The sequence below is a fragment of the Rhopilema esculentum genome, chromosome 8 (assembly GCF_057945365.1).
Source record: "Rhopilema esculentum isolate cy_ngs chromosome 8, ASM5794536v1, whole genome shotgun sequence".
Classification (NCBI taxonomy): Eukaryota; Metazoa; Cnidaria; class Scyphozoa; order Rhizostomeae; family Rhizostomatidae; genus Rhopilema; species Rhopilema esculentum.
The window spans coordinates 6,289,756-6,406,083 of NC_142822.1; the positions used below are offsets into that span (position 1 = coordinate 6,289,756).

At 36.0% G+C, this 116,328-nt stretch overlaps 6 protein-coding genes across 18 annotated transcripts; 3 read left to right on the plus strand and 3 right to left on the minus strand.

Moving 5' to 3' along the window:
- The first annotated feature begins 361 nt into the window (after nt 1-361).
- Nucleotides 362-39,049, plus strand: LOC135694408 (prolactin-releasing peptide receptor). Of its 12 annotated transcripts, none has more exons than XM_065213142.2 (3): nt 362-790; nt 14,268-14,352; nt 35,731-39,049. In XM_065213142.2, exon 3 carries the CDS (start codon nt 35,850-35,852, stop codon nt 37,209-37,211), a length of 1,362 nt encoding a protein of 453 aa, XP_065069214.1. In that variant the 5' UTR covers nt 362-790; nt 14,268-14,352; nt 35,731-35,849; the 3' UTR covers nt 37,212-39,049. The 12 variants fall into 12 exon arrangements, with proteins under 12 accessions (XP_065069214.1, XP_065069222.1, XP_065069213.1 ...); XM_065213141.2 differs by lacking the exon at nt 362-790 and adding an exon at nt 814-2,194; XM_065213143.2 differs by lacking the exon at nt 362-790 and adding an exon at nt 4,291-7,416 and having other exon boundaries at nt 14,268-16,003.
- Nucleotides 39,050-44,472: 5,423 nt separating this feature from the next.
- On the minus strand, nt 44,473-68,716 carry LOC135694406 (sterol carrier protein 2). Of its 2 annotated transcripts, none has more exons than XM_065213136.2 (18): nt 68,562-68,716; nt 65,085-65,142; nt 64,661-64,732; nt 63,796-63,860; nt 63,276-63,339; nt 60,883-60,947; nt 56,283-56,409; nt 55,578-55,641; nt 55,323-55,409; nt 54,366-54,516; nt 53,613-53,664; nt 52,334-52,429; nt 51,176-51,283; nt 50,660-50,810; nt 49,713-49,818; nt 48,807-48,939; nt 48,167-48,246; nt 44,473-44,953 (listed from the first exon to the last, which is right to left on the minus strand). In XM_065213136.2, exons 1-18 carry the CDS (start codon nt 68,613-68,615, stop codon nt 44,864-44,866), a joined length of 1,623 nt encoding a protein of 540 aa, XP_065069208.1. In that variant the 5' UTR covers nt 68,616-68,716; the 3' UTR covers nt 44,473-44,863. The 2 variants fall into 2 exon arrangements, with proteins under 2 accessions (XP_065069208.1, XP_065069207.1); XM_065213135.2 differs by having other exon boundaries at nt 52,334-52,432.
- Nucleotides 68,717-68,744: 28 nt separating this feature from the next.
- LOC135694413 (glutathione S-transferase P) lies at nt 68,745-74,190 on the plus strand. Its single transcript, XM_065213155.2, has 4 exons — nt 68,745-69,089; nt 69,294-69,341; nt 69,760-69,846; nt 70,759-74,190. Exons 1-4 carry the CDS (start codon nt 68,777-68,779, stop codon nt 71,145-71,147), a joined length of 837 nt encoding a protein of 278 aa, XP_065069227.2. The 5' UTR covers nt 68,745-68,776; the 3' UTR covers nt 71,148-74,190.
- LOC135694410 (hydroxysteroid dehydrogenase-like protein 2) lies at nt 72,185-81,199 on the minus strand. Its single transcript, XM_065213151.2, has 9 exons — nt 81,050-81,199; nt 78,054-78,217; nt 77,652-77,820; nt 76,803-76,847; nt 76,165-76,268; nt 75,084-75,185; nt 74,582-74,779; nt 73,933-74,193; nt 72,185-72,544 (listed from the first exon to the last, which is right to left on the minus strand). The coding sequence occupies exons 1-9, from the start codon at nt 81,064-81,066 to the stop codon at nt 72,348-72,350; spliced, it is 1,257 nt and encodes a 418-aa protein (XP_065069223.1). The 5' UTR covers nt 81,067-81,199; the 3' UTR covers nt 72,185-72,347.
- An 11-nt stretch (nt 81,200-81,210) lies between these two features.
- LOC135694414 (trafficking protein particle complex subunit 5) lies at nt 81,211-85,126 on the plus strand. Its single transcript, XM_065213156.2, has 8 exons — nt 81,211-81,337; nt 81,873-81,945; nt 82,234-82,322; nt 82,585-82,711; nt 83,082-83,139; nt 83,667-83,726; nt 84,210-84,274; nt 84,524-85,126. Exons 2-8 carry the CDS (start codon nt 81,892-81,894, stop codon nt 84,620-84,622), a joined length of 552 nt encoding a protein of 183 aa, XP_065069228.1. The 5' UTR covers nt 81,211-81,337; nt 81,873-81,891; the 3' UTR covers nt 84,623-85,126.
- Nucleotides 85,127-86,461: 1,335 nt separating this feature from the next.
- LOC135694404 (glycine dehydrogenase (decarboxylating), mitochondrial) lies at nt 86,462-114,053 on the minus strand. The gene is made up of 29 exons (XM_065213133.2): nt 113,620-114,053; nt 112,528-112,606; nt 110,873-111,008; nt 110,221-110,385; nt 109,500-109,577; nt 108,942-109,095; nt 107,215-107,326; nt 105,840-105,924; nt 103,359-103,455; nt 101,511-101,616; nt 101,197-101,252; nt 100,311-100,397; nt 98,838-98,918; nt 98,310-98,410; nt 97,696-97,780; nt 96,177-96,218; nt 95,802-95,944; nt 94,626-94,701; nt 94,158-94,283; nt 93,519-93,598; nt 93,026-93,095; nt 92,422-92,534; nt 91,821-92,004; nt 91,096-91,171; nt 90,855-90,950; nt 90,197-90,304; nt 89,769-89,833; nt 88,028-88,108; nt 86,462-87,895 (listed from the first exon to the last, which is right to left on the minus strand). The coding sequence occupies exons 1-29, from the start codon at nt 113,884-113,886 to the stop codon at nt 87,764-87,766; spliced, it is 3,081 nt and encodes a 1,026-aa protein (XP_065069205.1). The 5' UTR covers nt 113,887-114,053; the 3' UTR covers nt 86,462-87,763.
- Between the last annotated feature and the right edge of the window lie 2,275 nt (nt 114,054-116,328).

Here is a 116,328-nt window from a genome sequence, read left to right on the forward strand (position 1 = left end):
GATAACAAAGGAAAATTTCTTGCATCGTATCGTTTATTGCATAGAGGAACTTCCGCAGAATATTTGCACTTATATGAAATATTGAAGTTGGCAACAGGCTTCTCAAAGTTCCCTCCACCGGGGTTTAAAATTTTTTACTTTTCGGTCATTACACGAATTCTAATAAAGGTTTATTAAGAACCACATTATTAGATTGTTGTTTTTGCCATTTTGGTTTAAAATTTGCTGTATATATATATTTCCTTGGAAAAATTGTTTTCTTCGCAAGAAGCCATTGCTCATCAGTCTTAACGATACCCAGCCTTATCAGCTGAAAAAAGTGTGGTTGTGGTTCTTGCATGGTATGAAATTACGACAGCCACAATCAGTGTGCGATCGATAAGAGAACCACGGCTGGCTGATTTCATGGTGGTCGACGATCAAATACATGATTGAGACAAGCTGATTTCAATTTTGAAACGCTATCACCTTACCAATTTGGTATATCGGAACGTACTGAGTCTGAACTGAGAAGCAGTGCCTGTTTGATGCATCGGTTTAAACAAAGCATCCTGATATACCAAAACAGGTGGTGGCTTGTTTGCTTTGACAACTGGTTACTGTGAAATATCAACACCATGATAGCCAGGCTACTAAAGGAAACGAAAGCTAGTCTTTCCTGTAGCAGAAATCATCTACACGGTGATGGATGGCCTTGTCAAAAGCTGTCCAATATCTTTGCAACAAAGCAGTATTATTGACTAAATTTGAGATAAGGCAAAGTTGCAGTCGATTTGATAGGAAGAAAAAGGTGAGTTGTTGACTATTCATACTTCTGGTGAATGAAATCAATTTCATTGTAATTGGAATATTTGTGTCAGGCTTGACAATCATATATTTTATTTGATTAGTCCGCTAAATATGCAAAATATTAGACGTATTTTAGCAAATTGCACCAAAACATATTGTAATCTCCTCAAAATATTTGCGGAATCGTTCATATCGAGAAAATCTACAACATCTGATACCTTCAAACTAGATTTTCTACTTATCGCAAACAAACAATGGAATGATGTCCAGATGAACAGTGTCAAACATAAAATGTAATTTGTACATTACAATAAGGAATAAAATAAGTTATAATGCAGACGGTGAATTTCAGCCAAAGTGCCATCATTCGTGTCCTTTTTAGCTTTGCATGTTACCCAATAATGCTTCAGAACGTAAATTAATTTTTACTGATCTTGGTTGACTATTGATCTGCTTATGCCTGGAAACTAGTTATTGCTGGAATCATCTGGTCGGGAATATGAATGCTCAAAAAACCTCCAATGGTTTCCTATGGCGCAAAGGCATTTTTTTAATTAAAAGCTCAAGAAAGAGCAATTTCATCATCCACATAGCAATTAGTTTAATTGCCTCTTCAGGAAAAATATATTGTTTTTAAGACATATATTTTATATAGTTCATTGGTTTAGAATGACCATAGAACTTTGTACATTCCTGGTGTTTCTTTTAGAAAGTTCAGTTAGTACGATTCCTTAGCGCGACGAAGGGTTATTTTCTAAGAATTTCAACCTTGAAAGAATTGAACTTCTTTTCAACAAATGTGTTTTCACTTAGCTTTTTAAAACATAGGAAATACTCAGTAAACTTCATTTCTACTTTGAATGACATTTATTGACAACGTGCTCCAGCTCTTTGAATTCAATTGAACTATGATTATATTTTGGCATTGACTTTTATCTGCGGCTACTCGCTTGCAAAGGGATATATATCTTAAAATTATTTCAAAGCAAAATAGATTCCACGCGATAAAACAACTACTTTAAAAAATAAAAAAAAATTTGATTGCCAAGTAGCTATATCAGGACTGAGATCCGCAGCACTGATGAGTTCTATCTTCTTGTTCCTTTAACGTTCTTTGCGTGGTTAGATGGAAAAGCTGCCGAACTTTGATACCTTGATCAATGCTTACAAAATTAATGAATGCAGAGGCTATCTATATTTGAATTGGTCATTCTGTCGGCATCTCATTACTGTAGCGCTATTGAATAGGAACTACTACTGATTGATATCACCTGCACTGGAAGAACGATTGGCCAATACTGTAGCTTCATAGTAGCTGCATCGGATATCTCGCTAGCAAAACTGAAAACTGTAAAGAGATTGAAGGACGTTATGCGCATTAGAATATGGGACACAAGATTTCTTAGTAAGTTGGTTATGAATTATGTAATCATTTGTGATAATCAAGATCAGCTTTGTCATAAACAGCTACACGCCTGCAACATAAAAATGGATTTTTCTACGTTGTTCAATGCACCTGTTTTATGCAATATATCAGCAAACTTCTGGCAAAAATGTACGAAATTGGAAAGGAGAAAGCTTTCCATTCCATGTCTATACTGTTTAGATAGCACAGCAAAATAAATTGATTTATGAGTAAATAGATTCAAAACTTACTCAATTCTTGCAAATCAAAATTTATTTTGTTTTTTTCTATTGCAAAATGTGGATTAGAGCTTTTATCAAGGTTTTAATTTGAGCTTCAACTCGACTTTTCATTACAATTGTGTCTTGTCCAGAGCTCACATTGCTCATGCTATTTCAAACACTCCTTTGTCGCAATCTCTATAAATTGAAAGACTGAGTAATATTGTAATTAAAGCATGTGACATAGTTTTGGAAATATTTGTAACTAATTTAACTTTGCAAGTATTTTTTTACTGACCATTTGTTGACGCCTTTATACGACAAACCAATCTTTGCTGCGTTGTGTTTTAAGACTAGGCTATATAAACTAACATGAAGTAACTGCCTGAAACATTTTACTTGATTAAAATGAAAAAGGTAAAAATTTCCTTTTCTCGTACAAAGTGCCTTATGCGCATCACAAAACCTTTATACAAACTTTTATACGAATATTAGGAGAGAGTTTCTAGAATTCTTTGTCTAGAATTCAAAGTGGAATGGCTAAGTCAAATATTTGCTTATCTGCCTTTTACATTTTCTGGCAAAAATATTTAAATTTTCTTTACATTAACTTCCAAAAATTTGTCTCATTTTCTTCATGTATTTTCCTTTCTTTCATACAAAGCAATACGGTACAAAAAAATTTTTAAAATTTAAAAAGTAGCACCCAAAAAAAATTTAAACGACCTGCAATAGCGTGCTCTAGGAGAGAAATTTCTTAGAGATGACCCCATACTCTTAGAGAATTAGAGTTGACTGATGCTCTAGTGAGTTTAGTGTGGAGAAAATTTCAGCCTTATATGTAGGTTATAGCGTTTTCGTTTCTAATTCCAAAGAAAAAACAGTTATAGCTTTGTCATTTCAAACACATTATGTTTGCTAGAATATAAAGAAATTATGAGCATGTCATGTGCAAGTCACATTACCCATAACGAGCATAAATATAAATGAAAAGAATATCAGGGGTTCCCAAACCATTACCATAATCAAGATTTATTGCCAGTAATTTTATGTATTATTAGTAGGACGCGCAAATTTCTACTACAATACACACAAAGTCAAAACTCAAACGCATCGGTACCGCCTTTAATATTCAAACGGTTTCTTTGTAAAGTATATTGAATTCTATAGCTTAGCAAATGATGATACCCTTCCGCCGTCTTTGCACAGTCAATCAAAACCGAATGCTGAGCTTGGCGCGCTTATCCGCAACAGCGAAGTTACCGAAAAAGATGAATTGCTCGTATATGTTTGAATCGCTCAACTCTATCAATAAATTGTTTCTGAGTCAACAAAAATCGACAAATTAATACAAAGCAACCTGCATGCAAATGCTATTTATAATGATGGATATTCAGTAACGACACAGGCGGTAAAAAAGCTGAAAACCAAAGCATTGATAGATTGTAAAGCAACATATTTTATTCATACCATTCTCTAGTAAAGGACGCTTCGTGGCTCTGTACAAGTTTGTGTATACCAACAAGGTAATCGAGATCATTGCTGGTATTTGGCATATTAAACATTGTGTATTTTCAACTCAAATAAATAAATACCTTATAGGGCTATCAGGGACGTAAATGGGTTCGTATGGTAAGGTATGGTATGGTATGGTATGATATGGTATGGTATGGTATGGTATGGTATGGTATGGTATGGTATGGTATGGTATGGTATGGTATGGTATGGTATGGTATGGTATGGTATGGTATGGTATGGTATGGTATGGTATGGTATGGTATGGTATGGTATGGTATGGTATGGTATGGTATGGCATGGCATGTTATGGTATGGTATGGTATGGTATGGTATTGTATGGTATGGTGTGGTGTGGTATGGTATGGTATGGTATGGTATGGTATGGTATGGTATGGTAAAGGGTACGAATATCATCACCGAAAATAAGCCAATTGTATTTTCTACTGAGATTGTGCTAAGCTTTTAATAACAGAGCCTTAAAATCATACGGCTCTTTCATTTCTTTTCTGAACTTAGATACTTTTGCTTTAGCGTTATGTTATAGTAGTGTCTGATGTGCTTTGGCATTCAACCAAGACTTTCCGATGAATTTCAAATTTTCTTACTAATTCGAAGAACTTCAAAGATATTGACATCATACAGTTTTGTAAACCCGATTATACCCTGGGTACTAGAGGTACACAATTTTGAGCGAGGAAATAGAATATAGGGGCGGAGAAATGGAGGAGGAATTCTCCGTCTTCTGATAGACGCTACTCTTCTCTTCCGCTCCAAGCTTATGAAGAACCCGACTAACATTTTATGGATTAAATAACTCTTAAAGCACTCTTTTGAGCAATATGAAGTTCTTTAAATTGATTTTGCACTTGCATTTTGCTTTATTTGCTCTATTAGGATAACAGTATGTAGCCCTTGGCTTTAACTACACTACATCAAATGCTCTTTGCAGACAGCGAACAAAAATTTAAATGCTATATACGCCTTTTTTGTTAAGTTCAGCATCAGGAGGAAGAAAACTATTTGGTGACATAAGTACTGAATGGCTACGGTTGCCGTGATTTCTGTAAGCTCTGTTCTGTTTTTCATTTTAAATCGGACCTTTTATCAAGCAGCTGCTATTTTCAGCTATAAACTGTTGCATTTACAAAGATGTGGATGTGTACCTGTTCCAGGAATATTAATATGGACTAATCAGAACAAGGTGTAACGTAGGGAACTGACAGTGCGCATTTGATGTCATGTTAGATGACCCATCTGTAGAATCATCGTGTTTTCTAATGGTGTCATTAGGCAATGCTAATTAATGACGTATTGCTTGCGCTGATCATATGATGACATGTCATCTTATCAATGAATTCGAAAACAGTGAGAACTGGAATATGCGCTAAGGACACGTCTGTTTCTGTGTTTGTATCTGCCCGGTCATAACAAAGGAGGGGAAAGCACTGACCCAAGCTGTCTTTTCAAATAGAGAATCTCTGGTACATAGGGTACCTGGAATGTGCCTGTTTCTCAGAATTGGATTCATATGGACTTAAAAGAACAAGGAGAGGGAGCACTGACCCAGGTGTCTTTTCTAATAAAGAATGTCTGGTACATAGGGTGCCTGGAATGTGCCTCTTTCTCAGAATTGGATTCATATGGACTTAAAAGAACAAGGAGGGGGAGCACTGACCCAGCTGTCTTTTCTAATAGAGAATGTCTGGTACCGAGAGTACCTGGAATGTGCCTCTTTCAAAGAATCGGATTCGTTCACGTCCATTGGAAACAGATCTGATCTTTTTAGCGCCATTTTAGATTAGATGGTTGAATGGTCGTACAAAAATCGTACCCATTACCCGACTGCAAACTTGCAAAGCAAAGCGACCCTTTGTTCAACCAGTCTGTAAATTGTTTCTAAGTAAACACCATTGACTGTCGCATTAGCGTGTGAACCGGTCGAAGACATAGGTATTCCCTTTATTTGAGTAAACAAATAACGTCTGAATAAGTAAGCTTAATCTTTTATTTATCATTAAGTAATCTTTCAAGTCCTTTTATCAAAGAAATCTCTAATTATATTCTCTTGGATAAAAGCAGACTACTTGGAGTAAAACCAGGGTCTTAGACTATGGAAATGTGAATTCGCAAACAATGAGTAGAGATAGAGGTTTTGATAGGATGGAAATTGTTTGCAATGTCCAAGGCAGTAGCGAAGTACTGACTATTAAATAAAGTTCATTGAGGCTGTGGAACCTCGATGCACTGGAACCTCGATAGAAGCGTGAGGCAATATTTGCCTAACTGGTATTAATAAACAACAGAGAGCCAAACAGAGAGGGAAAGAGAAGTGGTCATGAGAAGGTGCGACGGTCATCATTAAAGTCAGTCAACCTCCTGATTTCCCTAGAGTCGAGAACTTTTCGGCATTGAGAAGGTAATTTAGAAGGTTCATCTAAATTTTCGCGTTGTTTGTAATTTCCTTAAGTGAGATGAGATGTTAGCCTTCATTACGATCAAGAATGCCAAATTGGTCTCATCAATGATGCGGTTTCATGAGCAAATTGAAAGGAAGATGCAAGGCGCTTTTCATGAAGTTATTCAGTGGTGAATGATGCAAAAGTACCAAAAGTGTCAACTATCCCACTGATCTCTCTTTTTTATTACGGAAATAAAATCACTTCAATGAATCACCAAACCAAACATAAACATCACTACCAACCAGTAAATTGGCCAGAGTTGACGATCGTGTAACATTTGTGGCTTTTGTTTATGTTCAGCCTGTATTGCATTTGATAAGTGCTTATTGTAAACACGCAAGCATGACCTCTGAGCTACAATCACTGCCAAGATTACTTGGAACACCTAACACTTTGCGCTGTGCTTTTCTATTTTTCATTTGTTTTCTTGAATACTATCACTTCCAGCCCCCTTTCCCCCCAAAACAATGTTGAAAGTATAGAAAAATATCAAACAATCCACAAAAAAGCGTACTCCATAACCACTTTCCTTTTTCTATAGTAAATCAACGTTGTTTCTAGGGGGAGAGGGGGATGGCTGAATTTGCCTTTCAAAACGTACGTTAGTGTTCCAAGACTTTTGGCAGTGATTGTATGTCTGCTTTCAGAATGTGATGATATCGTGGCAAATCAATGCATCTGTGAGGTTTCTTTCACTTCAAATATATGCCAAAAGCAAGTGCTTACATAGATCATTAATCGAATTACTCTGCATGTCGACCTAATAGATTTGTCCATGCCTGATTCAGTCAATGACGTACATAATGCATATTTAATCATTACGCTGACGAACAGGGAGGTATCAGAGAACTTTGTTAATATACCGGGGGAAACTCAAACAAACCCATAGCAAAACCAGACGAACACAATGATTTGTTCAAGGTCTTTTTAGTTGTTAATCAACTGTTTAAATAAATCAACAAGACTGGATAAGGCGGATGCATAAATTCAAAAGACTTGGAGGTATTCTTTGCAATTAAACAAGGTATGAATAAACAAGGTCGCAGTAACATTGAATTGCAAATTTTAGTAAACGGCGTTTTTGACGTCACAACGTCGAAAATTATGTTGAATCTGTTCAATAATCATAATTTCAAGTGTTGAATTCCATGCAATACTGCAGTAATAAAACGAATCATTTCCTTTTTAAAATGTAAGCATGTTAATTCTTCACACTATCTACACAAAGCACATTTAAGGCGTTTCCCTGCAAAACCAGTTTTTAAGCAGCAAATCGTACCTGTATAGTGGCAAATACTTCTATGTCATGTAGGTAAATATACGTTTCGACTGATAAATGCAAACTAGGCATTAGAAGAAATGTTATTTGAAGTGGTAAAACTCCCTCTGAGTGATCCTCAAGAGAAGAGAAGAAAGAGAAGAATAGAATTAATGGCTTCAAAGAACGAAAACCACGGCCAGCGTGTGTTTAGATAAATCTATATGCATTTATAAGCTTTTCTCAAACTAAACAAATTTCAAAATAGCATTGTAACCTTTTAGTTTAAAAGATTGGTTACATCAAAAAATCAGATTTCCTTTAGCATTAAAAGACGACATATTGTGCTTGCATCAGTCGTTTTCTTTAACTTTGTGCTTCGGGAAATATTGCTAAGGGGGTGTTTCGATCTTCATACGGAGAAGCAGTTAATATGAAGAAGAGTTGCATATCCCCAAATACCTATTTTTAAGTAAATTTCTGGCAGTACTTTCGTTTTTTATCAAGTCCTAAAGGTATCTTGATTACTTGCAATCGTCGATTTTCAAGAATTGAGACTTATCTGATCATATTTGTGGCAAGCCTTAAAGTTTTGTGAAATGACGATTCAAGACGGGAAAGATAGATTGCCGATGCGATGAAATTTTACCTGCTTATCTCACATGCTCGCTCAGTGTTTCCAATCATGTGAATATCTGAACCAATGTTAGAGCTTTACCATCTAAGATAGTAGTTTTCTTTTTAAAACTCTTGACAATGCGATAAGATTGTGTAGCTTTTCACTAAATTAACAGCTACAGTAGAATTTGTACTGTTACAATTAGCTTGTTTTGATTAGCTGCTAATCAACGTTATCATTTCTTTGACTGCACTTGTGGAAAAGCAATTGAACTTTTTGTCCAAATCACTTGCAAGATAAGAGCAGCAGTCGTAACGAACAGTTTCATAACGAGTGCTTGCATGTGTTTTGTCTTTGTTCAAGAAACCCTTCCTTCACGTTTGAAAGCTACCAATATTCTTGTTGCTGATGCGTTTGATTTGCTTGATCACATGTGTTCGGCTTGGCATACCAATAGAAAAGTAACATCCGCGGGACTTAACTTTCGAACCCACCGCTGTCACCAAATATGATATCTTATTTAAAGACTCATTGCTAACAATGGGCCTTTGCGAGCGTGGCGACGATCCAAACAATGGCAGTAAACTTCTACGGATTAACCAAAATTGATTTCAGACTGTCTAAAAATGCATTATAGGATGCTTGCGTAGCACAAGCGTCGTCTGTAAATTTTGTATAATTACCAAGATCTTCAACCGAGATTAGAGAATAGCCAGTGATTTCTTTCAAGCCCAGCTCACGAGCCTTTCTTGATAGGGTCCAAAAGGTAATTAGTAACATTGGGGAAATATTTTCCAGCATAAAACCGAAAGCATGGAAATGAATGGTTAAGAATTTAAAGAACATAGGGTTCTGAAGACATCAGCCTAGGGCTTTGTAGGCTCTCGTATCTCATATTGGATATACCGAAAAAGCTCTATTTGAGAGCTTTGATGATGATGATGCATATGAGGGATGGGGCAATGTCTTCTGAACAAGCTATATTATTATCTTAAATGAAGGAATTCCTTTGTTACTTTGTTTTCACTGAGTAAGAAGTTAATGTGCATATGAAAATTATTCTTGTAAAAAAGTGTTCATGATATCGAGAATGTCTCAAGATAGCGAATGAATTTTCTATATAAACCCTTTCATCAAAATGAGGGTAAAATTTCCGTTCTTGAATCCAGTCCCAATTTTAATTTCTGCCTGAATCATTATCCCCTTTCCCCAAGGTTTCAATTTTATTGCAGATCTAACACTTTTCTCAGTGACCAACCTTCTGAGCTTGGTGGAGGGCCTTGTCACGCCCCTACCTCCCCCTCGCTAAGCTACTGTCTATGATCATATAAGTGCAGAGAAGAAAAGCAGAAGAGATCTGCGTCTAAAACGTCTTTCTACTTTTTAAAACGTTGGAAAGACGCTTGGAAAGGCTTATTGCTTTCAAAAAGTTCAAACGCTTTTAAGTAAGAAACCTTTACTGCAAACACATGGATGTATGAATAAAATTCATGTAGTAAGTAAAAACTTCAAAAACACAAGCTATAAAATCATGAAATTATACTATTAATCTTATGAATATAGATAGAGGAGATAAACTGTATGTTGATACAAAGCAGATGTTATTGAAACAAAGTTGAGAATGAAGATGATAGAAATAGTGAATGTGAATTATTTAATTATGCTACCTATAATGATTTCAAGAAGATGCCAAATGAATCAGCATATGAATTAGGTACATGGGGCATCCTGGCCATAATCTGAGAGAAAAGCCTTGAAATTTATCAAAAGGATTAACCAGAAGCGAATACTCTCAGGCTCCGTGTCTCGTGCAAACATTCAAGGGTAGCCAAAAGAGAGAAACTTTTAAGCCGCGGGTCATCTTGCTCTTTATATTTTCCTTGACTGTTAATAATTTAGCATTCAAGTGTCTTGAGATTATGAAAATTCTCAGTTTCAATGATTCCCACTTATCACGTTGAATTTCAACTGTTAATCAAACTTTTCTCAGCTCAATTAAAGGAGTTTCTTGTCTTGTTTAACATTCAGTCATTTTTGAATGACAAAATAAACTTACTAAGAATTGATTTCGTACCAACGTCTAAATGTAAAGATGTTCTAAGCACGGTTTGCACACAATAAGAATATAAAGTATTAGTTATTTTTCTTTTTTCTCTACGTAAAGTTTATTTTAAAATCAAAGTTGAATTGTAAACTGCTTAACGGTACGGTAGACCTCTGCTTTTTCTATGCAGTCATAAGAGACCTTTTGAGGGAGGGGCGGTGGGGGGAGGGAGGGGGGGTTAATGAGAGCATATTTGATTGGCTACGTAACTAGGGAGTAGATCTACATATCACATCAAGCAAAATCTATATTTGAAACTGTTACGTGTACTGGATGATCCTGTTGTAATGACATATGTTCTGGTGTCCATGATTTCACGATTGGTGTAATGCAGTAAGTAACTGCTGGCTTTTCTATTCCATTTTAACGGCATAGTTTGTCTGCCGCGCCGGATTGGATATATGCTAGGGGACAGGAGCTTCTTCCACTGTTAATATTATCTATCATTGTTAATTTATTTTGACAGCGCAGGTTTTTGTTATAAGCGATACTGCTTTTAACTTGCGAGGAAATTTGGTTGAGGCTCGCTCATTGATTGGTAGAGCTATTGGTTGTTGGTTGAAGAATAATCGTGGGGCTTGGTTGAAGAATAATCGTGGTGCTTGGTTGAAGAATAATCGTGGTGCTTGGCTGAAGAATAATCGTGGTCGTGGTTTCCCGTCAACCATACGGTTGTGGATGGAAGACAACATAACAGAGATGAGCCAGAGATCACACTTCTTGATGTTTCTTTGTTCTTTTTTATCTATTGTAGAAATCTACACTGCAGTGCCCAGGACACGGCAGGCTCAAAGGCCGCCACATGTGCTCTTCGCCCTCTTCATTTTTTCCCTCATTTCTTTACATCAAAACTCTATTTAAGGGTAAATTATACAGGTGGTACGATCAGATAGATATAATACCTGGCACGATGCCTCGTGCTACCTTTAAGGCATCACGTGCTTACCTGCAATTACAAATGTCTTACAACATTTTCGAGGGAACTGGCAATTTGCCTTGGTTTGAAAATTGGTATTTTTTGGTGAAACAAAGAGTTAAGAAGTAAGACATCATGAAGATTTTTGGTAGAATTTCTTAACTTTGACCATACCATCTAAAAGAGAACTGCAAGATGTTTCTAGATGTGCGATCTTTTTTATAATGATCTTCATCAGAGTCGTTTCATAGGGAAGCCAGCAAATTATTTTGGTAATATTCGACTGTTGTATCATGTGTGACTATTTCATAATTTTATGGCAGATAACACAATTCAATACTCTAAATAGAGCATTTGATGAAAACTTAAACTCTTTTGCCCTTCATTGAATGAAGACATTTGAACTCGAATGCTCTACCGGCTTTTTTATGATTAACATCAAAGCTTGGGACATGAACGTCAAAGAAGAATCGGCATAGAGGAGCGGTACAGTTTTTAGATATGCTTAAAAGCTTTTCACACCGGCAACTCTCTGCGCATATGGTATGGCAAATCATAATCAAAGTGTGACAGCATGTGCACGTGTCTACAAGAGGGATTTTCAAATGCGGTATTCCTTAAAACTGAAAGCTCAAAGAGATTTGTACTAGCAGTGGTTTAATGAACATGCCTTTGACTTTATTTCTGATTGCACTCTTTCCTTCTTGTTATTACTAATTGTATACCACTTTTCATTGTACATAAAAAGTGCAAATATCTGTTCACACTCAAGCTATGCTGGAACCATTAAAGTAGCATCATCATATCAGCTTTGAAGTGGACATTATTTGATTTCCTCAATGTAATCTATGACCCGAGAATGTATCCTTGTGGTACTCTTCAATTTAAGAAAATCCTGACCTTTGCAGTATTCACAAATTACCTTTAAAGCATGCACGTTTTTATAAAAGCTATTTTCATTAAATGACTTCCTTTGATAAGACGTACCGAAGTTTTATAGCTGAACAATTTTGAGAAAGACAAGAAATCAGCGCCACTTTTGATAACTTTTTGGGGTTTTTTGTTTTATTCATCCGTCTGATTTGGAAATTGATATAAAAGAACCTCACATACGTGTAGATTTATCAGATAGTTTTGAGTTGTGAGTCTTGAGTTCTTCTAAGATTTTTACACGTAGTGCACGATAATGCTTTTAGGTCGCAACAGATTAATTATCTTAAAGTACTTAGTATGTTTATTAATGCGTGCATCTGTCTTCAGTCGAATTGTGCATTTATGTTCAAACAAGAAGCATTTAGATTTTTCCCCCTCATTTTCCAACGAATATTGGCTTTTTAAATCTCAGAACGATGTATTAAGAACAATGAATTTCTGACGAGAATATACTTTCAGGCGCTTTTAAAGATGTCGGATAAAAGATTTTCGGAAAAAACTTACTTCCTTGGCAAACATTGATCTCCTAATCGGTGTTCTTCATTGGAATGTTTTCAATTTGTATCCTCATCTTGGAAGAGAACTATGCTATTTCTTGAGCTAACTCTTTGTGTACTTGGTTGCTTTTGAAGACAGAGACCCTGTTTTGTAAAAAGAAAAGAAAATAAAACCAATGCTAAACATTTTGCGATATTTGGGCTTGGTCCCAGGTGCACATGCTACTTTCCTGCGCTGAACTAGCAGCTGGAAAACAAGGGTACTTGGGAGGACACAAGCTCCCAATTTTTCTTCCTTCACGATGCGTGCTCCTTTTATTGATAAAATTTGCTCATTTCAAGCTATCTATGAATTAGAAACTTGAAATATGTGGCCAATATGTAGTACTTATTGAAAGTTTTCTACTTGAAAAGGATCCTTGTAGCTGGTGTCATTCAGTTCAAATTAAGTAACTAAATTGTCTGGCTTTGGTTTCTCAAGATGCCACTATAGCCAAAAGGTGGCATTAAAATCAAATTTTCCTAGGGAATGAATCCATGGCTCTGCAAAGTTGAATGCCCCTTGGGTGCAGTTGCGGATTTAGGGAGGGGGCAACTAGGGGCAGTTGCCTCTCCCTCGCCGAGTTGAAGCAAGTCTAGCACCCCTTTTTGGAAATTTTGCGCCCCTTTTGAAGTATGAAAAGCAAGTGAACAAGTTTCTGAGACTTCTAGATTAATTTGCTTCAAAGATTTCCTCAAAGTATACAACATTATTGTGAACAATTTCATTACAAAGTGAATACAGCGTACACTCGTCATAAATTTCTGAAAAATTTTCAGCGCCCCCACTACCAACTGCCCCTCCTTCTAATTTTCCCTTAATCTGCCGCTGCTTCGGTGACTTTCATTTTGCCACTTTCTTGCATGGTCATCTTGCACCACCTAACTCTGACATGATTCTTTTGCACAGCATGTTAATCGAAAGCAAACGTTTTTGAATATGTCCAATATCATAGGGGATGTTTGAAAGGTATCACGAAACAAAATTATGACGAACCACTTCTTGTAGGTCATGATTTTTTATAAGACAGAGGAAAGAGAATTGGAAAACAATAGTGACTTTTCGAAAGACGATGATGTTATTTGTTTGAACTAAATTTTTTAAGCGTATATACGTTGGGAAGAAGATATTCACTTTGCAACCCCAGGAACAATATTTATTCGATTTCTTGTGTTTTTGCTTCTGCGCAAGCTCAAAAAAAAAATTCCAGAATGCAGATTTTTTAAGCGTATATACGTTGGGAAGAAGATATTCACTTTGCAACCCCAGGAACAATATTTATTCAATTTCTTGTGTTTTTGCTTCTGCGCAAGCTCAAAAAAAAATTCCAGAATGCAAACTTTCAAGACAAGCTTCTGACAAGTTTATGCTTTGGACACAAGAATTCTCAGACAAAATTTTGTCTCAAAGTCCACACGCTGCACTCAATGTAATAGTATTTGCTCCAAAATGATCTTGACAGATGGACCCCAACAGTCTGTAACAACTTAGTTTTTTGCGTTTTATAGGAACCAGAGAAGTTGCTTGGTAATCAGAATTCTGTATTATAACGAAATTGATAGATCCACTGAATGGCATGCTGATAAATTAAGGGTGAGTAGAACTAAATTAGATTAATGTATTCCCTATTTACATTGCTAAAAACTGTCCTTTTTAAATGTTTGCTAGTTTGTGAATTCAATGTGAGATTACGGCTATCACATTATAATATTTAGAATTATATAAACATATCAGGAGTATATTTTCCATGCCTGTAAAGCTGGAAATTGATATTGTTCCACATAAAAAAATAAGAATAATCAAGCAAATGTTTGATCGTAAATGTTCTGCCCTTAAAAATCAGTGTTTATCAACCTTGCGTGTCTTAGGCCAAAGAAAATTTTGATAAAGTCAACTTTTATGAATGAAAATACATTCTGAAATCTTACTATTCAGCATAGACAGGTTTATAGTAACGGGTTGAAAGAAACTCAAAGCCACTGCATTTTAAAACCACGCCTTTTTATATAAAGGTAAATACTTCAGAACCAAACTTTTATTAAAAGATAAACTTCACCAATAACACCTCTGTGAATCACAAATAGTTCTTACTATCACAAGAATCTAAGAATAGAGTCTCCACATAGCACAACGTTCTTTTCTCTGTATCCTATTCTTCCACCCATCTTCAGCACTCAATAGCTCTACTTGATGCAAAAGCAGAGACTGAATGCCGCAATTCAGGGATAGCCATAACAAGCGATTCCCCCATTGAGAGAATGACGTCATTGATCTAAATAATTAGGCGCGTTGTTTGAGAAATGTACTTTTATGTTTATGTTAATAAATGTTTAAGATAAGCATGCAACCATTGGCTTGATGAGATTATCAAAGACTTGCAAATGAAGCTTTCGTAATGCTGAACTTACGAGATGTTACCGTTTGATGACCTCATCGCAGTTTGAGAGAATGAATTTGAGTGGATATGTAAGTCCTGCAAATCTCTCTTTGGTTCTGGTCTCTTTGTTTCTGGCCTTTCATTATATATGTCCACTGATAACCATATATCTGCAACTATTCTTTCAAAGTCAAAGCTCTTTCTTTTTGTTAATCGCATTTACCCTGATTACACCACCAACTCTGCCATTCCTCGCATCATCTTTAAGGCTTATTAGCCAAACAAAAGTACTAGATGTTTAATTATCTAACGATCTTAGAACCATACAATAGGAAGTGCGACTATTTTATCGCATAGAGCTGGCTTTTTAGACACGCTAACCACATTATCAATTGTTTTTATAACAATTTCAATCCCTAATTCAAAATTTTATTTTTCATCAATTGATAGAAGCCTACTTCTACGAATTATCATCTTTTCGCACTTCGGTATTTATTTTCATCTATGATTTAGTTGCGTAGAAACGGTTAAGGTATATTATCTAGCTCTCTAAATATAGTAAATAAAAGCTCTTTAGAACGCCTCTTCAGGAACAGAGTTAGAAGAGTGTTTTCGACTAAAAGAAATGCTAGAAAGCAAAATATAAGGCGATTAATTTCAAATTAAACCAGAAATTTGGTCAACTATGGTCAATCATTTACAATGCAAGAGCCGGCTTTGTTCTCTTCAACTCACATGGAATACAAAAAGTCAAGAGCGATATTCGCGCACCTGCCTACACTACACATTCAAAACGTGTCGATCAGAGATGCTGCTTCTCTCTCGAAAGACTCGATGGGCTTTTGGGTGACTAACCAGTCGGAGTAGGTAATTTTGCAATACATTTTTGATACTGGAAACATTTTAGTTGCGCACGCCTAGACAGTGAGAGAAATCATGATATAGCATTGCTAGGCTTCAAACTTCACGATTGAAATATGATTTTGAATGAATGAATTGTACTTTTGGTCTCTCTTATGAACATGTGATGTTCTATAATTTCTATTTATATTATTATTTTTGCACTTGATTTCTCAACCTTTTTTTCTAAGATTCAAGTAACCAAAATACGTGTTCTTGATGTATCATATATGATCTAGAATAAGCAATGTTTAGTTACTGGGTCAGCCGTAGCCACTTGAGATCAAGTTTTTGCAATTTTTGACCATCATTCATATGTTATAGAATTTATTTTCTCTTTATACTTAAACTTAATTTTAACACACAATCTTGCAAGTTGCTTAGATTTACATCATCAATACAAAAATTCAAAGAGAAAAAATACTTATATTTACATTCTATACACCGATAAGGACATTAGGTCATCTGGTACCGACAGCGTACACAACCATATACAACTCTATTCGGAGATGCAATCATAAACTTTTTTGTTACAGTTTAACTAATGTTTTGTTTATTTTTGGCACTAGAAAACATATTTGGATATCTGATTAATCTAGGGGTGATTTGTCATTAGTTTCACTTCATCTAAATTTCATTCAAAATAAGTAAAGACTCAGAAATAATGACGATTATTCTTTATCTGTATTTTTGAAAGTGCTCAATGCACGCAGGGTGTTTAAGTTGCTTACGGAGTTTAAGTTGCAACTCCGCTTAATAGGTATACTGTTCAAAGCTCAGAACAAGGCAGTGTTTTGTTTGTTTTTTTTCATTAGCTTATCTTGATTTATGTCAATTTATCTAATATTTATTTATAAAAATTTCTCTGCTTGAAGATCCAACAAATGTGTAACCAGAACAAAGTCAATAGCGCAAATACTGGGATGTCTGTTTAATAGCTTTGGCTTCATCATTCTCTTAGTAAACCATTGACGTCGGACGCTTTCAAAAAACGGCAAGGCAAGTGACTAACTTTGGGACGTCCTAGACTTTGTAAAGACGAGCCAGTTTTGAAAAATCTTGGAAGTGTTTAAAATTTTCCGGAACAAATGCCAAATGTTCTCATAGATCTGGCGTTCGTATCTCAAAGTCAGATTCTATTTTAGTTACAACCTTTTCATGCGCCTTTAGCAAAAAAATAATAAACGAAATAGCAAGTCGGCAAACGCGACCACGAAGGATCCCGCATTTGTAGCGAAAAAAATCGCGCATTTTGGAGTGAAAATGGATTGAGCATTCGCAGCGAAAAAGGATGGTCAATTTGAGGCGTAAGAGGGTCGCACTTTTAAAAACGAGAAAAGGATTGCTCATTCGCAGCGAAACAAGATCGCACACCGCAGCGAAAAAGGGTCCTGAGCTTGATGCGAATGAAGAAGTCAAATTATGTCCAGGCTCAAAAGTGCTGTCGCTCAGTCATGCTGCCAGAGTGAATCAAGTTTGAACAGACTTGTATTCGAAACATTGCTACTGTCATTTAATACTTCAGCAATTCTATTTATTTTGATATTGTTTGCCCTATCTCTTGGCGGTTCGCCCCCTGTCCTGCAGCTTTTCCGGCGTCTCTGATCGCTCTAGCAAAATTCGTTTCGATAATCGATCTGAAGTTGAAAAGACGAAACAGCCCTTCAAGCCATTTGCTCGTCATCATCTACTTTCCATAATTGATATTTGGTGTACTCTTGTCTAAGTAAATAGTGTGAGTGAGGCAGTGAATTTGACATCTATATCAGAAGCATTTATATCAGTTGCAAATATCTTTAATGCGTTTTCTTTAGCATTGCAGACAGTTGTGCAAATAGGAATCTATGGCTCTGACGCAACTCGCTCCATTTCAGCAAATTTTAAATGGAAATTCTTGTTTCAGTTAATCCCTGGTATCCCTTTTTTAAATGCCACACGCAAGCATGTATTTTACTGACGTGAATTTACGAAGCATTTGTTCATTGATATGTTTTGTAAGGGTATGCTTTATAGATAATTCCTATTCTTTGGATTTCATTCAAAACATGTTAAGTTGCATTTCTAGCAAGTTTACCGGCTACGTACTGTTGACTTGATTACCAAATCAAAGGGAATGGCGATTGAACGGCAACGAATACATGTACTATAGATTAAGTTGTTCATTCGCTGCATTTAATAAGTCTAGCTAGGATTAAATGCAGGAAAGCTGGTTTCTAATTGACGGTAAAATATGTTTGCATAAGCAAAAATCAAGACACTAATCATAATAGAATATGGCCACCATTAGTGCATGTCTGCTAAGCATGTTCCTTCATTGAAATTGCTTTAACCATCTTAGAACACAATCCAGGCAATGACAATGGCATGATTGATTGAAATATCTATTCAGAAAAGAACTTAAAGGAGCGTTTTGCAATGCAAAGCAGTAGTCGAAGGGAGTATCGTTCTTCTCAAATAGCGTATGAGAAGTTTTATAACACAAAGCGATTTTTAAGGATTGTCAGGAGATTTTTCTCAATATCAAAAGATTTGTGTCGAAGGTGTAGGATATTTTCGTAGAGTGATATCCTGCTCAGCAGTAGTCTTTGTCAGTTTTACAATACCATCTCATCTTGTCCAGATGGTAAAATTTGTCTAAGATTACAAAGTCCCCATCATTGCCTCCATCATCAACAATCTATGCAGCCTTGACAGTATCTCACTATACACTATACGACACCATCAGCACCAAAACACTGGATTTCTTGTGATTACTCTCACCTCAAATGACATACATAGGAAAACATGGTCATTTTCTTGCTTTACTGTCATCGATATCCTCAAACAGAAATTTTACTAACATTCTTAGGCTACGAAGCGAAAATTGTTTTTACACCTGAAAATTTGTCATCAATGTAAACGTTGCCATTGGCACTTTCAAACAAAAGGGTCACTATCAACTAAGCAAAAAAAAGTCGCAATTATCTGTGGCAAAGTAAACATAGGGGTTGGAAATTCGAACATTTTTTGAGTTTACAATAAATAGCTCATGGCAGTAATTTTGTTTTACATCTTCAGTCTGGTACCCATTAGCAGCCGTTTATATGACAAATTTTAATACGTTTTTATTTGATTTTCGACAAAATTTCTCGGCAACTAGATTTCGGCAAAAGTTTGCATCAACAAGACTGCAAGATTTTTTTCGATGTAAAGATCTCCAGATTTCCAGGTGCCGAACAGGATTTGCGAAGATCAACTTTCACTAAACAGCATTGGAAGCATGGAATGATATTCCTGGGTTACGTAATACACCCATTCTTTTACAAGCCACAGGGGCAAATTTCCATACCAATACTTTCTGAAGAGACTTTTGAATATAATGTCACTAACTTAGACATTTCGGGTTCTATATGTAATGCTTCTGAAAAAGTTGTTTATTTTTTATAAAGACATTTGAAGTTGGTCATTAACAATTTGTGTGTCTTTCCAAGAACATTGCTGTTTGCATCAAATGTTTTATGCTAACAAGCCAATCTCATAGAAGTTTGAAATTTATTTAAAGCTTCTTATAAAAAAGGGGGGTGTGATTCTCATATTCCTCACGGGTGACAGTAACGTTTGAAAAAATGAAATCCTGATAACTATGAAGGAAGGCCAGTTTGCTGAAAAAAAGAGTTACATTAACCAAGGACTCGTTAGACGGGACGGGATGGATGGAATTCGGTTTGTTATGCCAGGAAGTGGGTTGATGGGAGGCTCGCTTAATTGGGATTCTGCTATGAATAGTAGATGACGAGGTGCTTTGGCAAAGGAAAGAAAAAAATTTCCTTAATCTTGTTTGCATATTAAGAGCTCACTTCGATGAATCTATGGGCACATTCTAGCGACACACTCCCGTTACTTAAGGCTCTGACAGCTGACTTTGCCGTTCAATGTCAATAATTCATTGCAGATTTGTACTTTGACGGGATATAACAAACGCCAGTGCTCAACCTTTTTGAATTATTAAGAAACAATTGTGAAAATATTAAATTTCCCTGCTCAAGGAATCATCTGCTGCTTAGTTGTTCCAATTGCCTATTAAGCAGTAATTGTTTCCATTCCACACTCCGCTCACAGTTCGCTACCAATGTTCCCAGTCACTGATACATGATTATATTTCCTAGTAACGACTGAATCACATGTTAGGATAAGTGCAGAATGAAACATTATGTGCCTCCACAGTCCTTAGAATTGACATATGTCAGGCAGCTTCTGCTATTAACTTTGTTACTCGGAGAGCTGAATGATATTTAACAGTCTCTTTTCTATTCCAATCAATAAATCATCTACACTCGCTCTTTCCTCTTTCCAGCGCCTTAACTACTTAAGTTCTCACGGGCTTACGCGCTTCTAAAAAAGATCCCATGTTTTCTATTAACAATCCTTGTTCGGGAGATGAGTCATGCCCGTCTTCAGGGTCATTGCACATGCGCATTAGCACTTGAAGCTCTGGCGGGAAGTTCTAGAGTTGTGTGGTCCCATACAGAACAGCTGTGCCAATATTCGTATTAATGCGCATGTGCCATGACCCTGAGCACTGATTGGTTTAAGACGGTAATGTTTCGAAACAAAGGACTGAAGGTTTCGTCTCCCGAACAAATCCAAACATCGAAATGTCCGTCTTTATAAATTCAAGTGTATCTGTCTGTTTTCAATTCAAAAAAGTAAAATCTAGCTCTGATCAAAGTGAAATATGAGTGATGCTCACCTAAAAAGTTATACTATGCATGTCCTCAGTGGCGGGACTTGTATTGCTTCTCAATCAGGGCATTGTTTTAACGGAAACAAAATGCAGTTTAACAGGGTCCAGCCCCCAGCCCAAGCCCCCAGCCCCCAGCCACCAGCCCAAGCCCCCAGCCCCAGCCACTAGCCCAAGCCCCCAGCCCAGGCCCCCAGTCCGAGCCCCCAGCTTTCGGCCTCCCCTGGCAGCCATTTACCCATCACCATGTGTACTGTCAAAATTTTCAAAAGAAGAATTCAAGTTTGATTTTAAATATTTGTCCTGTCTTGCAATAAGATGGGTTGTTTTTGGGCCATTCTTTCTTTCTGCTAAAATTGTTGGAGAATCGCCCCCCTATGGTCAATCTGTAAAATTCGTTCATATAACCCTGAGAAATTGGCTACTGTGAAATAGTATTCAGTAAATACAGGATAAATTATTGGCGGATAAATCAATACCAGGGCCGAGGGCCTAAGATATTCTAGGGCCGACTTCTGTCAAGAAAAAGAATATTATATTAGGACAAAGCACTAACGGGAAATATTGTATATTGCAAATCTTTTATTTTACCTAAACTTCAACCTTTGAATATAACCCTCGAGCATCTACCTTGGGGATTAATTCACTTCCTATTGCAAGTTATTCCTGGAATTAGTGCGATTTTGTTCATATTGTCGTAATTGTGATTGGAAGATTTAAAATAGTTGGGGGTCTCTTTTTGGATTTTAAATTATTAAAAAGAGAATGTTTGAAACTCCATTAAACGCCATGTAAATGAACTCCGTTTAAGATTGTAATTATGTGAATGGGTCAGAATGCAGCTTGGGAGTCCCACAGAGATGCAGGTACTCCTTTCACTCAATGCCCAAATTGGTATTTTAAATAGAATCGACGAGTTGCATAGTATGAATTCAACGCCTGCAACGCATGAGAAACACATATCTGCAACCGTCAATCAATCCTCAAATATCATGTTAATACGCAAAAAGCTGTCAAAAGAATAAACCTAGGCTTAAGAAAACTTAAGTAGCATAAATAAACTATTTTTATTTTGTAAAATATGGCTGTTGTTTCACTTATTTATCACGGCTGCCCCCCCCCCCCCCAAACAAAAAATTGTACCTTGGTCTTTGTGGTAGCCCGAATAAAAGAAAAACAGATTAAAAAAGGATTTGGCACAGGCGAGATTATAACAAACTGGTATAATCTGCAAATAGATGGACATTTAAAGTTTTAGATGCACTAGGCATGTCTTTTATATAAAGAAAGAAGAACAAGGGGCTCAAAACACTACCTTGAGGTAGGCCATATTTAACATCCATGTCGTTAGGGAGCTCAACACCTACATAAACTCTTTTGGGTCTCTCATTCAAATAGGATTTGAACCACTCCAAGGTAACACCTCTAATGCAATAATATTCGAGTTTACGTAATAGTATTGTGTGGTCAACTGTGTCAAAAGCTTTTGCAAAATCAAGGAATATACAACAAGAAAATTTTCTAGCTTCTATTGCTTCAATTAGCTTAGCACAAACATAAAAAATAACCAACGATGTCGACTTTTTTCTGAAAATCAAATTGGTGACGATACAGTGTTTTATTTGTTTCGAGAAATTTAATCAACCTAGAGTACATGAGTTTCAACTAAATCTTGTTTATTAAGGGTAACAAAGCTAAGCTGGACGGTAATTGGAAGCTTCATGTGGGGAGTTAGCTTCGAATATAGGTTATACCTTAGAAAACATAAGTGCTTTGGGGTAATAGCCAGTACTAAATGAAGCATTTATAATATCAGTTGAAGGTTTGACAATTGAGCTTTGGATAGCTTTAATCAGTTTAGCAGGAATGTCATAACAGTCTGGAGCTTTGGATTCATCCAAATTATCAATTTTAATCTAATACCTCTAGTACAGGTGATACAGCAAAGCTATTTTCCTGAGGGTTATTCAGGTAATCACTAAATACTTTATTAGTTTTACGGATTTTACTCATCAGGTTTTTGGCAATGCCAGTGAAATAATTGTTAAATTCATTTGCAATTATTTTTGGTCTTTAACCAATTTTCCATCGATGATAAAGGAAATGTCTTTTGTTGCCTTGTCCTTATGTCCGTTAATTAATTCATTAATATCTTTCCAAATTTGTTTCGAATTATTTCTACATGAGTCAAAATATGATCTAAAATTGTTAACTTTACTTCGTCTGATGAGACGATTTAAAATATTTCTTTTGTATTTATAGCATTCATACCAAAAAATATTCTTATAATATTTATTTTTTATTGATATGGATTTTAAGATATCTTTTGTTATCTAAGGTTTTTGCTGCATTTAGAATTGCTTTTTAGATAATATTTGTAAAGGGGCATGCTTATTAATTTGTTCTAAGATTTTTTCTTAGAATATGTTTTTTTTATTTACGTTTGACCTGGACAAGTCGGATAAATCAAATTTTAACGACCTTACGTCATTTTTTTATTTTTCATTATTAAAATCTCTAAAATCACGTTTTTTGATATATGATCTATTTTTCTTGTTAGTTTGTTTATCAATCAGCATAAAGCTAGGCCAGTGGTCAGTTGGTGATGCGATTAAATTGCCACTAATGGAATTATTTTCTATGGAATTATAGAACCTGCCAGTGCACCTTGTTGGTTGTAGACTCAGGGGGTTAAAAGAAAGTAGAGAACATAAGATTTATAAAATATTCTCTGAAAGGCATTGTATCTGTTCTAAGAAGGTCTGTATTAAAGATATTTAGATATTTAGACTTTCAACGGAGTTTTAACTTAAAATCGAAAGTCTGCTTGAAATTATGTTTCACAAGCTTCTTGAAAAGCAAACTTTATTTCCAGATTTGATTTTCTCAATCATCAGCCACAATTATAGAGGCTTGACTTTTTCTAGAATTCATAAATTTTGTGAGCTTTGAAATCAAAATCTTATGCCGTCTTTCAACAAGAAAAATTAGCGTGCCATACAATTCCAATTAATTTTTGCCTGCCTCGCCTTTGCCAAATCTTAGCAAATAACCTTAACGGATGGCCCAAGGATGATGCAGAAAATAACTAAAAGCCCACTTGAATTTAAGGAATGCGCAAACAAGCTTGGTGATAAGAGATCACAGAGACTCCCAATCCTAGCCCGGATTTTGAGCGTTAGGTCCCTTTTACACAGTCATACTGTGTCGAATTGAATCAAACGAATCTTCTTTCCTTGAGACTTTGTTGAATCGAATGTTTCTTTAATAGGATTTAGCAATAGATTCTATAAATTTGCTTCGAAAACGGAAATCAGGTTGTTTTGATGGCTATAACACAGCATTGGGTTTCAGGAATAAGCAAAAAACGTTAAAGGCGAGGGAATGGCACGTGTGTAGAACAATGTTAAAGTTGTTTGGTATTTTTTTTGCTCTTTATGAAAGAGACTTTTTGAACGTTGCCTTACGCGCGAGGAAAACCATGAGCTAATTGAAAAGGGCCGAAAGTTTATTTGTTTTTGTAATCTCAACGTGTGCAGCTAACAAAAAATTCGAAGACCTAAGAGTAATACGATGGCTGAATTATAGAAATAGAGAGGTTCTGTTATTCACTTCCTCAAGCCACTTTAGGGGAAGATATGATAAGAAACCCACAAAAAAGAGAAGGCCTATAAAGGTTCCTTTGGGCACCAAATCTTGATTAGACATTTGACAGCAGAAACAGAGTACAGAAAGCACAATCAAATTTGTGCAAGGACAGGATGACATGAGCACATAGAAAAAGCAAAAATATCAGCGTTTTCCAGAAGTTAGATACACATGTCAAACGTTAACTTGCTGTTTGCATACAGAGGTCTCGTTTTGCAGATTGGTCTGCAATTAGGCCACGTCAATTGTGAAAATATCGTCAGTAGCTTGACATCAAAGTCAATCATTTTTGCCCCAAAGAACTGAATCTCAATTGAAGTCTACCTCTTCGTTCTTAATGAAATTACATTTCCATGAAAGAAATCAAAGAAACTAGTAAAACTGGTATCTTGCTGTGATGCTTCTAGCTATTACTGCTTAACTCCCAGTATGAACGAAATGTAAACAGATGGCTGCCACATGGTTGCTACGGGTCGAGAGAGTAATGTCAAATGTGAGACAAGGTCTATTTTCAATATCTCAACAACTGATCTACCGCAGAGAAATTTTCTATCGAATCTTGATCATCTTTTTGATGAAGCAAGGACCATGCCGTCTTTGAGAATTGCACTTGCAAATTTGCTGCTGATGTTCAAAATGCTGTCTGAAATTAACTGATAATCTGTGGTTTGCTATGGTGATATTGTATTCTTTGAGAATTGCACTTGTGATGGACAGCTGGCAAATTCAATATCGAAAAATTTCATATGCGTTCATTGCAGTAGACCAGGCGGAGAAAGTGTCGTGAGATTAATCGAATGAATGAAAAATTTGGTCAACCTTAGGGCGCTTATTCCGAAAATCGATGTTATACGGGCAAATTCGGGGGCTTTCAGCCTCATTTCGATGCTGAAAGTCTCGTTTTCGACCAAGTGGATACTTCTGCATTTAGATAGTGTTTAAACATACTAATTGCTATTTGAACAAAACAAACATGCTGAAAAAACGTGTCTAGGGTTGCAAAAACATGTCTTTATAGCTTTTTTAACATCGATTTCATTCTATAAAGAGACTTGTAGAGCGAAATTTTTAACTCTTTCAACATGTTGCAATGAAACAATCTCAAAAAACAAATACTTCCAACGGATAGTATTATTTTAACCGTATTTCAATCGGTTTTCGTAGAGTGCAGTACACTGGCTACAATTTTTTTCAAATTACTCGCTTTATTCAAAAACTTACTTATTTAGGAATCATTAAAGAACTCAGGTTATACTCTACATGATTAAAAAAGTGGAGGCATACCATACAGCTAAATGTTTTCAAAAGTTGTTAACAGAGTTTTCATCTCAATTCAACTCATCTCATCTCATCTACGTCGTCATCTTCGATTAAGTCTAAATCTGAGCCGCTTCTATTGTTATCATTGTCAACCAGAATCGCTGCACCATCATCAAGATAGTTAGTTTAGCTCTTTTGAATACTGTAATCTTTATTCCATCCGGCATTTTCTGGAGGTTCTAGCCGAAGGATTAAACAGCGGGCATTCCTTTTGCTTATACCAGACTACCTCATCGACAGAAAAACAACAACTCTAATGGAGACTACAGCACCTGAGGTATGCTTGAAAAAGGAGTACAGCAAGGGTCAATATTTAGCCCTCTTATCTTTACATTTACATAAATGATATTTTTATTACCACCTTGATAATGGATTACTAAGCAGTTTTACAAAAAATTAATAAGGTGGGGGGATCTTAGTAAGTGGGGGTTCGAAAATGTGAGAAATCTGAAAAATTACGTGATGATTCTTTTTTGGAGTCAAAGTAAATTTCCAGTAAGTAAATTTTTAATTGTCAAAGCCCATGCCCTTTAGTATGATCATATTGTCAACAACTGCTTGCTGTAACTTTGACCTGTTTATCTAAATAAAAAAAGTTCGCTCATTCACTAAAAATGCAATGAAGTGTTTTCTTTTTTATGTTAAAACTTTTGCACAATGCAACCTCTTCATTTAAGAGAAACTTTACAGAAGTTTCACAGCTGCAAGAACAAAGGACAAATGAAATTAGGGATATTAATGACTGCATATAAAAATTAATAAACGGGGAGTCCAAATAAGCTCTGGAGAGGGGGGTCGGAAAAGATCGAAAAATTAATAAGCGTTTTTCCTTCTATTAAGGACCTAAGAGTATTCATCCTACCATAAGGATCTAATTGCCAACTCGAAGTGTATAATACTCTTAAAGGCTATTATGCAACCGGCATGCTTTGCGACTTTTTTTCAAAGAACCGGCCATACAGAATGAAAAAACAAAACAGTCAATTTCTCAAGAGAACTGCAACTAAGCATACCCAAGAACCTTTAAAAATATACAGCAGCATTAACAAGTGCGATCAATTTGGTGCCTGCTTTCTTGTAGTAACTCGCCAAAGCATATAGTACATTGACTTCATTGTCAGCCACCTTTGTGCAATGGCTCTTTCCCGAAAGAAGATTGTTAATCCCACTAAGGCGTTTCGATGCTTGTCTTTAATATCTGTTTTTATGAAATTAAAAGCATTTCTTTGTTTTCACCATTATTCAAAAATCTTGGAAAATCGCATGGAACCTTCATATCTGGGCGATTTCATATTGTTATACAGCGCTCACTCACTCCTCTTTTCTGTCTCTCTCCTCTCTTGATGCTGATATTAAACAAATGAATAAATTTAAGTAATCACCAGTCAAAACTATATTATATACAACAGACACTGTTAGGTATAGGTGTTAGGAAGCATAGTTACCAAAAGACCTGAAAAACGCTGAAACACTCATAATATTTAAAAGGAGAGTAAAATGCTGGATAAGGCGATATTGTGACTGTAGGGTATGCGAAATAGTCACTCAACATGCAGGATATTTTTTGCTTCAAATCAAAATTTTGTTGCAGAATGATTTTATCAATTCCGTTGTTCACTGACATATATATTGCATACTTTGACTATTTCATTATAAATCGAAGCAATTTCAATTAGTGAGTAGTCGGGCTTGATTAACTCTTAGCTGTATAAACGTAGATTAAAGAACTGTCGTTACTTTACTTAATATTTTCATACGTATCACAGACAATGAAAATAATTCTGCTAGTATGGTTGATACGATACTGATATTTCCAATGACTGCATCTCTTTACTTGGCCCAGCTTTCCATATAGATCTAGTATATGCTGGATGGCATGTCTCGTGTTTCTTAAATTATTTTGCAAGTAAATCGGTATTTGCAATTGCAGCATTGATCTCGGTATCATTTCTCGCAGCGGCAGCATTATTTAGTGTTTTCTCAGCCGTCTCTGTTACTTCTTATGATTTACTTTTAGTAACTTCTTTTTAGAAACCATTTATAAATATATACATTTTGCTGAGCCAGGTTTCCTTGTCGCTGGTTGGTTGTACTTCCCTGAGTGCTGGGAATTGTACTTCGTCCTTCTCTAGCTTTCTTTTTTCAAATTCCGAGCTAATTTCCATCTTTACTGAAAACGCGATCATCGATGTGTAGAAAAAGTTAAAAATTTCTTTCTAGAAGTCGCTTTATGGAGTAAAATTGAGGTTAGGAGAATAAAATTACTGTTGAAAAAGCTATAAAAAAATGTCTTTGCATCCCTAGAAACGATTTTTCAACATCCCTAGAAAAACGTTTGTTTTGTTCAAATAGCAATTAGTATGTTAAAACACTATCTAAATGCAGAAGTATCTACTTGGTCGAAAACGAGACATTCAGCATCGAAATGAGGCTGAAAGCCTTCTGAATTTGCCTGTATAACACCGATTTTCGGAATCAGCGCCCCAAGATTGACCAATCCAATCTATGCCATGAATTTCGCCTTCGGAGGACGATAGACTGTTCTGAATCAGCCCCCCTTCTCCGCCTGGTCTACAGGTGACACGAGCAATTCTAATCAATGTAGCATTTTTAACTTGCGAAATCGTGTTGATGAACAGATCTCTTGTTTCTGAAAAGCAATCAATTTACACTGTTGTCAATTTAAAGAACTGTGAATATTTTTCACCGAAAAACAGACCTAGCAAATGTGGCAATGGCAATTTAATGATTTGTTAGATGCAAGAAAATGGATGTGTCAATTGTTGAAAAGTGCGCAAAGTGAACAAAACGGTGGCATGGTGTTAATGAACTTTTTTAACAGCACTCAACCAAGAATAGAATTTAAGAAGAACAGAACAATTTTTTTACAATATAATTTGCAAACATGTGTTCAGCAATGAAAATTAACAACAGGGTATATCTTCGATCAACTGAGCGGCTGTAGGTTTAAGAAAGCATTCCAAAAAGCTTGATTTTGGTGCAAGACAAATGTCCAACTGGCTTTGAAGAATGGCCTTTAGGATCCGTTGTTTTTTTACATGGAACCAAATCTTTCACAAAATCGTTAATATTAACTTTTCGAGCAGAGACGGTACCTGATGATATTGTCAATGTAATTTAAGTGAACTCGTTCAGGAGTGAACTCGTTCAGGTGCCTTAAAGGACACGTTCGCAAGCAGAATATACTGCTTGCAGAAGCCTGTCTTTAATGAAGTCAATAGCAGAAAACGTTTCACCAGATTGATGCTGCTCCTTGGCGAGGGGATACAAACGTTGCGTTATAAATGAGCAAAATATTCTGAAAAGGTAGTGAAAAATCAAATCTTTATAGGGGTTACGTACTTGAGAACTAGACGTTGCGTGCAGCCAGAACAGTGCAATTAACCTGATTTTTAAGTCAAGTTGAGAAAGCTAGACAGTCATAAAACCCTTCTCGAATTTTTGAACCCTCGTGAATTTTAATTCTCCACAAAGCAAAAAAAACATGCACTGAAAGCGAAGACAACTAGAAGAATCCCAGCCATGCACGGGAACGAAATAACGGGGACACCAAGGGGAAAGAAATAACGTATTGCACCTTTTTTAATCTTACTCGAACTCAAGTCAATCTGTGGCTATTAAAGAGAAGACAACATTTGATGGCCAGTTTCGAAGAGTCTCTGAGGTTATGCGACTGGGGTAAAATGATGCAATCAAGGACCTTAAGCGGTCTTGGACCCTATCACAGAATAGGAAATAGGCAGAAGGGTAACTCTCGTCGGTTCCTTTGTTGTTTTGAAGCCTGAGTCAACAATAGAATTCCTTAATTCCGCTTTAACTTCGATTTCATTAGACGAACTTAGCCATGACAAATTATCGTTCGTTAATCAGAAAGAAACGAATTATGATACATAATTGAATTTGTTCACTATCATGGGGCATTTCGTCGTAATTAAAGTTGTCTACTTTCATTCTTTTTTAAAATTTCCTCAACAGATACATTCTAAGCCTCGTATAAGTTTCCGCATGCATTAGTTTTTTCAGGCTTCACCTGATAGGCAGGAGTTCCCCTTCTGCCTCATTCCCATTCTCTGACCTTATGCTGATGTGGCATTGTAACCAATCCCCTATGCCTTAGACCTGTACCACTTATAAGCCAATTGCTTTAATGCGAAAAGCGCAATTTCTCACTTCTAAATCTTACTTCTAAAGAAATTCTGGAGTTTCTAAAAATTGTTTGTCGCGTGGGCCCTGTTTACACAATGTGCAAATTATGAACTTGTGGAGGGTCTTGGATACTAGACGAGCAAAACAGCTGAAACTGGACAATTGACTCCCAAAAGGCACGGAAATGTAGTCTTGTAATAGCGCAGTTAGTTGATGTGCGCTAATAGATAAAAAACCAATTTCGTGAATCATATTGCAGACTTTATGGGTAATTCATGCCAAGGCTTCCGTACCAATGTGGCTCATTTGGTCTTTAACTGCGTCGATGTCTGAATAAGAGCGCGTAATTTAAATTAGAGCGTTTTTAACTTTACCTCCACTCCTTAGCTTCAAATGTTGAAGTTAATTTGCATAGAACGTGTATTCAGAAATTATTGAGTAGAATGACATCGCTCAGTTGATGATCTTATTGGGCATGTCGCGAAATTAGTCAAGGGCATAAATGGAAGCCTGAAAATTGCTTTTGACGCGGTGACTTGCTTTAAAATCTTGATTCTTGAGAAGGTTCGCGGTAATAGTTCAAAGAACATATAGAAGAGAGCGCTACATTTCAATGTAAAGCCACCTGCTCGTAAGCAAACATTTCAGAGACCTAGGATGTAAAGCATTCAAAAGGGCATTGCTCGTTGATGAGCAGAGAGAACGAGCTGGAAGGCAGATAGCAGCTTGTAACGATGACCAAGATATCGACCAACAGCAAAGAGGTAGAGGTGACCAGCACTGTATCTATATTTATTTGTTATTTGCTGCATAGAAATGACAGGGACTTACACTCAAATACATAAAAAACTGAGTGGAAATACCTAGACAACCTAGAATCGCTATTACTAGAAATACTGTATATGTATATACTAATGCACACAGGCAATTCTTCTTAACAAACATATGATTACTTACCCTGTAACTGAGATTGTCGTTCAATGTACAAAGCTAGTACATTTCTTTTACTCACACACAATTTAAATCATTTTATTTTTCCTTCATCTATTTGATAGAAGTAAGTTTTTAGTTTGAAATTGGAAAAAGCGATAAAACAACACCAAGTATTCGATTAACACCAAGCGTAAAATTATCTGTTTTTGTGCAGTCAGTCTTCAGCAAGGATCTTTTTGGACCCGTTAAGCCTTTCTATCTTACTAGCTAAATTCACTATCTAAAAGGTTTCATGAACGAAACAGGAGAGAACAGGCGCATGCAAATGTCCATTATACCGTTTTATGTTAATTCATCAGTTGACAGTTTGTCTAAAAGTGCGAAATTAAAAAAGATAAACATACCGTTGCGATTGTTCACCAATTTATACTCCACTCAATGTTCTTGCAAATGTTTAGCGTAACAATTTGCACACTTCTGAGTCCACATGTTTCAGTTCGCGCTCCATCTAGTCATCCAACATTGCACTAAGTATGCAGAACTGCACTTTTCAAAAAAGGTTTGAATTAGACAAAAGTTCGTTCCTTAGGGATCTGGTTTTGTGTAACAATAAAAGGAATTTACTCGTGGAAAATCATCTTCATGAACAATTTGTTTTGTCAAAAGACTCTCCCTCTCTCTCCTGGATATCTTCTGGGTTACAGGAATCAAGTGCTAAATCATTTTCAGCATTACAAATCAACAAAAAATTAGAGATCCCCTAAGACCTGATGTTACTACTGGCAGCAAGATGGTATCCCGAGAATAAATGCAATACAAGCATTCATGGGTATTTCACTACCAAATCTGTTGACTAGGTAACCTTGCCAGGTATTTGTGAAGCGACCTTTGTTTCCCAAAAGTTTTCCAAACATCAGCATTTCCTTTCTTTGCATTATTTGCATAAGGTAATTAGCAACCAAGTGTTTTTGTCATCATATCAAAATGTTTGGGGCTAATTCGTGGTTGGGGGTTATTTGAAGTTGGGGCTTATTTGAGGGGACTTGTTTGAGGGTGGGGGCTTATTCCGGCGGCAACTGGGGGATTAACGTTACTTTTTTGTAATTGCAGTCAAACATCCCTTGCACTTGCAAATAGCCTTACAGTAATTCCGATGTTCTTGGGGGGGGGGGGGGATGTGACTCGAGCCCCTCCACAAGTAATATAAGTCTTTGTATCAATGAAAAAATTCCTAATGTACCTTTTTGTTGCTAGTCCGAAATTACTCCATCCTCTCATTGAATATTTCTGATTCTCATATTTTTAGTTTTACCAGAAAAACAATGTTGATTAGGCATTGCTGCTGAAATATCACTGTTTTGTGTATCAAACAGTGAACAGTTTTTTATATACAATTTTTATCAAACAACCTCCAGTTAACATCTTACATGAAGTAGTGTCAAAACTCTCAACTATTTTTCATTTTTCTCAACACAACTTTGCCAGTTGATTTCGATTGAAAGCACTATTGTAATAGCAATCAATAAAAGAATCAGTTTTTCTTTATTTCATTTTCCGTACTTGATTTAATTTTCTAGTAAATTTTCAATCAGCCTTCAAATCAAAAATCAAGCTGGCTGTTCTTAATTTTTCAAAACTTTGAAGCTGTTCTTTTCTTAGAATATTAGGTTGTAAGTAGTAAAATTGCTTGCCAACGCGCTCAAGGGGAGTGTTCAGGCCTCATTTGTCGACAAAGTGAGTGAGCAATTCTTTATTTGCCGGCAAATTCGAAAATTCATTGATAACGCATTCCTGAATGGCGAAAAACTCGTCGTTTCTGAAACTCATTTTTTTTAGAAGTTCAACATCTCGTTCAAAATCAGGTTTCCAGTACTTAAGCTTTGGCATGTTTTTAAATTGTAACCAATATTCAGGCTTGTGTTCTTATAAAATTTCTCTTGCAAATAACATGTATGATATGAACCCCTTGTTCATTCTAGCAGGTTTTGGAGGTTGCCACTTCAGGGAGCACCTAATTTTTGAATGACCCATGACGGCTTACAGCTTTCAAGCACATTCGAAAAAATAAAAAGCCTTGCTGCAAACTTTCATTTCGGCTTAGTTGACAAATTCAATACTTGGTCAAATAAATGTGTGGCAAAGTCAAATGAAGAATTGAATCAACGGTAGCATTATTCTGTCATTACGGATTGAAAAGTGCCAGCAATTACAGTTTGTTGTTATGGTCAATTTATTTGGTATCGCCAATTCTTTTTCGGAAGATGAAAGAAAACTCGTTCTGGAGTTTGCCGCAACAAAAAAGAGAACACCAATCATAAAATATTATAAGCTATGGCTGTTAATAGCTTCAGAACATTATCCTTTGCTGACATGAAATCATAACCGATCTGAAATCATGTCTGCAGCATTTCAGTAATTAAAGCACTGTTCAAACAGTAAGTTACTAGCTTTACTGGAATTTTACGGCAGGAAGCACGGCATTTTCGGTACATTTAAATCATTGAAGGCGCAAAAAACAACATGAAAAATTTGGCTTTTGAATATGTCAAACATGGCTTTTGAATTGCAGTTAGAACCTGATCTAAAGTTTCAAATTTGCTAGAAGGAAGACACGCTGGAAAAGGTCTTCGGATTCTGCGAATCTTACGATGAAAGATATGACATGAAATCCTACATAAGAACACAGCGAAATGACGAGAAGCCACTATGAATAACTAAAAATATAGATTAAGCTGTATGTAAACTAATTTTTGTCCACAGAATACGGAGCTTCGTAAGAGAACATTAATCAACAGTTGATCCATGTTCTAAGGGTCACAGAATAGGTCTTCTAGAAAAAAGAAGGCGTCAGTCACGTATCTTGGTTCCGTTAATTTGCCATTCTGAATATTTTAGCACGTATATTCAGTCACATAAAATAAGAGCAATATTGTAACAAATTCTAGTCCTTAAACCAAATATGGGTCTAAATCAGCACATACGGATGAGGGCCTAACTGAGTGCCTTTCTTTTTAAGTGCATGATCGATGGTTCAATTGGCTTTGATTCAGCTCGATCGTCTGATTGGCTTTTGCTTCAGCTCGATTGTCAGATTGACCTTGTATCGGATGGATTTTCAGATTGGCTTTCTTTCAGCTCAATTGTCTGATTGGCTTTGTATCGGCTCGATTATCTGATTGGCTTTCCTTCGGTTCGGTTGTCTCATTCTCTATGTATCAGCTCGATTATCTGATTGGCTTTGCTTAGCTCGATTGTCAGATTGGCCTTGCTTCACCTCTATTGTATGATTGGCTTTGCTTCACCTTTACAGTCTGATTGGTTTTGTTTCACCTCTATTGTCTGTTTGGCTTTGTTTCACCTCTATTGTCTGATTGGCTTTGCTTCACCTTTACAGTCTGATTGGCTTTGCTTAGCTCGAATGTCTGTTTGGCTTTGTTTCACCTCTATTGTATGATTGGCTTTGCTTCACCTTTACAGTCTGATTGGCTTTGTTTCACCTCTATTGTCTGATTGGCTTTGTTTCACCTCTATTGTCTGATTGGCTTTGCTTCACCTTTACAGTCTGATTGGCTTTGTTTCACCTCTATTGTCTGATTGGCTTTGTTTCACCTCTATTGTATGATTGGCTTTGTTTCACCTTTACTGTCTGATTGGCTTTGTTTCACCTCTATTGTCTGATTGGCTTTGTTTCACCTCTATTGTCTGATTGGCTTTGTTTCACCTCTATTATCTTATAGGTTTGGCTTTAGCTTGATTGTCTGAATGGATATTGCAGCACTATCCAATGGCAGTTGATCCATGTAATAACCATGGGAGCTAACATTACATTCAAGTGGATTACGTAAGACACAGAAGGCACCTGGTCTGTATAACAAAGTGAGCCTCGTACAAACGCTTTGTTGATAAAGGTGTATAGTGTTTTTCATGAAGCAGCTCAGCTGAAGATCACACTAGCTATTGCAATGGAGAATTTATCTCATTTGTTTGCAAAGATGATGCAAAGAGCAAATAGAAAAGCATAAAAAGCTAATGGAAGGCGGATATTGTTTTTGTGGATGATCTTCGACAGGTCTTATGTATCGATGTCTTAACTGGGCATTGTATAATGTAAGGACAGTAATGATAAAATCAATTTTTGTCTACGGTTCATGCAAAGACGAATGTGTTTGTATAGTGTTTTCATAATCGGTTCAGTCAATATATGTTTTCTTTGGGAGATACACGAGTTATCGTATGAACTGATTAACGGAGCAACATTGTCTTTTGAAAATAGAGCGATTTTACATTGACGATCTCATCACTGTCACATGTAATCAGAAATCGTCATCTGTTATTGGAGTCGAAGTAAAGTGGGTGATTAGTAGGTTGCAGTTTTCTAGAGCTGAGCTTGTAGGTTGCAGTTTTCTAGAGCCATTTGATTGCATGATGGCATGACTAACATAATTTTTCTGGAGTCTTGTTAATCCTCAAAGTTAATCGTCGTACAATGAACAGTGTTTGGTTGGCTCCTTAACTAAAGAAGCTCGTTTCATCTGTTGGACCCGCCAACTATATGTGAGATTATCGGTCAGTTATATGTGAGAGCGGGAAACAAATTAAACGCATTGAATTTTGGTCACAATCCGACGTTTCAACTCGGAGTAGTGTCAGATGAAAAGAGCTTTAGTATGAAATACTTTGCTTTGCTATTTTCAAAGAGCACGTATATTGCACGAGATTTATATTAATTACTTTGGTACTCAAATGGCACGACGTATTCCATAAAGAAAAAATGTTCGCTGGTTAGCTTCCAAGCTTAAGAATTTTATTGCTTCGAACCGGTTATGAGCAATAATGTTATAACAACATAATTCTCAGATTAAAATCGATCCTTGTGTTTAAGTGTTAAAGATTTCATTTTTTTCAGGTGCCTAAAAGGTTTGAAAAAACAATATGAACTAAAGGAACAGATGAAGAGGTCGTCATTCGGGGTAGTATCAGAATAGAACTTCAGAAACTAAGTCTTTCGAAAATACATTGGCAAAAATGGGCCTGATTCGTCAATGCAAGGTGCTTATCTGTTTGGCAATAGTCTTGCATAGGGTAACTACGTCGAGAGATGATGGCAACAAAACTGCAGGCCCAAGCAGCCTGTTTTACAATAGAAGTGGCATCCATACATCAGCATTTGACAGATATCTATCTAGCAATAACATCAGCATTGATGACAAAAGCACTTCAAACAGCACGTGCAATGGAACGCTGGAGCCAAACTCTTCCAAAAACAATAGTAAGAAGCCAGGCTTTACCGGACAGAAGGAAGATGTACATCTTCTTGCTACACAAGTGACTTTGTATGCAATTGTATTCATTGTCGGTGTCACTGGAAATACGTTGGTTCTTTTGACAGTGACATCAAAGCGTATGCGATCGGTAAGAAACTTATTGATTGGAAACTTAGCGACAGCTGATCTCATTACACTTCTTGTTTGCCTACCGATTACTGTAGCAGGCTTGTTCATGTCTTGGCCATTCGGACCGTTTATATGCAGCTATTTGTTCCCGCTGACTGACGTGCTCGTTTCAGTATCCATCGTAACTCTGTGTGTCATTACAATGGATAGGTTTCGAGCGATCGTGCATCCCTTCGCACAAAAAATGACACTCAAAGTTACAATAATTGTCATTGCACTCATATGGCTGTTCTCCTACCTTGTCGTTGCACTACCACTTGTTCAATTTATGAAGATCAGGCCTAGCAAGGGAGGCCGCCTTGTCTGCGTTGCAAGTTGGCCAAAACAGGTTTATGGAAAAATTTACCGTGCAGTTATACTAACATTTTTGTATATAATTCCTGTCATACTAGTTTTTCTTTCCTTTGTGCGCATTGTCAAGAAAATACGAGAGAATATGCGCTTCACTCGTCTGACTGTGCGAGATTCCCGCAGCTTGGCAAAGGTGCAACGCAGATCACGTGTTGTGTGGATGATGTTTGTGATCTTCATTACATTTACTCTTTGCTTGCTGCCTATACACTTACTCCTTACGTTGACGGTCTTCTACCCACCAACGCGCTCCTGGCCACCAATTGGGGGGCTATACCACGCGTCTTTAATCATATTAGTTGCAAACAGTGCCATGAATCCGATAATCCTCTACCTTTTGAGCAGCGACTTCAAGAGAGGCTTCAAGGAGAACTGTTTGTGTTACGCCATCTTCCTCAGAGTGAGAAGTCCCAAGCATAAAACAAATGCCAACTTTCATAAGTCTCTGGATCAGCAGCAAGTGACCACGTGCCTTAATATTCCCCATGGACACCATGAGACAGAAGGCAGTAGCATTGAGCTGAAAGAACTTATTAAGACGAACGGCAAAATCAAGCAAAACGGAGTCGAAACCGCATTTTAAAGCTGTCTTGCGTGTTGTGCTTGAAATAAAATCGTTACAGCCGGCTATCATGGAATTATGTATAAGGGATTGTGAAGCAGGAATCACAGCAATAAGTAGTTTGAAAACTTTCAAAAGTATCATAGTTCTGTTCCCAAATTAGAGTCTTAGCTGCCATTGAGGACTGTTGATACTTGATTTTACCTCCGCACGTTTCCTTGTTAGCGCTCTAACAACAGAAAAGCTTTCGCTTACGCGGGCAATAGGAATAGCTTCGTGAAAACTAGAGATCTCAAGAGAAATCTCTAGATATATTCATTTGTCCCTTAACAAGGCTGAGGTCTAATATATGTAGTGGTTTTCTGTCTACAATACCATAAGAAAATCTCTACTTAGTACGAGATTTCTAGTTTCTGGTATAATGGGCTCTTGGCCTAAAGTAACACCCTCCAGCTGACTACAGAAAGTACCCGCATATAAAAAATCGCTTTTTAAACTGAGGCCTCAGGAAGTTTATCATTAACAGAGACTGTTCATCATCAAGTTTCTTATCAGTAGGTGCTGTCAAGTCAAATCAAGCCATGACAGTACCGCCAATGAATGTGTATTCAATATTACTGGTAGTAGAGTATAATACATAATATACAGTATAATTTTCCATATCAGCAGAATGCACAACCTACAACCATCCCACAGCATCAATTTATTTTCAAGTATGTTTATGCTTTAAAATAAAAAACAATTGAAATCCAGGCTTAAAATTGTCTTTTATAAAATGAGCCCCTTTTGAAAGAATGAGGCCTGTTTCTTGTTCAAAGAAGTTACTGTATAATAGACTCGTTTTCCATGACAGAGACATTGTTTGGAATGGTTCCTAGGAAAATGGCCGAGATTAGATTTTAACGAACTTTGATATGGATTTTCTTCATTTTTGATCAAGGAATAAGAAGTTATGCAGATGGAATGACCTCAAAGATTAACATAAATCGGCATTTTTAAGATTCTCGAAAATTTTACGCGAATTCAACTTACGCAACTTCGATTTGAACAACTTCACCTTAAGAGCTTGCACTAACACCGCTTCGACTTACACGAATTCAGCTTGTGCAAATTCCACTTACATCGTTTCGACTCACAGGAATTCAACTCTTGCATTTTCGACTTTTCTACATTCAAATTACAAAAGTTCGATTTATGCAACATCTACTTCCGTAAACTCGTTTCACATGACTTCAACTTAACAACTTCGGCAAACAGGGTATCGATTTAGATAACTTCGTCTTGAGCAGCTTTTAGCTTAGCAAATTTGACTTACACAAGGTCATCTGTGGTCTGATTTTGTTCTTCAGATGACTAGAATGATTTGATTGCACTCTTCTGGCAGTCTTTAAACAAAAAACTGATATTCAGCTTTATCAACGATAAGAAATAAGGCTGAATTAGCAAGCTTTGCTTTTGTGTCAACGTTTTTAATTGGTGTCAAGCTTCAGACCAATACCCATAGGTAGTTGATATTAAAACAAATCTTATCTCTTACATACTAACTTGTATGCTGTTAATTTCAGAATTAATGAATTGCGCTGCAGAATAACTTGATGTATTAGGGTAAAAGAAATTAACAAAGTAATATCGAGTATACCAAACAAAACTAATATCATATTTAGCCCCTTAAAAATAGTACGTGTTGGTGGTTACTTTATTTAAGATGCAGAGTAAGCAAATAATTAAATCTAATTAACTTCGAAAGATTATGGGTTGAAATATTGAAATTGAGGTATGGGTAAATAATATTTGATATGCATTTGGTAAATGTTAATTCAATTGTAAAAATGTTATTTGATTATCAGTTGCTGGAAAAAGTGTGATTTATTGACCTGATCGTTGGCGAAAATTGAAGACTGATACCTGTATGCACCAGAACTGCTTTGTGCGCTAGCACATGATGGCTACCGGAAATCTGTGAAGATTTTGATTGGTCCAGCTCACAATACACTACCTGATTTGTCATCTCTTGAATGACAGGCTTTTCAACCAATCATATTTTCTGCCATAATTCGACAAGAAATATGCTTATTACAATCAGTTCTTGTGTATAAATTGACGCTCTCATAAAAAGTTATGTCCTTTGCCAATTTGGTTGCAATGGATTGACTGATACACACTTATGATTTACTTTTTTCACTTAAGTTCTTTTCTCGCCTGCATCCCCTTATCTACCTTCGTGGGAGAGGCAGTGTCTATGTACACTCACCTTGTTTACATTGCCTAACAGACGTTAAAGCATACATAACATAACAGATTTAATTTTCCAATGTACCTTCACTACTAATAGACTGTTATTAACACTCTAATTACCCAGAAAAACACACAAAAATCATACGTAACTAATGATCGCAGAAGAATAAATTTCTGAATTGATAAAATTACTACTGCTTGAGCCCAGAAAAAACAGAAGCACCCCACGCCCTTTAGCTTAAAATGCATTTCAGAACCTTTCTTACAGTCATTTTCCTGCAATCGTTTAAAAAAGCTAACTTTTTTAATCATACATGTGCTACGTCTGAATAATTCCACTCTTAAAATGGAGTAAATTACTTTATTAGGCCCCCTAGACATCGAGACCCTGGGGCAATGTATCCCTGTTGCCCCACTTCCCGGTGACCCTGACGATCACAGATACGGGACAGTGGAAAAAGGGCAACAGAACGGCTTGTGCAAGAACCCTGTGATTTCAAATTAACGTTGGAAACCTCATAATTATCTTTGGGCGGTATCAACGTACAGAAACCAACATCTTTTCAGACGGCTGTGCTCATCACTCGGTTGCAATTCTCTTTTCTCTGCAACAATGATACGCAAAGGCTAATTTTTTCACCCTCTAGTTAAGGCGATGTCTCACGAGATTTTGCATGTAATTCAACACCATTATTTATTTATCATCGTTAATTCTTTCATTTAAAGTTGCCTAATTACATAATATAGTATAAAACTAATTAAGACCAACAACATACAAATAATGATTACAAGAATATAAAATAAAAGCTACTAAAACATTAATTACAAAAAACAAATTCCTTGGTGAGATTCTTTGCAGAATCTGCAGTTGCAACCTTGATTGTGTGTTTTATTCACTGATTTAAAGGGACGGAGTAAGTTAGCATTTTCTAAAACAACAAAAAGGGCTTCCCATACTTCTGCCCTTATAAATCGTACTGTTCCGAAATTTGTTATTTTTTCTTTTGGTTACCGAGGATTTCCCGTTGACCTTAAATTGCATTTAATAGACCTGATTTTGTTTTATAAATTTCTATCATCAGCAACTGCAGGTTTTTCTGGTAAATGGAAACTGCATTATTTATTCTGAATAGTTCTTGACAATTGAATTCATAGTCCTTATATGCAATATGCAAGGCCGTTTCGAGAATTCTATCTAATCTATTGTTCAAAGATATATCGTGAAAAATTCACATAAGTGACTCATGATAAAATTTTCATCAGCGCATTTAATTCTGTGGTTCCACGTGATTTGAGATGCGTTCTAAAGCAACTTTCCCACAGAATGTTTCGACGTATGTTTTTAATTTAAGCTTTGCCGATGAATAAATTGGTTTTCTAGCAGGATTCACCATCAGTATAAATTTGCATTTTTCTTCATTTGGTTTCATAAAATTTCTGGAAACCATGCTGACAATTGGGTTACGCCAGGTTCACTTCTTTGGATGACATTTTCTTTGATGTGGCTACTCGTGTACAGACAGAGTCATGTCATCTCCAGATTTTAGTTCCATCAACCAGTAGAAACAAATCTCATTCAAGTATATATTAAAAAGAAGATGTCGCAAAACAGAGTCCTGTTACACACCTGAATTATTTTCTTTCCAATTGCTGGAAACGTACCGTTTATCTTAACCCTTTGTTTTCTATAAGATATGTAGCCATAGATGAATTTTAAGGCACCTCTCCCAGACCACATGCATGTAGCTTGGCGATCGGCATCTCCTACTTCCTTTGACCAGGGAAGTTTTAATGTTTTAGGAAGAGTCCCGAATACCAGAATTTTCTGATTTTAGCAAACAATTTTTTTGTTAAATCCTTGTGGCAAAATATTCAAACCCCGAGGGCGAATCTGAACTGCAAGAAAGATAGCATAATGATTTGATTAAGCCTCCTCTTGATATTAAGCCCCCTTCTGATAATGCCCATTCTTGAGCAACAAGTTTTGAAGAAGCCTCCTTCCCCGGATGGTTACACGTCACCCTTGCCGCGAAGCATTTCCTAATCTCTTTTCAGCGTCAGACGGGGGTTTATTCTTTGCGTTAGCTTGTTTTTTGCTAATATGCACCTCGATAAGGAAGCGATTTGTGCCATATATATGGATAGATCAAATACATGCAAAGAAACGATCTTCAAAAGAAACGGCCTCCACTTTCTTTGTAACCTTTCCTAATTGCTTGGCGGTATACTGAATGATTCGAAAAATATAGCTTTATGACTGCGAATGACCTCGATCTAACTAGTTTAAACGTGAAAGTCTCAATAGAACTTGAGATGAAACAGAATGCGAAATCTGGACTCATCAACTAAGAAAAAGCAATTTTCAATGTAAGATTTTTAGTGCACGACAATTATCTATGTTTTAAGCATAATTTTAATGACAAGGTTCAACGCTATCAATTGATCGCTCGATAGTAACTAGTACTATTCTTGGGGGAAGGGGAGGGGGTTGGTTTACCGAACCACCAACAAATTATACAAATATGCTGTTTCTAATTAATAATTCCTTTTTTCTCCTATTGTTTTCAAAAATCCCCCCCCCCCCAATTATTCTCTCCTTCCCACGGCACTACATCGAGTCAATTTTGGCTCAAAATAAATTCTAAGGAAGCAAGTATCTAAAAGTGAAATCAAAGCAAGAAAAGCAAGCAAGAAAAGCAGGCAAGAAAAGCAAGCACGAAAAACAGATGGCAAGAGAATACCCTGGGTACCAGAGCCGCAAAAATTAAAAAATAATGAGAGCTGCTTCTCTCTTTTCTCTCCTTCGCCTCCGCAGCTCTCATTATTTTTTAATATTATTTTTTAACTTTTGCGGCTGGGACCCAGGGTAGCAAGATAATTTAACAAGCTCAAGCCTCAAGCAAAGAGGATATGAAGGCTGATTTGGATGGTACTAGAGATATTGTGGTTAAGAAAGCAAAGTTTTAAGCAGTGGTGTAGTGTTGTAACGGGTAATGATTAAGATGCCTAAGATTTCCATGTGCAAACTCTTGTTATAGATCGATTCCTTGAATTAATGAGGTTAGCTAAAAAAATATTATCTGCCATTTTCTCGTCCTTCAAGCAGGTAATCATTTTATAAGTATAATAAAAAAGGTACAATTTAAACCTGGGCTCCAAAAGATATGCTCCTGGTTCAAAATTATACCACCATCCAAATAGAAGAACTATTAAAGTCGGTTCGAAAGGAAACTGACCAGTTTACTGTCAAAGAAAACACACCTTCCTCTTTTTATTGAATAATGGAGGCGAAAAACATTATCCGCTACCCGATGGGGAGTTAAAACGGATAATAAACTGAGAGGCCTCCAAAAAGCAACTTTAGACGCAGCCAGCAGGAAGAACGGAGATCTCAGCCATTGACTTAGCAAATCTCTTGTCATGAAAATTAAAACCAAAAAAGCTGGTAACCAAAAACTTATCCTTTGATCCACGCAGACGATCGGTGAACATTCCCTCAAAAACGAATGATAAAGCCGCTCGAGTTTCACGGAGAAACTACAGCGCTGGATTATGGCGGTTTGATTGGAGGTAACTGTAGTGATTATATAAAAGGTAATCGTAACCATGCGAATTTTCCACAATCACATACGATTTAGAAGGTAAAACTGGTAAAAACAAGAGAATAGAAATGGTTGTAAGCGAAACATTATACAGTATTCTCTCCAATTAACGGACACTCTAAAAAGCTGACACCTCTGATTAGCGAACAAAATTTTTTCCCCCGATCGTTTTCTGGTCAAAGTCTTATAAGAAACTTCTAAAAGTGGGACTTAATTAGCGGACACTCTAATTAACGGACAATATTTTTTGCACAAAATAGTCAATTTGGCTTTTTTTCTCTCCAATTAGCGGACAATACAAATAACTTAGAAGCTAGCAAACAAAAACTTAGACGAATATAAATTTGTTCAAAGATCTATTTCAAACACTTTGACTTTTGACAATCTAGTTGGTTTTTTACAGCTTTGAACTTCTTTACAGCCCAGTTAAATAACTTTTCTTGTCCACGAAAGTGGTAAATTACTGGAATCTCCAGACCATAGCCACCTCCACAATTCAACCTCTTTTCAATAACTTCCTCCGATGGGGGGCTGGATGCTTCCGACGGAGGGGCTGTAGCCCTCCCCTGGAGCCACCACTGATTACGCCTTTTAGATACAAACCTCGGGTCTACTTTCAAATTTGGGACTTACATTGCGAAACTTTCCAAAAGGCGGACATTTCCAATTAGCGGACCTTGCTCGTGCCCCGACGGTGTCCGCTAATTGGAGAGAATACTGTAATCAAAGAAATAAGCAACTCTGGAAGAGCGACAGACCGGGAAAGGCAGACACAACAAATCTGGATAGGGAACATGTTTTACTGCATGTCATATTGGCAGGAGAGTTTTCCCTCACCCTAAGCAAACGGCGATTCGTTAATATAGTCAAAAAAACCCTCGACGTGTATGACACGTGGTTATAGTATCATCCTAAGCGGATACTCAAACCATTTCGGTAAAACTTTAAAAAGGAGATGATTATTTTATCTACCATGGTGGTGGTGGTAACTTCAAGATGATAATGATGCATGATGACGATCATAATCATGATAATTGATAGTAATGATGAGAATGATAATGATAAGGGATATAAAGATGATTGAAGATGATAAAAAATAATGAATGAAGATTATTGATCATGATTATGACTGGCGATAATTGATTATAATCATAATAATTGATAGTAATGACGAGGGTGATAATGTTGATTAAAGATGATTAATAAATAATGATTGGAGATTATTGATCATGATTATGACTGGCGATGATTGATTATAATCATAATAATTGATAGTAATGACGAGGGTGATAATGATGATCGAAGATGATTAATAAATAATGATTGGAGATTATTGATCGTGATTATGACTGATGATGACAGATGGCTAGAACTGACAATCAATTGAAACTAGAATAAAATGTAATTTATCAGAACTAGCAAAAGGTATTAACAAAAAACAAACGTTAGAATATTTCTTTTCAAGCATTTCAACTGTAATAAAACTCCAAAGAAATTTTATATATCTTAGAGGAATACTTGGCCACGATAAAGGCATGCAGTCTAGATATTGAAAATTAACGAAAGTCGCTTTACCAAGAATAAAATCAGAGATTTCTTTTGTGTATTATTCAGTTGCAATATTGAGTTCATTGAGTCCATTCATAAAACATTTCTAACAGAGGTCTGTGATCACAAAACACATGTTACATGAAAATCTGAAGACTTAAAAAAATCCTGAAAAATGACTCTTGAAAATCATCCGAGTATAACCACTCTTGACTCACCGAGAATAACAAATTTAATTTCTTTAATCTTCTTAGTTTCCTAAACATTTCAGCATACGAAGTTGCAAAATTACAGTTTCGCCTTTGGGGGTTGGAGCTCTTTCAGTTTCAATGCCAATCCAATATTTCCGCTTACCTTCAATTTGCCTTTCATAAATGCCTGTTGAGAGAAACGGAAAACCATGAGAATTTACACTAGGCCACAAATTAATGCACACTTGGATCACTGGTGAAATTTCAACTTCAAGTTACTGCTTTCTTGAGAAGAAATTCGACCCTTAACTCGTATTCAGGGACGACGGAGCACGGGGGCGCAGAGGGGGGAGGCGCAGGGGGGCGCGCAGGGGGCGCGCAGGGGTATATATATATATATATATATATATATATATATATAGAAATTTGTCTTTTGATACTTCCGTAGCAAAGTGCTCAAAACGTTAGCACGTAGAGCGTGATATATCACCTGAAGAGTGAGTTACTCACGAAACAGGCTTGTAGAGATAGACCATGTAGTTTTACTTTCTTCAACTCTATGATATATATATATATAATCCAGGGGTTGAGGAAATATTTAAGCTCAGGCAGAAAGTTGCATTTCTAGCTATTCGCTCGAGCTTCTCAGAACTATTCACTGATATTAAAGATCTTTATAATTGTCACACCAAGAAGACGTGTATCTTACATATCGTGTCTAGAAACAATAAATCCTTTTTTCGTAAACTTATTTTAACAGCAATAGTCACTATGAAAATAATAAGCTTGAATTGAACTGGATGTATTTACCTATCTTTGATTCATCAATACGAAATACAGTGGAATGCAAAAAGAACAAATCAATATTTGCGGATAATGAACGTTTTGCGGATAATGGACGTTTTGCGAGATAATGGACGTTTTGCGAGAAATCGTGTGCGCAATTCGAAGAGAGGCGTTTGAAGAGAACTTGTAATCTCGCGAGAAACATGACCAGATAAAAAAATATTATGCGCAGAATCTACGGCAGATTCTTAAAATGCACAAGCGGAATAAAAAAGAATGAGTATTGCGCGGGGAATGCGTTTCCAGCGAAGACCAGCGAAGATCACAATACTATTCCAAACAATTTCAAAATCATTCGGCAAGCAAGGTAATCTTTTCATTTAGGTGTTTTGAAATCTGTCTACATCAAAAAAAGGATCCCGAATTGTGTAGACTTTAAAAGTTTTTTTTTCTCTCTTGGACTGTTCAACTAGATGCGAGATCAGCGGTTGATTAATTGATTAAAAAGCAACAAAACACAACAAATGCCCTTTTTTCCTCTCACGTGACTTTCGATCCACATCAGGATAAAAATCTTCTGCTTACTTTGGCACATTGTCCAGCGATTAAAAACAGGAGTGGTGGCAGAAAGGCACCTTGTTGTATTCTATGTTTTCGCTTTTGCGTGCCATCTTCAAACTATCGTGTCAACTTATTTCAAGACAGATTTAAGCATTCCAATGTGTCTACATTTTGAGGATTCCAATGTGTTTACATTTTGAAGCCTACTTGGAGAAAATCGATTGGAATCATTCGTTTACCTAGATCGAGCATTTGTCAAAATTATGGGGAATATTGTCACCTGCTACTGTCACGAAAAGGCCGATTATAGTGTAGCTTTAGAGTTTATCAATGATTTTATTATGTTTCGCAGATTTAACTAACGGCAAATTGTATTAAGCATTGCAATTTAAACAGACTTCAAACAAAAGACACACGCCTTTCCTAAGCTAATTAAATTTCTTCATTAACAGAATTCTCTGCAGGTGTTTCCTATTACTGTTCTATGAAGCTGAATGCAAAGAGGTCACTTCATGTGCTAGGGCTTCTGTAAAACTAAAAATCAATCTTTTTATCCACTCAAAAGAGACTTTGCAATAAGTAAGAAACACAGTTTGACCATCTGCTAGCCGTGGTGGCTACCAGAAAACGCGCGATAACACGCGGGAGCCTGCACTGATTATATGTCGATGATTTTGTTACCAAAACAAATTGATGTCCATAATGTGCAGTCAAAAACAGCTACCTCAACTATCCAATAATAGTGATCAAATTTTCAAGGTCAGAAAGAAATTTGCTAGAATTGAAAGACAGAAAAGGCTAGTAAATCTAGGCAATGGTTTAATATTAATTGGTGGCATATTTCACGAGATGACAGTCCAAGCTATCATGTGAGGAGCCACTTAACAAGGCCTGAACAGTCTATATTTTACACAGCCGTTTCACACGCTAGTTTCAAAAGCTTTTCTAAAAGTGGCAATATAGGCAGAAACAACAGGACCACTTTCACGCAAGACAAAATTGCTGGACGCAATAAATTACCAAATATAAACGAATACAGCCTTTTTTATAAGAAAGCACTTTTAACGCTTTTATAATTCAACCCATTTCTAAAAATGTCACGCAAAACTTTTACTAAGTTGTTCAGGTCTGACACAGTTTGTAAAAATATTAAAGAAAAATCAGTGTTGAATGATATAAACATCAAGAAACGATGTGCCTCAAATTATCCAAAAAGCTGGATGGGTAATCGAAAGATGGGACAGAAGATAAGCAAGGGGACTTGGGAATAATTCCTTGTGTAGGACACTTCGGGGTCAGATACCCCTTTTGAAGACTAGATACTGCCAAAGTGGTAGACAATGGCGGCGCCAGCCACTACTCTCTGGGGGGGGGGGGGGGCAAAACAAAAAAATTCAGTCCACGCTCTTTTAGCACTAGAAAACGCCCTTTTACAAACAAGGAAAGCCAATTTTACCTGAAAGGAACGCCCATAACTAACTGTTGGCTATGTAAAGGCAGTTTGAAAATCAAAGGATGACATCAAAAATGTACGTTGCCAAAATGTTACCCCTCCCCCAACATTTTCTCATCGGAGTTGAACAAAATACAAAGTTGGTCTTGCCGAGAACTGGGGGGGGGACGTGTCCCCCCCCCCTCCGTGGCGCCGCTACTGGTAGTAGAGATTCCTTCTTTAAGTGTGCAAATTACAACGTATTACTGTTGAGAGGATGTGAGTAATGAGAGACTGGAACGAGAGTTATTGTTGTTGTGATTAGTGCGCGAGAGAGAAGAGACGGAAGTTGAAGTGAAGATATAGGTTGGATAGGTAGCAGAAGACGTTCTAAGGTTAAGTAAGTGAATATCAAAGAAGAAGAGAAACTGAATTATTGTTTATATTTTTTTTCCTTCTTGCGTGCTTCGTTGCACTGCTCAGGAAAAATGCAGTTACAGAATTTCGCATTCTAGAATGATAACTTTGGCTGCAAGAGCTAGCAGCAACAAACTGATATTGTTTTTGCATTGGCCATACTTTGCAGAATGGCATAATGACGTAGAACTAAATTCAACATACCGTTTGGGGATTCAACTTTCCTGTCATCAGCAAAAAGCAGTCCTCGTCTTTCATTTTAATAGTCACACCGGCTTTTACATCTGAAGAAAATATTAGTTGATTGCTACCAATTCCATGTAACTACATTCTATGATTATTGTTTCATTGCATACCGTAATGGGCAAATCTTGGTTGCTATTTAAATATTATAAGATCTATTGATTATTTGAAGTTTACGAGGATTGTCAACCAGTGCTCAGAAAAATAAAGCACTCGCCAGTCTAAATAAAGGATTTCAAGCAAAGAGGAAATGAAGTTCCTTTTAATCCACCTTCCGTCACTCTTGGGCTTCATCTACGGTTTAACTGACTATAAACCTTTATATATACTTTTGATATAGTAGCCACTTGATTACGAGCGAAATTTCTGAACTGTGACGTATAGTATTAGTGTCAGGAACTGGAAGAAGGCACATCTGCTCGGCCTCGTAGTTTGAAATTAATTGAACGAGTAAATCTGGAATTTCAAGAAAAGAGACCGGCGACTGTAGTCTCAATAAAACTGCCAAATTAAATGCGTTTAAACGGTAACAATGGCTATAGAAAATTTTATGCTGTTTGCAAATGTAAGCAAAAACGCAAATAGGAAATTGACTTCTTACCTTGGTCACCAAACTTAACCGATCCTTTACCATTCTTGGCATCAACGTACCAGGTTCCAGTTTTGCCGTCTGGGCCATCAGAAAGTTTAAAGCAGTACACTGCTTTAAGTTTTTTTACCAACGCAGTACCATCCTGTTGAAATGGAATGAGCATAACTGACATATTTGCATTTAAGTTGGTCACAGTGATCTCGTAGTATTACAACTTCAAGACAGTAGAAAAGTGGCAGTTATGTAAAGGAAGTGGACACAGATTTAACTTGATGATTCATAATGCTTATTAAACTATGCCATAGCAAACTTTAAAAGAGTAATAAAGACAGGTCTTCCTACGATAGCGGAATAGATGGCAGCTTTACGTGAAAGGAATTGGATTTTTTTTGTAGGTTTAAGATCTATAGCAGAAAGGTCACGTTTTGTACAGTGTGCTACTGAAGCTCTTCAAACCCATCCACCGCATATTGGAGACTTTGGTGGGATCTGATGCTAGATTTTGTCATCTTTCGATCTTGACTCAGTACCTTCTATTATAGTGATTTTAACATACTTCTGCATCTACATGTAAGTACATACATATCATGCACAAACTTGAGATGCTTTTGAAAAAGCACAAGGCAGCGGGGAGAGGGGGGGTTGGTTTAAGCCAACCAGATTTTGGGAAATAATGACGAACATGAAAATGCTGAAAAGGAAACAACATCTGTTTGTTAATTAAAGGGTGCTTTCTTTTTCAGGTGGTCTCATAAGTACATTTAAAAATGTTGGCAGCGCATGTGCCACTTCTAACATTTCATTAGCGGCCAGGTTCTAAGGAGGATCTGTAAATAATTTAGCAGATCCTTTTTAGTAAAAGTCTTCAAGCAAGCGGTATTTGGATCGAAACAAGTAAATATGTCAAAGACTCACCATTTCAAGCCGCTTACGAACTTCTTCAAACACAGCATGTGATTTGAATTTGGTTTCGTTGGAATCCGCAAGTGGGTTGGATGTGAGGACAAGTTTTGATTTAAAGCTGGAAACAATGTTTTTTTTGTATAAGGATTTGTTTGATATTAAAAGAAACGAAAAGAAGCTGACAATTTGCATAGGTAAACATATGCCTATGTGAATAAGCAAGAACATCTTACGAAATACAATGAAATCTAACAGTCAACGAGGGCCAATTCAATGTACTGTAGGCAAAGAGTTTTATGGTTTGACTTCTTTAAATTGATTATAGAGATCTGTGTTCGTGGAGTTTCAGCACAAGTCAGTGATTGATCTGTCAGTGGCAGTATTAAAACTACAGCGCATCATTTCGACCGCAGAATAAAAGTAGCATATTGCTAAATGGCTCCGATCTTCCGGTTCTCTCTCCGCGATGCAGTAAATATAGGATTGATAACAAAAGTATAAGGCCAATTAAAAACACAAATTTCGAATGTCCAAACCTTCGTCATAAGTAAAGACGGAGGTAATTAGGTGACATGAAGGGCATTTATGGTTGATCTACGGCTAAAATAGATATTTGGGGCTGATGAAAGAGAGCGTTTGCATTGTTACTCAAACATGCTATTCAAACTCTCTATTACCCTAAAAACCCTAAAAATTTCCATTTTACTAGCTGTATCATATATCCATTGCGCTTCTTACTGATTTTTTTCAAGGAATGCATGGGCTGTTCTTTTTCTATAATTTTTGTAATGCTGAGTTTACAGGTTTTACACACCCTATTCCTCCTGATATTAAAAACTTGTTGTCTAGGGTATACGGTTATTAGTTAAGGGTGTAAAATAGACGGAACAAGCTGCCAAGAAAAGCAAGAACAATAAAAATAACAAAAGCCGTTAAACACCAATAAAGCTGAAGAGTACCTTGGTTCAACAAATCCTCGTTTGTACAATCCAACAACAACAGCGCCTCCGAGACCAAGGTTATGCTGCAGTCCGACTTTTGCACCTGGAACCTGTCGATCACCGCATCTTCCGAGTAGCTGGTTGTACAGCTCAGTACATTGAGCAAGTCCTGAAAATGCAAAATCACCACTTGATACCTAAAGAACTCACTAGAATTTGCAGCTACACAAAAGATGATTCACCTAACAAGCAATCTCGAAAAAAATTATCCCTAAAAAGAAAAGGTCGAAGCACCATCTTTAGAAGGCCTCAAATTGGTTAGTAAGTTAGCCTCGCTTCCTATCCTTGGGCGTTTACACAAGACAGGATCGATTCTAAACTGTAACGCTCTCCAAAGCGAACAAAAATAAGTACAGATAGCGGATCGATCGCGAGCGTTCTCGTGTGAACGTAAGGCTGATCAGTACCAGTTGGGGATCGTTCTCGGCCCGATCCATCCCGTGTACACGGGGTCTAAGAAAGAAAGATACGTACCAGTTGCTCCCAATGGGTGGCCCTTAGAAATGAGGCCACCACTTGGATTAATCACGTATTTTCCACCATATGTATTATCACCTCTATCGACCAACTCTCCACCCTTTCCTACAGAGAATGACAAGTAATTAACAAAAAACAGTGTTAAACATCCAACTTACAGACAAGCCCAATCTCTCTGCTTGATAGAAAATCTCCTTTTTAAAAGCATTATTGAAATTTACTAACTTTTTACTAATATTTTGAAATTTCATTCTTTGCAGGGAACCATCTGATTTGCCTTTGGCATGAAAGTTTCATTGGATTTTGACAACCTATACAACTGGTTGGCATGAATGTTTTATACGATTTTCCCAACCATTGATTACAATTTGCCGTTGCCAAAACCAGCTTTCAAAATCAGTACGAGGGAACTTCGTTTGAACAGTATTAGGCCTATCAATACCCTTGCAACATGAATAATAAGATGCGGTGTATTTGGGTATAGAATCTCTTTTATCACGACTCAGTTCCTTTTTGCGTACACAAGGGCAGACAAAAAAATCGAAAAGTTCATATTAGCATAAACGAGTTACTCCACGCATCAAATACTGTGAAACCTCTAAAGCATAGAACCGAAGATCGTGAAATCAGAATTGTAACACATTGTAGAGAGGTATTTTTCGTTTAAAGGTTGCCTTTCACCAGGCTTGACCGATGAAAAGAGCTTTGACCATGTAATTTTCAAACCAAACTGTATATCCGTTCTTTGAGCTTACCGGAGACTTTCGTAAAGTCTTATCCAAGCCTTTAAGTTAAAGTATACGCACTGCAAAAGGAGAACCCGAGTTGCGAAAAAGGGAGTGTGTGTTTTCCTTCGCAGTAACCATCCTTTTCGCAACTCGAATTTTCCTTTGCAGTACGAATATGTCCCGGTGCGCATTTCACATAAAAATAGGCACTGGGAACGTCTAAGGTTACCGATATTGCCAAAAACTCACGATTGGCGGGTTGTACACTTATATGGTAAAAAGGTTATAAGGAAGATATTTCTTGGCAAAAAAGGTGATGATTATATCACGAAATATCAAGCATTAAATGGCAGCCCTACTTAACTATTACAGTTATCTCAAGACAGTCCGAATAATAAACAAAATTTAGCTTGTCTTCAGCGCTTACCTTCCGGACATAATCCAAGAGCCTCGTATGTCAACAGCTCATTTACAGAAAAACAATCATGCAATTCAATGACATCTACATCAGTTGGTCGCAAGCCTGCTAGAAAAAACGAAGCAACTTAACATAACTGCTTGACATTAAGACACAAGTTAAATGCGCAAATCTAAAATGCTTCCCCAAATACTTGGAACGCCTAAGCAGTTTCAGTCAATGCCCGATTTTTTTATGTGTTAACCACTTTCCCAGCAAAAAGATGCTGGAAATGTACCTCAGCATTGAAGTTCTTTTAAATACAGGCAACGCTCAAATAGTGTATTTCTATGGAGAAAGATCCAGCATTCTTTAAGAAGGGAGATAAGACTTTTGGCAATCATTGCGCCTGTTGCTTTCTTCGGAAATTCCCTTTTCTTTCATACAGAGACATCAGGGCCGGATTGCGCCTGCATTAGGCCTTTAGTTTGGTCACTTGGCTCTTAACAGAGATCAAGGGTTAACTTTAAGTTGAAGGATTGTTTTAAAGGCAGCAGGACGATTTCATCTCCAGATGCAACTTCCTTCAAACGCTTACAATGATCGCTGGAAACAAGAGACAGTGATGGTGTAAAGCCTCACCCAAGTGGCACGTTACTGCTGAGGGATGTCAGTTTGCAAGGTTTTGAAACCTAGCTTGATCATAGGGACCAACAAATGCTGTTCAGAATTCTGCAGGCATTTCTCGCTGAGACTATAATATGGAGGGTGAAATCGAAATACAGTAAGCTGCAGTATACAACTCTAGTTCCTCTGTACAAAGAATAAAAGCATTCACAACAGCCTCGGGAAGGAGAATAGACCTGTTTACAGAGACAACTACCGGCAACTCTTGAAAAGTAATGTTAGAAAATCATTTATTACTTTCGATAGTCAGACCAATCCAACGAGAATTTCGGCCCCTCAGATAAAACACGGATTCTAGAGGAACAACTTTAACAGCATTAGAACAGAGACTTCTAAGAGATCAATTGTGGCGGATATTTCCGTCACAACGTGGCCAACCTGTCACCTACAAAAAGAGCTTCACTGTCACTTTAACTGGCTTTTGGTGATCATAAGGACAAATGCAAAACAACTTGTATAAAAGAGTGTGTTCCCGCCTTAACTTGCTTAACACTGGAAACAGGGATGAGACCATTTAAGAACAGACAATCTTCCCAATACAAAAAACAAAAAAATGACAATTATTAACCGATAATCCTTCCAGCAAAACAATGTGAAAGATGTCAAATCATTCACTGCTCACCAGCTGTTCTGAAAGCTGATTCGGCTGCCTTTCTGGTCATGTCATATCCGGCCTGTAAGGATATTGAGCAAAATAACAAAAAGCAGCAGTAGCAAAATAAAGCCAAATACTTAATCCAACGAGGTTCAGCTTGAACAGAAACACTGCACAGAAAATATTATATTAATGATGGATTTCCTCCACTAATCAGTTAAGTGTCGATTGGATAACGGGCAGGTGTAAAGAAAATCAGCCTTTTAAATAGACTCACTATCAATAAATTTCTCTCTAACTAATTCTTATGATGTCTTTCAGGAGCGATAAAAAGACATGACAACGTCTAGCTATGAAAAAAGCCAAACCTGTTTCCCAGTAATATGATTGCTATGAATGTAAAATGAGAGGAAACTCTTAGGACGACAGATGTCTGGAAAAGTAAGACTGTCTCACTGATACATGAAAAATGTCAAAGCCCTTCAGATTTCCAAACAATTTTTGGCACTACAGAGCTCAAAAATAGCCTTGAAAACGGAAACATTTAAAACATACTTAAGTCTGCCGTGCGCTTTCTCACGGCCAACTTTCATTTTGTTATATGTTAAATTTCTTCTGTCGAGCAACAGTCTATGATATTATTTTGAAAATCTAAACCAACTCTCCTTGTTTAAAGCTCCATTGGGGTAGAATGGAGCAGGTGAAAAAGAACCAAGTCCGAATCTCAGCTAAATAGTTTGAGCCTAACAGAATATTACATAACAATAAGAAGACCCGTACGATTTTAATGCAGCTCTTCTCAGCAAACGTGCTTGGCAAGTCTGTTGCCATTTCCATTGCAATTATTTCTACAGCATGGTCTTGCAGCCCTTTCTCTTTGACGAATTTCTCACTACAAAGAATAGCAGCAGCACCGCCGTCTGACGTTGGGCTGCAAAACATATGTTTCATAATCAATGCTTACACAGACTTTTGCTTTATAAAGAGTATATTAAATTATGAATAATTGTAGAGTACCTCTTATAGACACTAACGATATACGGATTGCATGGAAATAAACACTGTATACTTGGGGTAAAGCATCTGCAGAAACTAAACTTTACACAGGTGATAAAATACCTCGGTAACTCAAAGTTTTAGGTGTTTTTACAGAAAATACACTCTTGTATACAGCAAGCAAGTTATCTAATCAACATAAACATCCCGTTCATTTCTATTCATAGGCATAACTACATCTTATCACACTATGTGATCTCAAATTACATCTTATCACACTATGTAAAAACCCGGGGTACGATTACCTACTGTCTAGACCCTACAGTGATAAAAGCTTCCAAAAAGGTCATACTTTAAGATTTCATACTAAGTAAAAAAACTGTATACTTTGATCATAAAAAGGATTTCCCAAATAATGGAAACTCGAAAATGGCTTTGAAAAAAGCAAACATTTGAGATTTAGTTTTCGATCTATGTTCTGACGTTTTAAACTCTGAAGAGTGTCATACGAAAAGCCTTAGTTTACTCAATTGTTTGCTTTCTTTAAAGCCATTTTCAAGTTTTGTACCACCAAAAGATTAATGGAAACTCGTTAGCGAATAAGCCTAACAGAATCTGAAACCTTTGCACGCGAGATTTTAGTTTGAAAGATTTGGCTATGAGAAAATTCAACGTAAACAAGCTGGGTTAGATGAGATTTAGTAACTCGGTGCAAAGCAAAATAAAGATATTTGTAATTACCAGCATTGGAGCTTTGTGAGTGGATCATGAATCGAGGTAGAGTTTAGTATCTCATCCAAAGTATACTCTTTCGTGAACTGAGAGAGGCTAAAAGGAAAAACACAATGCAGAACTTTCAAAAAATATGCAAATGAGTCACGGAAATTTTGTGATGAACGTGACGTTTCAGAATCTAAATCGCAAAAAGAGAAAATTGAAAAATAAAGGAAGAGACTACAAGCGAACAAATGATTCAATTTACTGTAAAGTTCATACTTATTTTTGACAGAATGCCTGTGATTCTTCTCAGCAATTTTGGCGAAATGCAGTTTACTTGTACCTGAAACAGCCAAATAGAGACACGTTATGGGTATTTTACCAAGAAAAATATAAGAGACCAAATGGGTAACTTTCTTTCTTGAAAGTTAATGATGGGTATAAATTCAAAGGAAAGAGTTTGGATAAATTTGGTGCTTTGTAAAATTGCATATCATGCAACAATATAGTCTTGAACCTGCAAGAAGAAGCAGTCGTCCATTCAAGTGAAGGGTAGTCATAAGTTATAGCATACAATCAGCAGATAACGAGACGACTCATTAAAATATTAACGTTTTTTAACATATTTAAAGAAGAGTCGATTTCCTCCCCTAGTCTTAAACAAGCGTAATGATTGGCGAAAACATCATGGTAAACTTAAAGCATAATCAATAGAAGGTAGGTTTACCAACCATTACTGTTAGTACTGGATGAAAAAGAGAAATACAAAAAGGCAGTAAAATTGAATTCTTCCTTGGTCTAGATTTTATCCTACGTAAAAAAACATAGTTTGAACTCTGCTTCATTTTGATAAAGGAGAGCTGCTAGATCAAAGTGATGGGAAAAATAAGCAATCTGTGAGTAGCATTCAGCAACTACCTGGGACAAACTAAATCCTCAATATAAGATTTCCATTTAGATAAAGATGCCGATAAAACATCATACCAAATTTCTTCATATGCTCCCTCCCAGCGTTGCCAAAAATCTGAGCAGTCATAGGTGACGCGCTGAGTTCGGCAACTTCACTCATCACTTCTATGTGCTTGCCAACAGGGACAGCTCTGTCATTGTACTAGAAAAGAAAGTACCTGACCTCAAAAGGGTTGTTTTTTATTAAATCACCCCTAAACCGATGCACAATCAAGCGAATAAGAATAAAGTTTTCCCGCTATTGCTTTGCATCAAAACGTAGATTTCTTTCCGGAGAAAAGTTATCCAAACATCTGACAGAAAATGTAATTAACAAAACGGCAGCCGTGCTCTATATTTTATCTAGATTTAAGATAAATAGCATCTTTCCAACGAGGAGGGGGCCTTTAAAAGAGGGGATACATTTTGGCATTTGCATTTTTCTGCATTCAAACGAAAGAAAGCAATTTTGCATTTTAACATTATCAAGAAGACGTTCATTCGAGGGGGCGCTTTTTCGGAGCAATACCATAAGCAAATGGCTTTAACAGAGCTTTTACTAAGCGATGACATCAAAAAATGAATGTTTAAAAATTTGGATTAAATAACCTAAAGTGCGCCATAAAATTTATCCAAGTATGCAAAATAAGTTAAACATGTCACAAATTAGCTGAGATATGGCCAGATGAGCACAAGCTGTAAAGTGTACCATAAAATTTCTCCAAGTATGCAAAATAAGTTAACCATGTCACAAATTAGCTGAGATATGGCCAGATGAGCATAAGCTGTAAAGTGTACCATAAAATTTCTCCAAGTATGCAAAATAAGTTAAACATGTCACAAAATAGCTGAGATATGGCCAGATGAGCATAAGCTATAAAGTGCACCATAAAATTTCTCCAAGTATGTAAAATAAGTTAAAAATGTCACAAATTAGCTGAGATATGGCCAGATGAGCATAAGCTGTAAAGTGCACCGTAAAATTTCTCCAAGTATGTAAAATAAGTTAAAAATGTCACAAATTAGCTGAGATATGGCCAGATGAGCATAAGCTGTAAAGTGTACCATAAAATTTCTCCAAGTATGCAAAATAAGTTAAACATGTCACAAAATAGCTGAGATATGGCCAGATGAGCATAAGCTGTAAAGTGCACCATAAAATTTCTCCAAGCATGCAAAGTAAGTTAAACATGTCACAAAATAGCTGAGATATGGCCAGATGAGCATAAGCTGTAAAGTGCACCATAAAATTTCTCCAAGCATGCAAAATAAGTTAAACATGTCACAAATTAGCTGAGATATGGCCAGATGAGCACAAGCTGTAACAGTTACCGGTTAGAAAACTCTTTAATTGGCCACGTCACCTGATTTTTGACATACTTAACTGTATTTGTGGTCAAAATTAAAAAATTCTGAAAATATAATTCTTCTGCAGTCACACTTAAGAACACAGTTTCCGTACTGAAGGATGAACAAAATTAATGTTGCGTGAATCTATGTACGCCTGCATTGTCTGAAGATATATACAAGAAACATTGGAAACAAACAACCTTTTCAGAGTCAAAAGCTAAAGCCCCGGTCAAACGATCCAACATTTCACCCAATATTTCGCCCAACACCATGTTGGAAGAACTGATAAATATTTTCGATGTTGGATGAAATTTGGCTGCCGACATCCAACAATTCTATTGCCTTGAAAAGTTTGGTGAAATGTTGGGTTGTTTGACCACAAACATTGGATCACTCTCCAACATAGAAGAAAAACGTTGGGCGAAATTTTGGGCGAAACGTTGGATCGTTTGACCAGGGCTTAATTCGCTCGCACCAGTAACGGCTGTTTCGGATTTTTTGTAAGCACATTTTCCTACTGTGATAATCCGACAATCTTAGAAAAAGCGATTTCAAATGCTTTCAACAGATATGCAGAAAAGCTTTGGGCATAATTGATGATTCCGAAGCACACATTTTCATACTTACATCATGAATTAAACGAAAAAATCGTCCATGTTCTGATGGTTTTATGCGTATTACTTGGAAAATCTGAATATTGACATCTAGTTAGCGACAAACAGATATCAAGATCTCAAAAATATCCAACTGATTCATTCAGTTTCAAGAAAATCTATCAAACTTGACACCTTGGCAAGATAAACCATTAATCATTAATATGTTTGAAATGTCATTTTTCCTCACAAGCCTTATGCCAACATTTGGAGCCCTTGGACGGAGCTTCGAACAAACATCGAGAAAATGTCCCATATTTATTGTAGATGCAAATACATGAAGATACAAAGAGTTAAAATTAAGTACTTTTCACTCTTAGGGAAAAGAAAATTCATCTGCTTTAAAAAGTGAACAATTTGGTGGTACAAAGTCTGCTTGGTGTTAATGAATGAATGAAAGAAATGCAGATGACATCGTATGCAGTCCGCTTTGCAAAGAAGCAGTAGAATATCGGTCGCAAAAATATTTGACATTTGATGCTCCACCTATATATTCAGTATGTCAAATACAAAATCCGTAGTATCATCATTTTCGGCAAAAATCAAAGTAACACTGATATTGCGATTGATAGACACAAAATTAAATATTCTATGTCAAGCAACTTTATGTGGTTTTTTAATTAATCGAAATCTTCTGCATGATCAAAGATGAAACAATTTTGAAACTTTATAAGTCCAGAAGATTTTCATTAACTGCAAAGGTAAATAGACCGCTCGTTCTCGCTGTTATTGCTATACACATATTTTAAACAAAAAAAATTTAGAAGGGAACTTTCCTGTTCGAGTGCATCTTTACAATAGAGCTTTATAGAGCACTGGTTTATTTCATTCCTGGCCAGCCTTTAAGGTGGCGAATTCATTAAGCGAATTATAGAGGTAGATAAAAAGATAAAGGTTGCAAATACTTATTTTCTTGTCTAATATTCATTCAAAAGATGTTGATTATGTGTCAAAAGAGCTGGTGAATTTGATTTTGAAAACCTAGGCAAAGAAAACATGACGGAAAAGCAAACAGGTTCTTTTGAAATCGATTTGCCACTTCATCAAAATATCGATGGAACCTAGAATTTAACTTGAAGAAACAATAAGCATATTTGCTCTGCTCTAACTTACGTGCCTGTCTTTATGACCTAGGGCGAACTGAAGCAGACCGACTTTTGTACCAAACATATAAAACATTTATGAAAATTATGAACTAAAATTAACGCTGATTTAATTGAATAATAGGGATTTGATTGAGTAAGTACTAACAAAACGTAGTTTAATGAGAGTAAGATGTGTTAAGTGAGAACAATGGCTAAATTTCTGAATGAGCCAGGTGAATCCAGGAAAGGAAAAAGGGCCCAAAAGAGGGCCCTGAAGGGGTAAACTGGGAAATGGGAGTTGCTTATTTTTGCACTGAGAATTCGGATTAAATTAACTGTAACTGGGAAAAAATTCCATACTGCGCAGGAGGTTTGAAAAATGCTTAAGGGATTTTGCTAAATATTGTTGGACGCTGGAAATAAGCGCATCCCCTTTAGGAGTCTTTGTACGTAATTTCATTCAAAATGATATTTTTCCAATACTATCCTTGATTACTATTCATTTTGTATGCAAGTACAAGCAGGAGATGTTCAGGTTGAAAAAAAAATACTAAAAACGCAAATATAGTGAAAATTTGATAAACAGACGTAGTAATAAAGTAAAGTAACATAAAGTAAAAGTAAAGTAACTTATGCTAAGAAATGTCAATTACATTATAAAAGTACCGAGACCGACAATACACAAGTTAAAGTATTTATATGCAGATAGTGGCATGATGCTATTATTTGCTATTTTTTCATCCATAAAGATATAACATCACTCAAGATAGTTCATTATTCAGAAATTTTCGTTCATTATTCAGAAAAAATAACTGTGTTCGCTACCAACAATACGCATTAGATTGCCCAGGTTATGATTCACATTTGTATCAGATTAGTCTTACCAATAACGTTATGCTTATACTGGGTTATTTGAGGGGATTAAAAGCCCGGTAAGCATCAGATCAATTCAAACGCAAAGGATTGTGATACAAATAAAAGGGACCAAAGTATTTGTCTCCTTTATCCATTAATGCTTACTAAATATCTAGAATGCGCTTTCTTTACACGCGTGAATAAGGAGTCCTAATTATATGACAACAGCATCTTCAATTAAACTTTGTTGCCTTTTTTAAAACTTCTTTTGACAGCAACAATACAGATTAAAGAGACAGACATCACCGGACTGAATTTGAACAAGGTTCATTTACGTACAGAAAACAAAAAATGAAAATCGGATTTCAAAAAGAGAATTTCACCCTTCATCCTTGACATTCGACCCTTGACATCTGGCCCTATCAAAGCAATAATATGGGATCTGGTTCTTTGACTAACGATAAACATGGGCATTTCACCTTTGACCTTTGAATCTGATACCTAAAGCTGAATAAAAGTTGAACCAAAGGATGATTCCCAGTGTTCAGGCTATTTAATGTTCCAATCGAGCTTAACCCTGCTTAAATAGAGCAAAAACTGGAAAAGAGATCAAGATTGAGATCGAGGTGCATTGACAATTTGCAATGCAAACACAACGTTGTGAACAAATCCCAATAAAAATAAGATTCAAACCTTCAAACCAAGAGAGCCTTTCTCCATCTTTTCGAAACCAACAGCCATCACACAGTCAGCGATACCTAGCAGAACAAGATATATATGAATATATGTACATAATTAAATGAAATCGACAGGTATTCAAGTGGCTTAAGCCATTTGGCAATCAATATTAGCCAGTCAATAAGCGTTTGGATGGAAATGAACTCACTGATTGGTGAACTCTTGAGTGATTGGTCACTCACTGATTGGTAAACTCTTGAGTGATTGGTCACTCACTGATTGGTAAACTCTTGAGTGATTGGTCACTCACTGATTGGTGAACTCTTGAGTGATTGGTCACTCACTAATTGGTAAACTCTTGAGTGATTGGTCACTCACTGATTGGTAAACTCTTGAGTGATTGGTCACTCACTGATTGGTAAACTCTTGAGTGATTGGTCACTCACTGATTGGTAAACTCTTGAGTGATTGGTCACTCACTGATTGGTAAACTCTTGAGTGATTGGTCACTCACTGATTGGTGAACTCTTGAGTGATTGGTCGCTCACTGATTGGTAAACTCTTGAGTGATTGGTCACTCACTGATTGGTAAACTCTTGAGTGATTGGTCACTCACTGATTGGTGAACTCTTGAGTGATTGGTCACTCACTGATTGGTAAACTCTTGAGTGATTGGTCACTCACTGATTGGTAAACTCTTGAGTGATTGGTCGCTCACTGATTGGTCAATTCTTGATTGAAAGACGGTATAAGCCCCTTTAGTATCTGTCGATAATCGATTACCTTTAAAATTTGTAAAGAGAGATAAACAGCAGGGGTTGAAAACAGTTGTGGGCCTCCATCTTTTGGAATTCCAAGATCTAAAGTGATGAAATATGGTATACTTTCAAAGGCCCGTTACTTATATAAAACCCTGGAATTATACAAGAGCAAAGAAACTTCTTTGTGAGGCTCCCAAAGAAAATCTAACCAAAATCCTCAAATATCATTCTTTTGAAGCTATGTTCCTTCATCATGAGGAGCAGTGATGGTTCACTAGCCAAAGCCACTTGGGTTATCAAAAAAACCGTTGAAACCGTAAATATTACTTCTTGTCAATATGGTATACTTTGAGGTCTTGCCTGGGATATCCCAGAAAAGCCCATTCTTTCCAGCATTCAGGCTGATGCAATAGTCATACCTAGAGGCTCTCGGCTAGCCATTTCGCTTACGGTGTGAGAAAAAACAAAAGGAAATGGACATGAATTGGCAAAAAACGAACTCTTGCAAAACGAAGAGTATAAATTGAAGAGTTGGGGAAAAACGGATTGCTTTTATATGCTTTTGTAAACAGACCTAATATGCCTTTGGTATAATCTCTTTCTCAAACTGAGAGCTTAACCCGGAGACCATTGCTATATCACAGAATAGAAATTAGGCAAAAGGGGAACTCCTGCCTATCAGGAGAAGCCTGAAAAAAAAATAATGCATGCGTTAACTTATACGAGGCTTAGCATGTGTCGGGGAAATTTTGAAAAAGAAGGAAAGTAGACAACTTTATTTGAGACGAAATGCCCCATGATAGAGAACAAATTCAATTATGTATCATATCTGATTAATGGATAATAATTTGTCATGGCTAAGCTCGTCTAATGAAATCGAGGTTAAAGGGGAATTAAGGAATTCTATTATTGACTCAGGCTTCAAAAACAACAAAGGAACCGACGAGAGTTACCCTTCTGCCTATTTCCTATTCTGTGGCTATATGGAGATCACTCTCAAAGAAAACTTGGATAATCAAATAATCCTAAAAGGGTATACTGGCAATTAAATTAAGGTGAAGCAAAAATTGTAAAGCATTTGTCAATTCTAACTTTGTTTAATTTCACAAGGGGCGTTTTCCTTTAATTAATTAGTTCTGAGTTTTAATTTTTCCCTTTTCGTGATGGTCTGTTGTGACGTGCTTCCTAACGTTTTTCCTGTACCCCTTCTACAAGATTATGCACTATGCTGTGGAGTCTTTGTCCTGCTTCTGACTTTGGTTCACTATACTATGGAAAGGTTGTGGTTTCATATTATTTCTATTCCCTAGGTTGAACTAGAGGTATCTAAGAGTTCTGAATAACGTACGAAGCCTTTGCTTGGTGAAGCCTCATTACAAGAGACCTATTCGTTCTTTGTGCATCGGCTTATAATAGGGAAAGGAGGATTTTCATATTCATTTCCTCCCAATAGCAATTACATCTGGGGTGTTTGTATAGCCCCTTTAGTAACGTTTTCCATTATAGAAGTTAATGGTAGGTTGAGCAATTTGCTCCCCACCACTTGCATTGCGGCTACTGTCCCAAGTTCATAAATTAAAGCACATTAACAAAACATTGCAGTGGTTCATAGAAAGTACAAAAAATGGTTAAATATTATCACCATACCTCCTTGTATAAGCTGCTTTGCAAGGATTAGAGCTGAAGAGCCAGTTGCGCAGTTATTATTAACCTGGATTTGAGAATGGATAAATCCATTTTCAGATTGATTTTTTGCTATAATGACATAGTGGATATTTTTGGTACAATTTTTTAAACATTACAACGTCCTTTTTGAAACTAATATGAACAATAGTAAGACTAGCAATATATCAAAGGTAGGACTATCCAACTAACATGTACACTGTATAATTTTACATTCAATATTATCCTCGGCATTTATGACATTCGAATATCATCTTGATGGCCCTTAAAAGATTTACTCTATTTTGTTGTATAGTACTGCAAAAGACTGTTTAACAGTAAAATTAAAAGTGAAATTAAAAATTATTAAAAGTGAAAGTACAACAATTGCTTAAAGATATTTCAATGATCTGAAAGATATTTTAATCATAACAAAGACTCTTATGATTCTGAAACTCAGTAAGAAAGAAGAAAGCATCCTCAAATAGCTTGAAATGTTACCCACATTGTATATTGGAATCCCAGTTAATCCTAATTCATAAAGAGCTCTCTGTCCACAAGTAGATTCACCTAAATTGGTAAAAAATTCACTTATCAACATAGAACAGCCCTAGTAGTGTTGATAACCTTTTTATAATCAATATAATTAATAGTTAATATAGACGAAAGTCAGTCTTGTAACTCTACATCACAAAAGTTTCTTAGTTTATGTAAACTCCAAAAAAACGTTCTAACCTTTTCCTGTTCATTACTACCCACTCCAAAACTCTAAAAGGCTGTCTCACAGCATTTTACATATATAAAATTTTAGGCTCCTAAAACTCCAATTTAATTGGGCAACAGCCCTTCAAATGTGACAAACAGAACCAAGCCCAGCTAAAATTTTCAAATACATTTTTTAATTCAAGGGGGATGTGAAAATGTTTATTATAAAAAACTGACAGAAAAACAAAAAAGATGAATATGAATGACACATAAGAAATGTTCTTAGAAATTTTTTTCTTCACCCAATTATCTTTATACCTAGGTTTAATACAAGCCACATTCATTGTTTCGCTTTTTGTAAATGAAAATATACATTCTTTCTTTGACAAAAAATTTTAGATACATGATCTTTATCAAAATTTAATGAAAATGTGGAAGTTTCTATAAGTGTCAAGGGCAGTGGCAGAAATTGTGGTTTTTTTAATGGTGGGTCAAGCACAGTGAGTGGTGGGTCTTCCCTGTTTCTTGTTTTAGCAACTCTTTATCAGATTTTGGTCACATGCCTAATTTCAGAATATGAAAGCAATGTAACAGGCATAACTATAAAACCTAATTGCATGTGTTGAGAAGGTTAAAAGCAGACGAGAACTTGATTGCACACATACCATATACATATCCAACAACTGCTTGTTGAATGTCTTTATAGGTAAGTCCGCTGACATTCAATGCTTCAGTACCTGAATGAAAATAAGACTCATAAAGAGCGCTCAGTATCTTCATGTGCTTTTCTAGGGTATGCTTACAGAACAAATACATATTAAATGGTTCTCATGTTTCAGAAAGTTTTTTACTTCTTTCAGGTTTAATATTCAGGGAGAAATTATCTAAGATGACAAGCACGCCCTAAAAAGGAAAAGGAAATCACTTAAGCTAATCTGACTTTGCATGTGTTAGAAAAATTTTGTGAATCTGTAAGATTGGTGCAATTTTTCTTGATCCAAATTGTAATAGATCTTATTGTTATACAATCAAAAACCACCTTATAAAACCTTTTATAAACCTTTTATAAAATGTACATTATAAGCATACCTGATTCCAAAGCCATCTGGGGATAGTCAAAATCCTCTCTTTTCCCAGGCTTTTCAAACTAAAATGAACATTTCACTCTTTAATGCATTATGATAATATATGGTCAGAATACTTGCATGATTGAAATTAAGATCACCTTAAAAACTTTTTTTGCAGCATAAAAAAAGGTCTGCCACAAATCTCAAGATGGTCTTTAAAACTGAAAACATTCTTTTTGAAGATTTCCAAAGTAGCTAGAATTTTGTTTAATTCTAAATAGTAATGTGCAGCAAAAGCAGAAAACTTAAGGATTTTGGGGGTGATTATCTCTATTGGTCAAATGTTTAAATGAAAATTAGAATGAACCCTCTTTATTTACGAGTTTTCTTTTTAAAAATGACATTTTACAATGCTACACATACAGAATTACTTAATTCCTATCCTGAACCTGTACCTAACCTACAAGATACTGCTCTATTATATGAAATTTAGATTTATGTGATGTTGCAAAAATTCAAAAGAAAGCAAGATACAATAGAGGAAAACTTGTATGTTTTGAACCATGATATCAAGACAGATCTTTTGGCAATTTTATACTAGAAACATTAAAGCAATCAAAAGATTAGTGGCTTGGGCCATCTTTCAATCAACTATGGGTGGATCATTGAAATGTGAGTGGTATGCACTTATAGATTGGCTAATTTTGACTGACAGATAGCTTAAGCAACTGCCAATTGCCTTTAAGGAAAAATTGAAACCTTGATAAAATTTGCACAAAAAAATTATTGGTCTTGAATCAGGCAAATACAAATTGGTAGATGTCATAGCTTTAATTTTTTTGGCAAGGAATAATCACTAAAAATGTTTTTGAATCATCAGCTACTTTCAGTAAAATAAAATCTATCTCCTAGGATACTATCTCCTAGGATTAAAAGAAACTTCATGTTCTGATCAACACAGGTATTAGCGTAACATTTATCAAAGGGCATTATGTCCGTCAAAAAATAGTTCATAGTTAACATAGTCTCTAGTTCATAATCTCTAGTCAAAGTCATAGTCCAAGTCAGTTCATAGTCTCTAGCGGAATGCATCCGCTAAGCCCAGTAGTTTTTAGGCTCTGAGGAATTTTTAAGATTGAGAAAAAATTGATAACTAGTCTTGAAGTCTGAAATGAAATTTGATAAGTTTAGATAAAAACACACTTTTTGTAAGCAAAATTTGCTGATTTCAATGATATATGTTGAGTTGATTTTTTTCTTGCGGAACCGTCATAAATTTCAGGTTGAATATCCCATTTTCCTATTATTGACTGTGACAAAGCATGCGTTATCCATGACGTCACAAAGTTTGCAAAAACGAAAGCAGTTGGCATTTAGTACACTAAAAAAAATATGAGGTTGCTATTGGAACTACAGTTAAAATAGCTGACCGGGGCAAATCTCAAGTTAGAGTCCATATCCACTAAGTGTCATTTTTTGCAAAGTTTCATACTGTTGTACCAAAGTACGACTGAAATACGATAACACCCTCTATAAAGGTATGGGGCAGTGCACCCCAGTCTAAAAATAGAACAATGGGGCAATTTTCAGATGGGGTCTATATCCTATCATTTTCTTCCCATCAGATTGCCACCTATTGCAAAGTTTCTTGCTATTGTACCTTCTTTCAGCAGAGATATCAAAATAATGTCGTTGTGTCATGTGGTAAAGTACCATAGTCTAAAAATAGCACAAAGGGGGGGGGGACAATTTTCAGTCAGGGTTTATATCCTACCTTTTTCAGCGTATCAAACTGTCCTATTTTGCAAAGTTTCCTGCAGTAATACTAAAGTATGACTGAAATGTGATAACACCGTCTTTGAAGGTCTGAAGTACCCCCATCTTAAAATAGAAAAAGGGGGCAATTTTCAGCTAGGTTCTATATATCCTATCTTTTACACCGTATCAAACTGTCCCTTTTTTAAAGTTTCGTGCCATTGTACCTACTTTCAGAAGAGATGTGGTTATAACACCATTAGGCCATCAGCATACACTGGGACATTGTGACTTTAAAAACAAACAATGACACAAATATGCAATTGCAATGGTCAATATTTTGAAACTGCTCAGGCCAATTGCGAATTGAATGTTTTGAAAGAGTTGGTTTTCATATGAGAGGTCTTCGGAGGTGAGCAGAACATAGAAGAGGGGTCAAAGTCAATTAAAATTGTCTCTTTGCAGTCAACCCACGTATTGTTTACAGTACGAAAAAGGCCCTTCCATCCATTCAAAAGGATGGCGTTCCTGCCACACAAAAAAGTTCTGTTGTTTATGAATTTACATGCCAGTGTGATTCTGGCCACATAGGACGCACTACCCAAAGATTGGAGGATAGAACAAAACAACATGTTCTATCCTGTATGAATAAAAAATTCGTCCCTAAAGAGAAAAGCCACCTCGGACTGGCAAATCTAAAATTACAACTAAAACCTGTGATTCTGCTATTAGGCAGCATATACTGGAAAACCCAGATTGTGAAAAAACTATAATGGCGACATGTTTTGGATTATGGGTTAAGCCGATCATCGTTTCACCTAGCAGTTTTGGAAGCTATCTACATAAGCACGAAAAAACTCCTACTGTGTAGACAGAAGGAGTTCGTTTTCACCTTAGAACTCCATTGGTAACATTCTCAATAGGCAAGCAGCACTGATTGGTCAGCCTCAACAGTCATATGCTCGCATTTCTGATTGGCCTATTTTCGATAGCAATCTCTTGACATGATCAAAAAGATCACAAACATTTCATAACATCATTCATCACATCATAATTGAGAAACTCTTAAGAAACAATGATTATTGAAAATTAAGAAACTGGAGCACTTTGTTTCTTATAAAAAAGGAGTGTCGCCTCTTTGGGTGTTTTAAAGGTATTCAATTGATACCCTGAGAATTTTAGAAAAAAATATCAATAATTAAGTGCAACTTTAGTAACTTAAAAAGCTTTGGTGATAAATTTATTTGACTAATTTTGTTGCCTTTCAATATGTTGGCCTTGGTTCAAATTCAAAATATCATGAAATTCACAGGGAAATAAGACATAATTTCTTAATATTTGTTCTTAAATTATTAGATGTAAGAATTGCAATTGCTAGCAATATGCCCTAGAGAGGTGCTCAGACCTCGTTTGCCAACAAAGTGAGGGTAACATTTTTTTTTGGCGACAAGTTTGTAAATCCACAGAAAAAGCACCCAAACCAGCAAGATGACATGACAAAAAGCTACTCGTTTCTGAGATAAATTTCTAAGGGGGTATAACTAGCACAAATTGTTCAAAACTACAATTTACAGTGACTCAGCCTTAGTTTGTTCTTAATTTGTTTTTAACATTTGATCAATTTTGAGGAAAGTTTTCTTATACCATTGTTCTTATAAAGGCAGTATAATATACTTTATGCAGACTCTCCCCACCCATTTCTATGTATCATCAGAGATGTTTAAATCCGATAACCAAAACTTACTTTAGTCATGCCAACACCACAAACATAAACACGATTACCACTGCTATTCGCCATTATTGTCGCTGGTGGAAACTTCTTGCGCAAGCTGCTAGGAACTAGGAACAAAAAGAAGAAAAGACAGAAAGACCAAGAATTGACTTTGACCTTTTGTTGTTGTTGTTATCTTAACTCAAAAGTGACCAAATCTCGTTTCCAAGCTTTACACACGTGGAAAAATGGCGCCGCCTGTTGCCGAGAACGTTCTTGTTGCATTAATCTGTGTTACCGTCGCTATCATATACAGTGGAAAGACAGAATTTGCATTGCAGAAAATTAGTGAAATAATTCACAGAAAGCCAGGCTGTAACCCAATACCGTCTGTTGAAAATGTCACCCTTCATTACTTTGCAGGTAGGGGGCGGGGTGAAGCTATTCGAATGTTGATGGCCAATGCGGAAGTACTATGGTCAGAGACTAAATTTACAAAAGAATCGTGGCCAGAAGCAAAAGAAGCTGGAGTTAGTAATGGGATATATACGTTTGGACAAGGTGCAAGCAATCATTTAATTAAAACACATCTTTATCCAGATCCTTGAGATTTTTTTTACAGACCTTTATAACTCCAGTCCCATTCCATTCCTATTTATGTTGTAGAGATCTAGTCGTTAGCAACGTCGTTTCTTTCTCCCTTTACAAGTAGATCGTCTTTAAATTTTAAACAGTTTTTTCAATTCCCTGTCTTTTATGTTTTAGTGCCTGCAGTGACAACAAGTGGGGGACATCATCTTGTTCAGTCAATAGGTAAATATCAACGCATAGATTTCAAAAAATTGAGCCATAATATTTGGCACCTGCAATTCTAATTTATGAAGTTTATAGTGCTGAATTTTCAAGGCATTCATGACATGACTTTATTGCTAATTGCATTGCTAGTTTTTTTGCTTTTGCCTGGAATTTTTTAAAACAACACATAATTTGAGCAGCAGCATTTGCATTTGCTTTTTGAAAGATGAATTTTTAAAAGTCTTGATATATGAAAAGTTCTGTTATCCAGATCGAGTTAAAGGACCAGATATATATTTTGACTTCTAATAGATTCATCAATATTAATTGCTTAAATTATCCATTTAAATATTTGAATTATGCACCAATCCCTGGTGACACCATACCAATGTTTTATTTGCTCTGTGATTATAGACAGTGATTTCTCTCCCAAAAGCAATTCTTCACTACCTGGGTCGCTCAGTTGGCTATGATTGTGACTGTGCAGATTTACACTGGTGTGAGCAAATTGCACTTGGCCTTGGTAAGATCAGATAAATTCTAAAAGATCTTAAACCACTCTTTGGTTTGATAAATTTTTAATATTAATCAGGACTTGATCTTTTGAGGTTTTGTTTACTATCAGGCTGTGGTTTTCTTCTGGCTGGTACAAAACGTAGAAAGTGAGGAGAAGACATTTTAAGCAACTTACCCAATTACAATCCTTAAGACTCTTAACAGGCTTGATTGTTTGCATTCCACATTTAAAAGAATTTCAAGAAACTTCTCACAAACCTTTCAATTGAACAGGAAAATTCAGTCAAGCACTTCCCTATTAAGGTTTCATGCAGACATGTTTTCATATCAATGACTTTACACTGAGATGGTGGCTACTGCTAAGCCCGATTGAATTCTGATTTACCCCTTATCTTTTTTTCTGACAAATTGTACTTCAGCAATAATAATAAATTGTATTTTTTGATTTGCTAAGACATGGAGCAAATCTATTTGGAATAAAAAAGTAGCACTCAGTCCTACTATTTCTATTGAGTCTTGATCTTTAATCTCTACCAATTTTGTTTGAGAAGATCAATGTGTTATTTAAGCCAATCAGCTTTGAAATATTTGCACAAATGATAAAAAATTCCCACCTGAAACAAATCTAAAGTTATTTAATGAAAATATCTGGCAGTGAAAAGGCTCATTTGCTGGCAAATGCATGATCTGTAACTTAATACTTTCAAGGGTCAATCAATTGAAATGTACATGGCTACCTTGAGTGTTTAAAAATTATACTACCACATAATAGAAAAGTGAGCATCTGTTTCTTTCATGTTGGAGACCATATGACCAGGTCAAATAAGTATACAAATATGTCTAATATACCAAGAAGCTTAAATTACAAAGTATTGAAAGAAATCATTCATTGTAATAAATGGACCAATTAATCTTTCAGAGGACATTACACAGAGGTTGTCAAAATTGGTTTATAATAAGGATGATTTCAGAGTTGAGAAGATTGATGAATATCTGGACACAACACTACCCACCTGGCTTACCTTTTTTGAAAAGATTGCTCCAGTTCTTGATGAAAGTGGAAAGGAACTGACATTTGCAAGTGAAAGATTGACATGGGTGGATTTTCTTGTTTTCAATATGATTGAGAAAAATTATGCCTTTGAGAATGCAGTTAGTGGAGCTAGAGGTAAATCTGTGAATGTACTGGAAAAGTTTCCAAAGCTGAAAAGATTCTACGAAGAGTTTCAAAACAGACCAAAACTTCATGCCTATTTGAACAACAAGGAAAGACCACCATTTAAGTTGCCCTTCCCTATCATCAATTAAAAACAAGGTTCTTAAAAGCTTCTGGTTCACTTAAACATATTTGTTTTCTCTTTTACTGCATTCTATGCACTAAGTAGAAGTGGTGGGGTTGGGATTTTCGGAAACCTATCTGAAAAATGTTGTTAAACATATTTTTTTGTTTTGAAAATATTGATAAATTAAAAAAAACTTGAAAAATCATGGTACTTGTCCCACCTTTCAGGAGACCTGATTTCTGCTGCTAAGAAGTATGTACCGGCTGAAGTTTCCAAAAGTTTCTATTCCAAAAAAAGCTTTGTCACATAAACTACAATGATGTTACGTTTTTGAATACAAAACAGAAAGGGTAAAATCACTGGTCCTTTTCACCCTAACATAAGCAGCTATTTTATTTGCAATGTCACCATTTGAGGCATTTCACTCTGCTTTTAATACGGGAAGGTCCTTTTCTGACAATATTATATTGAAAGAAATGTGAATTGACCAACCAAATAACAATACTTAGACAGCTGTTATTATAAAGTGTCCATCTAACAAAAAACTGAGATAAAAAGGCTGCTCTAGAAATCTTACACCACATTTGCGGTAGTCTGTGTGATCCTGTCAACCTTTAAATAAATCTATGTTTAACAAAAAATAGTTTGTGTAAATTAACCTGTTCTTGCTTCTTAAAAAGGTCCATATCATGAAATGTATATGCATTTGTGAATTGTATCTTCTCGTACAAACGAATTTTTCTCATGAACATAATATGAAGCAACTCAACAGATGTTTTCAGTTTCCTTAGTATTTTTTCTCTGCAGCATGGTTAATGACTTAATAATATTTACTTGGATTAGCTTTGAATCAACTAAATCCATTTATCACCAACACAAAACTGTTATGACCACAGTGAGGGTTAAATTTTTGCAGGGGCTTCACTTAGGAAAAAATGTCTGATATACATAAACTCTGACATATGCAGAAAGTTTCTAAATTTGAGAAATTTAACATTAAAGTTATCCAACTGAACTAATTTTTGAAAAAATTGAGAATGTTTTGCAAACAGAATTAAAAAGTTTAATTGTTCTTCTTTGCTTTCTGAAAAATTTTATACATTTTAATGCATGAATTATAAATTCAAAATTATTTTTGTGAAACAAGACTGTCATTATAACTCTTTGTTTGAGCATTTTGAAAAGCGTCAACTCTTGTAGCTTTCTTCACACAATGTTAAAACTGTTACAGCTTTGACTTAAACTTCTTCATTAGCTTTTCCAGTTTCATTGCCATCATCATGTCACCTCCAATTTTCAGTTTTCCTCCCATAAAAGCTTGGGCAGGGTTCAATTCTCCATTAAACATTTTAATAAAGTCTTCAGTTTTCAATTCCATTGTCACATTTGCCCCTTCTGGTGCACCTCCTTCACCAACAGACCCTGAAGATGTAACATAAAAGACATATTATTTGAACCATGTTAATATAATTGTAATTTTAAAGTCTAAACTATCTAGCATAGAGCTTAAACTGTTAAAGATTACAGTTGTTTTATGCATTTTAAAAACAAGACCAGATTACAGGCGATTGATAGGTAATGAGCCTGTGTTTATGTGGATATTTTCTGCTAGTTTGTAACTGAATTCCCACATTTAGATATAGAGATATTTCATTACCATCTTGATTAAAACACTCCTGAGCATGATTATCTATGAAATCATCACTTAAGACACTTAATTGCACTAAAACTAAAAACATAATTATGTATCATTGAGGCTTAGCATGGTGGATACCGTAAATCCTCCAATTAATGCCAGGGCGTTTATTTAGTTTTTTACTTTTGATGGGGGCGTTTATTAGAAGGAGGCGTTTATTTCAAAAATTAAAAAATCTCTTTCATCATGTTAAACAGAAGTACTTTCATCATATTAAACACAAATAACAGATAACAATTAAACACAAATAACAATCATCCTCGTCTTCATCTTCCTTGAGGAGATTGAACGGCTGATTTGCATCTTCAATATCTGAATCTGCTGGCTCCATAATGAATGGGTTGACATCTAGCTCCTTGTCATGGAGCAACAAAGTTTTATCTCTTAAAAGAAAGGGCTCCCTCAGTGGAGCACAGTTGATTTTCCTTAAAACAATGGATCTTACGGTCTTCACTGCCATCTGTCTTCAAATTAACTTCGCACCCTTGGAATGCCTCAATGAAAAGATCTTTTTTTATCATTTGCCAAGCTTGTAAAATACATTGAACAACAATGCTCTTTGGTGCTGGCTTCATGTTTCCTGCTTCAGTATACTGGTGTATGCGATGTGCTAACCACTCTTCATACATCTCTGCAATATACCCTTTAAAGGGTTTGTTCCAATATACATACATCAGGGATCTGAATGTATTTTGTGCAGCCACCTGGAACCAATGCACTTTTGACTTTCATTCCCTTTAAAGTGCATTTGACTTATTCTGTTAGATGAGCTTTAAATGTATCCCATACATGAAGTCTCTTATGAAAAAAACAACCCAACAACCTCTTTACACCACTGTATCGTAAGTTGTTCGCTAATCCAACCATTTGGTGATGATGTTACAACGCAATCCGAACTCCTTATTCAATGCAGCAGACTCTCTTTGGGAAGGGGAGTTTATTAGAGGTAGGCGTTTAAAAGAGGGAAGCGTTTATTTCATATTTACGACTAATTAAGGGGAGGGCTGTTTATTGGAGGGAGGGTTTAAAAGAAGGGGGCGTTCATTGGAGGATTTATAGTATCTTATTTAGATTTTACAAGTTTCACAACCTGCTTCCAAAAAAACAACTATACCTGAGCCATTCTTTAAATCCAAGTACCATTCTGCTTCTTTGTCTCCTTTTAGCTTGAACTGGAATACACCATTCACACTTTGAACCAAATCATCACTTACAAGACCTTTAATCTTCTCAAAAACATACCCGACTTGGTCACCACTACTAGAATCAGCTGAACTTTCTGGCCTTCCTTGCCTTTTCTTCATATCTTTCATAAACTCTTCTTTTTGTTCTGTACTCGCATCATCAAGGAAGAAGTCAGGAAGCAGTTCAGCTTCTTTAAAAGAAATAGATAAACTGTTTTTTCAAGTCCTTAATGACCATTTATTAATGCAGACCCCTTCATGAGATTCCTGTGATTCAGTGCCTAGAGTTTTCAGCCAACATTCTAATTTTGATTTCAAGCCATCCATATACTAAAAAACAGATAACTTATATAAAGTTTCCTCTACTGATACTGTGCAATATATAATAGTTAAAAGGGAAATAGTCTCAAAATCATTCATACCCACCATTTAATGATGGGTTCAGGTATGAAATATAGAATCAACTATTAGAATATTAAACATCAAAGTAACATAGTAAAGCTACAACCCATTCTAAAGGTATTTACATAGCCATCATATCTCAAAACCTTTCCAAGAATAGACTAGAAATCAACATACTTGGATCATAAGCATAACAGTCCAGATCAGTAACTCCAACCCCCCTCAAAACTTCATCATCAAGCAAAAATCCACCAGTTCTTGACTTGCTGTCACTTGTCAATATAACATAAGCAGCATCAGACATGATTTCTGGTTTCCTTGACTGTATCAGTGCTTCCTTGCCTCCAAGCATTTCCATTGCTGCAGTTGCTACAGCTGCGAAGCAAATTATTCCATTTTTATGGCGAGTAATTCACAAAAAGAATTTTTATAATCAGTCAGTCAGGCAAGATAATAAACAAATTACACTCAATTTTATCGACCTTTTGTGTTTTTCCTTGGCAAATGGGTAAATAGCAAAATGTGAATATTTCACATCAAATTTCTATCAGTGAATCTCTTCTGGCCAGTGCATTTACACCTCAAACTTTTTTATTCAGAATATGCTCATAAGCAATTGTATTTTATTCTCTTACAACAAGTTTTTTACGTATCACATTATTATCACTTATCTTCTCACCTGTACGTGGCCATAATGCATTGACAGCAATACCATCTGGTTTGAACTCTTCAGCCATTCCAAGGACACACATAGACATACCATATTTAGCCATTGTATATGCTAAAAGGATAGAATATATCATGATCTTCTTCTGAGGACATCATCAAAATACCTTTTTTGTCAAAAAACCAAGCTCAAAAATTGAAAGTTTAGAATACAAGTTCAGTATCCTACAAAGAAGTACAATCATAATAAATTCAAAAATGTATAAAAAGAGTGAAAGCATATATCCTTGAAAGCCTAAGTGCAAATAGTGATGTCTCCCATGTGTTATAGTTTCAATAGATCCACCTACTTCACCAATGCAAAAAGATTTGAATGACAGAAACATTATTTGTGTTCTTAACATGGTATTAATACTAAAATTTTTGTTTAACTTGTTAAATATTATTTATAAAAAGTATGAATATACACTTAAGATGGGAAATATTTTGATTCTTAAATTTTCAAAATGCTTAAAGTGCCTGTGACATGATTTTCGTACTTTTGGGTTTTTATATCTATTCTTATGTAAAAAGGCCTGTTATTTTCATTTCTGGGGTTAGTTTTTACGTTTCGTGAGAAATGAAGGAGTTATTGGCGATCTTCTACGCCAAAATTCGCCATCTTGGTTTTCAGAATGAGTAGGCAGTGACGTCACGAGAGGGACCCAATCGCCTCCTCCTTCGAGTTTTTGTATCGTAGTCAATGAGGGAAAACTAACAGGTCCGAGATGAGCGATATTTCCAGAGAAAGTAGTGGCAGCGAGGATGAGATTTTTAAAGGTAGCGCTTGCATTATTACAATAACGAGTTCCTCCGATGACGTCACAAGAGAACGGCGAATGACGATAAAGCGACTTGGCTAGGCCGCACTATTTTGCTTAATTTCAATATCAAAACGCTTTTATTTAAAAAAAAGTTCAGATCTACTATAAGAGCAGTGCAATGCTTCAATTAAGAGAATAAAAAAAATCATGTCACAGGCACTTTAAGTAGAGCGGATGACTATACTGAAATGAAAATGCTGCAGGAACTATCAAATTGTAGTTATTACATACCTACATGAGATTTGAACCACATTGGATTCAAATTCAAAGGTGGTGATATATTCAAAATGTGTGGGTTTTTTCCTTTCTTCAGATATGGTAGGCATGCCTGTGAACTACCAAAATATAATGCATCTTATTGTGCTATAATATCCAACATTGTCCACAAGTTCTTGGAAAATCATTTTAACATAATGATGCTTTGAGAAATAACATTGCTAAAAATCATGATGAAAACTCAAATTTTCAGATGCTTAATTCAATTTAGCCTCTGCCTACCAAATTTGATTTAAAAGTTATATATTATATATATTTAGAAATCAATTTTTGAAAACATCATTAATTTGATTGACAGCAAAACCTGTTACTTTAACATTATGTTAAAAGATACATGATTCTTAAGTTTTTATAGGTAAAATATGTAATATAAGAACTGATAAACTGATAATCTGTGTTCAGCCTTATCCAATGTCTCTTATACTCCTGCATTGTGGGTTTGCCTACTAGACCATACAAATGAAAGGAAAATGGGCGATAAAGAGAATAGATTCAACTTCATCGTTAAGGAGTAGACTGTGAGTTAAATCTTTAAAATCTAATTAGCATGAAAATCAAAGATAATATTCAGTAAAGTGAAGGTCAAAAATTACCATAGGTATGTTCCTCTTGCATTTATACTATTCATTAAATCATATCTAAAACAGATGAATAATATATCATTAGAGCATTAAAATTTGGATAAAATTTCCAGGGCTCAACTAATATTTAATGGAGGAGCTATGATGTGGTATTCAGGTTGAATAAACTAAAAATGTGAAGATAGGTATCACATAAGAAAATTTCTAAAAATCAATACCTTGTGACAAAGTCAATGAAAGTACTTTTTGAAAGGCACTTTTTTATGAGGCTATCCTGATCATAAACAATTTGTCAGTTACAATGTTTCCTTTGCTCAAAATTTTGCTTGTGAAAATATTCTGTAGACATTATCTTGAGCAAACATATTTGTCATCTATAAGCAAATATTGAGTTTAGTTGTTGGGTAGCCATCTAAAACAATGCATTTTTGCCTTCACTATTCAAAGCAGAGGGGTGTAATGTACCTGAAGTCAAAATGCTGTTTGAAAGCAATCCAGTGTTATGTTATTGGAATGAATACAATGTCAAGTAATCAGTTTGAGATGAATATGGTATTGTGTAATTGGGGCTGTAATGTCTTTACAGGTATCATCCTTTCTGATTTTTAGACATTGCATAAAAAATCAGATAGAATGTTTATACAATAGACACAGTAAAATATACATGACAAAAATTTGCATTATGAAAACATATACAATCTCTCACCTTTCTGACCTTTATTTACAGGTATCTCTAATCAAACGTCAAAGTATTTTCTGTCTTCAGAAAGTACAATAAAAATATCCTTTGTTTGCACAAGTTGGAACTTGAAAAAGAGATGCTCAGGGTAAAATTATAGGTAAAAAAAACTTTGAGCAAACCTTTTCATTGGGGTTTGTAGAGTGCCTGTTAAACTAATTGCACTTGCATTGTTGACAAGAATATCAATGCCTCCAAATTTTTTTACACCTTCTTCAACAGCTTTCAGTACAGATTCTTCCTCTCTGATATCAACAACACAAGGAAGGCAACTTCCTCCTGCTTCTTCAACTGCAAAGAAATTGCAATATTATACATGTTTTTGGGGTAACTGATTGATCTGACAGTACAGTCATGCATATAATTAACATTTTTGTTCTTTTCTGTTTTATATTTGGCTATTTTAGGTAACTGGCTAATATTTGATGGCAATTTTATTAGTATGACAACCAATAAGACTGCAATTACTTAAACATTTGAAGGGCATCAAAATGTTCTGTACTCTTTGATTGGAATTCACTTACTCTCTTTTGCTGCAGTATAAATTGTACCAGGCAGTTTTGGGTGAGGTTCAGCTGTTTTTGCAGCAATAATTATGTTTGCACCATCTCTTGCCAACTTCACAGCTATTGCCTTGCCAATACCACGACTTGCTCCACTTATAAAAGCTGTTCTGCCAGCAAGTTTTCTGAAAGAAAAGTTTTATTTACTGAAAATGAAGATCAGATGAGTGTCAAATTATATCTATAAAATGTAGTGATCAATAAGAAATAAATAAACATTATTTTCTGCAGAAAAAAACGTCTGTAAAAAACTTATGAAATATGTATTGGGAGGCAAGAGGGACGAATGCCCCTAAAATGTCAAAAAATCTTTCTGAAAAAGGAGTTTTTCTGGTGTTCGAAATGGCGTGGACCACCTTTTTCCCCTCACCCAACTTGCCTTTACACTCTGGCTACACTACAGAAAATTATATATAATAATGTTGCAGCCACATTATCTGAGAGCAATTCAAAAAGCTTCAAAACTAAAATGGAGGGCTGGGGGAGGATTCTTTACCTTTTTGAAAAAATGTAGAAATGTTTTAAGAAAATCTTAACTTTTTTGGAAAATCACAATATTGTAACAATATTGAAAAAAGCAAACGTTTTAGAATATAAAGTAAACAGTAACAAATAAAAGGAATTGTAATATCAGTCCAAGCTGAGGTACAAGTTGAATTTAAGCTTTTTGCCTAACACTCTTCAGAGTATAAAACATCAGAACAATGATTAAAAGCTCTATGATATATATATTCCCAGTTGTAGATCGAAATAGGCCAATCAGAAACCGAGCACATGACTGTTGAGGTTGCCCAATCAATGCCGCTTGCCTAATTAAAATGTTACCAGGAGTCCTTGTCTGCTGTCTGTTTAAACAATGGCCACTTTTCCTTGTTGATCTAGATAGATTCCAAAACTGCTAGATTGAGCAATGATCGGGCTCTACCATTAACCCCCAACATGTGGCCATTACAGCTTTTTGCACAATCTGGGTTTTCCAATAAATGCTGTCTGATAGCTGAATCATATGTTTTAGTTTTCAGTTTTGATCTGCAAGACCAAGAAGGATGTTTTCTTTGGGGGAGAGTTTTGTTTCTAATGCTGGAAAGGAAATGTTTTTTATTCTATCCCCCAATTCCCAATCTTTGGGTTGTGCATCATACGTAACAAGAATCACACTGACACTATACTTTTTTGGATGGTGGAAACGCAATCCTTTTGAATGGATGGAGGCCAGTCTGGATTTCATGGAATTTTTTGACAAGATCTCGGGAGTGCACAAGCTGTTATCCGGGAGTGCAAGAGTGCATTTGTGATATGTGTGCACATTTGAGGGTGCATCAAATTTCTCAGTGATTCTTGAGTGTGTGCATAACTTCCCGGCACTTATCCTGTTTACAAAAATTTTACATCTCAGGGAAATTCATAATTGAGAGTTGAACTATGCTTACCTACCACTACCATCGCTACCATTATCCTAATTCCTAAAGGTTTGCAAAGTAAAGAGATAATTTAAAAAATAACTTTTAAAAAGGCCAAAAACAAGATCATCCTATAAGACCATAATGAGGATGATCTAAAACAGGGTCACTGAGAGGGGGACAAGGAGACTATTTGTCTAACAGCCTCAATATCTAGGGAACCTCATAAAGAAAGGAATTCCATTTTAAGAATGGAATTAATCCATTTAAAGCCTAATTATAGGAATCCGTTTATACAATGGAAATAATAGTAAAAAATGATAATGAAACAATTGAAAGAAATATATATATTGAAACAATTGCAAGAAAATGACTACAAAGAATATGGAACAAAATGTTCCTAAAAGACAAAAGACAGATTGATTTTGAAAGAATTTTTCCGTGATTCCGTGATTAAACTTTTCTGGGTAAGAAAAAAGACGTCATTCAATCATTAAACAGAACAGACAGCATTGTTACTTAGGTAGGTTAAGTCTTTGCTAGCTTGCAGATGTTGGTGTTGCAATAAATAAGTACATGCAAGTTGCCCCAGTAGGCGGGGAAATTTTTCGAAATTTTATGATTCAAGTTCGTGGGAAAATGTCTCATTGGAGCAATTTTTTCTACCTTTGCAATACAACCTTATTCTTAGAGTTAATATCCGCAGGTAGAGCACTATTCTCGTCATTCGTGCATGCAACCCTGAAACATTGTAATGTGGAGTTTGGTTCTCATTGGTTTCAGTTTGCCATTTAACAGTTAAAATATTAAAGTGCCAAGGAATGAAGAGGATCAAATTGAAATGAAAATAAAAACTATCAAATATACCATCGACTATCATGGATTTTTTAATTGATGCCACCACCAAGCAGTGTCAGCTCCAGCCTGGCATAAGTGGGGGGGGGGGACAAAAGGTGTGTCAGGGACAACGCCCTTTTGGACCACGCCTTTTCCCCCTGTTTGAAACATTTTCTTCTGGAGGAAACACCTGTTGTCTCCCAAGAAATGTCATTTACATGTGACGATCTAGATAACGTACATACCCCCCCCCCCCCCCTGAAGTTTTCTCATCAGGTTTGCAAGAATCTCAAGGACCAACTTTCTGAAAATGTGGGGGGGCCTGGTCCCCCTCATTCCCCCCGTGGCTCTGCCACTGCCGCCAAGTTTGCTGAGTAAACACCAAAAATGTCAAATCTGTCAATGGGATTTCCGTAACTGTATCCATTACTCCTTCTTTTTCTAAAAAACTTTACAAACGTTAGCAAAATCTTGCTCAGACAAAGTTATAGATTTTCTTCGTATATCTTCCAACCGGTGGGCTAAGCAGCTCTGACGGGGGGCTGTAGCCCCCTTCTCCCCTCTCTGGCGCCACCACTGGTGCAGCCGGTTATTCTACAAAAATTTCTCGGGAGTGCAGTGCAGCTGCCATGGAATCCATACTGGCTTTTTTCAAAGCCATTTTCTCAAAAATGGCAAAATTGACCATAGCTGAAAAAATATCGCAAAAAGTGCACTCACCCTGTATTCATTGCCATTCTGATAATTTTTCTGCAGACAGGAGACAACAGCACAAGAACAGAAAAGTTTTTTATTCTGATGCACAGGTCAGTTTCTAGGGATGGACTTTACCCTCCACAAGGGTGCAGCCTCTTAATGGTGAAGCTAGGATATTATCAAAGGTGGAAACTTAGTTAAGGAAAATCATTTTTACAGCAAGAAGGAGGAAACTAGGAAGGCAAGAACAGTGCATAATATTCCATCCAATCCAACATGCATTGTAATTGAATTTTAATTATAATTCACAAGGTAAGTAAGATTTTTAATCTTTACATGTTTATTCAAGCAACTTCTCCCTACCTTTCAATTATTTGATTAATAATACCTTCCAATAACATAATATGTTTATTTCATAACATGTTTCATACCAGTATGATCTTGGTAGGGACCTGAGTAGGATTGTAAAGAGCCAACAGATATTGTCATTGGTGGGTGTGCTTGCTTTGTGTTAATTTGTAAACGAGGTTGACAGGGCATTTTAGAGTCAGTCTTGTGCTACTAAAAAATATTAGAATGCGCATTTGCACAGCTGAAAGTTTATTTTTAGACACCCAATCAACCATAAAAAATTACAAATTTGGCAGAGTCTAATTTGACTAAGAAACAATTTGAAAATCAATCTATTTTACATGGAGTTTTACATTGTACTTGATGAGGTGGCTGTGATAACCAGTTCTACTTTCAATAATTTCACAGTTATTGTAGAGCCACCTTTAATGCCAAAGATTTTGATTAAAGACAACACATTTTCCAACCAATCTTTTATTGAGTCTATTCTTTTTAGAATTTATGCCGTTTGAAGAATGTCTTCCAAATTAAACATCCTTGACAGACCATTGAGCAAAGGAAGGTCTGAGGTGTGTTTTCAACCTTCAGTTTATCCACTGCACTCTTAACATACATTTTAAATGTTTTATGCTATCAGATCATCTAGGTAGTTTTTGCTCATTTCCAAATATTGCATCTTTTGTGCCATCTTGAGAATCATCATAATGACCATGAACCATTGACAAAATCATCTTCTTGAAGAGCACATTCTAAATCTTTTAGGTAGTTAGTATGTAGAGATGAATATGTATTTACTTTACCAGATACTTACCTAAGACCGTTCTCTAACCATTGACTCTTAACACAATATTTTGCAGATAAATATTACCTCCTTTGCCTTGCTGTTCTCTGAAATTGTGCAGTATTGCCAAGGAAGAGTACTAACAGTGACAGAGCTTCAAGATAAGTGAGTTCATGCATCATATTTTAGTAAATTTTAATTCCTTTAACAATGAAGATCTTTCTGATAATGTTGCTAGAGGAAATGCCTATTTAAAAGTTGTTTTCCCTTCTATATCTTTACCCATCTTATACATCTGGATCTACATCTACACAGGACCAAATATTTATTCAATCCAGAGGTTTGAGTTGCAATGCAATACTTTAACAAACAAGGGACTTTGTTTGCATCAGAACCAGAGAATGTACACCCTGTTTTACTCCAACAGACTTTCTGAGTTTGGCCACCATGTTGGACAAAGAATAGCTGATGTTCATGTTCAAAGGGAGAGGGGATTTAAAAGGGAGATCAAAATACAAAAGATGCTGTTATTTATTCATTCAAACATTTGGAAGGTAATTTTCTTTTGGTATTTCCTTCTTTGTTGACTGACAACATCAGTTTCAGCATTTTATTTTTTGTAAGTTAATAAATCTATCCCTTCAATGAAAATTAACTTCTTCATTCAGATTCAAATTTTCAAAACCTTTCTGCTTTTTGAATTCAAGAAAACTTCAAATTGTTAAAGGATAAATGTAATTGTACTGTTCAGTTTTTGAATTGCCATTTAAAATAAAAAAGATTTTCAGATTACAATTCTCCTAAGCTACATTTTTTCTCAATTGACTAATGAGACTGATCATGGTATTTTGGGCTCTCAGAAATTTGAATTGTAATAGTTGTAATTTAACAACCATCATCAACAAATGCATATGTTCTTTTCAGTCTCTCTTTGGAAAAGAGGCAGATAAACTGGAACATGCAAATGATGATGAAGCAACTTGTATCTTTTCATATTTGTTGATGATCTTTTGTTGACTCAGGCTTCTAATTGGCTGCTTGATAGCATTTCTATTTGTATTTGTTTCTGCCTAGCATCCAATGATAGTTTTAAGGCCTCTGAGAAGCAATGCTTATCAAGCAGTGTCCTGGTCCTTCCACTCAATGTGTCCTTACCCCGTGCCTCCTGCACCTGGAATTGGAGAGAGCTGATAAGGCCCCTCTTTCTGAGTAGAAGTTTGGTCATGGCAGAGACTCAGTCCCCAGACCCTTGGATCTGTAGCCTGCAACCCTAACCACCTTGCATAGCAGATGTTTGTCAACTACAATTGACTTCAGGTTTTGACAAATTATTACATTTATTTACAAAGAAATTAGCTGTGATACAGGATTAGATTTTGCTATTGGAATTAAGCTGTATCCAAGGAAATAATTGTATGAAATGTCTGATAACAAAGAGCAATTTTAAATAGTATTGGTTGAATAAATTGGCAAGTTTTATATGTTTTGATTCTTCTTAATACACACTAGATTACATAATTGAGAAGGAACCTTTAGTCAACAAATTCATTTCAGTACCAAAGGACAAGGGTAATGCCAACTTATTGTACTTTTACAAATATGCAGTTTGTGAAGACTCAAAAGCAGAACTGTGCTAGGGATGGTTCTTTTTTTATTTCTATTCATTGTTATATTCCTTAGCAAGGTGTTAGATAGATCAGACCACATGTGAGATTTTGCCTTTTGCATTGCTGCAAATTCTGAGATTTAAGGTGTCAGCAGCAAGTGGGAGATAATAAGATTTTAGTGGAATATATTTTTTATTTTGCCAATAAGCAACAAGAATTTTTTGATGTTGTTGAAGAGAGATCAGCGGGAGGTTGAGCCATTAAATATGCATCTAAATGTGACAGAGTGCAAGTTTTTCAACCTGATCATTTTATGTTGTCCTGTAGGCAATATGCTATTTTGTCAAAACCTTACTACAGAACAATGTGACCTGAAAGTTGTAAATGATTCACTTTGTATGCTAGAAACCTCTCAAACTTACATTAATTGTACCTAATTCTGCAGGAAGCCTCAACTGTGCAGCATTTGTGGCTGGAATAATTGAATCTATTCTTTGTGGTGCTGGTTTTGTGAGTATTGAAAGATTCCAAACCTTATTTATTAACAATGTTTATTTATTAACCTGATTGTCATCATCATGATCATCTTGAAAATGAGTTATCAATTATCGGGTCATAAGCATGATCAATTTTTGCTCAGCATATACTAATTTATGATCTCATCCTTGGCTGCAGATTATGATCTATATTTCTTGATGCAAACTTATATGGCTACAATATGTATACCTTCTTCTTAGTTCTAAATTTCTGTCTTTTTAGCAAGCCAAGGTATCTGTTCACTGGCATAAAGGGACAACCTTTCTTATCAAGTTTGATGATTCAGTTATCGCAAGAGAAAAGGCAATGGACAGCAAATAGTTTGATAGCTCACTGATTTATCTATCCTCACTTTGATAACTCACTGGTCAAACATCACTGATCTTTCCAAACATATAATGGAACAAATAGAATTAGTTATCTTATTTTCCCAGCAATTTTGGGGAAAGGTAAGATTTCTTAGACACTTGAGTTTGTGTTTGACTAAATGAGCCAAAACTGGAACGTTTGTTTGTATTTTTATCACAAAACTTTTGAGTGTATAAAGCAGGACTAGGATGCTATTGTAATTTCGGCTTATAAATTTAAGTCTGTTTAGTTTTCTAATGGATTGATGCTTCTATTTAGTTTCAGAAAATTTGTAGTACTTTCTTGCTCAAGTAGGCCTTAACCCAAGAAATTTTAATGCAAAAATCCTTGGACAAGAGAATGTTGAAAACAATTAGGTGAGGCACAGCCAGAATAATTTTAATAAGTTGAATTATGTTATATCTATGAAAATTTATATTTCATTTTATCTTGAAATATAGGCTAGATTTTGATCAACTGCTGGTTTTGATCTCTGTGTCAACTTCTCTTTTTTTAAAAAGTTTTCCCAAATGAAAGTAAAGTGCTGCAACCCAAATGAAAAGCTATCATCCATTTTTTCAATAACAAGAATTGGATCAAAGACCTTTTAACTTTCAAGAATTGGACCTTTTAAAATATGAGTTAAAGGGTTATTAGAAATAAAATTCCAAATTCTGTAGGATAAAGGTAAGGAAAATATTGTTCCTAATTTGCTTTATGCCTGGTCCCAGGGCGGGGGGGGGGGGGGACATTTGACTAGGAAAATGACAGGCGTATGTGTGCATAAACCTTTTTGCACCCTGACCCTGTCCTATAAAAAACTTTCAGAAGCATACCTTGTAACTGTGCCAAAAGTATGATACCCAATGCCAAAATTTACTCAATATTTCACATATTTTTTTTTAGATTTTCTTAATTTTGATACCCTGTTCTAGAATTTGGATGTAATTCATCATACTGTGTCAAATAATTTTTATCAGAAAAGGATAACCAGTCCTATGTTACATCATCTTAAGTGCTGTAGGGGAGTTTTTAACTTAACTGAACTTACCGTGACAAAGGCAGAAGTCCTCTTGCATCTATTCACCATAACCCTTTATACACTTTGCTAGTTTACCTAGGTTGAGGCTAGTGTAAAACTGATACAAGGTTGGAACGGACGCTTTTTCTGTTCCAAGTGATGGCCATGATTTGATGAAAAGGGGCATAAGTGTTATGCTACTTTGTGCAATGTGGACCCTGTTATGCTACTTTGTGCAATTCCTAATACTTTTGTCTAGGGGTCAGTAAAGGCCAAACAGTGGGGTCCAAGGGCCAGGCAACTTAGAGCTGTATGGACACTATTGTGAGCCTATTTACGATTAAAATTTTGATCAAGTTTTAAGAATTTTGAAGGCAAGATACCAGTTTTGCATTGAAAGGGGACCTGAAAGGAGATTTGCTGACACCCAATGATTCCCCTACTACCCCAGGTTTGTTTGCCTAAACCACGCTAAACCCACTCTTTTGTTCACAGTTCACACAGTTTTCTTTAAACAGGTCTAATATAAATGCAATTGGGTTTCACACTGGGTACCTAATAAGGGGTTGAACCTAGTAGGGTTGAATCTTTAGTAATGTTTACCGGGCTTATGACTTGATCTTTGTTATTCTGTTTCCTGGCAGGCACAATATTTAAAAACAAATAGAATCACTTTGCCCTTGGTGGTAACTTTCCTTTGGCACTGATGGTAAAGAACATCATACCCTCTTGGACATTTCAAATTAGCTGCAAATTCAAGAATGTAACAATATGGAATGAAGCATCGCTGGGAAATTCTAAAAACAATAATTTGCCACAAATAATGAATCTTTATATGGAAATTGCTATCACCCATTAAAAATTAATAATTGGAACACACTACCAAACAAACTGCAATTTCAATTAACACTACTAACGTTAGTTCACCCACAATTTGTTTGCTTAAATATGGGAACATGTGAATACATGAAACAATTATTGGTATGGTTTCCAAGAGCTAGGGGATGTCTTAAATATGAGTTCATAGCTTAGCAAAAAGGGAAACTAGTATATCATCTACGCATCTATATCCTAATTAATATTGTTGTACAGAATGACTTGAAAATATGTCCAAACGTTAGCATATCCGCCATTCTCGGTACCGAGTTTACATCATTGATTGTGCATATGGCTTTCTACAGACTTTTCTCAAAAAAGGACCTCAGATTTGAAATCGTGTTGTTGAAATTAGTAAAGCTTTGATCAAATTGGCTGCTGCATTGAAAACATTTACTGAAATGTACAAGAAAAGATAAATTTCGAAGAGGGTACAATCTCTGGCCTTACTGTCCAAACAACATGAAATTTCGGCACAAACTAATTTCAACAAGAAGATTCCAATTCTATGATCCATTTTTGGAATATATGAAGATAAAGAATTGACAACGCTAGTTGGGAAGTATGTAAAATCTATATGTCGTGGCTATGGCCTACTGACAATGAATGGCAAACACCGGTTTGGTATAAGTATAAGACTTGCCGTATAGTAGGAAATAAACACCAGCTTAAGTATAAGGCCAGCCGTAGTACGAACGATTCAATAAATGCGAATATAGGTTTAAATGCATAGTAATGACATTAGCAACCCATGATACATGATATTAAGAAGTAAAATGTAATTGTATATTCCACCAATTCTTTATCAGAGGCTTTATAATTCTGTAATAACTAAGATCATTACGTTTTGGAAAATCGTATAAGCCTCAAGTTGGCTAGAAACTTTTCTACATTTCTATCAAAAAACGATTTTAAGTAAATTTTGAGATTCGGAGTGAGAAGCACGGGATTTGGAGGGAAAATTGAAAATATGGAGTGCGTTGAAAAAATACTTCAATTGGGCATTTGAATGAAGAAAAGAGAATTAGATAATTTTCCTTTAGTATGTTTTTCATCAAAAGGGAAGTAATGGGTACCTTTACAATTGTGTGAACTTTTTTGGAAACACATACCAATTTAAAAATTTGTCTGAGGTCTGGATGCATGCGGAGAAATTGTGCTTGCAAAGACAAATCTAAGTTCCCTTACCAGTAACTAGGATCCTTTAAATATATCACTCAGATTGAACTTTGCGTTTTTTGGTACTCATCTGGTTCTATTGGTGGACATATGCAAATAAGATGGGAATCACCATGAACATCATCAACACGTCCACAGGTAGGCCAGAATTTTGACGTCTTTTGCCAAGGCTGCAAAAGATGGAGTCCATAGATAAGCCTAGATCGCAGCATAAATATACTTATGAAACAATTTGCTCTTCATGGCAGCTTTCAGGATATCTAATAAAAAGATACAGAGTACAGGTTTGAAAATATCCTTACCGCAGGAAAGGCAGCCACCGTTCGGCTATACGGCCTAGTCCATTCTTCATCCGTCAATACTTGTTGTGTGTGAGGAGCATTCTGTGAATTGATAAAAATTTGATAAAAAAATATCAAATAATAATAATACTAAAAATCGATCATATTTATCCAGATTAATTTGTTCAGTAATCTGTCTTTTTTGTAAAGTTTTTTTCAATACCCAGGCTTTCAAAGATGATTGCAGATAGAAACTAATTATCTTTGCAATCTTAATCTTAATATATAAACGGCAGACTATTTACAAGTATAAAGTAACCATATTGTAGCCAGTGACCGAATATAACTGACATGTCCTTCAAGGCTTATGTTAAGTTTTCCAGCAAGTATGCCACCAGGTGGCTCGTTACACAACAGAAGAAAACATAACCATATAAGGTAAACCATATAAGAAGATCAAAGCCCTGTAGGTTACATGAAAAAATTAATAAAAAAGGAAGATAAAACTTTACAAGAATAAGAATAAAAATTCACAAAACAAAAGTCATAAATAACAACATAAAAAACTGAATATTGGAAAAGAAAAAAAATAGAACTTACACATGGTTAAAAATGTCAGTAACACGCTTATAAGTAGTAATATATCTATCAATACATTAAATAATTATAAATCTTTGAAGCTAGAATCATAAATATGAAAAGTACCATCTTACAGCCATGCATTAACATTTAAATACTTCAGCAGTGTTTTTACTGTTAAGTTTCAAGTTTTCATCATTCAAGAAATATATCTTAATAAATTTTAAAAAATACAAATCTATCAATTTACCCATAATATAAAATAAAATAACCAATCAACCACCAAAATAAAAAAGGGGTTATAGACTAGGGCAACTAGTTCAACTTACATCATCAAGAATATATTTAGACATAAAAAACTAAAAAAGTTATTTGCTGAAGAAAAGACAAAGCCAAAATTATAATGGAGAGATCTAAGGTAGCATACTGTACTGTAGATATAACGAAACCGCCCTCTATATAACGAACACTAATTATGGACAATAAAACGAAATAGAACGAACTCTGTGCGCCAGAGGAAGCGTCAATGAAGAGCCTATAGCACAGAGGAGCTTCAAGAAAGTTCAGGGGGATGAATTTAGGCCACAACTTTGACGAGAGATGCGACACTCGTCCAGAAAGACTGCAATGACAGTGAAAATATCTGAAGAGAATATGAATAGAGAAGGCAGCGATTGTCTTTCGTTTTTCGGACCGAAATGTCGCGAAACTGTGCAGACTTAGCGCGACCTTCTACCCAGTCCTTTTTAAATCTGCGCATGAAAATGTTGGGTGAAATGTTGGATGTAATGGCGGATCGTTTGACCACCATCGTTGGGTCACATTCCAACATAAAAGAATGTTGGGTGAAATGTTGGGTGAAATGTTGGATCGTTTGACCAGGGCTTAAGGCAGAAAATTATGGCAGAACGGTGTTTTACAACAGATCGGTCCTAAAGAGTACCTAATTCCATTCTATAACACCTGTCATTTTCCCTTTTCTTCATATCACCCTAGTTTGGTTCAACGCGTTTCTTCCCTCACCAAAACGTCTATCTGTTTTCTGCTAACAAAACCCCTTCCTTCCAAACCCTCCATGCCCAGTTGCCTTCTTAACTCCCTAACACTATGTTTTTATTTCTGGAAATGAGTTTCTGGAATTTAATTCATCAATACTATGTAATATGATCAACATTTGACATACCTTCAATGGGTTATTTTTTCTATCCATCCTCCCTTCTTCTATATCTCGAATTTCTTCTCTTATTGCTGTTATCATAAAAAATTTGATCAAATTGATTTTGGTAGGAATTCTAATCGTTATTCTTAAAATCCAATGGACAATCGTTATTTGGAATACATTGTCCACAAGTTGACAGTCCAGGATTCTGGGATTAAGTAGTCAAACAAATTAGTGACTGTGCATTTCATTTTTGACATCGTGGCTACATTCGCAGATGGTCTTTTTGTAAAAAATAAGTATTGAAATATGAAAACACAAAGAACGTGTTTTAAGAGAATTAGAAAACAAAAATCAAGTCAAAATTCTTTTTTAACAGCGCTCCTTTTTAGAAAATAACATCAATAATCCTGAAAATAATAATCTAACAAAACTTATTAAGAACAACTTACATAGCAACGAATCGCAAAGTCTGTCCATTTCAGCCTTGTTTTCTGATTCGGTTGGCTCAATCATAAGTGCAGTAGGGATTGGCCAGGCCATAGTTGGAGCGTGAAAACCTGAAAGATTTCAGTATCGAATTACAAGAAAAACAGGAAGCTGGAAAAGACCAAGCAGGCATACGAAAAAGATTACCTCAAAATTAACATCCTTAGGCCTTTATGAACTTAAAAGAAACTTGTCTCTTTATGAACTTAAAACAAACAGATCTCTTTGATTGAATTGAAAAAATCAGGAATCATTTTTAAACTGATAGCGAAACACGTTTATACGATGAAGCAAATACTCAAGATAGTTAACAAAAACACTTCAAGACATACTACAATTACGTCAAATACATACGATCAAATAACTCCAAAACATTCCCCTTATAAAAAGGTGGGAGAATAATAAGACATCTTTACAGGATCATATAAATACTGGGGATACCCAATTTTTAATTAAGCATACATGCTTTTTGCAGTTACATTGAAACTTATAAACAGAAGCCATAAATGTTATCGAGGAAGGTCAAAGTCTTCACTGTTGAAACTAACAAATACTATTCATTTTCTCCCTATTTTTGTGAACATTTGATACTTGAGAATACGAAAGTAAATACTGATTTACCATAGTCCTGCAATCGTTTTGCGATGTCGATAGGCTCGATGCCAGCAGAGGGCTTGAACCTTTTGCAGTCTATAATAAACTCATGTGCGCAGTACCCTGCAAAATATCATTCAATAAAGGTTGTGTGATAGCTTATCATTCAATAAAGGTTGCGTGATAGCTTAATAATCACTAGCAAAAATGTCAACATCGAATTATTTAAAGCATGGTACGAATAACTGCTAGTCAATAAAATACAAACCATTCTTTCCTCTGAATCTGATGTCAAAGTCATGATCGAGGCGAGCGGCCATGTAGTTGGCGTTCAGGATAGCAAGCTACAACGAATGAAAATAATGTAATCGCCTCTGAAATGCATCTTTACTATATACAATAAAGCATTTTCAGATAATCTGTTCAGAGAGCACATATATATAGTCTGTCATACGCTTTGGTGTGTGGATAAAAAAAGTTGTGAGTGGCAACTCCTAGTTTTAAGCATATATCAACCATCAGGGAACGATATGGCCTGTCCTATATTTCCATTAAAAAATCATTAGTAATGCATGAAAACAATCTACTTCAACAACTGATTAAAATCCTCAGTCCAAAGTAAAATAACTTGGTAAAGAGCGCTGAAACATCTGTATCTAAATACACATGAAAGAGCCAGATCTTGCATTACAATGTCCTTTAAGATGAGCCTTCTACGTAAAAATTTTCATGTTCCTCTTGACATTCCTTTGAGCCAGAAAAAACAGTTTGTGCAACTTAAAGAGAGAAGAATCTTTTATCACAGAGGCACTAAATTTGTTAATTCTGGTGCATATTGAAAAGCGTTTGTCACAGGGTGGTTCCCAGTATAACAGTGCCTAGTACCATAAGAATTGACGCAAAGGATGTTGAGAATTGTTGCTCTAAGGACGAAAAAAATACTGACATAATGAAAACCTGGCTTGATTTCGTAATGTAAAGCAAGCCATTTACCTGAGAGGCCTTTCTAAGCCCTTTGGGACCCATCATCTTTATGTATGCCCAAGGAATTGTCAGAATTGCACTAGAACCATAAGGAGCGGCGGAAATGACCCCGAAAGGTTTTGAGCCTTCTTCGCTTGTCCCTTCAGGGGGAACAATCGGATGCGTCGGCAAATATGGCACAAGATGCTTCTTCCTTAAATTGGATGAGTAGCAAATAAGAGACTGCATATTATATGGAAAATATGGATTGAAATGGTCCTGCGAGTTAGAACTATTATGCAAAACATTCTTATATCAATAAAGTTTGAAATTGAAAAGACGAAACTTTCCCTTACTGGAAATAAGACAAGTGATATAAACCTCGAAAACAAACAGATTTGGTAAATACTGAACCGACATATTCGCAGAAATGTCGAAATCATATTTACAATGGTTTAGAAATTTATTGAAAAATTGGGCCATTGCCCGAAACTCATACTAAGGCATGGTTCAGCTGCATCATCCAAGACTTCTTAATATAAAAGGATCGAGTACGGGACTTGTGAACAAACTTGTAAAATTTGTGAACTAATGCTGATATCTAGATGCAATATACAATAACAATACATACACACAGATTGGTCCCATTCCTGGACCTCCACCGCCATGAGGAATGCAGAAAGTCTTGTGCAAGTTCAAATGGCATACGTCAGCACCATAATCGCCAGGACGACAAAGCCCAACCTTCAAACGAGACGGTGTCAATATCAAAAGAGAGGGACGACAGGGAACATCTTCTTGATCAGTGTGTCTTGCTTTAAAGACATTAGAAATGAACATAAAGGGCATCATTTAATTTGCCAATACTAAGAAAAAATTTCCTTACCAAAGTTGTCCACCTATACAAAAAAATTGCGAGCAAAGAGAGGTTATCCCAGGTGCATGGGGCTACATTCTCAGAATGGAAAGAGCCAGAGCCGTAATTAATCCAAGCGCCCAAAATGCATTAATCTGAGACGAAGGGACAATCTGTGTATTTTTGGAATTTGAGATGTTGAAAAAGGGGAATTACAATCTGGGACCGGAGAATGGATATTTTAAATCCGGCAGGCCATCATATTTCATTAGCACCTTGTATTTGAGAGCTTGTTTTACCATAGCAAATCAAATGGCTTATATTTCAAAAGGCATCGCATCTTGAATGGCATACGGTAGAAGCATTGTCAAATACAGACCTGGGCATTCATATTTGCTCCGTCTAAGTACACCTGTCCACCATATGCATGAACCATGTCACAAATTTCTCTAAAGCGGACAATAAAAACACAATTGAGATTATGACGCAGTTTCACCAAATTTTAAAAATACAGAATAAAACATTTTTCTATCTTTTAAAAATTGCATAATCTTTCAAAATAGGAAGGATGAGCGGAAACAAAGAATACTAAAGTGCTATTCACCTGACACTTTTCATCGTATAGAACGGATAATGACCAATAAGGTAAATGAACATTCATATCCAAGCGGGGATCGAACGGATCACCAAAGGAGGAATGGCGCATTAAATGACACCTTAGCAATCTGATGGAAATCTTAACTTTTTAAAAGACAATGCTTATCGAGAAATATTAAGCAATAAGCCCGGATAGTTCTCGAAGATTGATTTTAAGGTCTTAAACCATTTAATTTCTTTAATCCTGATAAAAAGATACAAGGGCAAGAAATTACCGAATGAATTCTTCAAAGACGCCACTTGTTGATGGGTATGTCACCATAATTGCTGCTAGCTTATCTTTATTCTTCTCAACCTTGAAGAGAAAATTCCTGATTCAAAGTCACAATCTAAACATTGATGCATTACGTTGCGTCAATGGTTTCAAAATAACTCCTACAACTGGTGACTCCCGGAGAAAGGCTGACTGTCAATAAAAAATGTAACTTCAAACACCTGATATCCTGGTTTTTCAAACAGAGACATATATGTATCATCTCTACACTGCTTTTCATAAAGATACTTAGCACAGAATCGCTGGGACCTAAATTTACAGGCAAGCAATTTTTACCCCAATAATATTATCAAAACCCCTGAAACAATGTTGGTTTTTTGGAAAATATAAAAGTACCAACTTTCGAAATGAGTAGAAACAAGCATATCAACATTGACTGTGGGGGTGGGGAGCGTATTTTTTCAAAAAGATTACAATTTGCCAGCCAGTCCAATAACTTTGGGCCAGGACTGTAGCTTTTACAGTATGGAGAGGGGACAGACACAGTTTACTGTTGAAGTTGTTGGTTTAAGCGAGTTTGACCTTTAGAGACACGCCTAACCCTTATCCGTCAATACTTATAGCAATTGGAAACACTAACCTTCTTTTTCAAATCGTCAAGATCGATTCCACCGACTTTGTCTGTATTCACGTACTCCACATTGAAGCCAGCCATGTGTGCGCTCGCAGGATTCGTTCCATGGGCAGACGTTGGAATTATGCAGACCTGAGTGCAAAAAGAACAGTCAAAACAATAGTACATAAGCAAATTAGGAAATCAGCTACTTAAATGCATCAAAATAAATCAAACATGCCAGCACCTAAGTCTGAAGCAGCTCATTGCAAAATTTGTACCGTTTGAAGTCACTGTGTCCCGATGCATTTCGCTGACCATTTAAATTTCCCATTTGTTGTCAAATTTCACGACTTAACGGAACTCAACAGTACGTAAAACACAGGACGAGATTTTACATTTTTGAATAGATTTCATTCAAAGAACACAAATAAATAATTTGAAAAAGATATTTTATTGAGAAAGTGTCACGCAGTTAAAGGAGGATTTTCTTACATTGCGATGTCCTTCTCCTTTGTCTTTCAAATAAGCGCTGATGCACATAAGACCAGTGTATTCTCCCTGAGCACCGCTGCAAAGGAGAGAGAAGGTTTTGAAAAATTAGGACTAAACATTATAATCTTGATACAATAACAATTACAATTCAAAATTTGCCTTACATTCAATGTTGTATAGATAGAGCTGAAGTAGCTTGCTGTACCGTAATATGCCGTTACTCCGAGATTTGGCGTTTTTTAAGTGTTAGAAGCACGTACAGACATTCATCAAAAAACTCAAAACAACAAGTAGCACTTATAATTGGAAATTATAGAGCAATTGGGAATAAGTTTTTCTACAGGAAAATTATAGAGCAATCGGGAATGAGTGTTTTGGTATTTTTTAAGATACGGACTTCATTAGTGGTGCTGCTTGCTAAATAATAAACGATATACACATACAATGTTTTCTAAGAAACTATGTTCAGAAAAAGTACTCAGTTTCATAATTTCTTTTGATTCTAGTACTTAAAGTTTTGCCGAAGTGCTATGTTTTAAAAACACAAAAACGTAACAAATGGTAACATTAAATAAACTCTTGTAAATTTAGATGCTCGGGAACACAATTTATAAATGATTTCTTCCAATTAAATGTACCTACATAAACTTCTCCAATTCCCGAGTTTAACAACTCTCGCCCCGATTATTCCAGCCCCCACACCGTCCTCCCCAACCACGATTTTATATCGGACTAATTCTAACTCCCAATATTCTCAACCTTATATTTATTCGGTGATTTAGACGCACAAGCTTCTTAGCTTTGAAGTAAGTGGGACAATTGGTTAGATTCTTTGAAATACCAGTTCCTTTTAGCCTTTGACAAGACTTAAAGCGCTCTAGTGAGAAAACGAAGTCATTCTAACTATTGTAGACATATTCATACGATCCGTTGTTTAATGCAAATACCAAATGGGATGAACACGACTTTGTGCATGAATATGACAGGCTTCCTTCTTTCCAGGATTATAGTTTGTAGTACGATTGAACATTCAAACTGTGCAGTGACGTCAGTAGCGATATGAGAGAAACCAATCATTAACCTTCGACCTTGTTTTTTTGAAATAAAAACTGATGAATAGATTCATTCTAACCTATTTCGGCAACAGTGCTTGTACAGATGTCGACTAAGACTTACCTATTAGGCTGCAGCGATGTGCCGTCCATCCCAGTTATTTCGGCCAAGTCTTTTGCCAATTCTCTAAACAACTCGTAATAGCCCTCTGCTTGCTCTTTCGGAGCAAAAGGATGAATGTTTGTGAACTTTGGCCATGTGATTGCCTTCGAACAAAAAAGAGATTGCATCATAAACTTATTATTGATATACTGTCCTATCTAGAAAGACCATAGCAATGGAAAAGTTACCTTATCGCACTAGCTAAGTTGTATATTCAATAGTTACAAGCATTATAACATTGGCATGTTTCCATTGCATCCATTTCAAAACAAAAAAGATGAGAAATTATTCTGAAAGGTAATTTGGCATTTCGATTTTTAAATGCTAAATACTGACCATCATTTCAGTGGTGCTGTTGAGTTTCATTGTGCAGGATCCCTGTGTCAAAAAAAAGACGTTTGAAAATTGACAGAAGGCTGTCTTTTCTTAAAAAATCATTGGGAAATTTAGATCGATAAAATCAGCAAAAAAGTGACAGATCAGTCACTCTAATCTGTTACAGATCAGTCACTCTAATCTGTTACAGATCAGTTATCCTAATCAGTGACAGATCAGTTACTCTAATCAGTGACAAATCAGTTAATTCAATCAGTGATAGATCAGCTAATCAAATCTATGACAAATCAGTTCATCAAATAAGTGAAAGATCAGTTAATCTAATCAGTGATAGATCAGTTAATCAAATCTGTGACAGATCAGATTATCAAATAAGTAACAGATTGGTTGATCAAATCTATGACAAATCGGGTCATCAAATAAGTGACAGATCAGTTAATCTAATCAGTGATAGATCAGTTAATCAAATCTGTGACAGATCAGATAATCAAATAAGTGACAGATCAGTTACTCTAATCAGTGATAGATCAGTTAACAAATTTGTGACAGATCAGATGATCAAATAGGTAACAGATTAGTTAATCAAATCTGTCAGAGATCAGTTAATCAAATCTGTAACAGATCAGTTACTCTAATCAGTGATAGATCAGTTAATCAAATCTGTGACAGATCAGATAATCAAATAAGTGACAGATCAGTTACTCTAATCAGTGATAGATCAGTTAACAAATTTGTGACAGATCAGATGATCAAATAGGTAACAGATTAGTTAATCAAATCTGTCAGAGATCAGTTAATCAAATCTGTAACAGATCAGTTACTCTAATCAGTGATAGATCAGTTAATCAAATTTGTGACAGATCAGATGATCAAATAGGTAACAGATTAGTTAATCAAATCTGTGACAGATCAGTTACTCTAATCAGTGATAGATCAGTTAATCAAATTTGTGACAGATCAGATGATCAAATAGGTAACAGATTAGTTAATCAAATATGTGAGAGATCAGTTAATCAAATCTGTGACAGATCAGTTAATCAAATCTGTGACAGATCAGTTACTCTAATCAGTGACAGATCAGTTAATCAAATTAGTGACAGGTTAGTTAATCAAATCTGTGACAGATCAGATATTCAAATCAAAGCAGATCGATTCTTTGCGACTAGAACAATCTGACGTTTCTGATGTTTCAAGAAGGTCTACAGCTCGGTACCTTCTTTTCCTACATCGCAGATTATTTATTGTAATTCTGCTTTTATAATACAAAGAGGCTGATGAAGGAAACAATAGAAACATGAAGAACCAATAAGAATTATGACTTCTAAGCAAAGTAAAAAATATGTCAAAAGGAAACACATCAAATTTCTGCCAACTACGAGGTAAAGAACATACTTTAGATAGAGCATACTTTAAACTTCTGCTGTTTTACGGTTTTTCACAGTTCTGGAAGCATTAGGATAAGCATTTGACAAGCTTCCTTCATAAATTGCCTTTGATATATCCATAGAGGTTAACATACCAGCGGTATCATTGCATGAACCAGCGACAAATCTTTATTCTCTAACGCCTTCATGTACCTTGTTAGATTGGTTTCTGATTGATAGCTATAAAATGAAAATACACAAATTTGAATTTATTCAAACAAAATATCAATTTTCCATCGAAAAAATAGGAGGTGGGTATAAATTGTAAAAATAGCAAAAAGATATGTGCAAAAATGGACGATAAGGCCCTCGATGGCAGCATTAAGTTTTTTAGGTGACAAAGAAATCAGCAGACTGATCTTTGAAGCTGAATGTCTTTAGAGAACCGAGAGAAAGCAAAGTTTTCAGAAAAGATTCTTTTTTGCGGTACAGAATTTGAAAATGGCTTTGAAAAAAGCAAACATTTTATGACATACTAAAAGCTTTTTCGTCTGAGCAATTTTTCCATCGTGTTTTTTCGGAACCTATTCTGACGTTTTATGCTCTGAGGAGTGTCAGACGAAAAAGCTTTTAGTATGTCGTAAAATGTTTGCTTTTTTCAAAGCCATTTTCAAAAGATTCTTATTCAAAACCACTATCCTTGTTATCTGATATATTTAAGAACCCCCAATATTTGTGTCTTAAGCAGAAATGTATGAATCAAGCGTACCTGTTGAACACTGGGTGTGTGAGATACTCGCTCATTCGTCTAAATGTGCTATTTTGTATGCTTTTTTCAGGAGGATTATCCATGTTTGAAGCCACCAGTGCCTAAAAAAATTGTTTTCATCAGATTTTATAACAGTAGTTCGCGACAAAGCAACGAAATTCATTTGAGGCAATGAAATTCATAATATACAGGTCTGCCGTAAAGTGCTTGATGCTGTATAGAGAGAGCTGTACACGCTTAGGTGTATAGAACTGGGCGATTCTAAGTTGCAAATCTGTGTTTTACGCTTACTAAAATCATAGGGCGACTCAATGGGAGAGCAAAGCTCGACACATAATGACATGAAGTCGGTTCGAAATGAAAAAAATCTTCATTTCTATTGGTTCTAATAGATTCTACTTGATGAGAACTAGACAGGATTTTCTAAATCACATATTGCTGGATAGTTGCATAAAGAAATAAACATCAATTCCCTTCAATCATCAAAATCGGTGCAAGAAAAGACCTGTGTTAGCAAAATTGTCTTACTGAAGAAGCAGTGCTTCCGAACGTCCACAGCAAATCGTCAAGATCCTGCTCTGTTATAGTTTCATCCATGGAAACTCCAATCTGAAATTACATAAGAATGAGCCCGTATTCATGAACAAGCACTACAAAAGAAATTATTAGCGAGGAGCTTTCAATCAAAAAGCATAAATTTAGTTTAAATTTGTGCCAAAATAATGATTTTGCTCTATAAATTAGTATAAACAGGTCGGTAATAAGTGCTTGGTGCCGTATAGGCAGAGCTGTAAAAGCTTTTTGTGTATAGAACAGGACGGTTCTAAGCTGCCACACGAGTTTCACGCTTATTGCAATCGGCAGGCAGAGATCGCATTAAGCGTGAACTTAGAGCTACAACATAAAAAGGACGCTCGAATGTTACATAACCATAAATGCACAAATTTGTGTCGTTAACATTATAAATTGTAATCTATATTTACAATGGGCTTTTTCCATTTGGTTTTGTAACCATGATTAAAAAACCCTTAAGGAATTGTATATCCACAAACATTTATCAACGGGTGTGTTATAAAAAACAAAAAGAGAGACTATTTCTTTCGTAATATCTGTTGTCAAACTCTATTTTTATTTAAACGGTGTACTTCAAGTTGGAATTGTTGTAAACAAAACAGCACCCTAAAACTGCTGAAAATAAAAACTGAGTGGTTATACGTCAACGAAACTCCAACTTAATCTTATAAACAAATTTTTAATCATAAATTATATACATTAATCCATAAATTTTTTTGATCTACTAAAAGTGCTAAAAGACAGATTGACAAACTAAGTGATCAGCATTTAGTTGGAACACTACTTCCACTTAAAAGGGGCAACCCTAGTGGGAGATACCAGAGGATGGGGTGAGGGTGGCCCCGGTCCAAGTGGCACAGGTACCCAGAATAGGTTCCCGAGCATGTACCAAGTATAAAAAAGTTTCTGAACAACCGAGCTCGGAAAATGTTTAACTTTCTTTCGGACAATTTCCTCAAACTTTGAAGGCCTTCCTTAGAAAAAAGAAAAATACGATAGGGTTTGGGCTTGGTTTGGGCGTGGCCCAATTTAGTCCATTTGTTTTCAATGGCCTTTCTCACTGTCTTTGACTGAAAGGTGTCATATCTTTAGAGCTATACTGCACAATTTTTTTGTTTTGAGGACAATACAGCAGTAACTCATCATCAAAAACGTTTCCCGGCATCCTATGCAGGAAAGACCCATTCGTTCAATGCAACTTAGTCCTAAGCCTTATTCAACCTTCCCCTGCCCCTTTAATAACTCTAATGTTGTTTTTATACCTCTGATGTCTGACATCTTACAGCTTAGTTTAATTTTTCTAATTACATGCATTTTCCTCATGACATTGCTTCTAGAGACAGGCTTCTTACCAAATTTTATAGTTATGTTTTCAACGAATTTCTTTCTTGGTGAACAGAATATGACAATTACAACTTTGCCACTCACCGTTTCGCTGTCAAACTTTCTCAAGTTGACGTTTCTTTCCCTAGCTCGTTTTATAATATTTTGCACATCTTCGGGTGTACCTTTAACCTTTAAACGAATAAAACAACGACGTTAACACCAGACCTCGCTAAAGTGCGCGAGCGGCACTCGCAGGCAAACCATGCCGATCAAATTACGTCTGCAGGCACATCTGAAAAAGCGGTCTTGATAGACTTGTTCAAAGTTTTCAATTGTTTAAGAATTTATAGAAACAATTCAGCTACAAGTTTTACCATGTTAATATTTAGCTTTACCGCTTTCTTAAAGTGATTTATGTAGCAAAATGAGAATAACAGAGCAAGAACAAGTGTCCAAATATCTTGATATGATTATTTATTCTGTTTGCGTTGATGCAGCAAGCTATCGGTTGAACCAGTCATTGATTGAAGGCTTCCGTGTAAAAAAACTCAGGACAAACTACCAATCTGGGTGGAGCGTGCAATAGATGGAAATTGTGATTGCTGTTAATGGTCCAAATATTAAAAAAGCTGAAAGTATCTGCAAATTTTCCCTTTTTGTCGTAAGCTAATATCTATAGTGCTACTTTTGTAGATAAAACCATCGTCATTCTGAAGTAATTTTCTGTTAAAGTAGTTATTTTAAAATTTACTGGTCTTTGCGTAATTAAACCTTACTTTGTCTCTTATTTCGAACAATTTCATATCCTACGCATTACATATGAACAAATCTTGCAGGCACCTTTTGCAAACAGTTTGTGCTCGCAGGCACAAAAACTTTTTAGGGAGGTCTGGTTAACACTTGCCTGTAAAGTCTACTCTTAAGAAAATTCTTGATTCTGTAAGACATTCAGTAAAACAAATTCAAATGTATATATTGACGAGCTTACCTTTAATGTGTCGAAATAGAGCCCTTCTTCAACATGACGCCCAACTTTTTCGAGTCCTGGAAATGATTCAAAACGACTGCATTTCATATATCCATCGTTAATTGAGCAAGTAAATTAAAACATTTGTTGGGTAGAGTGGGTAGGGCCAATAGTTAGCATTCAAATTCTTTTTACCACCAGTGCTGTCCAATTCAAAGGCAACCCTAAATTTCAGACTAATAGTAGAATGCCCCCTATTTCTCACAAACTAGAAGCATATTACTTCACTGCAATAAGGGGCCTCCTACATTAAAAATGGGCAAATAGAAGCTCACCTTCGTGCAAAATCAAAGCTGCATTATGGACACGAGTAGCTATATTCTTTAAACCATTGGGGCCATGGTAAATCGCGAAGAGTGCACTCATATTTGCCAGCAACGCCTGTAACAGAGATATAGACAAATTCCCCGATTAGCCATTCCAGTCACATAGAGGTTGCCTTCTATGACTGTTTGCCTTATGTACTTGATAAAATACAACCTACAAGTGGAAATAATAATGGTAAATAGAGCAAAAGAAGGAGGCCTTGAGATTTTAGCATTCTAAATTCTCCAATGGCTATTGCACTAGACGACAGTGAACTTGACGTCCTTAAGAACGAATTGTAGGTCACTTTTAAAAATTATATAAATATATGCATTTGATCTAAGACGTATCTGTGGATTTTATTGCATTGTTATGATATAGTGACACAGGAAATAATATTTGGTGATATTCCACATCCCTTCTATTTGTAGGGATGTACCGGATATCCGGTAAGCCGGATAATCCGGCGCCGGATCGCTGATTTTTTGAAAATCCGGTTCCGGCCGGATTTGTTTCCGAAATCCGGCCAGTTGCCGGATTTTCCAGAACTTTAATCATAACTAAGAAAATTTGGAAAACCAAGTCAGACTCCCTTCATACAGTGATTAAAAATCGATTTTCCAGAACTAAACAATATCGACGATAAAACAAGCGCCTTGAAAACAGATTTGAAATAAAAGTGCTCGTCATCACGAAACAAGAAGACTGGATGATATAATTCACAGATTTGGTCCAGGGTTGCCAGATCGGCTTTTTAGGCCAAATTTTTCATTTTTGGTTTTTAGATTTAGATTGCCTGGAAAAATTGTTTTTTGCTTACTACTTAAATTTGACCTTGTTGGCCTTTTAAGCAGACGTCCAAAATTAATAAGTAATTACTACATTCATAGAATAATTAGTAGTTAACTACAAAGTGTTAACCAAATTTCAAATTTTATCACCTGACCTAAATATTATCTTGATATTGGCAAAGGGTTTTGGAAAAAGTAAGATTCTTATCAAAGTTAAGAAATTATCTAACAAGCGTAGAAATATAACCAGTGCCTGCTTGATGGATTCTTGAGAGAGTTTTTGAATTGGCCTATTTACGAGCATTTTGGCTTAAATTGCTCACCAGTCTAGCCTTCGTTTGTAAATTCAATCTGGCAACCCTGAATAGGTCTCTTTGATCTTCTCGCTATACATTTTTTCGCAAAGTGGCTCAAAACTTTTTATTACTGAAAATTCTATAAATGGTCAGATTATCCGGTAGAATCCGGCCGGATATTCCACGAAGAAATCCGGTAAATCCGGTTCCGGCCGGATTCTGAAAATCCTGATCCGGTACACCCCTATCTATTTGCTCTACCAATGATATGTTATTGTCACCTGTACTATACTTGGTTATTATAATATTAAGAGGCAATTCCCTAGATTAAGTAATGCCGTTAAGACGATGTAGTTCCATTGTAGGGGTTCAGAGTTCATGCACTTATTATATGTAAACACAGTTTAACTTTGACAAACCAAAAGAAACTGCCTCTCTGAAACCTGCAGTTAAGCAGCAAGTTGGTAACAAGGCTAGGAGAAGCTACCGTTTTGACTCAAAATCTCAACAGAAAATCAAAACCAGTTTCTCTCAACAGCAATTAGATGCCATTTCAAATTAGGACGCTACCAAAACTACCCTGAAAGTCACTCGTGTGCAAATGCTGTTGAAATAAGAGAACTTAAAGAGCACGTTTTTGAACTAAGCAGGTTTTGATGCTATCCCTAACATCCAAATCAGCCTTGTTATTGATTGCGTGTTGAAGTACCGACAATAAAGCTTGTCACACCTGCGCTGTGCATATGTTGCTTGTAGCCTTGTCACGTCTTATGTGTTGCTCTCTTGTTTGCAGTGCCAGTCGGTAACAAGGGTTACCCGATGAATCCCTGCGGAAAAGATAGGGAAAAATTGTATATCTGACTGGAAACAAAAGCAAACATAAACAAAGAATAAAACATATAACTACAATCATTTCTTAAAGTCTTAAAGCACTAACGGGGATTTCTATTGAGGTATTGGGTCATCGCTAACTTGCATGATATTCAAAAAGTATAAACATTGCTTGGAGAAAGGTGGGCACGAAAAAAGTTCTGAGATATGATCGATATGGGTATTTGGAGTGTGCGTGACATCCAGTTAAAGACAGACTTTAAATAAATAATAAAAAGCTTTTGAAGGGTGGTGAAGGTGCTGATAGAGAGGTTTCAGCCTTTTCAATCACACCAACCAGGGTTAGGACTGAATCATAGGGTGAGCAATAGTAAACTCGAAATTTTGTCTTCATTCAAGCATCTGTGTAATCAAGAAACCAAAAAGATGCACTTTGCTGTCAGAAATTACTGCCATGGATTGAACAAAGAAATTGCAGGGGATTCAAAGAAAATGGAAAGAAATCAATGATTTTTTTTTAAATGTGCAAGCTCGAAAATGCTAACAAGTATCGAAAAATCATGGCACTACATCCTTCGACGTTGTTTTCCAACCTAACCAAACTCAACTGGATTTGTCACAACCGAGCTCTACAAGACAACACGGCACTCGGGTACAAGTGTCGCTATTTGCCCGCTCAATTCATCCTTGGCAGCACCCCGGGGCAACACCTGGTAAACCTACTCATAAAACCTCGCATCACATCCCAGACATCGTCGCAACAACAGGCTCGACGCTGCTTGCAAGGGACATTCTTTATACCCCACGAAAGGAAGCCAACGAACAAATGAATCAAGACACACAATGGGCACGTCGTCTCTTCTCGGGCTCCGTGTTCTCCAAACGTTTAATAGGACTCGCTGGATTAAAAAAGGCATGTAAGTCGATGGATGGTTTATTTAGTGCCTACATCGATCGTTATTCCGATGTACGCTAAACGTTGTTCCTTGCTTTAATGACGACCTTTAATTCTCGTCAGTTTATTGTGTTTCACTGATCTTTGGCAAGTGGCAAGAATAACCTCATATCTTAAATCTGGCTCAAAAAAGATGTAAATAATGAGCAACAAATTCCAGCTATTTCATTGTATGCAAGGTTGCTTGTAAGAATACTGCACGGTCAGTGCTTTACAAAGATACCAATATCTTCTCGAGGAATCGTTCAGCTTTAATCTGCAGTAACATTCTTGATCTCAAGAACTGATTACTACTATGGGAACATCGATAGCCAGAAATTGAATCAAACCACCTTTCTTTGCCAAAAGAAAGCATTTGATAAGGCTGATCACAAAGTTCTAGTGAAAAAACTAAACGCATGATGTATAAGAAGCACCAGAAGGGACTTGTTATAATGCGTACGTCACAACCTCGTTTTCGTGCTAATGCGAGATAGATGTGGCAGTTTTTGAGTTGAATCGAGTCGAGTTCGCGAGTTATGGTGTTTACAACAGAGTTTCGAGTTATAGCTCTAATAATGTAAATAGTTGTTATGTTTATGAAAATGAGATAAAACCAAGCTCAAGCTCATCATTGCAGCCCACGTCTCACAATCCTCAGAACAAGACTGTTTACCTTTATACTTAAATAAAAGGAAACAGCTCTGATCTTTGAATGGGCATCGATCTGGAACAAAAGACATCACTTGTCGCATTTCTCAAGGCTCTTGTCTTGGTCCGCTCCTCTTCATATTTAAATTAGATGGCGTGCAGCATTTCAAGGCTACTGTTTATACTGATAGCCGACATAAAACAATCGCATTGAATACAGCCGAGAGACTAGTTAAATGCCAAACAAGAATTTTTCAACCTTTCTGAATAGATGTGAATAAGCAAAGTTGGCAAGAGCCGGTAGAAGACCGAGTTCAAGATTATAGGCCACATCCGCAAGATAAACGCATTGCTCATATCGTATTGACTGGAAATAAATGAACCGGAACTTACTTGTGTACAGAAGGCAAAGTCATAAGGTGCCACTGTTGATGCAAATCTTAACTGGGACAAACAATACAAACTCGGTGAATGTAAATAGATGGAGGATTTTCATCGTTGAGAGAATTTACCAATATTCTTACCCAGTAAAAAGTTTCAGGCTTCAGTACTCGGCTGTGAAAGATCGGAATTATATCCCTCATTTTAAATAAATAATAACGTTCGCTTAATAAAACATGCCCCCATCCCTTGGGGGAGCAGCAATTAATCCAGTTGTTTTAATACATTGTTTACTGTACTAAGTTGCAATTTTTGATAGTTTTTAATAAGTGATGCAGGGTGTATCGAGTATGAAAATAGTTGATAATAACAATAATAAATCAACATAGCTTGTGATTTAAACAGGAGACTCACTTTGAGATTCCGATAACTCTTCCAGGCATCATTCTTTTGAGTTTATCCCGAACCGCAAAAAAAGCTGCATGTGGCCCACCATATCCTGCGATTAGAATTTATTGAATATTCAATAGAAAAGAAGCCGATTCTGTAAAATTCGGACGTAAGTCCGTGTTTTAAGAATATATGGAGCATCTATATTTAAAAGTGCAAAAAGGTGGCGTTTTCAAAAATATTTTATTAGAATGTTTCAATTCTTCCAAAATGACCTGAAAAACATTAAAATATACCTTTATATGTGCATAAATTAGTTAAACCAGTTATTAATTGGGTGTGATGTGGCAAATGCAAGATTTCAAGTGTTTAATAAATTACTGCCATTTTTGCTTGGTTCATAAAGTTAGAACCAAGACGAAATTGCAGTAGAAAGAGTCCATTATCACGGGGCCATACTTCAGTCTATTTGCAACACTTTTAAATGATTTTCAACAAATAGAGGCATTTCATAATGCTTTTTTAGGCTTTTTGGCCAAAAATGAAAAATTTTAGATTTTGGGTCGTCATCATTTTGCGACTCTATATCTGAGCCACGACATGGGGTAGCATGATGACATTATGAGGGCATCTCTAGAGTCAACAGTATACCCATATAAATACTTTACCCACCAAAGCAAGTGTAGCTTTGTCAAAACGGCATTAAGCATCTTCAAACCAGCCACTTATCAATAGCCTTTATTACAAGTATGAACAATTCATTTTGTGCCTTCAGTGTTGCACAAAATAAACTAATATAAGAATGAAAATATAACTGTCATGTCAAGATGCCATGAAGCAGGGGATCTTTTAAGAAATTTTCACTGGTGTGAATTCACATAAAAGGCCATTTTTCTTAACGTGACGCAACTGACGGCAAAAACAAAAGCAAAGAGACGAGTATGTATAGTATGAAAAGCTTCAAGATCTTGCACATCAGTCCTTACTCCCATGCAGCGAAAAGTTACATATAAAACACACAAAATAACGAGCGTTCACATCTTGTCATGTTTGCGGGACAATAAGGCAACTTCAGGCATGTTTCTAGGACAGTAAATTTTCCCATGAATTTTATTACCTCGCTTTGGTGTAGTGCAAGAGGATCAAAGAGAGTCAGAGATTCACATTTGCGATGAGACGAAAGAAGCAACACATAATTCGACACATACATCAAAGACAATGACATGACAAGCAGTAATGGTTTATAAAACAATTTTCAACAAAAGAGCACTTGCTAGTGGGGAATCATGGGCCAGCTAGTGGGGAAACTTAAGGGCCTGGTGGGGTAATTCCCCACTAGTTTGTGTGTTAAAAGATCCCCAGTCATGAAATTTAAAAAGTTAAAAACAAAGGCTCTAACCCAATGGCACTCCAAAACGCTGACTGCTGCCAACTGCTACGTCACATCCAAACTCTCCTGGGGGTCTTATCATTGTTAATGCCAGCAAATCAGTTGCACAGATAGCAAGGGCCTAAGACCAAAGAGCATGATAAAGATTAACACAAAAGCTAGGACGACAGCTGAAGGAAGACAGGAGGGGGACTTAGCCAATCCAATAGTTTATAGAGGCAAATTTAGGCATTTTTATTTGAAAAATGTACAAAAAGTCACTGTTTTGTCCTTTTGTTAGTTTTGTCTAGCACAGATTTTTGATGAATAACCTCAAATGAATAGGGTAGCTGCATATACTTCCAAGTCCTATATCCAAAGAAAAGAGGTAGACCAAGAAATTATAGAATGACAATTTTTTGCGGTACAGAATTTGAAAATGGCTTTGAAAAAAGCAAACATTTTACAACATACTAAAAGCTTTTTCGTCAGACCCTCCTCAGAGCATAAAACGTCAGAATCAGGGTCCGAAAGAACGCGATTAAAAATTTATACCCAATTGTGGATCGAAATAGGCCAATAAGAAAAACGCAAGCACAAGACCGGTATAGTTGACCAATCAGTGCCGCGAGCCTAAAGAAAAATTACCACTGGAGTCCAAGAGAGAAAACGAACTCCTACTGTTTATAGAATGGCTTAAGAAACATAGTTTGTAGCGAGAAAGCTTTCAAAAAGATGAAATGCCAAGAGGACATTCTGGTGAAACAGAAATCAAACGAAATTCTAGAAATGAAATAAAAAGTGCGTCAATCATAGCCAACTAATTTGCGTCTAGAGGAATTTCTTCTTGTCCTTAAAAAAATTAACGAATTATCAGTTATTTGCATAAACACTAGTAAAAGCGTAGTTATCCGAACTTTTTTTATTTTAGTAAATCTGTAAGTGAAGGAGTATCATGAATAAGGTGAATATGGATATGAATATATCCATTAAAAGAGAGCATGCTGACCGATGTTAACAAAACTTTTGTTTAAAATTTTTCATATTTTTTGCAAATTTCGCTATAACTTAAGTAGAAGCATGATTATTTCAAGAACATACAGCAGTACAATCTCGCTATGGCAGCAATCCCAATCCATTTGCAAGACGTTCTTAAATTTCTAGCTATGCTATAAAAGGCTTGGATAAGCTAGACCATATAAAGAGACCTTCAAGATAGACTATAGAAGGGAATTTTAAAGATAGCAATTCAAATCTACAGGTTTTTAGAGATAACTTTGAGATAACTTTATTGAAAAAATTTACATGGAACTCCAGTGCAATCAAAGTCTAGAAATTGTCACAGCAACTCAAACCAGTGTTTTATTATAATCAGAGTTTAGTTATCTTTCGAAATCAAGATTTAATACAATGTAAATGCTTTTACTGTTTCCTGCAAAATATGCGAAAATATCTTAGTTTCTTTGGCAACTGTATCAGAGGAAAAGAATAAAAGAGCTCTTTTGTGCCTATTTTAGTATGATCTTAGCCACAATGGGTGATCATTGAATTCTAGATTGTTGCCTCAGGATTTTCGAAGTTGGATCAATACTTTAAACGCAGTGAAATGTAACAAACACCCTCAAAAAAAGCATCCTTGGGGTGGAAATGAGTTTGTCTCCAGCCTTTACATTCTCGGGTATTTCCTTACAGACTTTGATTGCATTTTTATGTGATGTTAGAAATTCTTTCAAATATGAACTAGTCTTAATACTAACATTTCCTGCATGGGCCGCAGAAACGAGGTCGGAAAAATCCTCCAGAAGGCCATTTGTGTCAGGGTATTGAAAGAGAACGCCAGAAATATCTTTTGCTGAGAAATCGAACGATCTCCAATCACCAACAATAACTTCAACACCTTTGCCAGTTGTCCTTGAATCAACAATTGCAGAAAATCATATTGGAGATACTCATAGAAATAAATATTAAAACGAATTGTTAACAGGTACTAATCGAAGATAAGAATACATTAAAAAATCAAAGTATAAGCCTTTTACGATATAAAATGAAAATCTGATCAACAGCTGATCTATGTAAACTTATTTTCCTCAACTAAACATCCTGATATTTAATCCATGATCTATCAGCCAATAATAAACACAAGAAAAACTTGGACATATAGATAAACTGTTTGTGAACATCAAACGACAATGCCATAGTTCCTAAAATATACCCAAGAACTTCAAACTATTGTTGCAAAAAAGCTTTGTCTGATTTACTGCAAGACATGAGGGTAGAAAAACTTCTTCTTGAACTTATGGATTCAGAAAATATACCTTGCCCTTGTTTTCACCAGTGCAATAGTCTGTGGATGACAGTTCTGATCAACATAGAACTTTCTCTTCTTGTTAAATCTAATGAAAATTTCAGCAATGAATAGAAAGCGCTTTCACAACCAGGTAAAAATTATATTGTCAAAAAATTTCACTGCACAAAATTTTTAACAGAAAATTTAAAGAAAAATTATGTTGAAGAGAATGAGTCTCTCAGAAAGAGAATCTCAATAACTGAGGAACCACAAAAAACAAGGAACATTAATAAAACCATTGAGCAGGAACAATGCAAAAGATGGTAAAATATGATGCAAAGAAATAGAATAGAGAATAAATGATCTGCTGGTTCATTCAAAGATATGTGTATCAAGTTAAAGTAAACAGACATACCATCCTCAAATTCACTTGAAACATTAAGTTGGTATATAAACATCAACTTTTTCCAAGAAGAATTCTATTGATTTGCATATGGGTATATAAAAACTTTTTGCCAGTTCCTTTCTGCATGTCTGTGCAGGGACTGCGTGGATATAGAGGGCTGGGGGCTTTAGCCCCCCATTTTCTGCCAAAATTTACTTAAAACCATACATACAAAAAACGCCTTGCTGTTGGTTTTAGCATATTTAGCCCCCTATAAACCCTTGACCCCCTCAGTGTCATATGATCTGTGGTATTTGTGTCTGGGTATGTCAAATTATGGTAGTTTTTAACTGGTAACTCATACCGATGGGCCAATGCCATTGCCTCAGCAGCTGCTGTTGCTTCATCCAGCAGTGATGAATTTGCCATATCAAGTGCTGTTAAATCTGACACCATTGTCTGATAGTTTAAAAGACATTCAAGACGTCCTTGTGCAATTTCAGGTTGGTAAGGAGTGTATTGGGTTGTCCTGAGGATTGAAAAGGAAAATTTTGATAAGAAGTTGCAACAAAATCCTATATTTAGAAAATGCTTTCTCTTTTTGTAGTGACCTACCAAGCATGGTCTTTGGCAACAATCGCCCTCAATGGTATATATACTTTAAACAACTTAATAGTGTAATTATATAACAATATCTTAAATATCTTAAGTTATAAAATGAAACATTTAAAATAACCATAAATTTTCTTTACACTAAAACCATACCCAAAATCACAAGTTCTTGTTCCAATACTTTATTTTCCAGATGCACAGCATGCACAAATTGACATGAAAAGAGGGGCAAAATGATCTTCTGGGCATGACAGTACTCTATAAACTTTGCATGATTGGTATCCAACATTCAAAAAAGTTGGGGCCACTGCCCCCGTTAGTTCCTAGATGTTGTTGTACACACCTGTCACCAAAATGCTTTCAGGGTGATTACAAATCTTGTTCAAAAAGCTGAAATAGCCTACCATCCCTTGTTCTCCAGAACATCCCTTAATATACTTGTAGGAACTATGCAGTTATAGTAGCCCATTCCTATGTAGGATCTCCACACCTGGTTTTTCCTGCCAAAGTCTCTCAGCCTTGCCAGACATTCTTGTTCACCTGCACACAGAGATAGAAAATACACAATGTATTTTTGATACCCTGTCTCTAGCTTTGGGACAAAAACTCAGTCTTAAGCTTATTTTTGTTCTCTAACACAATCCATATGCCCTTTTAATTTCATAAATGCCAGATATCAAACTTTTTTGCAAATTTACAAACAATATTAAAATTATAAATACGTTTGATTACAGATAATATTTTCTTACAATTATGTGTCATTTTGGTAGGTCTATCTTATATTGTGATTAATTCAACATCTTAATAAGACTGTTTCTTGCTATAGCAATGCAAACTTTGCTGGATTTGATAAAAACCAAAAATATTCTTTCAAAATTCTGTAAGCTTCATAATTCCCCTCCCAAATGTATTTGAATGGAAGCCAATGTTGCAATGGTGTCGGTTCAAGTTGGTGAACACAAAAATAAAATTTAGTTGCTTATATTTATAGAATGACAATAGGAATCACTTCAAAATTTCAGGCAATCATAAAACGAAGTTTAAATTACACAATTTTTTAATTTCAAGTCCATAATTCATATTATCGATGGTGGTATTCCTAGACAAAAGGGCAACACAGGGCCAGCCAGGAAATGACCTCTGCAAATTTTCAATGAAATGGAGAAGAATTATGGTACAAATGTCAAAGGTTTTATCAAATAATTGCTGCATGGTCTTCGGAGGATCTATATTCGTTGAATCTTTAATAAAAAACCAAAGAAGCCAATAGCATTTTCAATTACTTTTGGGCCTGGACTTTGAGAAGGCCCTGGAAGAGTGAGGATTCAGTTAGCAGCAGAAAAGTGGCTTGCATCCTTAGTTGTGTGACATGGAGAATTGTCTCAATGAAAGAAAAAAGGCTGATTCATGTAATTATAAATTTTTCTGGCACTTTCAAGGAGGTTTTCTTGGAAAATGGCAACATAAAATGCGACGTAAAAACTTTATGACCATTTGCTTAGCTTCATCCATATTTTATGTTTTTACCAGTGCCCAAAGATAAACATTTTTGTGCTGTTGAGAAAAATTTTCCCAGTAAACTTTCTCAAAAAAAATTGTTTGCTAGTTTATATATTTATTTTGCTTATTTCCTGACGCTATCGCTTTATTTTGCTGCTAAAATTTGATCTTACTTTTTCACTAGCATGGCAATTGTAAAAATTAGGCCAAACATTTTGCCCGACAGTTTGAATGCTTTTGGGAGAGGAGTGTACATGCAGGGCTGGCTTTTGAAGAGTCCTATGGTATATATGTCACCTTATCTGTGCTATGGACTTGCACACTTCATTTCTAATGGCAAGGGAAAGGTTGTTGAGAGGCACTGATTGATAATACTGCATTCACAAAAGTTGCAAAATTTTAAAATCTTTGAACTTAACATAAACCCTGAGTTTGGGGTTGATGCTGTTCAGCATTGAGTATATGATGATTTGGACAAAGAATAGCCATTGATTGGCATCTCTTTAAAAATGATGGCAGCCTAAAAAAGTTTTTAGTTAGAAAGTGTAGAATTACTTACTAAGCGGATTGTCAAGACTCAATTCATTTTGCAGCCTTATTGTTTCAGGCACAGTCAAGTTTATCAAATCATTGATATTCTGTAGAAGACAAATGCAAGATGAATTAATATCTAGACCATTAACAGTTACCAAAACAAGTCTTGAATAATATTATGTGACATTATGCTGATTCCAAAAGACATTTTTTCAAGTTACAAAAGCAATGTTTTTTAACTAATGCGTCAGTCTAACATGAAAAAAAAACTAAAACAATTTAAAAATTTAGCATGACATTGCTCAAAATATATTACATAGTAAGTATATAAACAAACAGCAATCATAAGCAAAATGGCAATAACTTGACACTGCTTTTGAATTCCTGCTCTGCCATTTTGCCACACCCCCAGTACTCCTCCATAGATGATGCCTGTATCTATTTATTTCCTATTTCAGGGTATCTGAATTTGCACTACAAATAAAAACTTTTCTTTCATAAAATAGGTTACATGGTAGGAGTAATTGAAGTAAGCAGTTAATGGAGTCATAGAAGTATGGAATTAATGGTAGACAGTTAATGCATCCATTCTATTATGCATTAGATTAGAACCAATAAAACATACTATAAAATTGTTGTATTCGCACAGAGAGGTGGACATAATGTCGACTTGGAAAGTGGTTTCGGGGCTTTAAAAAATTGGCAAACAATACTTTGGGAGAAAAGTGACAACAATCTTTTGACGTCTGTGGCGGCACCCTTTGTGTGATAGAGAAAGATTATGTGTTACAGAGAGAGAGCAGGATAAATAATGACGCATTTCTGTTCCCTATCTAAAACTAAAGAATCTTATAATGCTATGTTGCGCATGTACTTTTGGATGGATTTATTTGGCCATTTTCTAACAAACAATGAATTACAGACCTTGCATAACTCTCTATAACAATATCTCAAAATACAATTTAGCTCGGCATGGATCCAAAGCATCTTTTGCTGCCTACTAACTGTTTCTTGGTGGTTGCAAAGAGAGGCATAATGCATTGTCGATTTATTGGAAGCGGCAGATCGTTTTGCTGAAATAAAAATATGCAGCACCTCTACGGAAACAGAAATTCACCTCAAGCTCCAAGAAACGGAGCATATCATCCCTCTCGCTCTTTCTTGGGCCAATGTGTCTTTGGGCAAACGCATCTTGTGGTGGAAGAATCTCTTTAATGCTGAAACTGGACGACGAGCAACAGCGTGCAGCGGTGGCTAGGCCAAGTTTCCTCCCTTCTCGAGACCCCAACAAACCTAGACCACATGTTACTCTTTTGGCTCCAGAAAATCGCAGCCCAAACTGCCGTATTTTGAGGCCAAGTTGAGGAATGCGACTGGCAGACATTTTAGATGCCTGTTTTGATTCTGGCCTTGCAGTTCGTTCAGACTACTGAAATGAGTTAAGTGTGGCGTTTTTTCCACAACGTGTGTCACAGGACATTTGTTGCTTCTGTTGTGAAACTTGAAAGATAGACCTGTTTTTGCATGAACCAACAAATATAGTAGCAGTTTTTCCAAATATGGGAGAGGCATAGCAATAATAAATGTCATTTTTCTTAAGGTGTTGAATGTGTACGTAGTCTTTTCTTTGTAAGAACACTCTTTATAGACTTTACCAGAACATTGATGATTGAATTCCAACAAAAATAAGAACAGCATAAGAACCTATCCAGCGAGTTGAACAATCAGAAGGAAAACGATGTGTCTTTGAATACGTTCTCCCTGTTTTATAAGCCATGCTGCTTAAATGCTCTGTGGAGAAGAAGGGGCTGGGGGCTATAGCCTGTGTTCCTGACCCCAGTGTCTGGAGCAAATGCTAGGGGGCCACTTTTTTCCAGAAAAGCAAAGGATTAAGAAATGAACGACAAATCAAGCCTCTTTCTATTCGGCTTTTAGTCAACAACATTAATTATCAAGAAAAATAAGGACAATTTGGCTCAAAAAATTTATCTGGTTCTTTTAGAAAACAGTGTAATACATGCTTTATTTACCAGGTAGACTTGATTTACATATTTCATATGTTTCAAAGTTTGAAAAGCACAGTTAAAACTGTGAATTAAAGTTGAAAAAAAGGAAGGTTCGGACAAAATTCTTCAAAACAAAAGCCATAATTAAGTCCAAAGTTATGCAGTCGAAGCTTCAGAATACCTCGCAAGATTATCAGTATCTGGGTCTCAGACTAAAGAATGCTGAACATTTCGAATTTTTGCCACTATCCCCTCCTTGGCCTTTGCACCTCTGTGCCCCTGTTAAGTCGACGGTCAAATATGCAGAATTCTTGAATACATATTGTCAATACTTTATGCATTCACTTAGTGGTGGCGCCAATATGGGGGTAATACCCCCCCCCCACTTTTTCAAAATATGTTTCGCATATTTTTTCTAAAAATTTATCAAAAAGCACTAGGTAGGGGTATATCATATTTTCGCCAAAAGAAAAATCATCTTGTACAAAACATTGAAACGTGGCAGAAGGGGCGTGGTATATATGGCCACACCCATTACCCTACCACTCCGCAGTGGCTGGCGCCGCCATTGCATTCACTAATTACCATTTCATACGTCGCCAGGGTGACAAAAAGAGCAATGTGATAGAGCTAAAATAATGCCAGCCTAAGCATTATTTTATTGACCAATTACACTTTGTTTTGTTTACGTAGCTATTTTGTACAATATTATGTAGATTTTTAGGAAATCCCTCTTGTGTCTTGAATGTTCTGTCTTCGCTTAAGGCCGGGTTACACGATCACTTTTCAGCATGTTGGTCCAATATCGAAAAAAGTGATGGTAAAAAGTGATCGTGTAACCCGGCCTTTACACAGCACTTCCTTGTACATATAAATATACGTACTTAGTTAGATTTAGTGAGATTCGGAGAGAGATTCAGAGGGTACAGCGAAGCTAATCGTAGCGCCCAAGAGGCTTGTGAAAGCTCTTGCAGCCCAGTTTGTATTTAGGACAGGCAGTGCTTGAGAAAGACTTCGCTCTACCTCGTTTGTTGTTATATATTTTGGGATATTGTTATAAGTAATAGAGTTCGCGGAGAACCGTCGTTGATTATGTTAGCAGTTTGATTAAAGTTCAGCCTTGGGTTTTTACATTATGGAAATGGGAAGAAAAGTATAGCCGCTCGCACAAATCGTCATTCTCTAAAGTTTCAGTCTTGGCAGTATACCTCTCGATTTAAACATCCATTCTACAGCAAAAACCCGTAAAATAATGCCAACTTTCCCCTGCCCCCTGCATTTCCCATCAACTTGAATTGATTTTTTTCAATGAAGCATTCCAGTAAGTATATCAGGAAAACCTGAAATGTATGTCAGGAGATGACATTCACTTTACTAGTTCGGAAGGAGGACCAAGTACGAACATTGCAAGGCATTGGTGCAAACATTTACACTTTCCAAGGACAAAGCAGGAGACGGCGGAATCAGTGGTGTAGTGCTACTAAAATAACAAGTGGGAGCTCTTGCACAAAATGTTGTGAAAAACAATAGCAAAAGTAGAAATTTGCCAATTTGTGGCATTAACAAGGGGGGCTCAGCCCCTCTGAACCCCTGGGCGGGATGGAGAGGATCGAGGAGTCGCAGCACAAAATGATATGGTAATAGAAAAAGAAGAAGATTTGGGTTACTTTATGTTTCATGGAATGTTTAAATTCATTTTACGCGGAAATTAATCATTTTTGTTTTTCGGATGGAAACTGATCCTCAAAGATTCTCCCAGAAAAACAGCTCCTTCAACAGAATGACATTTGTCACCTCTAGTAAATATGTGGGCTGCGTAG

What these genes read in the sequence shown, in the direction of transcription:
- LOC135694408 (XM_065213142.2), top strand. Translation starts at nt 35,850, where the DNA reads ATGGGCCTGATTCGTCAATGCAAGGTGCTTATCTGTTTGGCAATAGTC.
- LOC135694406 (XM_065213135.2), bottom strand. Translation starts at nt 68,615, where the DNA reads ATGGCGAATAGCAGTGGTAATCGTGTTTATGTTTGTGGTGTTGGCATG. An exon ending in AGTTGTTGGATATGTATATG is followed by an intron (nt 63,861 to 64,660) that starts GTATGTGTGCAA and finishes TTACCAATTTAG; the next exon opens with GTGAATCTACTTGTGGACAG. An exon ending in CGAGGATTTGTTGAACCAAG is followed by an intron (nt 49,819 to 50,659) that starts GTACTCTTCAGC and finishes CATTGTTTCCAG; the next exon opens with CTTTAAATCAAAACTTGTCC.
- LOC135694413 (XM_065213155.2), top strand. Translation starts at nt 68,777, where the DNA reads ATGGCGCCGCCTGTTGCCGAGAACGTTCTTGTTGCATTAATCTGTGTT. An exon ending in TCATCTTGTTCAGTCAATAG is followed by an intron (nt 69,342 to 69,759) that starts GTAAATATCAAC and finishes CTCTCCCAAAAG; the next exon opens with CAATTCTTCACTACCTGGGT. An exon ending in GCAAATTGCACTTGGCCTTG is followed by an intron (nt 69,847 to 70,758) that starts GTAAGATCAGAT and finishes TTAATCTTTCAG; the next exon opens with AGGACATTACACAGAGGTTG.
- LOC135694410 (XM_065213151.2), bottom strand. An exon ending in TGCATTATGGCCACGTACAG is followed by an intron (nt 74,780 to 75,083) that starts GTGAGAAGATAA and finishes TTTGCTTCGCAG; the next exon opens with CTGTAGCAACTGCAGCAATG. An exon ending in CTGTTATGCTTATGATCCAA is followed by an intron (nt 74,194 to 74,581) that starts GTATGTTGATTT and finishes TTTCTTTTAAAG; the next exon opens with AAGCTGAACTGCTTCCTGAC.
- LOC135694414 (XM_065213156.2), top strand. Translation starts at nt 81,892, where the DNA reads ATGTCTTCCAAATTAAACATCCTTGACAGACCATTGAGCAAAGGAAGG. An exon ending in TGAGCAAAGGAAGGTCTGAG is followed by an intron (nt 81,946 to 82,233) that starts GTGTGTTTTCAA and finishes AATATTTTGCAG; the next exon opens with ATAAATATTACCTCCTTTGC. An exon ending in TTCATTCAAACATTTGGAAG is followed by an intron (nt 82,712 to 83,081) that starts GTAATTTTCTTT and finishes TGTTCTTTTCAG; the next exon opens with TCTCTCTTTGGAAAAGAGGC.
- LOC135694404 (XM_065213133.2), bottom strand. Translation starts at nt 113,886, where the DNA reads ATGTCTGCCAGTCGCATTCCTCAACTTGGCCTCAAAATACGGCAGTTT. An exon ending in TTCATGCAATGATACCGCTG is followed by an intron (nt 96,219 to 97,695) that starts GTATGTTAACCT and finishes TTTTTGACACAG; the next exon opens with GGATCCTGCACAATGAAACT. An exon ending in CGGTGGCTGCCTTTCCTGCG is followed by an intron (nt 87,896 to 88,027) that starts GTAAGGATATTT and finishes CATCTTTTGCAG; the next exon opens with CCTTGGCAAAAGACGTCAAA.